The sequence below is a fragment of the Monodon monoceros genome, unplaced genomic scaffold (assembly GCF_005190385.1).
Source record: "Monodon monoceros isolate NGI ecotype Baffin Bay Population unplaced genomic scaffold, NGI_Narwhal_1 Super_Scaffold_4, whole genome shotgun sequence".
NCBI classification, from domain to species: Eukaryota; Metazoa; Chordata; class Mammalia; order Artiodactyla; family Monodontidae; genus Monodon; species Monodon monoceros.
The window spans coordinates 20,763,683-20,906,802 of NW_021703781.1; the positions used below are offsets into that span (position 1 = coordinate 20,763,683).

The 143,120-nt window shown below is 47.8% G+C and overlaps 3 protein-coding genes and 1 pseudogene across 6 annotated transcripts; 2 read left to right on the forward strand and 2 right to left on the reverse strand.

The window, feature by feature from the left end:
* Window positions 1–320: 320 nt before the first annotated feature.
* LRRC20 (leucine rich repeat containing 20) lies at window positions 321–64,206 on the reverse strand. Its single transcript, XM_029201297.1, has 5 exons — window positions 64,128–64,206; window positions 58,187–58,325; window positions 28,523–28,672; window positions 17,859–18,026; window positions 321–556 (listed from the first exon to the last, which is right to left on the reverse strand). The coding sequence occupies exons 2-5, from the start codon at window positions 58,266–58,268 to the stop codon at window positions 402–404; spliced, it is 555 nt and encodes a 184-aa protein (XP_029057130.1). The 5' UTR covers window positions 58,269–58,325; window positions 64,128–64,206; the 3' UTR covers window positions 321–401.
* A 1,382-nt stretch (window positions 64,207–65,588) lies between these two features.
* Window positions 65,589–66,788, forward strand: LOC114883472 (annotated as a pseudogene).
* A 38,689-nt stretch (window positions 66,789–105,477) lies between these two features.
* EIF4EBP2 (eukaryotic translation initiation factor 4E binding protein 2) lies at window positions 105,478–129,396 on the forward strand. Of its 4 annotated transcripts, XR_003797031.1 has the most exons (5): window positions 105,478–105,694; window positions 120,855–121,040; window positions 122,613–122,687; window positions 125,559–126,339; window positions 129,056–129,396. XR_003797031.1 is itself a non-coding variant. In XM_029245215.1 (4 exons), exons 1-3 carry the CDS (start codon window positions 105,550–105,552, stop codon window positions 122,642–122,644), a joined length of 363 nt encoding a protein of 120 aa, XP_029101048.1. In that variant the 5' UTR covers window positions 105,478–105,549; the 3' UTR covers window positions 122,645–122,687; window positions 129,056–129,396. The 4 variants fall into 4 exon arrangements, 2 of the variants coding, with proteins under 2 accessions (XP_029101048.1, XP_029101047.1); XR_003797030.1 differs by having other exon boundaries at window positions 122,613–126,339; XM_029245215.1 differs by lacking the exon at window positions 125,559–126,339.
* Window positions 129,397–132,125: 2,729 nt separating this feature from the next.
* Window positions 132,126–139,081, reverse strand: NODAL (nodal growth differentiation factor). Its single transcript, XM_029201277.1, has 3 exons — window positions 138,886–139,081; window positions 134,223–134,920; window positions 132,126–132,397 (listed from the first exon to the last, which is right to left on the reverse strand). Exons 1-3 carry the CDS (start codon window positions 139,079–139,081, stop codon window positions 132,245–132,247), a joined length of 1,047 nt encoding a protein of 348 aa, XP_029057110.1. The 3' UTR covers window positions 132,126–132,244.
* Between the last annotated feature and the right edge of the window lie 4,039 nt (window positions 139,082–143,120).

The following is a 143,120-nucleotide window of genomic DNA, read 5'->3' on the forward strand; positions in this document are numbered from 1 at the left end:
TCCGTGGGCCCAGAAGGTACCAATGATTTGAAGGTAACTTGGAGGCATGTGTTCCCCCAAAAGCCTTTAGGGAGCCCAAAGGAGGCAAAAGCCCCTGCCATTGCCCCTTTCCTCAAATTGTAAGGCTCAGAGGATCTGCCCAGGTTTGCACGGAAGCTGTGAGTGCCCAGAGTCTGGGCTCCAGCCCCCTCCTCGCCTCCTCCCTCCAGGCATTCCAGGGCCCACTACTGCTCTACGCTATCTATCCTGGACCGCCACACCCCTCCCGCCACACGCTATTCAGCCCGCCCGCCCCCCAGCCCCCCAAACTTGGCCTCCCATGGGCTCGTGGGACTCCCTCCCCTCAGGGCGCCAGGCCAGGTGGCCTCTGTCCCTTGCTGGGCGGGCTTGAGGAGGGAGGCCTAGGGTGGGGAGGCCCGCGCGTCCTCCGGAGACATGAGCATGTCGAACTTGATGAGCGGCGGGGCGATGACGCGCACCTCGGCATTCAGCGGGTTGAAGCGCAGGTTGATGCTGCGCAAGGCGGGCATGGCGGCCAGTTTCTCCACGGGCACGTCTGTCAGGGAGAGAGGGACAGATTAGGGGGCTGGAGCCAAGCGGGCAGAGAAGAAGGAGGCTGCATCGCCCGATGCACATGGCCTCAGTGCCCAGCACCCGGCCCTGTGTGAGGGGCCATTGGGGCCCACCAGGGCATTACAGCCACATGCAGAAAAGCATCCTAAAAAATAGTTACTGTGCTGCGCAACAAGAGAAGCCACCGCAGTGAGAAGCCCGCGCACTGCAAAGAAGAGTAGCCCCCGCTCACCGCAACTAGAGAAAGCCCGCGCGCAGCAAGGACGACCCAACACAGCCAAAAAAAAAAGAAAAAAAGTTGAACACAGATTACCACTTATCCCAGCCATGCCACTCTTGAGTGGAACTCGCAGAACGGCAAACAGGTATTCAAATACGTGCACACGTGTTTACAGCAGCACTATTCACAATAGCCAATGTCCGACAACGAGTGGATAAACAAAAAGTGGTATAGCCAAACAATGGAATATTAATCAGCCTGACACACGCTACAACATAGATGAACCTGGAAAACGTTATGCTGAATGAAAGAGGTCGGACACAAAAGGTCACAGAGTATATGATTCTATTCATATAAGTGTCCAGAATAGGCAAAGCCATAGGGACAGAAAGTAGATTAGTGGCTGCCAGAGGCTGGGGTGAGGGGATTGGATAGTGACTGCCTAATGCGTGCAGGGTCTCCTTTGGGGTGATGAGAGTATTTTGGAACTAGAGTTGACAGGTGCAGAACACTGTGAATGCACTAAATGCCACTGAATTGTGCACTTTTAAATGGTTAGTTTTGTCTCAATTAAAAAAAAAAAAAAGGACCAGAACAAGGCAGCAGCTACACTAATACTTGAAAACATTTATGGTTCCTCACACCTAATCTTTAGGATCACTCAGTCTCTGGTTCAAGTCCCAGGTCAGCCACATAACAACTGTGTACCTAAAGCAAATTATTAAACTTCATATCATATATCTGAAAAAGATGAAAACTCTAATTTGAAAAGATACATGCACCGTAATGTTCATTGCAGCACTATTTACAATAGCCAAGACATGGAAGCAACCTAAGTGTCCATCAACAGAGGAATGGATAAAGAAGATGTGGCATATATATACAATGGAATATGACTCAGCCATAGAAAAGAATGAAATAATGCCATTTGCAGCAACATGGATGGACCTAGAGATTATCATACTGAGTGAAGTCAGACAGAGAAAGACAAATACCATATGATACCAATTCTAAGTGGAATCTAAAATATGATACAAATGAACTTATTTACAAAACAGAAACAGGCTCACAGACATAGAAAACAAACTCATGGTTACCAAAGGGGAAAGGTGGGGTCGGGGAGGGACAAATTAGGAGTATGGGATTAACAGATACACACCACTATATATAAAATAGATAACAAGGATTTACTGTAAAGCACAGGTAACTATATTCAACCTATATGGGAAAGAATGTAATAACCTATATGGCAAAGAATCTGAAAAAATATATATGTATAGCTGAATCACTTTGCTATATACCTACAACTAACACGATATTGTAAATCAACTATACTTCAATTAAAAAAATAATAAAATAAACTTCCTATCAGGGTAATAATAGTATATACCTCACAGGGTTGTTTAAGGATGAATGAGAGAATATCTGTACAGTGATTCCTCGGAGATATTGCGGGTTTGGTTCCAGACCACAGCAATAAAGTGAATATCGCAACCAAGCGAGTCACATGAATTTTTTTTGGTTTCCCAGTGCATGTAAAAGTTATGTTACCCTACACTGTAGTCTATTAAGTAGGCAATAGCATTACGTTTAAAAAAACAACGTACATACCTCAATTTTAAAATACTTCATTGCTAAAAAAAATGTTCACCATCATGTGAGCCTTCAGCAAGCCACAGTCTTTTTGCAATAGTAACATGAAAGATCACTGATCACAGATCACGGGAGTTTGCCCTCCCTTAGCACCTTGGGGTGAGTGGCTCTGAGCTCCCTGGGGGCTGGCTCTGTTCGTTAGACCACGGGTCCAGTCCTGGAGGCAGGGGCAACTCTTAACCTCCTGAGAGCAGAGTCTATCTTTGTCCTTGAATCCCCAGGGCCAAACACTATACCTGGCACATAGACATGGTGGGTACAAAAACACGTGCCAGGGCAGCCGGCAGGGAGTTACTAGGGTGGGTCGTGGTCGGGAGCTGGGTCCCAAGCGAGACTGGCTATAGTGCGGCGAGTGGGGCTCTTGTTTGACAGGCAGGAACCTGCATGATGGATGAGAGGACAGGAGCCGTGAAGGAGGCGATGGGGAGGGACCCAGAGCCCAAGGCAAACGTGGGGGCTCAGGTAGGGAAAGAAGCAGAGATAAGGCGTTTCTAGAATGCAAGGTTATGACCAGATGCTACTCCTGGGAGGGAAGGGAAAGCAAGATCAACTGCTCTCAGTTCCTGCTCACCTTCTGCTTCCTCTGGAGCTCATCTGCATGCTAATGTCACATCACACAGCTGCCAGCAGCCTGCTCCTCTATGCCCCTTACTGGGTGGGGCGGCTGCTGGAGTGGGGGCTGAAGGAAGGGGTTGCCTGTGGCATTTCTTGTCTTTATTCATGGAAAGTGGGCCCCCAATTTCCCTACCAGTTAATGGCTGGGAAGAGAAGGGCTTATGACTTGGAAGCTTCCCCTTCTCCACATTAGCACATTAGCTTTGTAATGGCCAACAGCACAGCCAGCAGCTGGGCAGGTGGGACAGACACACCATCCCCTCTGCCCCTGATCATCCAGATAAGAAAATCCTCTTGCCTTGGGCTCTTAAGAAGTCAGGTCATTTCACAGGGTATTATACCCCATGTGGCACAGGAGGAAATCAAAGCCCAGGGAGGTTAACACCTTGTTAAAATGGGCCCAAGGGACCTGGGAGTCCAGTGGTTAAGACTCCACACTTCCGATGCAGGGGACGCAGGTCCCATCCCTGGTCGGGGAACTAAGATCCCACATCCGCGGGGCACAGCCAATTTTAAAAAAAAAAGGGCCCAAGAAAGGAGGCTGTTTCTAGGAACTGATATCTGAGGCCCTGTGCTAGGTGGTTCTTCATAATGACCCATCTGGCAGATAAGGAAACTGGGCCTCGGCTTCTCCATGCTGACAATGATCCTCTAACTCTGCTCCAGCTCCCCTGGATTTTTCAACTAGGCCTGACTTTTGTGCTTCAGTGTTCATCTCTCATTGTCCAATTTTAGCAAGAATTCTGCTAAGTTGGTTTAGTCAGAATCCTCCACCCTCGATACCTCATCAGGTTCCTCACCGTCCACTATCCCCTAGGTGACGTCAGATCACCCTGGCCTGCCTTCAAGCAAGAACTAGGGTTTGCTAAGGACTTTCTCTCTCTGGACTCCGTGACTCCTCCACCCCTCAGCCAGGGAGGCCTGCGGGCTACAGAGTGGCCGGTGCTCCTGAGATGGGGAGGAGGGTCTCCCTGTGATGCCCCTGCCGAGGTTTGCTGGGCGTGGCACGAAGACCAGCTGCAGCCCAGGCTTGGAGCAAATCCCCGTGACTCCAGGCCTAGAGACAGCAGCGCTGCCTGAGTCCTCAGCCTGTCTTTTCCAAGTACCACTCACTGAGCTGGCCTCTTCAGGGTCTGCAGCGTTCCCCAAACCACTCTGCCCAAGGACAGTGATGGCGGGGATTAAGTGTATCTCTTTCCCCTGATTTAACCGCTAAAGGTGCTTGAGCAGCTTAGAGGAAGGAGCAATGGGGCCACCAGAATGTGTCAAAGCTGGCAGAATCAACAAACTGGAGCAGCCAGGCTAGCAAGCAACAAGCCCAAGTGCCCAATTGGGAGTTTCTGGATAAAGCTTAAAAGAACATTTACGCTCAGAGCATCCTGACAAGAGCAGGAGATGGCTGGAGGGTAGAGAGGAGGATATGAAATGATCTGCGTTTTGTGGGTGGGGAACCGGAAGCTTGAAGAGGCTACATAAGCTTCCTAGGGCTACAAGACACATTGGCCTCATGGTGGTAATGGAAGCCAGGTCCCTGGACTTTGGCACACCTGGAGAGGAAGAGGAGCCCAGCTCTGCCCTCTCCCCTGGGCCACGCCTTCATCCCCATTCGCCCATGTCCTGTGGATCCTCATATTCCAGCTCAAAGGCCCCCTCCTCTGTCACTCCCTCTGGTCCGCATCCAAAGTCCCATAACCCTTTATACAAGACTCATATCACGCATCACACTCTGGGACTATGTTCACACTATGAGTGCAGTACCTGGCACAGTGCTCACAGGTGCTCAATAGCTATTTGTTGGATGAATGAGTGAACGAACAAATGAATGCATATTTTACCTCCTGAACTAGATCGTAAGTTCCTTCAGGCTCAGGACCACCCTGGGCTGGGCACACAGTGGACCCACCATGAACACCACTTGATTAAGCAACTCTGACCTCAGTACATTCAAGAGTTGGGGCCCTTCCCCTGACCTGACCCATTCTGGCCACTTTTGCCAGTCAGGGCCAGGCCTCTGTGGGCCAAGGCTGTGATAGGTTACTGGCCCTTTAGTGCAATAATCCAATTTAGAAAATGAGAAAATATTGATGAGCAGAAATAAAATCACCCTGTCTCACCACGCAGAACCAATCACTGTTAATGTGAGGTACATGGCCTTACCAACTTTTAAACATGCGTGTGTGTGTGTGTGTGTATGTGCATACACAACTATGTTTCAAAAATGGCCTCCTAGCGCTTCCCTGGTGGTGCAGTGGTTGAGAGTCCGCCTGCCAATGCAGGGGACGCAGGTTCGTGCCCCGATCCGGGAAGATCCCACATGCCACAGAGCGGCTGGGCCCGTGAGCCATGGCCGCTGAGCCTGCGCGTCCGGAGCCTGTGCTCTGCAGTGGGAGAGGCCACAACAGTGAAAGGCCCGTGTACTGCAAAAAAAAAAAAAAAAAAAAAAAAAAAATGGCCTCCTAGATACTACGCCATAACATGCTTTTCTTGATGACACATTGTGAACATCTTTTCAGGTTACAAGTCTGTGACGTTATTACGGCCACGTGGTGGTCCATGGAATGGAGGGATCACACTTTGGCTCATGTTTCTACTGTTAGACATTCAGTTTTTTTCCAGCTTTCGCCATTACAGACAATGAGAGATGGATCCAACCCTCTTCCCACCTCAGACAGCCCTCCCAGACTCCTGCCTATGTCTGTGGAAGCTTAAAATAACCAATAAAAGCAGAATCAGAGTGGGCAGTATTTAGAGAAAATTACTTCTTCAAGGTCGGCTTGACCTCCCTTCACTAATCATTGGCACCATTGACTGGCAAACTTGTTTCACGCCACTGGGACCAGCTTGAGGCAAGATGATAAAAATGACTGTTTCAGAGCACGATTCAGCATATGTGTGGTACCCACGGTCTGAACGGAGGCTGAGAGGAGGAGGGGTCTGGGCCCAGGGAAGTGGTAAGGGGTACTGAGTGAGCTTCCCAGCACAGAGGTAACCCAGCAGAGACCAGTGACTTCTGATTCCCGCTTTGGGTGGAGCTGAGTCCCACGACATCTAAGGTCCCATCTGGAATTGGGATGAGAGGCTCCCCAACCTGGTGGCCTAGGGCCCCAGTTCCCTGGCTTCCTTGGCAGCTTAGAAACAGATCATGGCGCCCTGTTGGCCGCCCAGGCTGGAGCCACACTGGACAGTTGACACATGGCTGGCTGTCTCACTTCTGATCCAGGTGATCTCCTTCCAGCCAGAATGCCTGATTTTTCAGGATTTTTCAGCTTCTCTGCCTCCAGTCCCCAAAGGATCCCAATCAGTGAGCGTGGAGCCTGAGGCCTCCTTACAATGGGACCTGGGGCGCTGGGTAAAGATGCAGAGGCAGCGCCCCAGCCCTAGTGCCTCAGGCCTGTGGGCAGCACGTGGGAGGCTGCCTTAGCCTCCCCAGGGGGCTGTGGGCACATTCGTGCTGGAGAATTCAGGCTGGCCTGGCATCAACCTTGACACAGCTTTTGGTGCCTGGTGCCTCAACAACAAAGATCAAGGATGCTGAGCTGAGCTGAGCTTCACGCCCCACTTGAAATGCCACAAGACACAAGCAGGCAAACTATGGTAACCTGGCGGGACAGAGAATTGTGCCTGTAACAAGGAGGCTCCCGGGCCACACTCACGGCTGGGTCTGTCCCTTCACAAGCCCGGGGAGGGCAGTGATCGAGCTCCCCCACTGCACAGAGCCCTGGCCCGAGCCCTAGCCCAAGCCCTGGTTGTCGGGGGTGGGGGGTGGGGGGATGTGTGCAGGAAGAAAGCAGCAGCAGCCCTTGTGCTCAGGAGGCACAGAGAACACTGCATGCCCTTGACAGTCCTGCAGGCTGAGTCCCTCAAGGAAGTCTGTTTGGCTTGGGGAGTTCTAAGTCCTCTGATGAAAGAGAGGCCAGCTGCGGGAGTGGATGGGGCAGAGACCCAGGCCCTGACCTCGGATCTGCCATTTGGAGTTGTGCAACCTCAGGCAGGCCCCTAACCTCTCTGAACCTCAACCTCCCATCTTTAAGCGGTCCTCGGCTTCATGGGGCCACAGGGGCTGGCAGAAGGGACCACGCGGCACTCCCCAAGGAGGTGTAGAGAGTGTGGCGGGCAATCGGCAAGAGGATGGGGAGCACAGAGTGTTTTACGGAATACGTTAATGAACCTTAAGTGCAGGCTGTGGGGAAAGAAAAACAAAGGGGGAGAAAAGCCCCCACTGTGATTTCCTCCTCCTCCGCACCTCAGACTGGCCAGCAAGGTGGGCCCACAGGCTCCCAGTGCGGCCACCTGCCAGCACTGCCCCCTCCTGCACACTGCCCCACCTGGATCCCACGTGCAGTCAAAGCCGGGTCTGAACACTGTCCCCTTACTGGCTGCTCTGGAGACAGCTAAGTAAGTAACTCAGACTGCCTGGCCCAAGCCTGGGGATTTGCCTTCCCCGTCAGATTTCCCATTTTGCTCCCCTGTGCCCACCGCCCCTCTCCCCTGAAGTCCCCCCACCCCTCTGCTCTGCTTCTCCAGCTGCTTCAGTTAGATACCCCGGGAGGGGCTCGGGAAAGAATGGCAGTTTTGCCATGGCCTCCCATTAAGTGTCTGCCGGTCCCTCCCTCACAGCGGGAGGTATGTGTGTCTATAACACACGGAAGACTAGAGCCACCTCATCTGCTGTACAGCAAGAGTCTGGAAGTGAGGGGTGAAGGACGCGTGGGATGGAAAAGTAATCGCCTCCCCTACAGGCTCTTCTCCTGGGTGGGGTGGACATGTGAATAGCTCCTTTGTAAATCTTCTCCGTGCTTGGAACCTAAGGTCGCTGCCACCAACTTTACACCTCTTTCCACTCAGGCTTAAGATCATTGTCAGAGAAATAAAACCTCCGTTATAATTGGAAAAATAAGAAGAAAAGCTCCTAAGATAAGCACCAGATGGGAGTGAATTAGGTAGGGCCTCACCAGGGAAACCAGCTTCTGAGAAACAAAATGAGTGGAAGGTGGTGGTGGAGGGGAAGTGGGTGAAGTGGCCAGGACAAGCAGCAAGGAAGTGGTGTGCGTTTAACAATCCACTTCCTGAGGGAAACATCCCTGATGTGGGGCATCTGCCGATTTTGCGTGGTGTAAACATTCCTCCCATGGCCAATTTCAAGCTACCAAGGTGAGGTCACTGACCTTGAGCAAGCACCTCCAGTAATGGTGAGTCAAGTAGCCCGCCCGGGCAGGACCACAGGCTCCTGAGCACAAGGTGTCAGAGCTCAGGCCAACTCCTGTCCACCTACACTAGGATTCTTTGGAATAAACTTGAACTTTGGGAACCGGCCCGCTGTTTGGCTGTCTGCATGTTCTCAGTTGCCTCTGGCTCATTGATAAAGTTTCTTCTGAAAATGCCAGGTGAGCGGGCTGTGCTACAGGGAAATCACAAGTGGGGGTTTGTGGGCACTGCGGCAGCAGAGCCACCGTGCCCAGGGTCCAGCAGGGTCCGTGGGAAAGAGGAACACTGAGCAAAGAGGCAAGTCCACAGAGCTCACCTCTGCCACCCTCCCAGCCGACCGTCAGCTCTCACGGCTGGGCTGACTGCTCTTCTCATCCTGACGTAGCTACACACATACACACAGGCAACAGACACTGAGAGAAGGAAGAAAGAGGCTACAGCTTCTTCAGGGATGGAATGTGCTTGTTGATGGAAGGTTCTGGTTTAGCTCCATGGTTCTATCTTGCCTGCACATTGGAATCATCTGGGGAGCTTTAAAAAATCATCAAGCCCCAAACCCACCATCAGAGATTCTGACTTAACTGGCATGGGGTATGGCCTGGACACAGGTGTTTTTAAAATCTCCCAATGATTTGAATGCACAGCTAGTTTGAGTACCACTGGTCCTCCCAGTGAGGCTTAATGAGAGAATCCGGTGAAAACACTCATATAGCACTTCCATCCCAGGATGCTGCCCACCTGCTTCACTGTGTGGGGCAGAGCTGTCAAGAGCTAGGCTGATTGCCTGCGTTCGTGGCATAGGGAATCCTGCCTCATCGACTTACACTGTTCTCTCCACCCCAAGGAAGTTTCCCTCCAACCGAAGTTACGTGCTCTAGCCATAACTTCCCTGTGGCTTTCAATCTCCCTCCAGCTATATGCAAAAATCCTCTCTCCTTATGCAAAGCACTGTCCTCGATAGCTGGGGTTCTGCAGCAAGACTGCCTGGGTTGGAAACCCTGGTTTTGTCCGGGCAGCATGACCTTTGCCAAGTTACTTAAGTAACTTCCCTGAGCCTCAGTTTCCTCACCTGGGGAGAATAATAGTGCCTGCCTCATAAGGTGGTCGTGAGCGTTAAATAAGAGCACACTTGCAAATGGTTAGAGAAGATCCAGATATGAAATAAATGGCCACTAAGTATCAGCTAGTGTAACTGACCATGACATGAGCCCCGTGAGAACAGGGAGTGGGCTTTCTCCGCCTCCATCTCCAGCACAGCGCCTAGCGCACGACAAGCTGCTCAATCAAAAAACGACAACTGGCGAATGAACGTTTCCCAAATGCCTAAGTCCGTGTTCGTGACCCTGCGAGCCTCTTACTCCCTGAATAAGGCCCTTGCAAGGCTGAGCTTTGAGAGTCAGAGCATCTGGGCTGCTCTCCAGCACTCTGGACAGAGAGAGAGACAGACGGTCCCTTAGACTGGCTTATCTAAGGGAGCAAGAAAGTACTTTGTTTTAAGCAGATGTCAAAGAACTTTTCTTGCTGTTCACCTGTGTGCTACCAGCAGAGTGCTCCCAGCACCCTGGAGAACTGGACGTTCTGTGGGTAATCAAAGTTTTACCACTCAGTGGCTGGCACAGAGAATGCCATCTGGACAGAGACCAAGTGTGTGAAATGTCTTCTGCCCAGAGACCAGGCTTGCTAGTTCCCTTCAGGCAGACACATGTGGGCAGGAGCTGCAACAGGAGCTTCCCTCCCCTCCACGTCTGGGGACCATGTCTAATTTGCACTAATTGCTGTTGAAGACTGTTTGCTTACTCCTAACCTCCCCCTCAAGCGGCTCCACAGCCAGCAAGCGCTCCTACACTGTGTCTAGTGATGGCTTCACGATCGATGCCTGTACTGACTGCTCACTGCCCATGGGTACAGGGCGGCACTCTGCTGGTGCTGGACAAGGGCGTTCTGGGCAGACGGCATGAGTCCGCTGTGCCAAGCAGGCAGCTGCCACCTTGAAGGGTGAATCATCTTCCCCTGGGCACTGTGACACTCAGCGCTTGGAGGGCAGGGCAAGGCTCAGACTGTCGCCAGCTGGCTGTGCTCGGGACGGGGGGTGGGGGGTGGGGGGGTAATTCAAACCCAATGTCCAGGGATCCATCCATTCCCCCCGAGATGGGCTTGGAGCCCAAGATCCACAGGCAGGAGGAATGTGTCAGGGGTTTGACATTGTCTTCCCAGACCTTCTCTGCTTTGACCTGTCTTAGGGGCTAACAGCCTTCTCTGGCAGGCAGGGAGCTACAGGAAGTGTGCTTGCCAATCAGCCCCTTGTAAATACCAGCTAAAAGGCCGCTCACAGGGAGAGCTCCTTTCTCTGCAACCGCAGGGCTCCTGCCAGGGCTGAGCGAGGCCAGTATAAGAAAACTCTGCCCTTGTGACCTGGCCAATAGCTTACTGGTGCTACCAGACATGTGGCACCCAACCTGCTACCCCAGGCACCATCCACACCCTCCTCTCCCATCACATGAAGAGCTGGCAGGCTCCGGAACACCAAAGACATGTGGGCCCAGGCGCACCAAAGACCTGGGTTCAAATCCTGCCTCCACCAGGCCCCAGTGCAGTCTGCTTAATCTCTCTGAGCCTCTCTCTTAGCCGTCAAGTGGAGGTAACGCCCCCTATCCAGAAGAGAGGCCTGAGCAGATTAAATGAGACGATTACAGAGGAGCAGTGTCAAGCAGCCATAGCTGTTAGGTTTTCAAGTCTGTGCGATTTTATCTTTTCAGATCAAACAGAGCATTATTTCCACTTCTGCTTTTCTAGGGTTTCTTCTATTTGAAAACTATTTTCTGGGCTCCAGTGAAAGAACTCTCCTTCTGTCCCCCCAGAGGCACAGAGTGGGTGTGATGTGGAACAATAGGACCAGGTCCCCCTCACTCCCGCTCCCCGGGAAGCCCTCCCCAGCCCAGCTTCCTCGTGTACCACTCACTCAGCACTTGGTACTCAGTGCTTGTGGCTCAGGCCCCCAGCCACAGGAGAATTCCAAGAGCAAGGAGAGCCTGCAGAACCTCTCACTAAGGGGCAGCTTGGTAGAGCCCCAAAGTGAAATAAAGCCACATCTCTCTGCCCCTGTGATGCTGATCAATTTAGTCTGTGAAACAGGGTGGAACAGTGATGTCAATGTCAGGAAAGGGCAATCCTGAGGTCCTAGTGGGCATTTATGCCCCATGCTAAGGGACGATATCCTGGAGAATCTCTTCTATTGATGGAGACCAGAGCGAAGCTGCGGCTCCCTGGAGGGATCTGCCCCTCCCCCGCCTGCCCAGAGAAGGAAAAAGTTGCTGTGATACAGGGCCTGGGCTCCCAGTGATACACTGGGCTGTGGCAGGGGTGCAGGTGCCCCCTTGGGCCAGGTGTGCTCCCTCTAAGTCTCCACAGTGCCCCCAAACCATCCTTGTAGCCCAGGGGACAAGGGTCCTGTACTTTGTGGAAACCTCGGGTTCCCTGAGAAATTTGTGAGGCTTAAGGAGCAGTTGTGTTTGGGAGGACGGTGCGGCCATTAGCACAGTCAGCAGCCCGGAGGTGGCACCTGGTGCTTTAGGAAAAGGCCCTGCGCTTCTCAGGCCCTGCTGTGCATAGAAAGCACTTGGGGGTCTTGCTCAGGTACACATTCTGATTTTCAGGAGGTTGGAGGTGGAGCCTGAGGTTCTGAATTTCGAACTGGTTCCCAGGTGATGCCCACACTATTGATGGTCTGTGGATGACACTTTGAGAAGCCAGAGCCTCGACAGGGGTTCTCAAACTTCAGCATGCATCCGCATCACCTGGGGGGGGGGGAACTTATTAAAACAAACTGCTAGAGAATTCCCTGGTGGCCAGTGGTTAGGACTCAGCGCTTTCACTGCCGTGGCCCGGGTTCAGTCCCTGGTCCGGAACTGAGATCCCATAAGCCAAGTGGCACGGCGAAAAAAAAAAAAAAAGATGCACAAATTGCTGTCTGTCCCCACTCCCCCAGTTTCTGATTGAGGAGAATCAATCAGATTGATTGACTGGGGAGGAGCCTAAGAATATGTATTTCTAACAAGTTCTCAGATGATCCTGCTGGTCCTGGGCTCCCCCCACTCTGAGAACTACTGGCCTTGACAGTAAGAAGTGAAACTGTGTGAACACAGAATTAAGTAAATGCAGCCCAAAGCATCCCTACGTGATACAGGTACAGATGTCCCCCGCTATCTGAAAGTAGAGCATTCCTATAAAAGCTTTCGTAAGCAGAAATGGCATAAAGTGAAGAAGCAATTACCTTAAGACACATCTTATTAACGGACACACAAAATAAACTGAGATAAAGCACATGGCGGCTTGATGCTGAGATGTGGTTCTGGGGAAGGAGCTTGGCAGGGCCACTCTCTCTGCCCGGGGCACAAACTTCCTCTGTTAACACTCGCTGCAAAATAAATGCTGAATGCGATTTGCGCTTTTCCTATTTTTTCATAAAAGTGTAAATCCTCTTCGGATTTCCTTGATTAGAGAAAACAGGTACCAGTGCAGGTCTTTCGTAAAAGTGAAGTGGTGTAAAGCCAACTTTGGAAAAGCAGGGGATATCTGTACTTTTCCTTTTAAAAGTGCTATTGCTTTATTTGTTAAATTCTTAACAAGCTTTTGTTTCCCTATGATCTCTCGTTCTTTCTGGAACAGTGGTTGCATGGGGTAAAAAACCCAGCAAATAGAGGGTGGGTTTTTTAACGGAAAGTTAAATTCTAGCTTAACCAAAAGAGTCTCCTGCTTAAGCAAAACGAAGTCTCTGAAACATCGGCACTTGGTCTCCCCTTCACCCCATATGTTCCAGGAACGTGTTGAATTGCTCTGTAGCATCGAGTAATTATAAGTTCTTAGGAGTGAATGCTGCTCCCACACCCACCTTCAAGGCCTGTGTGATGGTTGCTGGGGTAAAGAACTGACTCCCTGGTTTTAACAGGATGGGTGACCCATCTTCTGCCCATGTCACCACTCACAGACCAAACGCTTCTACCTCCTCCAAAGCCTTTCCAGGGCTCTCTGGGGAACCCCACCTCACAAGGACATGTGGACAGCCACCCTCTGCCTGGGAGCCTCCCCCTGGCACCTCAGCACTTCTGACCATGTCTTATCTTGTAGTTTACTCTCCGCTCCCACTCAGACTTTCCCTACAGCCTGTACGCAACTTAAGGTCAGGACCTGCATCTCATTCATCTCTGTCGCCCCTATTTCTGCAGAGACTCTCTCTCCCCAAGCAGTCTTGTTTATACACACTCAGAAGCTTCCATATACAAGAGGCTCCTTCTGGTTTGGAAAATATAAGGACCATCCCACATCCCAGAAACTTGTAAGTCACTGTTGTCAGAATAAATACTCTAAGCTACAAACCCTTTTCTCCCTCTCGGAAGTGCCTGGCAGGCTTGTCCCCAAGGACCCAGGAAGCCTCCCATCTGGATGGGGGCACTTGCTATATGCGTGTGCCAGGGCCCAGCTTGGGGGGGTGGAGGAGAGGCCTGTGACCTGCACCACTTCCTGTTCATCTGAACCAGGCCCAGACCTACAGACTCAGGGGCTTAGGACAAAGGCAGAGAAAATGGTAAGACATGAGGCAGGACTTCTGGACTGAGAGCTTGGCCGTGCAGGGTGGCTGAGGTGGGATGGGGTGGAGATAAAGAGTCAGATGGCATTGAACCTGTCATCTACCTGGCTCCACACTCGGGTGAGAGGAGAGCTCATCCCCTTAGCCGAGGCATCACTGCCCATCCTCACGACACCCTCACCATCCAGTCACCCTGAGGATGCAGTGGTGGCGACCACGATGGACAGAGACGCGGGAGGAGATGAGAGGAGGGAAGAGTGTGGCGTAGTTGAGGGGTGAGAGCTGAAGGACAGGGAGCTGGCTGGCTGAGCACAGACCCCAAATCTCTGCGGGACAACTCATGGAAGCGGCTTTCAATATTTTTTCATCATGACTCACTGTAAGAAATTCATTTTAGGAATTCCCTGGTGGTCCAGTGGTTAGGACTCCGCGCTTTCACTGCCAAGGGTGTGGGTTTGATCCCTGATCAGGGAACTAAGATCCCACAAGCTGCGTGGCGAGGCCAAAAGAAAAAAGAAAAAAAAATACATTTTACAGCATGACCCAGTACCTATATCTGTGCGGGTACATTGCAAAACTAAAATAAAAAGTCACAAAGCAGTATGTACCATGCTACAGGTGATGTACTCCAGCACATGCTGGTTTCACAACTTATTACCCTATTATGTGTCAGTCATTTCGGAGGGCCTTGGAGCCTTTGGAATTCCTGCTCTGTACTGTGCTCCCAGCCAGCTGCGCGCCCGCTGTATGCGGACACCACACTCATGTTGGGTGGGGGTAGGGAGCAGGGTGGCTCCAGAGATGAGAGCACAGGGAGGCCACATCACACACACGGACTGGAGGACTGTCCGTACAAGGCGGCAGCAACGAGGCCGCCACATGCTAACCCAGATCCTCAACCTGAGGGCACTCAGCTACCGGTGAGCACCAAGGACGGGCACCCTCCCCGCCCTGCCCACCGCCGGTTGGACCAGAAAACAGAGGGCAGTGTCCCTGCCTCTCTCCCAGCCTGCATACCCTGATGAGGTCCTGTGCCTTCTCCCGTCCATGGACCGGAGCCCTCTCTCCTCTCCCTGCATCATCGTGGTCCAGAGAGTGGAGGAAGACTGGGCAGCGGCACTGTTCAGAAACAAGATGCTGCTGCCACCCTCGGCAGCTTCCAGGCCTTCCTGAGGCCTTGCTGGAGGCATCTTTTGAGAAGGTCCCTTCAGAGGCACCTTCGGATGCACCTGGGGGCTTGCTTCAGAGCTGCTTGTTCTCTACTTACCGAACTAAAGCTTTAAGGCAACCCAATTTATTTCTTTAAAAACGATTTTTAAAAAACTTTTCCAATCCTCTCTGAGGGCTCTAAAGGGGAAAAATAAGCCATTCTTAAGGCATCCTAAGCTCCAACTACACTTATCCCCATGAGCTCCTGCAGGAGATCGGCTACAGCTGGTGACGAGTGCAAAGCTATTTCCATAATGTAGGACTTTTCAGCCCTCACCTTCTTCACTGGGATTACGGCTCTCTTTCCTCCACCTGGGCTGCGAAGGCTGTGGCCTGGCCTTCCGCTGGTTTGGGAGTTAGAAAGCCATCCAAGCAGTTAACTAGGATGGATTGGAGACAGGTAGAAAATAAAAGTGAGGACCCTCCTGCAAGGGAACCATAGCTGCCGCCGTGTGCCCCTCTTTCCACCTGGTTGGGGGAGGACACCCAGGCATCCCGCAATGGGGAAGGCCCTGAGATCAGCCAAGCACCTCGAGGAGCTGCTGGACACTTGGGGAAAACTAGAAGGCAGGGGCAGTCCCTGACATCTCCATGTCCCCCAGGCCGGGCCCAGGCTGGGCAGCAGAGGGCTCTGTCACAGACTGAACTGACTGGGACACACAGCCCAGTGGCTGATGTCTCTTCTACCTGGCCAGGTGTGCAACAGACACTTGACCATGAAGGCCGGGGGAATGTCTTAGTGCCTCAGTCTCCACATCTATCAAATGGGATGATCACCCTGTTGCCTTGGGCCTGCACATGAGCACTCTTGGTAAGCTGTAAGATGCTTCCATGTGTGGAGTTATTACTGTCACTCTGCAGAAAGTTAGAGATACGTGTACAAAAGAAGAAGTCAAAACCGCCGATCTTTGCTGTGGGAGCTGTTCGGCTAAGGAATGTTGTCAGCCTTGTGGGAGGGGAAAGATTAGGGAATCTGTGCCACCCTGTACTTCCCACTTTTTCTCGTACTGCAGCCAGCATAGACCACACAGCCAGTTCTCCGGCTGGGGGCGTGGGGAAGCCACCTTCTGGGGTGGGGGGTTGGGGAGGGTGGGGAGAAACTCCATTTGGAAGCTGAGAAGAGCTGAAGCTCAGAGAGGGGACGTGAGTCTTTCAAAGCTGCAGTTAGGGAGTGGGGAAGCCAATGGCCAATACTTGTCCTGACCTGCCTGCCTGCAGCTACCCACCCAGCTCTGGTCTTGGTATCAGCCTGAAGTAGCCCCTGCTTGGTTACTGCCCCATTTGGATAAGCAGCAGCAGGAGGTGGAGGCATCAGGAATGGCCTCCAAGAACAAGAGGTGGAGGAGGAAGGGCCCAGCAAGGAGAGCCTGGCTGAGAGTGAAGTGCTCAGGGCGAGGCCCCGGGTGGTCAGGACAGCACAGGAGGAAGAACTGTGCAGTGAAAAGGCACTTCTGGGCATGCTCCTTCCGCTTAAAGACAGAACAAGGGCCCAAGTGACCAGGGGGGCCAACGCACGGGCCAGCCACTCAGTGATCCTGGTCTTGGGAGGCAAGACTGACCCAGAGCCCACCCCCAGGGCCTTCCCAGAGGCCAGGCAAGGGAACCCCACTCCAGGCACAGGGCTGAGTTTTAGAATCATGTATTCTTATCCTGGCGCTTCTGTGGTCTCACTGTGCCACCCGATGCTCTCTCATAACCTCTCTGAGCCTCAGTTTACTCATCTCTAAAAGGATGGACCCAGACGTTCAGAACTTAGCTGGTCCCACCTCCCACTCAGCCAGGGCCAGGGCCCTGCAGGCGGCATCCCTGATAGAAGGGACGCTCGCTGGCGCACAAGGCAGGCTGCTCTTCATCGAGCAGCTCCAAACCACCAGAGACCTCTTCCTTTTAATCAAATGGCAAAATGGCTGTGAAAGAGCTTACGAAAATAAAAGCATAACTGAAGGGGGTTATTATTAACCATCAACATTAGAGGCAACGTGAGAGAGGACGAAATGGGGCTGCAGATGGGCTTCCAGAGCCCACCGAGGCAGCCGCAGGAGGGGCCGAGGAGGAGCGCGAAAGGACCCTGTGAGTGCCAGGCTCTCTCTGGGGAGGTTAGACAGCAGCTGGGGAGGTGCTCAGGTCCTGATGAGACCGGCAGGTATGTAACTGCTACAAAAGGAAGAGAGGGACCCCTCCTCCACCTCAGAGGAACCCAGCTCGCTGGGATCTGCTGTCTGCAGGAGGCACATCTCCAACCCAGACGGGAAGACCCTCTGGTTCCCTGGGGGGAGCGTATCTGTACTGGAGGCACAGAGACACTGTTCTGAACACCTCTGCCTAGTGGCTCCTGCTTAATAATGGCAAAGAGCTCACTGTGACGCCAGAGAGGGAGAGCTGGGGACTCTACCAGGAGTCAATGCATAGAGGGTCCCAGCTGAAGGGTCGCAGAGGCACCTGAGGCAGGCAGAAGGAGACGCGAGAGGGAGCGCCTGTGGCCCAAGGTGGCCCAGCCAGTTCAGGGCTCGCTGTGGGGAAAGCCAAGAGCTTCTACCTGCCAGGTGAAAGCAAGTGTCTGACCTGGCCCCTGGCAGGTGGCAGGGCCTCGTAATGGTTACCTTCCTAGGCTCAGTGCCCTGTACTCGGGAATCTCAGACCAGAAAGCCCAACCTTGCGCTCTTGTCTATGAAACTCTGAGTCCAGAGGCCCATGCCTTGTGCCCTGTGAGGCTCTGTGAACCTCACTCGGGAAAGGGAGCTCAGGGGAGGCTCTGCACGCAAAGGGAGGTGAGGGGCCTGGTGGGCTGGGTCCACTCACCCACAATCTCGTTCTCTTCCAGATTGATGGTCTCCAGCGCGGGCAGGGTGGTGAGCTGCTCAGGGAAGTCGTGGAACTGGTTCCGGGACAGGTCGATGGCCTTGAGGTGCTGTAGGGTGCTGACCTCGTTGGGGAGGCTGTGCAGGAAGTTCCCTTCCAGGTGGAGCTCTGCCAGGTGTGGAGAAAGAGTAAGGAGCGGGGGGAAGGGGAGCAACCCAGAGACCACAGTGACTGCTGGCCTCCTGGGCCAGGAAGGCGGCAAGGAAGGAAGCCCCCCAAGGGGCGAACTCCATATTAATGCAAAAGGAGGGGTAACCCCTACCACTGCCACCCATCATTCCAGCTGGGCTCCCGGCTGTTGGCTTTGGAATGGAAGGCTCTGCCCAACAGAGGTCTCTCACCCCTGCTCAGGGTGGCACATCTGGGGTCATTCCTAAGGCTGGTTTAGGGACCATCACATCCTTGAACTGAGGCATCCAGAATGACCAGAGAGGCTTTCCTTACTGCGGCTCAATCAGGCTTGCCCCTCGATTTTGTTCCCCCCAAACACATCCCTAGGACGGAAGCGGTCCCTCTGACCTGGACCACTCTGGCAGCCTCCTCCCTGGCTTCCTGCCTCCAGTCCCTCTCCAATCAATGCTGCACAGTGGGACCTTTTTAACCTCATGAGCGCAGCCTTGAGCTCACAAACCTTCAGTGGCTCCCCAGGACCTCCTCCCTAGGCAATCAAGGCCCTTTGTGACCAGGCCCCTGCAGCTCTCTGCTCCTGCAGGTCCAGTACTCACACCTGGGTCTGTGCCCTGGCTGCGCTGGAATGTCCTCTGGGATGATCTCGAGCAAAGAGACACATCACAGGAGAAGTCATACAACATCATCTTGCTGGACTCCTGCATGGTTCTGCATCCCATAAAGAAGTAGTAACGAGAGCTCTCTTTTTCTTTTTGGGGGGGCCTACGCTGAGTCCCACACACTGCCAGGAGCTGATGCTAAGTGTCGCATCTGATCCTCAGAACAGCTCTGCAAGATTTATCTTATTCTGCTCCATCTGACAGAACCAGAAATGGTGGCTCAGAGAGGTTAAGCAATTTGCCCAAGATCACACCACCAGGTGGCAGGGAAGCCAGGATTGAGATGACCTGGATGACTCGATGCTGGTCACAAAACATGGGACAAAGGGGCTGGTGACAGAGGCAACAGGAGAGGCAGGTGTGAATATTTAACGAGGGATGCAATGTCCCAGGCAATGTATTAGTCATTCATGAAATCTCATATAATCCTCCCAACAAATTTCTCTCCCAATTTATGGATGAGAGCACTGAGGCTCACAGAGGTCAAGTAACCTGCCCCAGGGCACACGCACCTAGCAGTTCCCCATGTTCCCTGAGATTCACAGATAAGGGAGGGAAGTGGGGAATGGAATGACAGTCCCATTTCCTCAGGAAAGTGGGGTTGGGGAGGGGTCCATCCAGACACCAACATCAGGGCAGGTCTGGGTGGAACCTTCAGGAAGCAGAGTCTCTGGGGGAGGCTGAAAACACTTCTATGTGAAGCCCAGTCTGCACATCCTGCTGGGGAGATGTGCCTGGAATCAGCCGGCGGGCATCTCCACAGTTGGGAAACCAAAAAGCTTTTCATCTAACTGCTATCATTTTTTTTTTAATTTAACATCTTTATTGGAGTATAATTGCTTTACAATGGTGTGTTAATTTCTGCTTTATAACAAAGTGAATCAGTTATACATATACATATGCTCCCATATCTCTTCCCTCTTGCATCTCCCTCCCTCCCACCCTCCCTATCCCACCCCTCTAGGTGGTCACAAAGCACCGAGCTGATCTCCCTGTGCTATGCGGCTGCTTCCCACTAGCTATCTATTTTACGTTTGGTAGTGTATATATGTCCATGCCACTCTCTCACTTTGTCACAGCTTACCCTTCCCCCTCCCCATATCCTCAAGTCCATTCTCTAGTAGGTCTGTGTCTTTATTCCCGTCTTACCCCTAGGTTCTTCATGACTTTTTTTTTTTCTTAGATTCCATATATATGTGTTAGCATACGGTATTTGTCTTTCTCTTTCTGACTTACTTCACTCTGTATGACAGACTCTAGGTCCATCCACCTCACTACAAATAACTCCATTTCGTTTCTTTTTATGGCTGAGTAATATTCCGTTGTATATATGTGCCACATCTCCTTTATCCATTCATCCGATGATGGACACTTAGGTTGCTTCCATGTCCTGGCTATTGTAAATAGAGCTGCAATGAACATTTTGGTACATGACTCTTTTTGAATTATGGTTTTCTCAGGGTATATGCCCAGTAGTGGGATTGCTGGGTCGTACGGTAGTTCTATTTGTAGTTTTTTAAGGAACCTCCATACTGTTCTCCATAGTGGCTGTATCAATTTACATTCCCACCAAGAGTGCAAGAGCGTTCGCTTTTCTCCACACCCTCCCCAGCATTTATTGTTTCTAGATTTTTTGATGATAGCCATTCTGACCGGTGTGAGATGATATCTCATTGTAGTTTTGATTTGCATTTCTCTAATGGTTAATGATGTTGAGCATCCTTTCATGTGTTTGTTGGCAATCTGTATATCTTCTTTGGAGAAATGTCTATTTAGGTCTTCTGCCCATTTTTGGATTGGGTTGTTTGTTTTTTTTTTGTTATTGAGCTGCATGAGCTGCTTGTAAATTTCGGAGATTAATCCTTTGTCAGTTGCTTCATTTGCAAATATTTTCTCCCATTCTGAGGGTTGTCTTTTTAATGAAAGTTCAGTGTGGCCTCCCAGGTCTCTTTTCCTGATGTTCAATAGCTTTCCTATACGTCTCTGTCTTGCTGCATTCATGACTCAAAGGCTCTGCAAATCTCCTGCCCTTGTGTGCGGCTACAATGAACATTATCCCGAGGCTTTTGTATGATCACATCCACTCCTCTCAGGGCTGAGGGAGAAGCAGGAGGGCAGGGACCCTTTCTGCCCAGGCTCAGAGCCTGACGGACCCATGGGAGACTCACTCTTCCAAACTTTACAAACCAGCGAGAACTCACTACCTTCTGACACCCCAGGTGTCAGAAAGCCAAGACTGCTCCCTCGCCCAGTGAGGTTAATTAAAAGTCCAAGCCAAACAAGGCATTCCTGCTCCAGAAGTATTTGCTCAAGAACCACTCTGAACAGCAAACTCTTCTTCCGGAGCTCTTTTGCCCCTCATGACTTTCCAGCTTGATTCCATCTGGTTGGACCCCATTCTGGAAAAGGGCAACTTTCACTCCTATCAAATTACAGACTATTTGCTCACTAGGTGGTCCATCCCCAAAGTACAACGGATCCTCCTGACAAGCTCTGCCTGGATTCCTCAGGTCAGTGTTCCCGGGAGGAGCAGGCAGGGTCTGGACATGACTACACGGGGGGCCTGCTACAGAATGACAGAGAGAGCGAACCGTCCTGGCACTCACCACACGCTAGTACCCTCTTTTCAGTGTTTACCATGTTTTACCTCAACTTAATCCTTATGATGACCCACTGAAGTTGCGTAGAATGGATCCCGTTTTACAGATCAGGACGTTAGAAATGGCAGAGCCAGGTTCTGACCTCAGACCAGTGTGGCTCCCGGGTCCGTAATTTTATCCATGCCACTTACTGATTCTCCACACCCTGACACACACACACAAGGCTGCTCAGCTAGCTAGTTTGTCTTGGAGAAGCTTCAGAAAGATGCGCTGCTTAAAATTAGATGCTCTTGCTGAAATTTGTTATCACCAAGGGAGATTTTTGTTTTCACTGATTTAATATTTTCCCCATTCTGTGCATAGCCCTCCTGGGCCTTGTTTGTGCCGAGTTATCTTCTTGAGAAAATTCAGGTCCAGTCCTCCATCACCACTGGAGGCAGCAGGTCACCTAGCCCTCAGGCACGTGCGCAGTGCCAATAACCGTAACAGAAACCCAATGCTATCCCAACTGTAAATACAAGATTTTGTTTTTTGAAGCCACTAAGATTTGAAATTATTTGTTCCTAATGTAAAACTGGCCTATCCTGACTGATGCAGTTTGTTTCACTTTAAATGCATTTTCTACTTATAAAAGCAATGCAAGCTCACTGTAAAAACAGAGACATCACAAAAATATGGAACAAAGGAAAATGAAAATCCTGCGTGTTTCCCCCCCGCCAGAACCACTGTTGTCTGGTATTCATTCTTCTATATTTTTCTATGTACGTGCTTATGGATGGATGGATGCATGCATATTGTTTTTAAAAAACAAATGGAATCATAGACTATATACTCTTTTGAGAACTGCTTTTTTCACTCAGTAAAGCTGAGGCAGCTTTCCAAGTCATTGCTTTGTGTATCCTTCTCTGGAGATCATTACTCTCAAGATTGAGTCTTGTGGATACAAAATCATGCCCCTGCCCAGCATCTCGTTTCCCAGGGAAGGCTGCTCTCTAAAGTCCAGCCATTCTTCAGCAGCAGGCTCTAAGGAGACGCTCAGCTGCAAGGAGGAGAAGCTGAATCTGCCTGAAAGGCGGCCTCTCCTCCGGCTCAGAAGCACTTCTGAAAAGCAAAAGGCGCAGAGGGAGTCACGGCTGGGCAGGCAGGGCTTGCACCCTTGGTGTTCAGCTCCTTGACTGCATTAGGGTAATCAGAGGGGCTGTGTTGAAATTGGGAAGGAAGGGAGAGCTTTCCATTACTGAGCTTCAAAGGGAGCCCAGATCTGCTCTGGAAAGGCAGTGTCAACCCACTCTAGTTAGTCAGGCTCCTGCTGCATTAAGAAAGTATTGAAGTGCTGGGATTGGGTGGGGAAGGGTTTCCAGGAAAGCGCTCTTGGGCCGGATACCCAGCCGCACTGGGTCTGGGGCTTAGACCAAAACCGAATAATAATGGCTAACATCTAATAAGCAGTACTATGCTCCAGGTACTTGTTCTCTGGAGTTTACACGCAATCATCATTTTAATTTTACTATAACCCATTACCTCCAGTTTACAGAGAGATGAAATAACTTGCCTAAGGTCACACAAACCCCAACCTCTCCCCCAGTTAATCTGACCTTCCTCTCCCAACCCCCAAACCAGGATGTGAACCCCAGCCAACCTCCCCAAGAGAAGTGGGCCATTCCGGCCACCTGCTTTTTCCAGTTTTGCATCTCCAATCCCTGCAGCACCTGTCCTCAGAGTAGATACTCAGCAAATCCCTGCTTATTTAGTGGTGAATGAATGATGGGGGAAAACCCAGGAGGACCTAGTTCTGATCTAACTCATCATGTGTCCTTGGGACCATCCTCTCCCTGGACAGCCTCCATGAGAAAGTCCTCCCTGCCCATTTACAGCAGGGCTGTGAGAATGAGTCGAGAGTGTTGTGAAAAGCAGGACGTGCTGCACAATACACATATTTATTAAGCACCTACTAGACGCTCAGCCCTATGCTTGAACATGAAGAGGATAATCTTTGAAAAGTAAAAGCACTGTTTCTGTTAGAGGGGTACAAGATCCATGAGACTTAGTTACTGGATTATGGAGCTTTTTGTGGAAAAAAACCCAGAAAGCTATCATTAAAGGCAGAAATCAAAAGATAAAATAAGAGAAGGTAGATGCAGCTGGGACACATGGCTTGCAGGAAAGTCAATCAGACTTTCACAATTATGCCCAGGGTCTCACTGCCCTCTTGTCGCAGGGCGGAGGGGGCTGTGTGTGTGGCTGTATTAGGGGAGCTCCAGATGTTTCTTCCTGCTCTCTTACACCAAGGTTCAGAGTCAAACAACCTAGGCTCCCAGGATGGACAGGGTCTCTGGGAGAAGACCGTACTCCATCCCACTCCCAAGACTGTCCCCAGCCTGAAAGCAGCCAGGCATGACATCCTTTTATTTGCTATCCCTTCTGAGCTGTGGTTTCTGGACTCTGCGAAATGGATCTCTCCTTCCCCAGGTTCCCCTTATTACTTCCTCATCATCCTTATCTTGGACAATCGTCAGCGCCGACTCAGAGGCCTCAGACTGACCCCAGCAGAGACAAGGCCAGCTGATTACCTTAAGGGACAGATGAGGCTGGCCCGCAGCCTGGTGGTAAAGGAATGTGCCAACTCCAAAAATACCTGCCCGCCGAGGGTCAGTCAGCACCTTGGCTGCGACACTGCATCAATGAGCAATTACTTTCCTACCTGCAAGGGCCCGCCTGCAGGGCAGAGTCAGTGGGTCAGGTGGAACAATAATTGTCCTTCAAGTGGCCCATACCCAGCACTGCAGACTCTTCACACAGAGACAGTTGCTGCCCACGGGGAACAGAGAGAAAAGAAGTGAAGTTTCCGAAAGCCACATCCACTCCTTGGGGGGACAGAGGGAAGGGGTGAGAAAACTCTTCTAACCGAGGAGTCTGGGACAGACTAAAATGAAGCGCTAGCCATTCTGCCCCCATGAAAAGGGTAGGTGGCTCTTACTCTACCAACGTGAACCAGTTCCTAAGATATACTGCTAAGTAAAAGGGACAAGTTGCAAAACTGTGCATACACTTTACTCCCATTAGTAGTTTATAAAGGAGTTCTGGATCTGGACCCACAGTCCTGACCCTATTCTCTCTCACTGTGTGACCTCAGGCAAGTTACTTAGGCTCTCTGTGCCACAGTTTCCTCATGTAAAACAAGGATAATAAGAGGACTGACCTCACAGAGTCACCAGACTTTGAGTAAATGCGCCCTCACATTATAAAGTGGTTGTCTGCTCCTACACCTGCCTTCCTGAGAGACTGTGGGCTCCTCAAGGACCAGGTCTAGGTCTTGGTTTCCTTATCCTTCCCAAACGTCGGTGCTATGAGGATTAGATGAGATGACACGTGTAAAACCCTCAGTGTGGAGCTGGCGGGGGCTAAGTGCCCAGCAAATTTGGGCTTTCTTGTTATTTCCTGTTCATGCTCACACCGGCCCTAAACAGATGCTCAGGAGGAACTAATGAACTGAGTTGAAAGGCAGGCTGTGAGAGACTGAATATACACACAGACAATGGCCAAACCAAGTATAATAATAGAACTGGGACTCATAACCTGAAGCATCCTGCCCAAGAAACCAAACCATTAGTAAAGCAGCCAGCCCAGGAAGCTAGTCTTCTGTAAGTCAGGCTTGTAGGAAGTCAGACTACTATCACCATCGACAGTCCAGGAAGCCAAGGAATACCCCCTGTAACAGTTGGCCCCAGATGGCTGGGACTTGATTACTAACCGACAGTTTCCCTAAATTTTTGTCCCAACATCCCACTCAGGACCAACCAGAGACAGCCAGATGTGCATCCTAGCCAATCCCATAGGACGCCCTGCTGCTGGCTGGCCCGCCCCCGCCTCCAGCTTCCCCAGGCCAATAGCCTGCCATCAGGCCCACCTGAAGCCTTCTCCCTTTCATCCACTACGAAGCTTTCCGATTCCTCTGCCTGCCTTTGAGTCTCTGCCAAATGCAAGTGACAGTGGCTGACTCCCTGGCTAGAGCGAACTCTGAATGAACAGCCTCCGCTGGTTCTCATTTGGGCGGTCTTTGTCTATTTCTGCAGGTGTGTCTTACACACCTCCAGCCTGGCAGGCCCAGGACACACTCAATAAGAAGAGCTGAATGACTTGCATCTGGAGGAAGTGGGGAGATGGGAACACAGGAGGAGAGGGGCCAGAGGAGCCACAGCCAGACCTCAGGATCCACTCTCCGCAGAACCGATGTGCCCTTTGGACAGATTCCATTTTTCCCGCCATAAGACGGTTGAAGGAGATCAATGGGATGTAATCATTTAAAGACCACCCAACTCTGAGGCGGCCGTGACCCCAGCAGCAGAAAGTCCCCAGGGTACCCACAGGAGACAACTTGGCAGTCAGGGAGCAAGCAGGTGGCTCTCTCCCCAGCACCAAGGCAGCATATACCCACTCTGTCAAGAATATATACACTACCAAACGCAAGGTAGATAGCTAGTGGGAAGCAGCCGCATAGCACAGGGAGATCAGCTCGGTGCTTTGCGACCGCCTGGAGGGGTGGGATAGGGAGGGTGGGAGGCAGGGAGACGCAAGAGGGAAGAGAGATGGGAACACATGTATATGTACAGCTGATTCACTTTGTTATAAAGCAGAAACTAGCACACCATTGTAAAGCGATTATACCCCAATACAGATGTAAAAAAAAAGAAAAAAATCTAGGAGACGATGCTAGCAGGCAGTGCGGAGCCCAGCACAGCCTATTCAAGTCTCCTCTTCACACATAAAAGGAGAGGGTTTTTTTACTGGAAAGAGAAACAAAGGCTGGGGTCCAGAGCCAGGTGGGTCTCTCAGCTCCAGCCCCTCCCTGCCTGGTCACCAACCCTAATCCACGGCTGCCTCTGTGAAATCCAATTACTGGGCACATGACAGCCTTGCCTTTGTAATCGGAGGTGGCGTGGGGGGAGCCAGGAGCCACCAGAGCACGGGAGGGGGTTCAAACGGCATTCTTCAACAGACTTCTGATGGAAGGGTATCATGACGCATCACGAATCCAGGGGCCCTAAGTGTGTTTCTCCACACTCGCTGCTGTGTCCCTGGAGAGGGCCTACTTGCTTATCCCACAAGGCACTGCCATGTCAAGTCCTTTCCAGGCCCTTGAGCTCACGCAGGTGGCCTGGAAAGGCAGCCCTGGCTGCAGGGTGGGTGACCTCGGTGTACGGCTCTGACAGCCCGGACGAGTGCTTTCTCACCCTGACCTTCCTTCTCCACCCGTGAGGTGAGATGGCAGTGACAGCTCTAATATTTTATGGGAGATTCTCCCAACTGGTGGCCCACAGGCTAAGTCTAGCTTGCAAAATGTGTTCTATTGGCTTCCAGATTAAAATAAAAATTAAGTAAAAATGGATAAAATTCATATAAATATCCACCTTTCCAGCTTCAACTGAATAAAACTATCAGAACGATCCCGTGGCACATCTGGCAGAAGCTGAGTAGGGCCTGTAGCAGGTGGCCACAGTCCCCACCACTCCCTCTTGTTCCATGCCCAATCTGAGTCACTCATTACCTACCTGCTAGTCTCTTAAGCGTTGGTGTTTATAACCCCTGAACTATGGTCTCAATCTTGGCTGCCGGCACTTTAGAACGACTGATACTGATGTTAAGAGATACCTAGGCCCAGGCCCACACCCAGACATTCTGATTCAACTGGTCTTGGGGTAGAGCCAAGGCAATGATGTTTGTAGAAAAACTCCTCAGTTAATTCTAATTTCAGCCAGGCTGAGAGCTGCTGGTCCAAGGGCCCTGGCAGCTGGGAGGACCCGTCTCACCTGTGTAAAGAAAAAGCCACCAGAAAAAGAAGGACGGGAAAAGTGGGCCTGGTCAAAAGCACCCACAGGTGCCCCTGGGGAAACACGTGTTGCCCTGGGATCCCCTCCACCCCCAACATAAGCACTTTAGCTTTTTAGGCACAAACGCAATGAGCTTTGTGAGCTTCGGTCAGAAACGACAACATAGACCAATCCCTCCTGCTTGCCCTTGTGTTTGCGCCCAGTCTAGGTCCTGCCTGTAGCTCCCTCCTGAGCCACTGTCCAAGCTGCTTCCTGTCCCTGCACTGGGTTTGCCAATTCACACCTCTCCCCTCCCCTCTTGACTCCGCCCAGGGCTCGCACCTCCTGTAGGAAGCTGCATGAAATATCCTCCTCTCTCGGGCTTCCCTGGTGGCGCAGTGGTTGAGAGTCCGCTTGCCGATGCAGGGGACACGGGTTTGTGCCCCAGTACAGGAAGATCCCACATGCCGCGGAGCGGCTGGGCCCATGAGCCATGGCCGCTGGGCCAGCGTGTCCGGAGTCTGTGCTCCGCAACGGGAGAGGCCACAACAGTGAGAGGCTCACGTACCACAAAAAAAAAAAAAAAAAAAATGCTCCTCTCAAGTCCCTCAGGTACCATCAGCATTTTACTTATTGGTTTCTCTAAACAGGCTCTTAGACTCCTTTCATGCCCCTATTGGATAGAGAATTCCTGAAGTCAGGAATCACTTCTCCTGTGCCCCCTGTGCCCTCCCCAATTCTCCCACCCCACTATTTCACGAACACACACCAAGCGCCCAGGCTGCAACTCCATCCCACGGGTCACTGAGTGGCAGTGGACTCTTGCAGAAGGATGGAGGGGCTACCTGGAGAGTGGAGAGCGGGCACTGCCGCCTGCTTGTCCACCTGGAGGAGCCATTTCAGATGAATCTACAACGCCCACCTGCCAGCCTCCTGCCCACCTCCCTGCCGAGCACCCGTGCCTGCTTGCTGTACGTGTGCACAGCACAGAAAACAACAGCCCTGGCGTCTGTCACTCCTGAACTGAGAAAGCAACATGGGAGAACAGTGCTAGGTTGCAGGGGGGTTGGGGCATGGCAGTCAGACGGGGGCTCGTTCAAGTCTACCGAAAAATAACTACTCCTGAGCTGCAGGACCCCAAATACTCTACTGGTCTGTTCAAAACAAGAGAATCACTCTGGGACCCACACCCTTGACCATGAGTCAATCTGATTCACAGCCAGCTAGAGGCAGGAGTGGCACTTAGAGATTTCCAGAGGACACAGGTCCACCCTTAGAGCCTCCCCTTGGGAATGATTTCCTGAGACTAGCTGACTGGGGACTAGCCCTGGTGACATTCCCTAGACAGGGTCGGAGCCTGAAGGATGAGGGTCAGCATGCTCTCCTGGCCTCAGCTGACCAGGGCCTACCTTGGAGCTGACAGAACGTGGTCATGAACTTGCTGGTGAGGGACTTGAGCTCATTGTTGGCCAGCGTGATGAGGTGGATCTGGTCGGTGACATTTCGCAGGACCTTGTAGATGCCGATGGGGAAGGAAACCAGCTTGCACTCGGCCAGGTCTGCAGCCAAAGGACAAAGACCACAGTTAGCAGCCACAGCTGCCCATCGACTCGCCCCAAACCCCACAGACCCAACCCTGTATCTCCTCCCGGCCTCCTTTGTCTCCTACCTGGCTCCCCTGTGCCAGGCTCAAGACCCTGCCGTCCCTCCTCCAAAAGCCTTCATCACCATTCATCACACTTGTCCCAGTCTCACACACTGAACCTAACAGTTTATTCTAGCACCTTCTCTAACAGCACAGCCTGCTAGCTGGAATGCAGAAGACAGAGCTCTGATGACCAGCACTCACAGCCGTGTGCTTGAGGCCCTGAAGGATCCACAAGTCCCTCCAGGATCATGAGACTCAATGGCGAAGCCAGGGTCTTAAGAGTACTTTATAATAGTCTACTTCTTTGAAAACAGGCAATTCACACAGACTTTGTGGTATGACCTTCTTCCCCATCCTGTCACTCTGAAGACAGGTCTAAGAGGTAGCAGGGAAGCCTCTATGAAGAACAGTCTGGCAGTTCCTCGAATGGTTAAACCTAGTTACTGTATGACCCAGCAATTCCACTCCTGGGTATATACCTGGGAAAAATGAAACCATGTGTCCACACAAAATAGTACACAAGAATGTTCACAGCAGCATTATTCATAATAGCCAAAAAGTGGAAACAACCCATGTGTCCACTCATAGACGAATGGATAAGCAAAATGTGTGTATCCATAAAAAGGAATATTGCTTGGCAATAAAAAGAAATGAAGTATCAATATATACTACAACATAGACAGGCCTTGAAAACATTATGGTAAATGAAAGAAGCCAGTCACCAAGGACAATATATTGTATGAGGCCATTTATATGAAATGTCCAGAACAGGCAAATGTACAGAGACAGGAAGTAGATTAGTGGTTACCTAGGGCTGGGGGTATTGAGGGATGGCAACTAAGGGGTGAGGTGTTTCTTTGTTGGCGTAATGCAAATGTTCTAAAATTGGATGTGGTAATAGTTGCACAGCTCTGTGAATATACTCAAATCACTGAACTGTACACCCTAAACTGTATGGTATGTGAATTATATCTCAATAAACCTGTTTCATATATATGGCAGCAGAGAGACACTGAAAGCATGGAGGCTCAGAAATTAGACTGTCCAGCTCATCTAAGTCACTTAAGTTTCCTGAGCCTCAGTTTTCTCATCTGTAAAATGGGGGTATCGTTGTCTACCTAGCAAGGCTGTCAGGAAAAGTAAATATAATAATATGTACTAACCAAGTGCCTGGCAGATAAGTAGTGGGAATGCTAAATACAAATGCTGTTTCCCTACTCACCTTCCACTTTGCTCTCCCCTTCCCACCTTACCCAAATTGTCTCCATGCTTCAAGGCCAGTTCCCATCCCACCTCTTCTGGAAATCTTCCTGGATCACCCCCATTACTGGTGATTGCCCCCCCAACCCCGATCAGGAGCACTCATCAACTCAGACAGCACTGCCCCATCTCTCAACAAACTCTTGTCTTTTCCCCAAAGAGGCCGGGCTTCCCCAGGCACCTCTAAGCCTTTGAAGATTGTTCCAGTATTAATATACAAGATTCAATAATATTCCTATATGCCAACAATAAAATACAGTTTTTAAAGATCTTATTCTGAACAGCAACAATAATGCAAAGTCTATAGAAATAATCAAAATTTAAGCCCTTCTCCCTTATCTGCCTCACAGAATTTCTACTCTGGCTCTAATGCCAGCTCAAATGTCATCTCCTCCACGAGGCCTTCCCTGACGGCCCTAAGCTCTAGCCTCTGAGTCTCATATGGTGTAAATGAGACCTCTTCATCCTGTATTGTATTAACCTCCTTTTGTGTCTGCTTTCCCACTGGACTGGGAAGGCCCCCAGAGCACAGCGTCAGCAGAGGTCCACCAGGCTTGGAGGGCAGGGCAGGGTTACTGGTGACCTCATTAAGCTGGTTTAAGGAAAGAAAGGGGACAGGTGGGGGTAAGGGCAAAAGTCCAAAAGACTGAGGAACCATAGGGGTAGGACATCCTGTTAAGAAGTGTCTTTAGGGAATTCCCTGTTGGTCCAATGGTTAGGACACCGAGCTTCCACTGCAGGGGGCCTGAGTTCGACCCCTGGTCGGGGAACTAAGATCCCACAAGCCGTGTGGCATGGCCAAAAAAAAAAAAAAAAGAAGTGTCTTTACTGCTTGCTCTGGTCCAGGGCTATGTTAGGTGATCCCAGCCCTGCGTACCAGTCCAATGTCAGGTACCTGCTCTTATATCAGCAAGTGGGGTTTACAGAAGAGAGTGCAAGGTCCTGCCGGGAAGAACGAATGCCCAGAGGTCAGACATTCAGTAAAAAGAGATCAAGGGCTGGACCTAGACCAGCTCTGTAGGCTTGAAGTTTGGGGCAAGCTGAGGATTCTTGAAAGGGCAAACACTTCCAAACAACGAGCCCCCTAGTGCTTGGTGCCAGAAGCACAAAGAAAGGAGTCTTGTGGTTGTGAATCACAACAGCCGCTTTGGCTAAAAGCAACAGATCTCAGACCTGCTAGGAACAACATCAAGGAAAACGTCAGAAGCTTTCCCTTTAAAACAAAGAGCAAAATAAGGATGCCTTCCATCATCGGTATCCCTGAATATGGTCTTAGAAGTTCTGGCCAAAGAAATAGAAAGCATAAACATTAGAAACAGACAAAATTATTATTAAGTGCATGTGAGATGACTGCATAACCTCAACAAAGCAGGCATCTGACAAAGTACACAAATTAAAAAGATCTCAGCAAAGTGGCTAATTAAAAGTACAAAATTCAATAATATTGAATTGCCTATATGCCAGCAATAAATATAGTTTTTAGGATCCTATTCCAAACAGCAGTATAATATAAAATATAAAGATAATCATAATAGAAAATATATCTGACCAATATTAAGAAAAGTAGTTCTATTTGTAGTTTTTTAAGGAACCTCAATACTGTTCTCCATAGTGGCTGTATCAATTTACATTCCCACCAACAGTGTAGGAAGTTTCCCTTTTCTCCACACCCTCTCCAGCAATTATTGTTTCTAGCTTTTTTGATAATGGCCATTCTGACCGGTGTGAGGTGATACCTCATTGTAGTTTTGATTTGCATTTCTCTAATAGGTAGTGAGGTGGATGGACCTACAGTCTGTCATACAGAGTGAAGTAAGTCAGAAAGAGAAAAACAAATACCGTATGCTAACGCATATATATGGAATCTAGAAAAAAAAACGGTACTGATGAACCTAGTTGCAGGGCAGGAATAAAGAGGTAGACATAGAGAATGGACTTGATGACATGGGGTGGAAGGGCGAAGCTGAGGCGAAGTGAGAGTAGCATCGACATACACACACTACTGAATGTAGAATAGTTGGCTGGTGGGAAGCAGCAGCATAGCACAGGGAGATCGGCTTTGTGCTTTGTGATGACCTAGAGGGGTGGGATAGGAAGGATGGGAGGGAGGCTCAAGAGGGAGGGGATATGGGGACATGTGTATGCATATGGCTGATTCGCTTTGTTGTGCAACGAAAACTAACACGGTATTGTGATGCAATTATACTCCAATAAAGATCTATTTTTAAAAAAGATTAAAAAAAAAAGTAGAAAGGTTCACAAAGATATTTTTACAAATGGGAGGACTTCCCTGGTGGCTCAGTGGTTGAGACTCTGCCTGCCAATGCACGGGACATAGATTTGATCCCTGGTCTGGGAAGATCCCACATGCCACGGAGCAACTAAGCCCGTGCGCCACAACTACTCAGCCTGTGCTCTAGAGCCTGCAAGCCACAACTACTGAGCCTGCACGCTGCAACTACTGAGCCCACATGCTGCAACTACTGAAGCCCGTGCACCTAGAGCCCGTGCACTGCAACAAAGAGTAGCTCCCACTCACCACAACTAGAGAAAGCCTGCGTGCAGCAACAAAGACACAATGCAGCCAAAAAAAAATAAGTAAAAAATAAATAAATAAATAAAAATAAATAAATAAATATAAATAAATTAAAAAATGGGTTTGTACGTGGAGAGATATAGCATTCGTTGACAACAACTTAAAATATTGAAATAACAGTGATTTTTTAAAGAAGTTAATTTACAGATTGTTTAATGCAATTCCTACTCAAAGCCCAGAAAGTTTTTTTTTAAACTTGATGAAATGGTTTTAAATTTCAACTAGGGAATAAGCAAGCAAGACTCTCTAAAAGAGAAAAAGGTGGAGTGATAACCAACTTTATAAGGCTGCAGTAATTAAAACAGAGGGTAATAGGAAAAATAGATCATAGAAAGAAAATACAGTAACTACATAGGAAGAACATACAGATCCATAGTCCAGAAAATACAGACCGTAAATAATATGTCATAGTTTAATAAACACTAAAATGGAGGCCTCACAAATAAATTAGGGAAGGGAACTGATGTCAGAATAACCAATTAACAATTTTGGGAAAATAAGAGAAAGAGACTCTCAATTAACCTAAGAATCAAAAAAAAAAAAACTCTAGATAAAATTGCACTTTAAATATTTTTTGAAATGAAATCAAAAAATCAGAAGTAAACAGACTTATACAACCACTTAAGTGAGGAAGACTTTCTCAACCGAGGAGCCTTGAAGAATCACAAAGGAACAGATCAACAAACCTAACTATAAAAAAATATGAAACACCTGGATGCTTAGAAGAAAATAAGGCAAGCAACAGATTGTGAAAAAGGATCTATAAATAGGATACATAAGTTGTTATATTGATTATTTTAAATGCTCAATGTAACTCAATTTAAAAAAGGCCACCAGATGATAGATATTCACCAGAGAGAAAATATAATTAGTAAATAAATATACAGCCACTGATATGTATTGCCAAACTGCTTTCCAGGATATTTATACCAACTTACATATATTCTAGCCAACAAGTAAGAGGATCATTAAAAAAATCCTTGCTAATATGATCAGGGGAAATGGTATCCCTTGCTTTCATGAGACTGATTATCTTTTATGGTTAATTAACCATTTTTATTTCCCTGGTGGAAAATCTTGTTCAGGTCTCTTGCTATTTTTCTATTTGGAGTTCTGGCATTCCACCCACTCAATCACCCCCCTAGGTGTTGGTAGAGGTCCCTAAATAATATTATCAACCTATGTCTGTTCACTGTTTTTCTTTTTTTTTTTTTTGCGGTACGCGGGCCTCTCACTGTTGTGGCCTCTCCCGTTGCGGAGCACAGGCTCCGGACGCGCAGGCTCAGCGGCCATGGCTCACGGGCCCAGCCGCTCCGCGGTATGTGGGATCTTCCCAGACCGGGGCATGAACCCGTGTCCCCTGCATCGGCAGGCGGACTCTCAACCACTGCACCACCAGGGAAGCCCTTTTTCTTGTTTAATAGTTCAAGTTATAGCATTTAGGTGTTTTTTTTTTTTAAGCAGAATATAAAAATTATATGCACACAGTAATTCCAACTATATACAAAAGTATACATGCCTGGGAAAAAAGACCAAAAGGAAAATAACCAGAATGTTAAATGGTTATTACAAAGGATTTGAGCAATTTATTACTATTTATAGTCCTGCTGTTTATTTTGTACAAAATAAGTACCACTATTTATCTGCATAAAAATATTTTAAGTATATATGGTGATGCTTTACTTTTAAAATAGAAAAATAAACGTATCATAAAAATAGCTTTTATTGGAAAAAATAACCTGACATATTCAAGGATAAACTGAAGCCAGCCAGCTCCTCATCAATCTGAGACACAGAGAAGGCAGAGCCATGAAAGAAAGACGGTAGCTCTCTGTACTGGACTGAAGTCGAAGTTACGAGTTGGCACTTTCAGCACTCAGGCACTACTGAAGAATCATATAATGAACTCTGCTCCCCAAAGTGGGGAAAGAAAGTGCTCACGATGAAGGCCGAAGAGACATAACACCACTCAGGTTATTTCCAAGGATCCTCAAAGCAGCTGTCTTCCAGAGGAGATCAGCTCAGAAACGCCCAGCCCACAGCCTTGTTCCTCCCACCTGGGCTGCCCACACGCCATCCCAACTGTACACCACCCCACTCTCTCAGTCCCCAGCGCAAGCAACACATGGCCTCTGCAGCCTCACTTGCCCACCGACACAGTCACAGAAGCATGTGGCCCGGCATCTGGGGCGGTTGGGGGCTGAGGGACCAAAATGCATCCACACCTGTTGCTTTCATTTATCTTCCACAAATAACTACTGAGGTCCTACTGTGTGCCAGGCACCGTTCCGCATTGTGCCCTGTGGCTTCCCTATGATTTTTTTGTTCTTGGAGACTCCGTCTGTTCCCTCCATCCTTTGATTGGTGTTTGGGTAGGAGTGTGCACCATGGAGCTCCTGCTCAGAACAGTCTGGCTGCCTCTGATGGCAAAGGCCCCCAAGGATTCCTACAAAGTGCCCTGCTGGGATATGATGCAAACGCCCCCATCCAGGCCACGTCACCAGCCACTAACACTGCCTGTGAACTCCCATCCCAACTGGGAGGACAGGCCTGTGATCTCCGGCACAGCTCTCCATGGTCCCTGGGTCAAGGATATGGAGATCCAGGGGGCTTCCCTGGTGGTGCAGTGGTTAAGAATCCACCTACCAGTGCAGGGGACACGGGTTCCAGCCCTTGTCCCGGAAGATCCCACATGCCGCGGAGCAACTAAGCCCCTGCGCCACAACTACTGCAGCCTGCGTGCCTAGAGCCCGTGTTCCACAGCAAAGAGAAGCCACCGCAATGAGACGCCCGCACACCATAACAAAGAGTAGCCCCCGCGCGCCGCAACTAGAGAAAGCCGGCACACAGAAACGAAGACCCAACGTAGCCAATAAATAAATTAATTAATTAATTAGAAAAAAAAAAAGAATACGGAGATCCAGGTACCCAGACCTTGCCCAGTCACCTTCCCATCTGTACAGATGGAGCAAAACACTTCATGTCCATTCCCTGGGTGGGGTGGGGATAATAATAACCATAAATAGCACCACTCACTATTTCATGTGAGCTAGGCTGTCAGAACTATCCTCTCTGTACACATGAGAAAACTGCAAGTAAGTGACTTGCCCAAGGTCATTCAGCTAAATGTAGGGGAGTAAGATTTGGATACAGGTTAGGCTGATCAGGCAGCCAGGGGTAATAACCATTTTGCTATCCTGCCCCGCTGAGTCAAGAATGTGCCCAGTTGTCTCTAGGCCAGAGAAAGTGGAGTCTCTGCTGAGCAGCTCAATGGGACACCAGGGCCTTGGCTACAAACTCCTGTAGGCCTTTCCAGTTCAGCACCTGCGATCTGGGAACAGAGGCCCTGCAGCCTTCTTCATGAGCCTTTTGTCCTCAGGAACTTCTTCTCCAGGTCTAATTCAAAGGATGGGCACCTTCTATACCCACTATGCCTGTGTGTAGTAGAGAAAAGCCCCTGGGGTTGAGCCAAGTCCAATGCTCACGAGGGCAGACAGCACAACTTCCAGAAGACACAGCCAGGATGTAGCTGGGGGTCCAGGTCCCACTAAGGGAGGGGGGGACCCTACCGAGGGAAGAGAAGACCCAGGCTGGAGACAGGCAAGTCATCCTCCAGGAGCCATGGGATGTCACCGAGAGTCCCATTCTCTATGGGTCCTCAGAGCTGACAGGACGGGGGCTAGTTCAGCAGTCATAAGGAAAAGGTTCCATGTGAGGAAGTAAGTGCAGCGTCATGGGGTGATCAGGCAGGGTCACCACTGAGAGGATTCCTGAACCAGATGGAGGCTGGGTGATCTCAAAGTTCTCATTCAACTAAAAAAAACAGGCATAGCTAGCATCACGAGTACTGACCATGTGCCAGGCACAGTTGCAGGCGCTGTTTACGTATTAATCATGAGTTACCCTCACAGGTGGAAAATAAGGCCTGTGTTGATAGGCCAATCGTCCAAGGTCATTTGGGGGAGATGATGGAGTGCAAAGAATCGAAATGCAAAGATTCCAGTAGGGTGACCAACTTGTTTTGGTTTGCCTGGGACAATCCCAATTTTAGTACCAAAAGCCCTGCATCCTGCAGGACCCCTCCTTAGCCCCAGACAACTCAGGACAATTGGTCGCCTAAGTTCAGGCTGCACACTGATGGATAAGAGGTTACTAGAATCAGAGAGGAGAGAGGGACGGTAACCCAGCCATGGGCCATGGCATGCGCAAAAGCCCAGAGAACCTTCATTTCCTCTGAGGCTCCACCTTTGAGCCTCGGCTCCTCCTGCAATTTTCTGGAGCCTCGCCAGAGGGAAAGGAATCATTTCATGCTACTTGGTGGTGCATGCACGCCCACAGGCTCCATCGGGGCTGGGGTTACTAACACAGGGTCCTCTGTCAACATCTGTATGGCAGCTGGATTCAAGTGTGCCTTTCCTCAGTGCCCCCGGCACCGACACTTGAGCTATAGTAGAGAACAGAGACCCTTGGGGGGAAGGCACTGTAATAAACACAAGGCGTAATTATCCTCATAATCATAATTATTGTCACAAGAAGGCCAAACTGCATGTCCCCAAACCTCTAATTAGAATAGTACTTCGTGTTAACAAAGAAGCTCTTTAATTCAAAATGCATGGGTCCTTAAAGGTTATCTCGTAAATTCTAACGAAGGCCTAATGAAAAGTAACTGGTGGGCAAAACCAGGGCAGAAAACGCAAAATCCAAGCAGTAAACAGAACGTTCTGTGGGAAGTCAGGAGGGCTGAGTCAAGCTTGTGTTGTTCCTTAGAAACAGAACTCTGACCCCTGCTCAGTTCCCGCTGAGAGGTGGGCCTGGTGACAGGGCCCTGTGCAGGGAGCGCAGAGGATCATGGAGCCCCTGGTAACCAAGCCACAGGACCCGAGGAGAAAGTGTTGGGGACTCAGGCTGGCGGGTGTGTGGGCTCTGTGGCCTGACCAAGATGCAAGACTCCCCAGGCTGCAGGAGGAAATCTGCCACCAGTCCCACCCAGAATGTCTTGTTTTCACAAAATATCTCTTTTCACAAATGTCTTTTTTCGTGGACTCTTTTTTTCAGGATTAGAAGGAGGCTGAAGGCCATTGAGCCCATGTTTTCCAAATTTCCCAGTAAGAAGCATCTGGAGAGGTGGGTCCTAGGCCCCTACTCCTGAGATTCTGCCTCAGTGGGTCTGGAATGGCTCCAGGGAATTTGTGGGGTTTTTTTGTTTTGCGGTATGCGGGCCTCTCACTGTTGTGGCCTCTCCCGTTGCGGAGCACAGGCTCCAGACGCGCAGGCTCAGCAGCCATGGCTCACGGGCCCAGCCGCTCCGCGGCGTGTGGGATCTTCCCAGACCGGGGCACGAACCCGTGTCCCCTGCATCGGCAGGCGGACTCTCAACCACTGCGCCACCAGGGAAGCCCCGGAATTTGTGTTTTTTAACAAGTATTCCCAGGTGATTCTTACCCATAAGCAAACTTGGGAAATACTGAGTAATGCTGCCTCCAATCTCAGACCTGAAATTCTCTCAATGTCTCCACCGGAGGGCACAGAGTTCTTCTTCAACACCTCTGATGATGGGGAGCTCCCCTCCCCTCCACAGAATGGTTTGAACTGTTAGAGAGTTCTTTCATGAACCATATGATCACTGCTACCCTGCCACTACCTAGTGGTCCTTCTGCCCTCTTGGATCACACATAGGTATCTGCTCCCAAGTGACAATGCTTTACATATATGAGGATGAAGGACATGACAAGCTTTACTCCAGGCAAAACATCTCAGAAACCTCAATCCCCATGGTTTTAGATGCTCCCTTCAGAGAGTCTGAACAGCCCAGCTCAGACCCTGCCCCAGCCAGAACTTACTACTGTAAGTTTTTCTGTCTGTGACATATGACCACAGCCACCATTCACTGACACCAGCTGTGGGTCCAAAACTGCTCAGGGCCTCAGACCTACAATCTCATCTGCTCCTCACAAGTACTCTGCAAGGTCAGTTCTACACTTACCCTCATTTAACAAAGGAGGCAACTGAATCACAGAGAAGTTAAAAGATTGGATTGCCCAAGGTCATATGATTTATTCAAGGTCACTCAGTTAATGAAATAATAATCAACATTTATAGAGTGCTTCCTGTGTGAAAGTCAGTGATCTCAGCATTGTCATATTAACTTTAAAATTTTTTAAATTTATTTTTAATTTTATTTATTGACGTATAGCTGATATACGATATTTTATGTTTCAAGTGTACAACATAGTGATTCACAATTTTTAAAGGTTATATTCCATTCGTAGTTATAACATATTGGCTATATTCCCTGTGCTTGTGTATTTTATACATAGTAGTTTGTACCTCTTAATTCCCTACCCCTATCTTGCCCCTCCTCCCTCCCCTCTCCCCACTGGTAACCGTTAGTTTGTTTTCTATATCTGTGAGTCTGTTTTTCTGTTGTTGTCATATACATTAGTTTGTTTTATTTTTCAGATTAAGTGATATCATAAGTATTTGTCTTTCTCTGACCTATTTCACAAAGCATAATACCCCCCAAGACCATCCGTGTTGTTGCAGATGGCAAAATTTCATCCTTTTTTTTTTTTGTGGTACGTGGGCCTCTCACTGTTGTGGCCTCTCCCGTTGCGGAGCACAGGCTCCGGACGCGCAGGCTCAGTGGCTCATGGGCCCAGCTGCTCCGCCGCATGTGGGAGCTTCCCAGACTGGGGCACGAACCCGCGTGCCCTGCATCGGCAGGCGGACTCTCAACCACTGCGCCACCAGGGAAGCCCTCATATTAACTCTTAATCCTCATAACAGCCTCATGAGATGGGAACTATTATCACCATCTTTGCTTTTAGAGGAAGAATCTGAGACAGACCTGCGGGCTTGTTAGTAAAGGGCATAGCTGGTCCTGAGCTTGTGCTCCTAACCACTATGTACACAGCCTCCCTACAATATGTAACTGTCACTTGGGATGGTCAGCTGCTGTGAAACAAGAGATCTTGAGTTCCAATGAGCAGACAGGCCTTCCAAGATTTACAATGAATTCCTGTGGACACTGGTATGCTGCAGTTACCATGGAGCTATATTAAGGAGGTTTAGAGTTGAAAGAGCTGGTGAAAGAATTATCCAGAGCCTGGATGTGTCACTTAATTGGCTGTGGGACCTCAGGCAGGACCCTTTGGCTCTTAAGCCCTTGGTGTGCATCTCTGGTAAATGCCAAGGTTGGAGCTGATCATCTCTGAGACCCCTCCTGGCTGCCACTCTGAATTCTAGCTGGTGGTTCTCAGACTTGGCGACACACTGGGCCAGTCACCCGGGGAGCTTTACAGACTCTTGATACCTGAGTCTCGTTCGCAGAGATTCTGACTTAATTAGTGTGAGTTGGGGCTTGAGAATCCAGGGTTCCCAAGCACCCCTGGTGATCCTAACATACAGCCAGGGTAGAGAACTCTGCACTACGCCATCACCTCTCAAACTATAATGTGCGAACAGATTATCTGGGGATCCTGCTAAGATGATGCTACAGGTCTCGGGCGGGACCTGAGATCCTGCATTTCTACCAGGCAGGTCCAAGGACCACTCTCAGTGGCAAGGGGGGTCTGGGGCATCAGCATCTCCCTTGAATCTGTTGGAAATGCACATTCTCAGGCCCCACCCCAGACCTACAGAATCAGAAGCTCTGGGGGCGGGGCCCAGCCATCTGTGTTTTAACAAGCCCTCCAACTTGAGTCTGAGAATTACTGGCTTAGAGAGACTAGGCCTCCACCAGCTGAGGTTTCTTGGCCCTGACTGATGGTCATGATGGTGACAATAATGACAGCAACTCACATTAACTAAGTGCTGGCTGGTCCATGCCTGTGCAGGGGCTTTAAGTTTGCTCACTCGAGGAAAGTCATTTTGCCCTGGGTGCCTTCCGATTCCCCTCAGACTGGGCTATTTCAAGACGGAGCCACCGTCTCTTCATTCTTCTCTCTTGCTTGTTCATGTTTCCGGCTCCGAAAGAGGCACAGGTGACCATCGGTGTGGAAGCAGCTGGGCTGGGCTCAGGAGGCCCATGTTCTCATCCCGGTCCCTCTGCTATTAGCTGTGGGGTCTCAGGGAAACAACTTCTCCAGGGGCCTTGACTCCTCTTCTGTAAATGAGGGTTTAGACCATGGTACCTGGGGGGGTCTCAACCAGGCTGGACATTCTATGACTCCGTGATTCTACTGAGCAAAGAGCTCTGGCCAGTGCTCCTGTCAAAGAGGAGAGGCTGCAAGCTGCAGCCAAGGGTTCTAGAATTGTCTGTGCCTTAGAACATGCTGGAACACGCAGTATAATGGGGGGATCTGAAGCTCAGGGAAGTTGGTCACCCAGGTCCACGAGTAGAGAGCTGGGATTTGAACCAAGAGTAACCCAACTCTGATGCCCATGGTCTTTCTACGACCCTACATCAGTCTACACCACACTATGCTCCCTCCTCCTACTACCGTCAGAAGATAGTCCTAAAAAAAGGTGATATAATAATAGCTTACCCTTGTATGGCGCTTCCTATGTGCCTGAGACTTTCTTAAATATTTGACACACTTTATCTAATTTAATCTTCACAACAACCCCATGAAGTAGGTAGTATTACGTTCATTCCCATCTTATCATTGTAGAAACACAGGCTTAGTAGGTTAATAGAAGAACTGTGATTTGAACCCAGGCGGTCTACCCTGAGAGAGCTCAGTTTAGCAAAACATGTGGGATTGTGCAAGGGCCTCAGATCAGAGGCCCTGGGTGGGATGAGACTCTTATTCAGGTGCCTGGTATAGAGAAAATAGATTCTTCTGGAACATGAAAATGAAAACTTAGGCGTGGGCCTGCTGGGAAGAGCCAGGACCCCTTCCAGAAGATCAAACTCCCAGCACCTCCATGTATATTCAAGGGCTAGGGGTTGGGAGCTGGCATCCTGGCGTAAGAAGCCAAAGGGCTGCCGTTTTCTGAAATGCTGTTTGATCTCCAAAGCTGGGATGTGCGGGGTGCAGACAGCAAGCGAAACAAGTCATCAAGGACTGGTGTCAACGCACCAGTGCACACAATTAGGCTGGATTCTGTTATCTGTGCACAGTGTTTACAGAGCTAACTAGTTCTAGAAGGTTTAAGAGGAAAAATAGAGCCCTGGCCTGCCTCCTGGAAAATCCCCTTCCCCAGAGACAACTGCTTTGGGGATTTTCGGGGATTTTGCTGGTGTTTAACTCCCAGTTTCTAGAGCAGCCTTTTCCTGGCCTTTCCCCATCTGTCTCATGCCACCTGGGGAGGAAAGGTCACAGGATGAGCTCACCGAGCACTGCAGAAGTCCAGAAAGTTCCACCACAACAGTAGTTATACTGGGTCCTGGCGGGGAGTTAGAGAAGGGCAGAAAGGTGCCCAGGAAAGGGGAAATGTGCATGGCATCTTCTGGGAACATGGCGAGACCACTGAACACGGCCATGGCTTTGGGGGTGTTATTTCTTCTACTACCTACCTTATAGATCTCTGTATTGTAGGATATTTTTACAACAAGCGCTTACTACTTCTTACAAATATCCTCAGTTTAAAGAAAGTAACATCCCTAGCGTCCAGCTATCCATGGGGAACAGGCCAAGGAGGCTGGTCAGTGGAGATCCATCCTGATGGTTACATGGGGAATGGGGTAAAAAATCCCACCAGGGCCAAGCTCAGAGGGGCTACTGCAGAGCACAGCCGACAGCCCAACAACAAATGCTGCACACGTGAGACTCTGGAACTCAGAGGCGCTTTCTCCGTGACCTACTGCAGAAGTCCCAGCCTCTCTGGGAAATGATGGAACTGCAGAGTGTCTGCCTCCGCAAACAAAGCGGAGCTTCTGGCCCCCGGCCAGTGGCCATCACACGCAACAGTCAGGATGTGCTCTAACCACACAAGAACAGCCAGAGATCTAAAAAAGGAAGAGGCACCTACAGTGTGGGCCTGAGAGCACTCTCTTCCTCCAGATCCAAACTGAGGCTTTTCTTGGGCCGGGGCTTTCTTGCTATGGAATCTCAGGGAAGTCACTTAACTCCAGCCTCAGTTTCCCCCTCCATAAAAAGAGAACAAGAATTCACACAAAATCCTCTACATGCATGTCCATAGCAGCATCATTTGCAACAGCCAAAAGTAGAAATAGCTCAAATGTGTATCAGCTGAGGAATGGATAAACAAAATGTGGTAGCTCCATACACTGGAATATCACTTGGCCATAAAAAGGAATGAAGTACTGATACAACATGGATGAACCTCAAAAACATTAGGCTAAGTGAAAGAAGCCAACCACAAGAGGCCACATACTGGATGATTCCCTTTAATATAAAGTGTCTAGAATAAGCAAATCCATAGAGACAAAAGGAGAATGGTGGTTGCCAGGGGCTGGGGGAGATTTGAGAAATCTGGAGTAATTGCTTAGTGGTACAGGGTTCCTTTTTGGGGTGATGAAAATGTTCTAAAATTGATCGTGGTGATGGTTACACAATCTTGTAAATATACAAAAAGCCACAGAATGTTACACTTTAAAATGGTGAATTTTATGGTATGTGAATTATTCCTCAACTTAAAAACAATGAGGACAAGATGATCTAACTAACAGGGCTGTTCTGAGCATGAAATAAAAGGTCCACAAGGGGCCAAGCACAGCATGGCAGACAGTGTGTACTCAGTAACTAAGAGATGCTGTTATGAGGATGAAAACACATTGTTTTGATGCGAGAATTCATTACAAGGATGTGCTTTAGCTCCGTTGCTCCTTGAAGGACGAAGAAGACCCCTGGCAGTCACGTATTCCAACAACATCACAACAAGGAGACAACCATATGTGTGTGTTATTGTGGGATGTGGGACTTGGCAAAACAATCCCTGCTTCTTCCCGGCAAGCCAGCCAATCACTTAAAAAAAATAAAATCCTGTATTTAATTAAAACCAAAATTTAATCCCACACAGAATACAACCAAGTGACGTACAGTCACTGATTTGAGATATTAAATTACTTCATTCAATCGATGACTCACCACTAACACGTAGAACAAAAGGGAACAGAAACGGTGGCCACACTGATGCCGAAAGCGTGGCCACCATCAGCTCTGAGGCGGTCACAGCCGGTCTGAGCAGAGGCCACAAGCTGAGCCAGGTCTTGGAGAGGCCCAGGCAGGCTCTGAGGTCTTCTATAACGATAACCGCAGCCAACACTGACTGAGCATCATCTCATTTAATCCTGACAACAACCTCTGAGGAAGGGCAGTAGTGTCAGTCCCCTTTTGCAGATAAGGAAACTAAGGCCCGGAGAGGTTAAGAATGTGCTCAAGGTCACATAGTAAGTAAAGATGGGAAGGAGCTTGGCTTGGCTTCCCATTCTCTCAAGGATGTTGCCCTGCAGAGCCAGTCTGGAGACCTGGATTCTGATCTGCTGCTGCTCTTAACTCATCAAGTGATCTTGGGCAGGTCACTCTTGGACCTTAACCTTCTCATGCATAAAACACAGAGACTGAACTGAGCCCATCTCTCTCCAAGTGTGGAACTCACAAATCTGGCAACAAAAGACCAGATTTCTCAAATTGTAATGTGCCCATGAATTACATGGAGATTTTGTTAGGATGCAGGGTTTTTTTGTTGTTTTTTTAAAATTTTATTTATTTATTTTGGCTGCACCAGGTCTCAGTTGTGGCAGGGGGGAATCTTTGTTGTGGCATGCGGGATCTTTGGTTGTGGCACACGGACTTCTTAGTTGCAGCATGCGGACTCAGTTGCAGCATGCATGCGGGATCTAGTTCCTGGACCAGGGATCAAACCCGGGCTCCCTGCATTGGGAGCGTGGAGTCTTAACCACTGGACCACTGAGGAAGTCCCAGGATGCAGGTTCTGATTCAGCAGATCTGGGATGGGGCCTAAGCAACTGCATTTCTAACAAGCCCCCCAGGGATGCTGATGCTGCTGGTCCTTGGACCACACTCTGAGAGGGACTTAGATGGTGATCACTGTACAAATAACAATCAGCCACACGGTGAGAAAGTCCCATTTCAAATTCTCAGTCCTCTAGTCCTTGCTTTACCCCCTCTTTAATGGGGAAGCAGATTCAAGCCTAACCTAAGATTTCATAACCGTGTTCTGTTTTCATCCTTGTTTTTATAGTTATCAACTATTAATGAAAAACTATGTTGATTTTCCATTTACAGTAATGATGTAAAGTTCTTTTTAAATTGTATATATGCTAAATTTATTTAAAGAAAAATGTTAAGTAATAATAATCATAGTTAATACTCATAGCACTGAGCATATGCTGGCCACCATTCTAAACATTTATGGGCATTACCCAATTTTCATCCTCACAACTCTAGAAAGTAAGGACCTTTTAGACATAAGAAAATGGAGATTTAACTCAGATCAGACTTAACTTGATCAGAGAGATCAAGTAACTTGCCCAGGGTCACACAGCTAATGAGTGGCTGAGCCAGGCTTCAAACCAGGGCAGCCTGACTTGAGAGTCAATCACGTTACTCCACCTGTGACTGGGAGTACACCTGGCCCTCTGACATGGCCCAAACCGTGAACATCACATGCACATGGTTAAAGGGAGGCAAACACTTGTTCCTTGCAGGCAGGGACAGTGTCCTTTCACCTCTCATCCTCCCCAACACCCCCAGTGCCCGGCACAATGCCTGGCCCACAGGAGGAGCCAGTGCATGTCCCAGAATATATTTCCCCGGTCTAACTTGCTGGGCAGAGGAGACCTGACAGTACTCTTGCCATAGCAGAAGCCCACGTGTGCATGTGGGCTTCTCCAGGGGTGATGAGATGCCAGACAACTCAGCGAGCCCGGAGCCGGCTTCTGAGCAGGGCAGAGGGCAAGGGGGCTGCAGCTGACAGCTGGGGAGACTGTACTTACTGAACAAAGGCAGCGCCCGGGCACGAAAGAGCTGCAGTTACTGACTGGATTTTTACAATGCCTTTTCTCCTCCTCAAACAATCACTCAGGCTTGAAATAATAAGGAATTCTGCCCTGTAAGGCATGCTTTCTCAGAGGAGTAAGTGGGCTTCCTGAGGTCACAGCTGAAGAACTGAATGGATCCAGGAAGTGGCAGCAAACGCCTCCAAGCAGCACCGTGGGCTCAGCATCTGACCCAGCCAAACACCAGGGCCTGGCCGCCGGCTGCACACCTCACCGCAGCCACCCACCCGCCAGTCCTCGAGCTCACTCATCACCCAGGTGTGGCTCATGCCATTCCCACGGTCTAGAATGCCCTTCCCTCTCCGCTCTGCCGCTAGAGCTCCTCCTGCCAGCCCAGCCCACCTCCCCCAGGAAGGGCGTCCCAACCACTTCACCTTCAGCCTCAGGACACCTGCCTTCGTGCTTGTGCTGGACCATCTTCCCCCAACTGGTAAGTATCCGCAGACTTGCCTACAGGATCCGTGAGCAATGAACCTGACCGGAGGAGCACGTGCCCTCCTGCTGACTACCCCTCAGGCCGAGCACAGAGCTGGGCAAACACTTCTGAATGTAACCATGTCCCTCACCCCTGGGAAGCTTTGCTTTGGGATCCCCCTCTATAAAATGGGTGTTCAAATGCCCTTTCGGGGAATGAAGAAAAGAATGAGCTAATATCTGTTTAGGGTTTGAACTCATGGCAAGAACCCTGCTGTCTGTGGCAAAGATGTGATTAATATGGTTTTACTGTTACCTAAAAGACACCAGCTTAACAACCCTGAAATCCAACTTGACAATGACCACGGCCACTTCTTCACTGAGGAATCCCTCCACACCCTGCCCCACCCTTCCATACCCATCACCTGAATACCTCTCTCCATTCAAGAATGGACTCCCCATGCCACACAGAATGAACCCACTCTCTGCAGCCCAGCAATCCCGCCAAGGGATCCGGGTCCGACCTCCCTTTTTAGGTATCCTGCTTGCGACTCTGCTCCCACCTTCTGGCCGAGCCAGACTACTCATTGTTCCCTGCAAATTCCCTTTATTTTCCCACCTCTATTTTTGCTGGTGCCGTTCCCGTTAAGTAGAATGTGCCCCTTATCCTCAACATCTTCTCCCGGCAACACCATGTTACAAGGTCTTGTCTAAAGACCACCTCTCCAAGAAGTCTTTGCTCAAGTCCTCAACTGATGGAACTGCTCCCGCGCTTAAGCTCCCGACGTGTGTTTGCCGCCTCTATCAGGGCGCCTCGCCCGTTTGTCTTCCATGAGAATGACTAATGTGTTTGTCTCACTCGTCCTGGCAGGGCGGAGAGCCTCTTGAGGGCAAGGATTAGGTCCCAATGAAGCGGGTGGCCTGTTGCAGAGGGCGAGGGAGGCCAAGAGACTCGAGTTTAAATTCCAGCACAAGATTTGCTGGCTGTGAGAAGCCGGGTAAACCACTACAGCTCTCAGAGCCTCGGTTTCCCCTTCTGTAAGCGACATGAAAACAACACCCGTCCAGAGCTGTTGAGAAAATCAGATGCAATCATTCATATGACAAAGATTTCCTGAGTACCTAGCACACGGTAGCACAGTCCAAGGGTACAGTGATAAGCAGGACAGAGTCCCTGGCCTCGAGGAGCTTACACGCCAGCCTGGGGAGAAGAGTGGTAAATACAGACGCAAATACCTGAAAGAATGTCAGGCAATGACACTGCTCTCCAAAACATAAAACGGTGTAATGCGGAGCAGGTAACTGAGGCAGGGGCAAGGGCAGCAACTCTCACTAGGGCTTCTCAGAGGAAGTGGCATTTAGCTGAGACAAGAATAAAAAAGAAGGCGCAGGGCATGCAAAGATCTGGGCAAAGCACGATCCAGGCAGCAATACCAGCAAGTGCACGGCCTAATGGGACACCTGCCGGAGCTCAGTAATCAGCTGCCTCCTCCTCCTCTCCCCTCCCCATCCTCTGCAGAGCCTGACACAGACAGACGGGGCACACAGTGAATACACGTTTGCTGACATGAACTCGACAGAATAAGGAATCCCAGCGATACACTGGAGCATGACAAAAATATGCGTCTTAGCAAAACACAGTCAACCACGATGAGGCAGATGCCAATTAAGCAGCTCTTAATTCAACCCCATCTTTAATGATAACAACCTTTGGCAGCACCTGTCTCTGAATAAACTACAATTTCCCAACATCTAAAGGTGAGCACAGATCACTCATTTCAGCCTGGGTCACCACACTTACCGCTCGGGGTGTGTCGGGGCTCCATTCCAGAATGACTGGCTTTGCCAGGCCCCTGCATCACCTCCCTCCATCCCCAGCTGCCCTGTCAGCCAGAGCCATGTCGAAGCATTTGATTTTAATAACTTCCTCAGCCTTGCTGATTTTAATAACCTCAAGGCTAACACTCTCATATTTGGGTGACACAAGCTTTTTTTTTGTTTGTTTTTTTGCAGTACGCGGGCCTCTCACTGTTGTGGCCTCCCGTTGCGGAGCACAGGCTCTGGACGCGCAGGCTCAGTGGCCATGGCTCACGGGCCCAGCCGCTCCGCAGCATGTGGGATCTTCCCGGACCGGGGCACGAACCCGTGTCCCCTGCATCGGCAGGCGGACTCTCAACCACTGCGCCACCAGGGAAGCCTGACACAAGCTTTTGATGCCACCAAATTATCTATTTGGTTATCTCTCTGAGGCAGAACATTTTTGTTCTTCCACCAACATACATTTTTTAAAGCTGCATAATTATCCATGTGGTTTCAGAGAAGATTTCTCTTTGCCTTCAAAACAATGCTTCTTCAGTGCCAGTGACACAGGGCAGCCTGGCAGCCTATTTAACCACCTGCTTCTTGGGATGTCTGCTGTTCTGTGCTGGTGGGAGGCGTGAAGGATGCACTGGGGCTGTCAGGGAGCCCAGAACTAGGGCCCCTCTGGGGCAGCAGCACTTCTGCAGACATCTTCATTTCTAGCTGGCTATGCCCATATTTCCCTGCTATGTGCTTCTTCAGGGGTGTCCCTTGGAGACCCCAAATCATCAGAATCTCCTTAGCCACCCAAACGGCCCAGGCCTCCCTAGTTTACATGATGACCAGGTTTCAAACTGTATGCCGCCCACAGCCAATCGGCTGCCCAGCCCCTCCCGCAGCCTCTCTTTCCTCTCGTCCTCCTCCCACTGGTCTGACTCAGGACAAGGCCACACCAGCAAGGCCCGGCGCATGGAAGGTGCCTCTTCCCTGCTATCCTTTCCATGGTCTCACATCCATCCCGTGCCCGGCGGTGCTCCTCTGAAACCCGGCCCAGATCACGTCACTCCCTGCTCAGAACCTGCCAGGGGCCCCCCACTGCTGCCCAGATCAGGTACAGCCGAGGCAGCTTGGGGCCCCATTTAACTTGCTGAACACAGATGCTGAGTGTGACTCTAGTGTTTTTGAAGGTACGTGGTTCCCTACAGCCTGGGTGTGCTATCTGTGAGCCCGCAACCTCACCTGGTCCCCAACCATCAAAACGGTCTGTCCCAGGCTGCAGGTTAACACAGGGCTAAGAACGTAGGCCCTGCAGTCGGAGCGCCTGGGTGCAAATCCCCGGCTTGGGGAAGTTGCTTAGTCTTTCTGTGCCTCAGTTTCCTCCTCTGTGAAATGGGGACAATAACAGCAGCTACCTGCTAAGGCTGAGCGATGATTAAATCACCTGGTTGTTTTCTTTCATGGGTCATTTGACTCTAGGTGATCTTCACTTTTCAGGCTCTCTTTAGAACCTAACCTCTGTGTAAGTTAGGACTTTACTGTAGGAACTACTTAAGGTGACACTCAAGGCCCTCTGAGATCTGGGCCAGCCCCTACCTCCCCTCCTGACTCAGCTCCCTTTGCTCTCCTGTGTTGCTATTCCCATCACAAGCACCTGCCTGCATGCTGCCCCACCTTTGCTCAGACACCCTCACCTAGAACGCCTTCCCCTCACTCCTGTCCCACACCTACACCGCTAAACCTGCTCCGTCCTTTAAGGTTCAGCTGAAATGCCGCCTCTTCTGTTCAACCCCCTTAACACGGATGCTAAACCAACACCCGGCGTGTACACAACTCAAGACAGTAGAAGGGGAACTCATCCTCACTTAGTTCACTTTAGGTTCTGCAAGCATTCCACACGCCATGCAATCAGCTGGCCGCCTGGCGGCCTGTCTCCAGGGCTTGCGGCATTTCCACAAGTCACCGCGCCATCTAGGGCCCAGTCTCCCTGCTGTGATGAGACCTCCACCTCCCACTGGGCTTCCCTGGAGGCCCCTCATGGCTGGACCGGCTCTCATGGCTGGGGTGATTTCTGCAGACCGAACAATGAACAGGAGAGAAAGCTAAGGAGAGAAGACTGCGCGATTTGTACCTGTGGGATGAGGGAATTCCTCCATCCATCCGACACATGACTTCTGAGCACCAACGCTGTGTCGGGACAGCATCACAGCAAACAGGGACCCAAGGGACAGGTGTGCTGTGCTTGAGAATGCCCACCACAGACCCCCCACTCTTATCCTCCCTCCTTCCAGAAGACTGAGGCCCACAGTGGGGCTGGGATGGAGATGGGTGGGGCTCGTGGCCATTGGAGCTTCCAAAGCTCTAGAAGGGGACTCAGGGACTCCCCCACCACCAACAGAGAGACCTGAGCCACTACCAAAGGGCTTTGGGGTTCTGTCCCATCACTGCTACAGAAACAACTTCAGGACACAGCTCACCATCCTCACCCTTTAGCAACTCTAGAGTTAGCCAGCGTAACCTTGCAACTGTTCCTCTAGTTCCACAAGACACTGTGCCAGGGGGGAGGGACCAGTGGACCAGAAGACAGGGTGGGAGGAAGCCCGGCCTCTCTGTTTACCCTTTGGGCCTTGTGCTTTGTGCACTAGGCACAGGTGATACATACTGGGTTTTTTAGATATAAATTTATTTATTTATTTTTATTTATTAATTTTTGGCTGCACTGGGTCTTTGTTGCTGCGCGTGGGCTTTCTCTAGTTGTGGCAAGAGGAAGCTACTCTTCGTTATGGTGGCGGGCTTCTCATTGTGGGGCTTCTCTTGTTGCGGAGCACGGGCTCTAGGCACGCGGGCTTCAGTAGTTGTGGCATGCAGGCTCAGTAGTTGTGGCTCACGGGCTCTAGAGTGCAGGCTCAGTAGTTGTGGCACACGGGCTTAGCTGCTCCGCGGCATATGGGATCTTCCCAGACCAGGGCTCAAACCCATGTCCCCTACATTGGCAGGTGGATTCTTAACCACTGCGCCACCAGGGAAGCCCTGTTTTTTAAAGTTAAACATATATAGTTTTAAAAGTATTCCGCAGAGTGCAAATGCCCAGGCTGGAGCCACAGAACAAATTTTCTCTCTCTCCATCCCAAGAGCTGCCTTCCAATACTGAGCTGTTCTCTTTCCCTCCACGGCCCCTTCTATACCTGAGGCTGGGGGTCCATACAGGACCCCAACGAGCCCATACCGACCTGAGCACAAAGAAGCAATGCCAGACCACAGCATGGTGTAAAAGGATTTCCAGGGACTTCCCTGGCGGTGCAGTGGTTAAGACTCCACGCTTCCCATGCAGGGGGCATGGGTTTGATCGCTGGTCGGGGAACTAAGATCCCACAAGCCGTGCAGTGCAGCCAAAAAAAAAAAAGAGAGAGAGAGAGAAAGAAAGGGATTTCCAGAAACCCCCACCCGGGCCCCTCCTCACCTGCCTGAACAATGGGCTCAGTGCTACCTGCCTGGACACGGCCATATGTGTCCACCTCTCTGGGGCCAGTTCAGAAGCAGCCAGGACTCCACAGGCACCCTGAGCTGGGCTGGCACCAGTCACTCTGCTCTGGAATGAGAAGGGCACGCCAGGTGCAGGCCCTGCATTTCTGCACCACAGGCTACTGCACTGTGCCAGCTCAGTACCAGTGAGACCCTTGGGCTCTCTGAAAGCTCTACTGGTTTCCCTTTGTATACTGGTTATTTGCCTCTGAATGATACCCTCGCACACTAGCCTGCCAGGGTCTCACCTCCACCCCTTTCTCTGTACCGGCACATCCTGCCAAGCAAGACCTCCTGATTCCCCACCACCAGCGCCCACAGTCTGCTCTCTCCAATACCCAAGGGCCAGGAAAATGAAAGGAAAGCAAGATCAAACTAAAGAAAGGAAGGAAAAGCTCATCACAACAGTTGGGATGGTGGCTACCTCTGGGGGTGGGAGCGGCTTTTGGAGATTCTGGCAATATTCCATGTCTAGACCTGGATGGTAGTTACATGAGTATTCGTTTTACAAATATCTGCTGAGCTAAGTATATATGACTTTATGGACTTTGCTACCTGTGTATACCTTTTCATAGCTTCTTCTTTTTTTTTTTTTTAAAGAAAAATGACTGGGTGAAGGCCACTTAGAAAGGAAAGTCAGGGAGGTCTCTCTATAGACGAAACATTTAGGCTGAACCTTAACGTATGAGAAGGGCCCAGCCATGAAGAACAAGGAACAGCATCCCAGACAAAGGGAACAGCATGTGCAAAGGCCCTGAGGCTAGAAAGGGTTTAGCAATTCAAGGAACTGAAAGGTGGCCCATCGGCAGATTTGAGGCTTCCAGCCCTCGCGGTAAAGAGACGGGCGGCCCCGGCCAGGCTGAGGGCTGCCCTGTGACAGACAGCCTGTTCCCTCCTCCATGCCTTCGGAGCTGACCTGTACCTGGCTGATCCTCAGGACTCCCCGGGCCAGGAGACATGGCAGCAAAACACACACCCCTCCCCTACTACCAGCACCAGCCTCCTGGGTTCTGGGCCAGGAACTGTAGACCCAAAAGCCCCTCCTGGAGCCAAAAAAGACTGCTTCCACCACAAACCCTGGCTGCCCCCCTCCCTCAGGACGTGTGTGTGAGTATGTGTGTGTGTCTGTCTCCCCTTCCAGACTGGGCACTTCTGGGACACTTGGGTCCTCCAGGGAAGGTACACACAGTAGGTGTCCAGTGTGTGTTTGTTGACAAAGGAGCCGGTGGCAGTATCTGACCCAAGGGAAGATGTTATTCTGGTCCAGTGAGTATGTATGGAGTGCTTCCTGATACTGCATTTACTCGGCACTCTTGCTCAAGAAAGGGGCTGCAAAATCAAATCACTGGGGAGTCAGCTAGGAATGCAGACACAGGATGTGAGCCGGCCAGGACGTGGAAGCCCTTGTCGGGACCTGGCCCTCACACCCTGGCCAAGTCCCTGACTCTGCTGCCTGTCACCAGGTCGGCTGTGACGGGGTGCCATCTGCTGGTGAGACAGGAGAAAAGTGGCCAAAGCATGAGTGAGCCTGAGAGGAGGGAGGGAGGACAGGAGGGGAAGGGGGAAAGGAGGGGAAGGGGGAAAGGAGGGGAAGGGGGAGAGTAGGGAACAACATATCCCTTCTCTCACTAGCCTTGGTCTCCTCACTTGGTTTTCTCACAGCGCCCAGCCTAGCCGCTCAGTTCCCTGAGGATGGATCAAGTCCATGTTCATATTCATTCCCTCTCTCCCTCTCTGTCACACACACACACACACACATACACACACACACACACACACACACAGAAATCCAGAGGCCTGCCCAGACAACACCACCCCCCCTCACCCCACCCCACCCCTGCCACCCAGCCCTCCAGAACCCACCAGGAGAAGGAAGTTCCAGATTGTAAGTAGTAAGCCAGTGGTTCCCAAAATTTGAGGCAGGGAAGAATCATACAGGGTTCCCATTAACATGCAGGTCACCATGCCCAGCCTCTGAGATTCCACTGTGAAAGCTCTAGAGTGGGGTCCACGATCTTCACGTAAGCAGAAGCAGCCCACAGGGGCTTCCCCCTTCTCCTTACCACCTGAGGCATATATTTTTTTTAATATTTATTTATTATCATTTTTATTTTTGGCTGCATTGGGTCTTCATTGCTGCACACAGGCTTTCTCTAGTTGCGGCGAGCAGGGGCTACTCTTCGTTGCGGTGCGCGGGCTTCTCACTGCGGTGGCTTCTCTTGTTGTGGAGCACGGGCTCTAGGCACGCGGGCCCACCTGAGGCATGTTAAATGCCCAGTATGGCAGCCTGACACACAGCAGGCCCCAGATAAATGCTAGCTCCTTTCCTTCCCAGCTCACCTTGTTTCTTCCTTCTTCCCATCTTTGCCAGTGCCTGGATCTCAGCCAGCCAAGCCCTCCCTTCCCACACTCTCCCAAGCCTTTCCAAATCCTGCTCTTCTGAAGTAATGATCAATTTTTTAAAGTCATCCCCCCAAACCTGGAAGCCTCCCCCTGAAAAGGAGTGGGTGCAGAGTAGCCTGGCCTGATGGTCCACTGGCTGGATGTGCTGCCATCTGATGCCAGGGAGGGAAGGGTAAGGTCAGAAGCCCCTCAGGGGTGCAAGGACCCAGGGAAGTCCAGGTGGGCATGAGGCCCTTAAAAAGAGGAAAAACTAACTTGGGGAGACAAGAGGGGGATAGAGAGGAGTTCCTGGTTCAGGGGAGGCGAGTCCGAGGACAGTGCAGAGTTCCCAACTCTTTGCAAGCTCATTCAAAAAGTCTAGAAGATGATGCTGAGGAGGGGTGAGGGGCTGGAAGAAAGTGGCTTCAACTCAAACCTAGGCTCAGACCAGGGGCCAGATGGAAAGAAGCCCACTTCTTGGGGGTCAAGAGGCCTGGAGTGAGGCAACAAGGGCTGTGAACCAAAGCTCAGGTTACAGGAGGAGCAAGCCTGGCTCTGGAGTGCACCCGTGAGTGGCCGGGGCAGCACGAGTGATGCTTCCCAGGGTTACCTACCTGAGTAAGGTGAGAGTCTGTAACCGAGCTCTCCCCAGCCCAGCCTCTGCAGGGATCTCCCACTCTGCAGCATTGGAACAGACATCCCACCAGGCCTGCGCCCCCAGCCTGTGCACAGGGAGGCAAGCTGGGAAACTCAGCAGAAGGGGAGAAGCCAGGGAAGCTCATTCCACACCCAGGGGCAGGGGCTTAGAGCGGAAGCTACTCCCTTAACTCCTGTACCTCTTGTCTGCTGTTGGGAAGTGGGTTTTACTTTCACCTTCTAGAGTGGCAGGTGGTCCTTTCCCTAAAATCTATTCTTCTCTGCTTGTGAGAGTAATATGTTCATCATAGAACATTCAAAAAATGAAGAATGGTATTTTCTAACATCCATTTGTATCTTATTTCTTTCCAATTTTTATCTATGTATATACACATGTTTAACATAATTGGCATCTTACTGTCTATACAGTTTGGGATCCTTGTTCTTTTCCAATTCACATTATACATGAGAATTTGCCAGTCCTCATGGAAGCACATAATGAAATTTTACACACCATGGTTAATAGCTACGTAAACTGCATTATATATTAGCTGTAACAGAAGTTCTTCAAGCAATTTTCTAGTACTGGCTTTTTAGTTGCTTCAGATTGTTTGCTCTTTTACATGAGAACCATATTGGGTTACTTCACCTATCTTTCAAGACCCACATCAATTCCCACCTCCTCCAGAAAGCCTTCCCAGACTCCTTCAACACCCAGCAATATCTCCCACCTCTGAATTACCACCACCTGTAGTCCATCTGACACGGCTCAGCACGGAGCCCGTGCATCAGTCACTGCTGTCCTAGTGGCGGGCCAGTCTCAGGTCCAGAACTCCACTGCACGTATCCCTGGGAGCTCCCCAGCACTGTGCACACAGCAGGTGCTCAATACGTGCTGACTGCTGACCCCTCAGATTGCATGAGCCTGATGAGCTCCACCTGCCAAAGGGTCAGGGTTGCAGGCGCCCACAGTGGCTTGCTCTGACATTCTGCTTCTTCTTCGGGCACTGAAGAAGTAAAAAGGCCCCCTCATTCAGCCCTGAGTTTAAAGACCCAGCCACCTCCATGTGAAAGTCTCGAGCTTCAGCCAAGACCATCAAGGCTCAAGCATTGAACTCCTCTCCCAAGTTGACTGGCGATCAGCAACCATCTGCCCCCCACGCCAGAACAGAGAGGGCCCAGGCGCTGGTGCCAGCCAGTTAGGGTTCCAACCCCAGGCACTGCAGTGGCCAGGCAGGGCTGCCAGAGGCCTGGCTTGAGTTTTTCAGTGGGCATGACCCGGGCAGAGAGAGAAGCTGGCTACAGAGTGCCCTACCCTAGACGCCCTGCACAATTCACTCCAGGCAGGGCATCCACTCTGTTCACAGAAATCCCCACCTGGCCTGCAGAGGCAACTGAATCTGCAATCTCTGGTCCTCAGACATGGAAGTCTAAACTCAACACAGCCTTGCAGGCTCTCCGCCTGCCAGTGGCATCCCTCATCTCCCCCATCCCCAGCGGCAACTCTGCAGCGGCCTTGCCCCCCACTCAGGCACAGCCCTCCCGGTGCCTGGGACACCCGCCTCCTCACTGCTGCCTCCTGAAATCCTCCCTCAAACAGCATGTCCCCAGGAGGTCAGAATTCCACTCTCCCAGCTCTGCTGCCCCTCTACCCTGCCCCCTTCACACATCTGGATGAGAATGAGCCGCATATGTGTCCCTCTCCCCTGCACCATTTTAAGGTAGGGGTAGGTTATTCACCACTGAGATCCGTCGATTTGCACTGAACTCCCCATCCCAAGGCAAGTGGGGACACCCAGCCAGGTGACTGGCTGACACCTGGAGGAGGTGCGTTGGTGGTAGGGGAGGGGAGGGACTTAGGCCCCACCTCCAGCCCTTGGAGATGAGAAAAATTAAAAATAATAGCTGCCATTTATTGAGCTGCTCATGCCAAGCACCTTAAGACATTACAATTGCTCCCTTGATGAGGCAGGCACAATTACCATCCCATTTTATAGATGAAGAAATCAAGGCTTCAAGAGGTAAAGCAATCTGCGAAGGAAGCAGGCTAGTAGGTGGCATTGTGGGGATTCAAATCCAGGCCGTATCAGTGGTGGAGAGTAAGTGCAACCCTATGAGTGACCAGCACAGGATTCCAGAATTCCTTTCCTGAGGGCCCACAGCCCTCAGTGCACCAGCCGAAGGCTCCCCCCGGCACCACCCCCTGCCAGACTTCCCTCCAAAACCAACAGCAATCTTCAAGTCTGTTTGCTGACAGAGGAGATGCTTCTCTCACTATCGCTCAGTTCAGTAAACACCGCTATGTGCTTTACAAAGTGCCAGACACTGCTCTGGCTCTTGGCAGATGGGGGACAAAAGACCACAGGATCCCTCCCTTCCAGGGACACTGAATGAGTCCCACAGAGGAGGAAGGGAGCAAGGGCCAAGGGCTTCCTGGAAGAGGTGGTAACCAAGTACATCTTGAAGGCTGAGTGTCCCTCCACTTTCTGGGCCGCCACCCCCTGCCCCAGGACCCTCAGACACACCTGACCAATGGTTGCTCACAGAAACGCTCCACCGTTCCAGTCTCTGGGCCATTACCAGGCAGTAACCTCCATGCAAAGGCTCCTTCATGAAACAGACAGACAGACACAGACACACACAGGCACACACATCCCTAACCTGCCGGTGAAATTCCTCTGTGTGCCAAAGACCCAACCCAAATCCCACCCCGTCAATCATCCCCCAGGCAGGGCTGCGTTCACCTCCTCTGTGTTCCTGCAACACACCTGTGGCTCTAAGATGGCACTTACATTCCAGCGGGACACACACATACACACACACACATACACACACACACACACGATCCCCCGCTAACTCTTGCACGTGGTGGATAGTCAACAAATATCTGCTGAATTCAATTAAATGGGATCGTTTGCTTAAGTGCTTACAGCCTTAGGGTAGCTGTACGGGCTAAAGCGCAATAACCAATTCAACAGTATATGATGCAATTCAATTAAAACAGTGGAATGAAAAGGGGCCGCCTGACTGTGTGACCTGAAAAAAGCCCACTCTGCCTTCGACCCTCCATCTCCTCATCTGAAATCTGAGGCTAGTCATGCCTGGTGGGTATCATCCATCACAGGGAAGTTGTGAAGATTCAATAAGGCAACACTTGGGAGGCACCTGCACAGGGCCTGGTACATGGGGCTACCCAGCAGTGCCACCTACTGCCACCTGGTCCAAGGGCACATACACACTTTGAGTCATCAGCAGTCTGAGGGCAGGCAGGCACGCTCCCGGCAGATGGAAGCCCTACTCAGTGCTTTTCAAACCTCTGTGAACTATGACCCATAGTAAGAAATACATCTTACGCTGGGACCCTGTATACACAAACTAAACACAACTGCAATAAAAAGTCCATGGAGGGACTTCCATGGTGGCGTATTGGTTAACAATCCACCTGCCAATGCAGGGGACACGGGTTCGATCCCTGGTCCGGGAAGATCCCACATGCCGCAGAGCAACTAAATCCATGCTCCACAACTACTGAGCCTGAGCTCTTGAGCCTGCGCGCCACAACTACTGAGCCCGCATGCTGCAAATACTGAAGCCCGCGCTCCTAGAGCCCATGCTCTGCAACAAGAGAAGCCACCGCAATAAGAAGCCTGCGCACCACAACGAAGTGTAGCCCCCGCTCGCCGCAACTAGAGAAAGCCTGTGTGCAGCAACGAAGACCCAATACAGCCAAAAATAAATTTAAAAAAAAGTCCATGGAACACAGCTCCTCATGGCGAGTGGTGCATGCTGATACTGTGTCTTTCACCTTCCCTTTCTATCTCATTTCCAAACTGATTCAATAAACCACGTACAGGGTGCCCTACAGCTGGAAAAGCCGTGCCCTCACTCACCCAGGGTGTCGGAGCCGCTCTCCACTGTCTCGTTGACCTTCCTCGCAACTCTGGCCACGGCCTCACCCATCTTCCTCAGCATGCAGACTCAGGTGTCCTGCTGCCAGCCACCAGGCTGGTCTGCTGCTCATAAAGGGACCTGCGCTTGGGGAAGACACAGGGCCATGAAGCGCCTGCCCACCACCAGCCAGGGACCCACCCCTGACCCACCCTCCCCGGGGAATCAGGCTGCAGGAAGCACGCAGGGAGGGGTCCAGGCCACTCACCTCCTCCTGAGGGGCCCAGAGCCCAGGCCACATCCGGCTCAGCCTTCAGAGTGACTGATCTGCCCGTCAGCCCGGCCCTACCAGTTTCCTGGGAGGACTGACACATATGACCTTGCCAGGGCTTGAACCAGTGGCCAGGATGATGTGAGGATTTAGGTGCGTGCTGGCCTGTGACTCACTTAACAGGCAGAGCAGTGGGGAGAAGGTGGGGTACAGCCAAGTGCAAGGAGAGACACCTGTCCCTCCATCCCACAGGCTCGGAGCCCAGTCCACAGGACAACCGCTCCAGCTCCCAGGCCTCCTCAGCCACCTCTGCCAGGTTCCTCCCGCAGGCGGGAAGCGGGGACACAAAGGCAAATGAAACACAGCCCTGCCTGGCCAGAGCTCACTGTCTGGCTGGTGGGTGGTTTCTAAGAATTCCCTTTCCATGCAGCAATACGGAGGCAAAGTTACAGTTTCAGCCACAGATCTGAATGTTAGCCTGCTGCTGAGTTCACTGGCAAGACCCCAAGGAAAAAGGAAGGGGGCAGGACCACTGGGGAGAAAAGGCTTAAAGAAGGGTGAGGACACAATCAAAACGATCAGCTGTAGAAGACATAAGGGACTCGGGAAATGTCTCCAACTCCTTTTTATTAGAGAAGGAAACTGAGGCAGAGAGAGGGACTCAATGACCTGGCCAAGGTCAAAGTAAGTAAATGGCACTAACCTGGCCCAACTCTACATCCAGTGCTCACTTCCTTACAAAAGTCACCCACATCACCAGCGGCAGCACCCCATGCAGATAACGAATTTGAGGCCAACATCAGTGCCCTTTTTTGCTCCTGGATCCCAATCCCAGATCCACAGACAGCTCAAGGAGCTCTAATGAACACATCTGAGGGTCAAAGGCAGAAGAATGTGAAGGGCAGGAAGAAGGGGGTGAGGGTACAAACAGATACCAAGAAAAAGTCCACATGTGCTCAACTGGACAGGGAGGCCCAGTCAAGCCCACTCAGCTGCTCAGGGAGAGTTAGTGATGAGTTCAGTATGTGCCTGCATCTCGCCAGGGAAGAAGACAGGCCTAATGCCCAACTCTGACATTTATTAGTTGAGAAGCCTTGGGAAAGATTCCTAACTACTCTGAGCCCCAGTTTCTTCATCTGAGTAGGAGATCTAGTAATACCTGCTGCAGTGGGTTCATATGAGGGTTGAACAAAAAATACATATCTTTCTAGACCAGGGCTCAGGACACGTAAGTTACTTAATAAATGCTAGCTGAAATGATCAAACAGTACACGTGCAGATATGATGCCAGCATTTAATCCCAGTTACATATCCATATGACTCAAACAAACAAGTCAGTGGAACTCATCTTTAAGGAATGAGTAGAACTTCCTTCTCTCCACCTCCAGGAAGTCTTCCCAGATTGCCCCAGCCCTCAGTGTTCTCTCCTCCTTAAGTTTCAGTAGCACGCAATGCCTTAGCTCAAGCCACTTAGGTTATTTATGAGCTTTTAAAAATATACATACTTATCCCCACCAGCTGGCCTGCAGACAGCTTAAGGCAGGGAGCAGATATATACTATGCTTTTCCCCTGCACTTTATACCACATACTGAAACAGATGTTCAGTTAGTTTCCCCCAATGGTGATGATGATCAACAGCCATCATTTGGGTTTCAAATCTAAATACAAGTCAACTGACTCTTACAACAAAGATACCATCTAAATGAGAAGGGTCATAAGTCCTAACAATGCCAGGTGGATAACTTGCAGAAGGTGGTCCAGGGTAGAACAGCAGGGAAGAGTGAGGACTATGGAAAACTGGACCCAACACCTTTATCATGCTACCTTGAAGACCAACCCCCTAAGCCTGAGTCACAGCAATGTTGCTGGAATCTTGGTGACTCAGTCTAATGCCTTTATGAATAAGAACACTGAGGACCCAAGAAGGAAGGTAAATCAGCCAAACAGAAACGAAAAACCTAGGTCTCCTAACTCCCAGCCCAGGATTCTTCGTACATACCATGCTCCCTCCTTTTCCTATCTCCAGTATTCATCATCAGTAACCACAAACATGTATTGAGCATCTACTAGGAACAGGGCATAAGACTGAAGAGGGAGGAAGGAAATATAGGAAACAGCTCTGACTTATGAGCTTCTGATGAGGAAGACCTTTCTAAGGAACATCACTGAGGCAATCCTGGCCTCACACAGAGACGAAAGGGAAGGTAAATCTCCAAGCTACCCAGGGTCTGTGCTAACCCTGGTGAGATTGCATAGGCTACTTTCAATCAGGCACTATGCCTGCAATTCTACTAGCTGCCACCAGGTGGGAGCAGTGGTGCCTTAAGCTAAAGAGCCTATTGAAGAAAACTAGTCAAATTTAAAACCTTACCCCTGGTGGTAAGCTCAGACACCCTATAGTGTGGGTAAGAGATTGGACATTGAAGCAGGAACAGCCTGTAAAGTCTAGGTGTCAGAGTAAGTCACCAGAAGGACAGGACCCTGACATTCCAGAGGATGCTCTGGATACAGCACAGATGTGCCCTAGGCCCCCAAGAGGTTCCAGCTACCTAAAATCACCAACCCCACTAACTGGCTAGGAAACCACCCTCCCTTCACCTAAAACTACCCATTCCCCAAGGGAGAATTTCTTATAAATTCCAGCTGACAGTCCCTCTCCCAGGTCAGGTGACCAAGGCCTGTCACTTTTTGGCATGCGCAGGGCTGAAATGGGAGGGTGGCAGGGCCATATATGGTATAAGGCCCAAGATGGGGTAGGAGGGCCCCAGAACTGAGGGGAGAACAAACTTGAGATGATAAGAGTCTGGAGTGGGTCCCCAAAAGAGGTCCTACAAGGTTGTCCAACTTTCCTGACTGCTCCTTCGAGCCCCAACCCAACACTGGACCTCTCTGACCAAAAAGTAGCAAGAATTTATTGAGCATGTAACAGGAGCCCTCAGAGACAGGGGGTGGGGGAGAAATAAGGCAAGCTGCTCTTCCTTTCTTTGGTTTTAAACTGTTTTTAAGAAAAATAGAGAATTGTCTGAGTCACATATGAGTGATGGAGAGAACTATGGACCCACTCCTCACTGAGTGAGAAGCCTCCTAGGCAGGGCCACCCTAGGACATGAGGGGCCCCTATCTATGCAAACAATTTGAGTCAATCAAAATCAGCATGTCAGCACCATTCTGGCTGCCCAGTCTCATGCAATTCCATGAAAGAAAGACCTTGCCAGCCAGTGGGAGCAGTCAGCACGCAAGGCAGCCCTCCTGGAACCAGACCACAACCACAGGGCCCCAAGACAACCCAACCCTACAGGCAGGCTCCTTGAGGCATCTGGTCAACCCCACAGGCAGGGGTAGTAGTAGCAGAAAATCAGAGAGTGTCCCAAAGGGGGGAAACAGGAACCACCAGCCCATATGGATCTGTTCTGGGTTTGGGGTCCCAGTCATCAGAGGTCAGCCTTAGAAAACTGCTCCAAAGTGCTCCAAATCCTGGAGACCCTTCAACACAGGGTCCAAACTCATACTCACACTGCTGCTTCCTCAGCAACACATCCCTCTCCACATCCCTCCCCAACTCCTCTTTCTTCAGAGTGTGCATCATAGCCCTAGGAAATGTTTAAATCCAACAAACGTGTGCTGGGCCCTTCTATAAGGCCCTCACTGGAAGAGTAAAGGTACAGAGACAGGGCTCGGGCCAGAATAAGCTTCCCATCAGGTAAGAGAGACTCAGTGACAAAAGGCAGAATGAGGGCTTCCCTGGTGGCGCAGTGGCTGAGAGTCCACCTGCCAATGCAGGGGACACGGGTTCATGCCCCGGTCCGGGAAGATCCCACATGCCGCAGAGTGGCTAGGCCCGTGAGCCATGGCCACTGAGCTCGCGCGTCTGGAGCCTGTGCTCCGCTACAGGAGAGGCCACAACAGTGAGAGGCCCGCGTACCGCAAAAAAAAAAAAAAAAAAGTCAGAATGAGCCAGATGCTGGAGGCCACAAGGCCAGGCCCAAGGACCATGTGTGCCTTCTGCCATGAAGGCACATGGCATGGCTGAGAAGAGGGAACAGAGGCAGGGGCTGAGCAGAAGTACCCAAATGATGACAGAAAGAGGGAGACAGGAAGCCAGTCTGTCCCCAGATTACTCGGGGAGGGGCTGGAAGCCACCCTATAAGTCTGTCCTCTGCTTCTCTTCGGGGAACTATGAAAGGTTTTTTGAGGAAAGCAGCCTAATCCAGCCAGAGTTTTGGAAAATTATCACTGTTGTGAGCAGTCCCATTGTCAGATGGAAACACCACCCTCCTCACTGGGTTGTTTTGAGAAGTAAATGACATATAACTTTTGAGAAATCTTCGCAAGTTGTCGCACACCAAGGCATTACTGATATGTGATTAAACCGCTACAGATGGTAAGTTAGGATATAATAAATGGAATGTCAGAAAAGAAGTTGTCCTGCTTTGTGAGAGCTGGCAATAGAGTCCTCCTGTATCTATAACCTGGTTTCACCTGGATACAGGTTTGGGGGGATGATTTTTGCTTAAACACTGACCCTAACCCTCTGCCAGGGCTCCAGCTCTCATCAGTGAGAACTCTACCTTATCTGAAGCCCCGAGATCTGTGCAAAGGAGCTGCTGTGACACCCCGTCCGCACCAGCTGCTCCTATATTTAGTTACTGGTGTGGGCACTTGGGAACTTTAGAGCCTGGCAGCCGCTCCGAAGGGCAACTCGAGCCTCTTGCTCCATGTGTGCAAGCTCCCCCCACTCCCACCCCCACTGGCTGCAGCGGGTCCTCTGGACCGCCCAAGCTAAGGAGCCACTGGGGAAGTGCGAAGCAGTCGGCTGGATCGGACCCAAGTAGCCCCGAAGGCCCACTCGAGCCCAGACAGAGTTGACCCACTTTTCCACCCAAGGGAACGAAGCCCGCTGGGGCGAGAGCGGGACGGACTGGCGCCTTGTTTTTGAGCCATGAGGTTCCCAGAGCCGCGTGCATGCTTCTGTATGGGCATCTAAGCATTCTCGGGCTGCGCCTCCCAGGACTGAGCGCGGTGGCCAGGCCAGGGTCCCCACGCCTCGCGCTAGGGGACCGCCTCACCGTCTTCCCCACCCCCCGGCGCCCGCAGCCAATGGCTCCTCGTCGCCGGCCCTCCGCTCGCCAGGCAGGCGGGGACTGGGGAGAATAAAGCAGGCAATGAGAGGAGAACGCCGGTGAACGCTGAGGGCCGGGGACTCCCGCGCTACCCAGAGGCCGAGAGGAACACTCTGGGACAGGCGTCTGCAGCTCCCCAGAGGGGAAGCAAACCCCTAAAAGTGTGGCTTCAGGGACGAAATTTACAACAGCCTCTCCCAGCAAGGGCGCCTCCCGCGGGGAACGGAGGCCCCCTCGGGACGGCTTCCCCAGGCTCCCTATTCCCTGGTACCTCGGCGCCCGCTCCCCCGAGCCAGCCGGGGTCCAGCCGCAGTCTGCAAGCCAGAGCCGGCGCGGCGCCGGGCCCCTTGGCACTACAGAAGCCGCAGCTGGTGCACCGCTGCTCCTTCCACGGGGTGACTTGGGGGAGGGGAGGGGAGGGTACACTACAGAAACGGGGACATTTCTCTCCCTCGCTCCCCCAGCCCCTCCAGCGCTTAGCCTCAGACTACGTTTACTTTGCGGGGCACGAAGGTGGGGCCCCGTTCCGGGCCGCTCTCTGCTCCACTTACGGCGACAATGCCTCCTAGCGCCCTGCGCAGCGCAGTCACGCTCCCTCGGCCGCCGGCGGCGCCCCATGCAGCAGCGGCGAGCTGGAACTGGCCGGGAGAGGGCAGAGGGGCTGCGGTCTCTGAGCGCACGGTCGCCCGGCCAATCGCCGCGCCAGGAGCCGCCCCGGGGCGGGAGTAGGCAGCCGCGCGCAACCAATTAGAGCGCGGGTCCTCACGCGGCGCCCCCGGAAAAGCGGCCTGTGCGCTCTCGTCCGCAGGGTGGATCCGCTTTGTGTTCGGCTTCTGGAGGAAAAACGCTTTGGACAGCGAGAGTGTAGACCGGAACGTGCAACAGAACCCAGGATTAATAGGACTGAGTCTCCAGATTTGTTTTTCTCGAGGGAGAAGAGTTGAATTAGCTAGATCAGGGGTACATTGAGAAAGGTGAAGATGGGACTAGGAAGCTTTTCCCGTGGTGCCTTCAAGGCGCCCATTCAGGTTTTTAGAGGCAATAATTCTGGCTACGCTAAGTTACTTAACCTCTCTAAATCCCAGTGTTCTTCTCTATCAAATGAGAATTAAAATGTATAAAAACGTAGTTCACAGGGTCATTGTGAGGATTAATACCTGAAAAGTTTAGTGCGGTGCCCGGCATGATGGCTCAGGGAAGGGTAGCTGCTTCGCAGGCCTACATTTACAGAGGATTCCCCACAGACTCTTTACTAGGCACTGTGGGGAGGACCAAAGAGATGAGGCCCCTAACTCAACCAGCGATGGTGGTCAACGAGTCAAATGCTCTAATAAACAGAAGCATGTGTTAAATATGTGGGAGTCCTGAAGAAAGAACATTTAATTCTGCCCCTGGGGATTGGGGTAGTTAGATAAAGAACACACATTCACTTGGGTCTTGATGGATATTATGGGTTAAATTGTGTCTCCCCACCAAAAAAGATATGTTGAAGTCTTAACCCCCAGTACTTCAGAATGTGGCCTTATTTGGAAATATGGTCATTGCAGATATAATTAGTTAAGATGAGGTCATACTGGCATAGGCTGTGATTGGTGTTCTTATAAGAAGAGAAGAGACACATCGACACAAAGGGAGAAGGCCATGTGAAAATGGAGGCGGGGTAGAATGATGTGTCTACAAGCCAAGGAATCCCAAGGATTGTGGGCAAGGATCAGAAATTAAGAAGAGGCAAGGAACGGATTCTCCCTCAGAGCCTCCGAAAAGGAACCAATTCCGCTGACACCTTGATTTCAGACTTCCAGACTCCAGAGCTGTGAGAATAAGTTTCTCTTGTTTTCAACTACCTAGTTTGTGGCAATTTCTTACAACAGCCCTGGGAAACTGCTACAATAGGTGAGTCGGAATAAAGGGAAGGGGATGAGAAACACCTCCAAGAAAGTCTTTCAAAACTGAACGCCTGGGCTGCGCCGGCCTGGCCTGGCCTGGCTGAGGGGAGGTGGCAGGAGGGCGCTATGGTGGAGGCTGGGCCACAGGCACCGCCGCCCCCAGGCACCCCAAGCCGGCACGGGAAGAGTTTGGAACTTCTCACTACCAAGTTCGTGTCACTTCTGCAGGAGGCAAAGGACGGCGTGCTTGACCTCGAGCTGGCAGCTGACACCCTAGCTGTTCGCCGGAAGTGGCGGATTTATGACATTACCAATGTGCTGGAAGGTATCAGGCTGATGGAGAAAAAATCCAAGCATAGCATCCAGTAGAAGGGCGTGGGGCCTGGCTGCAATACCCGAGAGACTGCGGACAAGTTGATTGAGCTCAAGGCAGAGATGGAGGAGCTGCAGCAGCGAGAGCAAGAACTAGACCAGCACAAGGTGTGGGTGCAGCAGAGCATCCGGAACATCACAGAGAATGTGCAGAACAGCTGCTTGGCCTATGTGACTCATGAGGACATCTGCAGATGCTTTGCTGGAGATGCCATCCAGGCCCCGTCGGGCACCAGCCTGGAGGTGCCCATCCCAGAGGGCCTCAATGGGCAGAAGAAGTACCATATTCACCTGAAGAATGTAAGTGGCCCCATCGAGGTGCTGCTGTTGAACTAGGAGGCATGGAGCTCACCACTTGTGGTGGTGCCTATGCCACCACCCGAAGATCTGCTCCAGAGCCCACCTGCTGTCTCTCCACCTCCGCCTCTGCCCAAGCCTGCTCTGGCCCAGCCCCAGGATGCCTCATGCCCAAGCAGTCTCCAGGTGACCACCCCGAACCCTGTTCCCGGCAGCACTGAAGCCCAGGGGGTGGCCGGTCCAGCAGCTGAGATCACAGTGAGTGGTGGCCCTGGAACCGATAGCAAGGACAGTGGTGAGCTCAGCTCCCTCCCGCTGGGCCTGACAGCACTGTACACCCGGCTGCTGCAGTCCTCTGCCCTGTTGGACAGCAGTAGCAGCAATAGCAGTTCATCCGGACCCAACCCTTCTACCTCCTTTGAGCCCATCAAGGCAGACCCCACAGGTGTTCTGGAGCTCCCCAAAGAGCTGTCAGAAATCTTTGATCCCACTCGAGAGTGCATGAGCTCAGAGCTCCTGGAGGAGCTGATGTCCTCAGAAGTGTTTGCACCCTTCCTCCACCTTTCTCCATCCCATGGAGACCACGATTACATCTACAACCTGGATGAGAGTGAAGGTATCTGTGACCTCTTTGATGTGCCTGTCCCCAACCTCTGACTGACAGGGGCATGCCCTTTGTGGCTGGGACACAGACTGTCTAACCTGGGGGCTGCCTGGGGACCTCACCCCACCCCACCCCTACACAGCTTGAGAGCCGCAGACTCCTGGCTTCCCCAGCCTTCCCTCACTGCACAGTTCTGGCCACAAGTCCCACTCCTGCACCAACACCTGTTCTGTGCTAGGAGAGCAGGGGAAAGGGGCTTAGCCCGCTCCACTGTGGAACCAAAGTGTTTACCACTCCTTTTTTGGGGACTTCCCCTATCCGGTAGCCTCCCCCCACCCTCCCAGAGTTCAGTTTCAGCTGCCACCCAGTGACACAGATCCAAGGACCCTCCATCACCCTCCTAGGGCATCTCGTCCAGCCCCATCGCCCTGTACCTGCCAGCCCCTGCCCCTCCAGGAGGAAGCATGGGGTGGGGCTGGGCACTTGCCAGCACCTAGCCTAGCCTTCTTCACTTCTCCCCATGCGGATCACACCGTTCCTCTGTACCGCTCATGCGCCCCTTTCTGCTGGACCCTTGGCCCTGAGAACCTGCTGGGGGCAGGGGGAGGAGCAGGTTGCTAACAGGAGGAATGGAGATCTCTAGCTAGGAATCTGGGTGGGAGAGTCCCTGAGGATTGGCCCAGCCTCCGTCTGACCCGCAGCTCCCCTCTTGTTTCTTGGGGTTTTTTTTTGAAGTTTTGAATTTTATTTATTTTTTTAAACAGCAGGTTCTTATTAGTTATCCATTTTAGACATATTAGTGTATATTTGTCAATCCCAATCTCCCAATTCATCACACCACCACCATCCCCCTCCGCCGCTTTCCCCGCTTGGTGTCCATACATTTGTTTTCTACATCTGTGTCTCAATTTCTGCCCTGCAAACTGGTTCATCTGTACCATTTTTCTAGGTTCCACATATATGCATTAATAGATGATATTTGTTTTTCTCTTTCTGACTTACTTCACTCTGTATGACAGTCTCTAGATTCATCTACGTCTCTACAAATGACCCAATTTCATTCCTTTTTATACCTGAGTAATATTCCGTTGTATATATGTACCACACCTTCTTTATCCATTCATCTGTCGATGGGCATTTAGGTTGCTTCCATGACCTGGCTATTGTAAATAGTGTTGCAGTGAACATTGGGGTGCATGTGTCTTTTTGAATTATGGTTTTCTCTGGGTATATGCCCAGTAGTGGGATTGCTGGGTCATATGTTAATTCTATTTTTAGTTTTTTAAGGAACCTCCATACTGTTCTCCATAGTGGTGGTATCAACTTACATTCCCACCAACAGTGCAAGAGGGTTCCCTTTTGTTCACACCCTCTCCAGCATTTGTTGTTTGTAGATTTTCTGATGATGCCCATTCTAACTGGTGTGAGGTGATACCTCATTGTAGTTTCGATTTGCATTTCTCTAATAATTAGTGATGTTGAGCATCTTTTCATGTGCTTCTTGGCCATCTGTATGTCTTCTTTGGAGAAATGTCTACTTAGGTCTTCTGCCCATTTTTAGATTGGGTTGTTTTTTTTTTTTAATATTGAGCTGTGTGAGCTGTTTATATATTTTGGAGATCAATCCTTTGTCCGTAGATTCATTTGCAAATATTTTCTCCCATTCTGAGGATTATCTTTTCGTCTTGTTTGTAGTTTCCTTTGCTTGCAAAAGCTTTTAAGTTTCATTAGGTCCCATTTGTTTATTTTTGTTTTTATTTCCATCACTCTACGAGGTGGATCAAAAAAGATCTTGCTGTGATTTATGTCAAAGAGTGTTCTTCTTGTGTTTTCCTCTAAGAGTTTTATAGTGTCTGGGCTTACATTTAGGTCTCTAATCCATTTTGAGTTTATTTTTGTGTATGGTGTTAGGGAGTGTTCTAATTTCATTCTTTTACATGTAGCTGTCCAGTTTTCCCAGCACCACTTATCGAAGAGACTGTCTTTTCTCCATTGTATATCCTTGCCTCCTTTGTCATAGATTAGTTGACCGTAGGTGTGTGGGTTTATCTCTGGGCTTTCTATCCTGTTCCATTGATCTATATTTCTGTTTTTGTGCCAGTACCATATTGTCTTGATTACTGTAGCTTTGTAATATAATCTGAAGTCAGGGAGTCTGATTCTTCCAGCTCCGTTTTTTTCCCTCAAGACTGCTTTGGCTATTCGGGGTCTTTTGTGTCTCCATACAAATTTTAAGATTTTTTGTTCTAGTTCTGTTAAAAATGTTATTGGTAATTTGATAGGGATTACATTGAATCTGTAGATTGCTTTGGGTAGTATAGTCATTTTCACAATACTGATTCTTCCAATCCAAGAACATGGTGTATCTCTCCAACTGTTTGTATCATCTTTAATTTCTTTCATCAGTGCCTTATAGTTTTCTGCATACGGGTCTTTTGTCTCCCTAGGTAGGTTTATTCCTAGGTATTTTATTCTTTTTGTTGCTGTGGTAAATGGGAGTGTTTCCTTAATTTCTCTTTCAGATTTTTCATCATTAGTGTATAGGAACGCAAGAGATTTCTCTGCCTTAATTTTGTATCCTGCAACTTTACTAAATTCATTGATTAGCTCTAGTAGTTTTCTGGTGGCATCTTTAGGATTCTCTATGTATAGTATCATGTCATCTGCAAACAGTGACAGTTTTACTTCTTCTTTTCCAATTTGTATTCCTTTTATTTCTTTTTCTTCTCTGATTGCCGTGGCTAGGACTTCCAAAACTATGTTGAATAATTGTGGTGAGAGTGGACATCCTTGTCTTTTTCTGATCTTAGTGGAAATGCTTTCAGTTTTTCACCATTGAGAATGATGTTTGCTGTGGGTTTGTCATATATGGCCTTTATTATGTTGAGGTAGGTTCCCTCTATGTCCACTTTCTGGAGAGTTTTTATCATAAATGGGTGTTGAATTTTGTCAGAAGCTTTTTCTGCATCTATTGAGATGATCATATGGTTTTTATTCTTCAATTTGTTAATATGCTGTATCACATTGATTGATTTGCTTATATTGAAGAATCCTGGGATAAATCCCACTTGATCATGGTGTGTGATCCTTTTAAAGTTGTTGGATTCTGTTTGCTAGTATCTTGTTGAGGAGTTTTGCATCTATATTCATCAGTGATATTGGTTTGTAATTTTCTTTTTTTGTAGTACCTTTGGTTTTGGTATCAGGGTGATGGTGGCCTCATAGAATGGGTTTCGGAGTGTTCCTTCCTCTGCAATATTTTGGAAGAGTTTGAGAAGGATAGGTGTTAGCTCTTCTCTAAATGTTTCATAGAATTCACCTGTGAAGCCATCCTGGTCCTGGAAAAATTTTTTTTTTTTTTTTTTTTTTTTGCAGTACGTGGGCCTCTCACTGTTGTGGCCTCTCCCGTTGTGGAGCACAGGCTCTGGACGCGCAGGCCCAGCGGCCACAGCTCACGGGCCCAGCCGCTCCACGGCATGTGGGATCTTCCCGGACCCGGGCACGCACCTGTGTCCCCTGCATCGGCAGGCAGACTCTCAACCACTGCACCACCAGGGAAGCCCTGGTCCTGGACTTTTGTTTGTTGGAAGAATTTTTTTTTTTTTTTTGGCGGTATGCAGGCCTCTCACCGTTGTGGCCTCTCCCATTGCAGAGCACAGGATCCAGACACACAGGCTCAGCAGCCATGGCTCACTGGCCCAGCAGCTCCGCGGCAAGTGGGATCTTCCCAAACCGGAGCACAAACCCGTGTCCCCTGCATCAGCAGGCGGACTCTCAACCACTGCGCCACCAGCGAAGCCCTGCTGGAAGATTTTTAATCACAGTTTCAATTTCATTACTTGTGATTGGTCTGTTCCTATTTTCTATTTCTTCTTGGTTCAGTCTCAGAAGGTTATACCTCTCTAAGAATTTGTCCATTTCTTCCAGATTGTCCATTTTATTGGCATAGAGTTGCTTGTAGTAGTCTCTTAGGATGCTTTGTATTTCTGCGGTGTCTGTTGTAACTTCTCCTTTTTCATTTCTAACTTTATTGATTTGAGTACTCTCCCTCTTTTTCTTGATGAGTCTAATGGTTTATCAATTTTGTTTATCTTCTCAAAGACCCAGCTTTTAGTTTTATTGATCTTTGCTATTGTTTTCTTTGTTTCTATTTCATTTATTTCTGCTCTGATATTTATGATTTCTTTCCTTCTGCTAACTTTGGGTTTTGTTTGTTCTCCTTTCTCTAGTTCCTTTAGGTGTAAGGTTAGATTGTTTGAGATGTTTCTTGTTTCTTGAGGTAGGCTTGTATTGCTATAAACTTCCCTCTTAGAACTGCTTTTGCTGCATCCCATAGGTTTTGGATCGTCGTGTTTTCATTGTCATTTGCCTCTAGGTATTTTTCGATTTCCTCTGATTTCTTCAGTGATCTCTTGGTTATTTAGTAACGTATTGTTTAGCCTCCATGTGTTTGTGTTTTTTACATTTTTTTCCCTGTAATTGATTTCTAATCTCATAGCATTGTGGTCAGAAAAGATGCTTGATATGATTTCAATTTTCTTAAATTTACTGAGGCTTCATTTGTGACCCAAGATGTGATCTATCCTGGAGAATGTTCCGTGTACCCTTGAGAAGAAAGTGTAATCTGCTGTTTTTGGATGGAATGTCCTATGAATATCAATTAAATCTATCTGGTCTATTGTGTCATTTAAAGCTTGTGTTTCCTTATTAATTTTCTGTTTCAATGATCTGTCCGTTGATGTAAGTGAGGTGTTAAAGTCCCCCACTATTATTGTGTTACTGTCAATTTCCTCTTTTAGAGCTGTTAACAGTTGCCTTATGTATTGAGGTGCTCCTATGTTGGGTGCATATATATTTATAATTGTTATATCTTCTTCTTGGATTGATCCCTTGATCATTATGTAGTGTCCTTCCTTGTCTCTTGTAACATTCTTTATTTTAAAGTCTATTTTATCTGATATGAGTATTGCTACTCCAGCTTTCTTTTGATTTCCATTTGCATGGAATATTTTTTTCCATCCCCTCACTTTCAGTGTGTATGTGTCCCTAGGTCTGAAGTGGATCTCTTGTAGACAGCATATATATGGGTCTTGTTTTTGTATCCATTCAGCGAGCCTGTGTTTTTTGGTTGGAGCATTGAATCCATTCATGTTTAAGGTAATTATTGATATGTATGTTCCTATTACCATTTTCTTAATTGTTTTGGGTTTGTTTTTATAGGTCCTTTTCTTTTCTGTGTGTCCCACTTAGAGAAGTTCCTGTAGCATTTGTTGTACAGCTGGTTTGGTGGTGCTGAATTCTCTTAGCTTTTGCTTGTTTGTAAAGCTTTTGATTTCTCCATTGAATCTGAATGAGATCCTTGCCTGGTAAAGTAATCTTAGTTGTAGGTTCTTCCATTTCATCACTTTAAATGTGTCATGCCACTCCCTTCTGGCTTGTAGAGTTTCTGCTGAGAAATCAGCTGTTACCCTTATGAAAATTCCCTTGTATGTTATTTGTCTTTTTTCCTTTTCTCCTTTCAATAATTTTTCTTTATCTTTAATTTTTGCCAATTTGATTACCATGTGTCTTGGCATGTTTCTCCTTGGGTTTATCCTGTATTGGACTCTCTATGCATCCTGGACTTGGGTGGCTATTTCCTTTCCCATGTTAGGGAAGTTTTTGACTATAATCTCTTCAAATTTTTTGTCAGGTCCTCTCTCTCTCTTCTCCTTCTGGGACCCTTATAATGTGAATGTTGTTGCATTTAATGTTGTCCCGGAGGTCTCTTAGGCTGTCTTCATTTCTTTTCATTCTTTTTTCTTTATTCTGTTCCGCAGCAGTGAATTCCACCATTCTGTCTTCCAGGTCACTTATCTGTTCTTCTGCCTCAGTTATTCTGCTATTGATTCCTTCTTCTGTATTTTTCATTTCAGTTATTGTATTGTTCATCTCTATTTGTTTGTTCTTTAATTCTTCTAGGTCTTCGTTAAACATTTCTTGCATCATCTTGATCTTTGCCTCCATTCTTTTTCCGAGGTCCTAGATCATCTTCACTATCATTATTCTGAATTCCTTTTCTGGAAGCTTGCCTATCTCCACTTCATTTAATTGTTTTTCTGGGGTTTTGTCTTGTCCCTTTATCTGGTACATAGCCCTCTGCCTTTTCCTCTTGTCTGTCTTTCTGTGAATGTGGTTTTTGTTCCACAGGCTACAGGATTGTAGTTCTTCTTGCTTCTGCTGTCTGCCCTCTGGTGGATGAGGCTATCTAAGAGGCTTGTGCAAGTTTCCTGATAGGAGGGACTGGTGGTGGGTAGAGCTGGCTATGGCTCTGGTGGACAGAGCCCAGTAAAAATTTAATCCGCTTGTCTGCTGTTGGGTGGCTGGACCCTCCCTGTTGGTCGTTTGGCCTGAGGTGACCCAACACTGGAGCCTACCCGGGCTCTTTGGTGGGGCTAATGGCAGACTCTGGGAGGGCTCACGCCAAGGAGTACTTCCCAGAACTTCTGCTGCCAGTGTCCTTGTCCTCACAATGAGACACAGCCACCCCCGCCTCTGCAGGAGACCCTCCAACACTAGCCGGTAGGTCTGGTTCAGTCTCCTATGGGGTCACTGCTCCTTCCCCTGGGTCCCGATGTGCACACTACTTTGTGTGTGCCCTCCAAGAGTGGAGTCTCTCTTTCCCCCAGTCCTGTCAAAGTCCTGCAATCAAATCCCACTAGCCTTCAAAGTCTGATTCTCTAGGAATTCCTCCTCCCATTGCCAGACCCCCAGGTTGGGAAGCCTGATGTGGGGCTCAGAACCTTCACTCCAGTGGGTGGACTTCTGTGGTATAGGTGTTCTCCAGTCACCCACCCAGCACTTATGGGATTTGATTTTATTGTGATTGCGCCCCTCCTACCACCTCATTGTGGCTTCTCCTTTGTCTTTGGATGTGGGGTATCTTTTTTGGTGAGTTCCAGTGTCTTCCTGTCAATGATTGTTCAGCAGTTGGTTGTGATTCTGGTGCTCTTGCAAGAGGGAGTGAGAGCACGTCCTTCTCCTCTGCCATCTTGAACCAATCTCCAGCACCCCTCTTGTGTATTCATTTATCCTCATTTAGAGCCATTTGCAGAGATTTAGAAAGATTTGCAGTAACAAATGGATTCCTATATAAAGATTATCTTTATACTTTTTGCAACAAAAGGAAATTGTTATATTTGTACAGTGTCCAAGTGAATAAAGACCATGCCTAAGGCAAAAAACAAACAAACAAACAAACCCCCTGAATGCCTAGTGTAGGCAAGGCCCTGTGTCATGGGGTGTACCAAAGTGAATAGGACAGACTCTGCCCTCAAGAGATTACCACTCATGGTGGGCAGGGGGTGGGGGTGGGGGGATGTGGGCGGCAAGCAGCCATGTTTTCTGACTCCTCGTGCCTTCCTGGGAAGATTATGAAGGCCTCTCCCCAACCTCATCATCACCCCATCCCTGCCACACGCATACCAGGTACCAGGTATAAATAACAAATCAATCAAGTCGCATTCTGTCCAAGCCAAGATCTTCACTGCTGTGGACAAAGCAGACTCTGCTACTTCTGTTTCATTTAAAACCAGCCTGACATTTCTGGCCAACTTCTACACATTGTTGCCGAAACCAGTGCCGAACAGAAATACAGAGACAGAGCTTTGGAGGAGTAGAAAAGAGTAGTTTTGTTACTTTGCCAGGCAAAAGGGGCCACAGCAGGCTAACACCCTCAAAGCTGTGGCCCCGTTCCTGGGAAATAGGAAGGCGTCTTGTAGTTTCAGAGTGGAAGATAGGGCTGTAGATAAGGATTGGGACTGATGTAGTCTTGCATACTTCTTTCCTCCTGGAGACACTGAGATCATCAGGGCTGGCGTCAGGTGGTTCCAGAGCAGTTTCTGGTGGTCATTGAGGTTATCGTTATGTGACCTTCTTTCTGGGATGAAGAATGCTCACAGAGGAAAGGAGTGTTAGGCAGTGTTGTCTTAGAGGAGTAAACATCAGGTACATAGTACAACTTTAGCTAGAGGGCAATCATTTTCAGAGTGCAATTAAGCAAGAAAGTGAGGGGGGATAAAACATCTATAGGAGACCGGTTGAACAGGCAGAAAGAACAAGGGCTGAATAAGGGTTAACATAATGGGGGTGCCTCAACTAGTTTCTGCTACAGCAATATGGATGCCTTCTCTCCCCTGCTAGGCCTTATGCAGACCTGGCATAGCGTGTGTAGTGCTTCCATGCAGAAGGTAAGCACTCAATAAATACCACTGATGGCCCCAGCCTGGGATTTCCCATGTTCATGCCTCACCTCACTCAGTCTCCTCTCTCAGGAATTTCATCCTGGGCCTGCCTACTCCACATGGACATGACTCCTCCCCAGCTCAAATGCCACCTCTTCTATTCCTGGTGTGTTTGCTCTCCAGAGCACTTTCTGCATCACACCCATTAATATGGCACATCTGCACAGGTCTTTGCTCCCAAGACTCTGCCTGATTTCAAATAGACCAGAGCCAGAGCTTGGCCTGTGGTAAGTGCTTGTATCAGTCAGTACTTTTTTTTTTTCCTGCATAGTAGAATACCCCAAAACTTAGAAATGGCTTTAAAAAATATTTATTTAGTTCATGATTTTGTGGGTCAGGATTTTAGGTTTGGCTCAGCTGGGCAGTTCTTCTGGTCTGAGCTGGACCCTCTCATGCTTCTGGGGTAGTTGCTAGGCAGCCAGAGGCTCTACTTCTTGGGGGTGGCTGTCAACTGAGGTAACTGGGCCACATGTTACTCATGCACCAGCAGTCTAGCCCAGGCTGGTTCACATGGAGTTGCAGGTTTCCAAGAGCGAGACTGGAATGATGCAGGTTTCTCAAGGCCTAGGCTCAAAACTGGCACTGTGTCACTTCCACAGTTGTATTGACTAAACCACGTCACAACAACACCCAGATTCAAGGGTGGGGAAATAGACTCCATCTCCTGATGGCAGGAGCAGCAAAGTCACATTGAAAGGAACATGGATACAGGGATGGATTAGAGAATTGGGGCTAGTTTTGCAATCTACTGCAGTACTCAAAAATATTCCCACAATATCTACCACATAGTGGGTACTCAGTAAGTATTTATTGACAGTGCTAAGATTTTCAATCACAATGTTTACAGACTTCATGCAATGCAATTAATTGGCAAAATTTTAGCCCTCACTCATAAGCTATCCATTACTACCTTCAGTTTCAGAATAGCAAATGAGGAGGTCAGGAATACAGGCCTGTGCGAGGGGAAACCCCACTAAGGCTTCCCTGGGAAGAAGTTCAGCTGGCCCCAAACAGCCTCCTCTGAAGGGATCCAGAGCATCTTTAGAGAACTGGGTCCCCTAGGGACCTGGTCCAAACATGGTCACGTGGTTGGAAGCCATACATCTCTACCTGTGAACAGAGAGAGACTTAGATGTTACTCAGGGCTCGAACACAGCCCCTGTTAAGCCTGATTGCCTTGCAAGCTGCCTGCCAGATAGGAAGCAATTTTGTGTGACGACAGAATTTTTATCTGGCTGTTTCCTGGAGGGTCTATCCCTCCACTGAGCAGGATAAATTCTCAGGGCACCTATGGAAGGGACACATCTTGTGGACAGAGCCCGCAGCTCAATTTCTATGACTGAGAGCCCTGATGAGGAACGCTTCCTATCAGAGAATTACTAGAATCAATCTCCAGGCCTGCTGTGGTTTGAAGTGTGTCCTCCCAAAAAGATATGTTGGAATCTTAACCCCAGTGCCTCAGATTGTGACCTTATAGAGATAATCAAATTAAAATGAGGGCAACAGCGTAGACCCTAATCCAATATGACTGATATACTTGTAAAAGGGGTAAATTTGGTCACAGACAGACACACAAAAAGGGAAGACAATGTGAAGGGGCACAGGGAGAAGAGGGCCATCTACAAGCCAAGGGTTGAGAGCTGGGACAGATCCTTCCCTCACGGCTCTCACCTTAATTTGTCAACCCTGCTAACACCTAGTTTCAGACTTCGAGTCTCCAGAACTGTGCGATAGTAAACTACTGTTGCTAAGCCACCCAGTTTGTGGTACTCTGTTACAAAACTAATACAAGGCCTTCAATCTCTCCTTTTCTATTCTGTTCTCCTCGTATTTACCCTTATCATACACCCCTTGAGGGGAAAGTACATTTAGGTAGAAATAAAACATGAAGTCTCAGGGACATGGATGAGCCAGACCCCATGTATCATTCTTTGCCTCCCTGAGTCCTCCACCTGGGGCCACACCTCTGCCTGGAGCTAAGTTACCAATAGCCAGGAGCTCAAGGGCACTCCAAGTTACTGCCACCCTAAACAGAAGAGCAGTTCACCCCAGCCCCTCTTCCAGAAAGTTCAGCCTGGAGCCCCCCTCTAGATACTGCAGGGTTTGCAAAGATGATCAAGAAACAGTCAGTTCCCTCAAGATGCTTGCAGTTTGCCATGGGGAATAAGATTCATATAAAAAGTAACTATAATAAAGTGTTTCTCAAGCTTCAGCCATTGCCATACCACTTTCTGGATATTTGCTATATCTGAGCCCCACCCAGCAGTGAGCTTGAGTCACTTATATGGACTCAGAGTGTCCATATAAGTCCTGCACATCTTTTTCCAACTCTGCATTTAGTGGCATCCTGTAGGTTATTGGAAACAGGCATGGTGAGAGAATTTACAGCATGGAAACCAGCACACACTACAAATCAGGACTTTTTTGGGGGGGGGGAGATACAGCTTACTTCCTTTTTCCTTTAAATTGACTCACTTTTTAACTTAAGAATGTTTACTTTATAGCCATGACATGGAAGCAACCTAAATGTCCATTGACAGATGAACGGATAAAGAAGATGTGGTATATACATACGGAATACTACTCAGCCATAAAAAGAATGAAATACTGCCATTTGCAGCAACATGGATGGACCTAGAGATTACCATACTAAGTGAAGTAAGTCAGACAGAGAAAGACAAATATCATATGATATCATTTATATGTGGAATCTAAACGAATGATACAAATTAACTTATTTACAAAATGGAAATAGACTCACAGGCCTAGAAAACAAATTATGGTTACCAAAGGGGAAGAGGGGGGAGGGAGGGATAAATTAGGAGTTTGGGATTAACAGATACACACTATTATATATAAAATAGATAGAGCTACCATATGATCCAGCAATCCCACCGCTGGGCATACTTCTGGAGAAAACCATAATTCAAAAGGATGCATGCACCTCGATGTTCATTGCAGCACTATTTACAAAAGCCAGGATATGGAAGCAACCTAAATATCCATCAACAGAGGAATGGATAAAGAAGATGTGGTACATATATACAATGGAATATTACTCAGCCATAAAAAGGAATGAAATAATGCCATTTGCAGCAACATGGGTGGACCTAGAGACTGTCATACAGAGTGAAGTAAGTCAGAAAGAGAAAGACAAATACCATATAATATCGCTTATATATGGAATCTAGAAAAATGGTACAGATGAACTTATTTGCAAAGCAGAAATAGAGTCACAGATGTAGAAAACAAACTTATGGTTACCAAGAGGGGAAAGTGGGGGGTGGGATGAATTAGGAGATTGGGATTGACATATACACACTACTATATATAAAATAGATAACGAATAAGGACCTACTGTATAGCACAGGGAACTCTACTCAATGCTCTGTGGTGACCTAAATGAGAAGGGAATCTAAGAAAGAGTATATATATGTATATGCATAACTGATTCACTTTGCTGTATGGCAGAAACTAACACAACTAAAGCAACTATACTCCAATAAAAATTAATGAAAATAAAATAAAATAGATAAACAACAAGGACCTACTGTATAGCACAGGAACTATATTCAATGTCTTATAATAACCTATAATGGAAAAGGATCTGAAAAAGAATATATATATATGAATCATTTTGCTGTACACCTGAAACTAGCACAACATTGTAAATCAACTATACTTCAATTTTTTAAAATGTTTATTTTAAAAGGAAACTTTGTATCATTACTGCAAATGGAAACCAGCATCATTTGCCATAGATAGAAAGTAACCTTAAAAATAAACACTAAGTCAATTATATCTCAATAAAAGTGGAAAACATTAAAAAATATAATTAAAATGAATCAATGTTATTAAATTATAGCAAATTATTGTTGCCTGCTAAAGGCCTGCTTCTGGGGATGTTCTCTTTGTTATAAAAGGAGTCTAGCAAGTGTTAGGGAGATCGTAAAGCATACCAGTGCCATGGTTAATTCAAAATGATTGAACAAGATTTGAAAAGTCAATAACTCTCACATCAGTGCTCCTGGAGCTCTAAGAATCAGCTCCTTGGGAAAGACTGTTGTATTGAAACAAAGAGAAATTCGAGTTCAGCAGGTGCCAAGTAAAGAGTTTCAAGGACAGGCTGCTCCCAGTGTGCCCACCAACTGCAGGAAAAAAATGATAATTGAATAAATCTTAAAGGATGGGCTGCATTTCAATAGGCAGAGAGGAGCAAGAAGGGGGTGAGAGTGGGAAAGGAGTAGAGGAGAGAAGACAATTCCCGGAGGAGGACTCAGCTTGAACAAAGGCTTAGAAGTCAGGGAGCACAGAGAGCATTCCTGAGGCTTGGGGTGGGGGGTAAGGAAGCAGTGGCAATAAGTAGGAAAGGGTGCACTGAGCTGTCCGTGAGAGCCTTCGCTGCCAGAATGATGAGGGGGTACTTGATTTCGATTTACTGGGTGTTTCAGTTAGCTCCTGCTTTGCAACAAACCTCCCTGAGAGTTAGTGGCTTACAACCACAAATGTGTATTATTTCTCTCAATTCTGTAGGTCAGCTAGGCAGTTCCATCTGAACTGGCTTGGCTGGTCTCTGCAGTCAGCTGGCACCTGGCTGAGGCTGGCTGGTCTAGGACAGCTTCACTCCTGTGTCTGGCAGTAGGCAGGCTGTGGGTTGAGGGGCCTCTGCTCCACATGGTCTCTTATCTCCCAGGGGGCCAGCCCAGGCTAAAAAGCAAACACACAGCAAAAGCACTTTTTAAGCCTCTGCTAGTGGCACAGATTTTCTATTATCCGATTAACCAAAACATGGCCAAGCCTGGAGTCAATACGGACACCAAGGGCACCAAGGGTGTGATTACAGGGAGGAGTAAACATATTGGGACCATAACTGCATCAGTCTCCCACAGTAGATAATGGAAGAGCTTTGAAAGCCTTTGAGCAAGGGAGTGGTGTGATTATGGAAGCATTATGGGAGGAAGGAACAGAGCATGGGATGATTTGAAATAATAATGATAACAATAACAATGATGGTTTATACCTAAAATGTCACTTTTTCCACCAAGCACCCTATTTTATCTATTCAGTCTTTACATACATACATACATACTTACATACATACACACACACACACACACGCACACACACACACACACACACACCCCACATCTGTTAGTAGCCCCATTTTAAGGATGAGGAAACCAAGCCATGGAGAAGTTAAAGAGCTTGTCAAAGGTCATGCAGCTACTAAGTGGTAGAATTAGGATTCAATTTCAGGTAGCCTAACTCCATATCCGGCACGTATAAACACTGCACTGTCGACTGAAAAAAATGCAGTACCTAAAAGTTGAGAGTTATGTTTTATTCGGTGGACATTCTTAGGACTTCAAACCCAGGAGACAGCATCTCAAATAATGCTGAGAGACTGCTCTGAAGAGGAAGCAGGGATGCCAGAACATATGGAAGTTTTTGCAATAAAACCAGGTAGTCAGAACATTAAAGATTACTGTTAATAAAAGAAAACCAGATATCTCAAGTTAAGGAATTTAGCACTTTCCTATGTATGGAAAGATGCAAGAGCCTGGGCTCGCTGAAATCATTCCTTTGATAAGCACTACAGCTATCTGGGGCTGGTAGCCTGTGTTTTCTCATCCTGAGTTTCCTTCTGTGAACTGTTGGGGTGGCTGCAGCAGCTGGCTGCTAGGTGGGCTTGGCAGTAGGCAGCCCCTTTGTCTCCATCCTGAGTTCCCTCAGGGCGGCTGTATTGTAATGGCTTGATGGCTGCAACATCCTTTGTTTACTGATATGGCAGTCAATATTTTCGTTCTCAAAACCATGGAAGGACCCATGAGAAAGCCCTTTTGGTGGTCTGTGTGAGGAAGACGGGGCCAAATTTAGGGAAGTTGTAAAGGGGACAAAAAAAGGACAGATTCAGAGATGCTTCTGAGATAGACTCTGCAGCACTTGGAAAGTGATGTAGGGATGAAGGAGGAAAGTGTATGGGAGAGGTGTCAGGTGTGGGGGACTAGGCTGTGCCCTGCACAGGATTAAAGTACCAGGAGGGGGACTTCCCTGGCGGTCCAGTGGTTAGGACTCCGCACTTCCACTTCAGGGGGCACAGGTTCGATCCCTGGTTGGGGAACTAAGATCCTGCATGCCCCGTAGTGCAGCCAAAAAAAAGAGAAAAAGGTACCAGGAGGACTTGCTGGTCTAGGGTGAATAAAGAGGAGGAGGATTTAGGGGATGTTGGGAAGGATGTTAAGGGGATGTCCGTTTGGAGCCGTCCAACAAAGTCTTGGAAGTAGGGGTCAGGAGACCCAGAGGGCTGGAGGTCAAGGCTACAGTTTCATAGGTCAGAGGCCCTGGTTGAAAGCATGTGAGAGAAGGATCCTCAGAGAGCAGGGAGGGGTGGGCACAGTGAGAAGTGGCAAGGTCTGAGGATGAAGACTAGAGGAACATCTGAAGGTGGACGCTGAGGGTGAGAGAAGAGAAGTCAGCTGGCCAGAGAGGGCAGAGTGGGCTCCCAAAATGTGTGGGTCTGGAGAGCTTCCATGGAGACTTGGGCCCCAGAGCCAGGTGCTGCAGGGAGGTGAGGAGGGGAAGAACTGAGGAAAACCATTGGCTCTGATAATTTGAAAGTTGTTGATGAACACTGCTAGGGGCAGGACCAGACAGCTATAACAAAACAACAGGAATAACAACACATAGCACTTAGTATGATCAGGCACCATTCTAAGCATTTTACACATATTTACTCATTGACTCCTTACAATAGCCCTTGTCACCCTCCCCCCTCCCCTACTCCCAGCCTCCTGAGTAATCCTCAGACTCTAACCACAGTGGAAATAAGATATGGCTGCTTTGATCCTTCCCCTGAGCAGAGTTTTTCGTGGGCACATCCTCTCTCTTCCAAGCCTTTCTGGGCACAGAAATCCCTTTGGATCCTCCTGTGAAGACAGTGTTTTCCCCTATAAGGACCCCCCAACCAGGATATCTCTGTGCTCATCACAATGGACTATCTCAGCCTGGGTGAACCTCTCATTTACTTCTACTGTCTTTGAACTCTGCCCCAGAAATACATGCATCCTATTAAATTTTCAGATGCTCGAAAAACACTAAAAGCTCTTTAAAGGCAATGACTGGGACTTATTCCTCCTCGAATCTCTCTCTGATGCCCAGCACAGTACTTGCATCTAGAACTAAATCAGTGTTTTCAAATTTATAGGTCAATACTCATCAGCAGGTTGAGAAGCCAATTTAGCAACTGTATTAGTTATCTATTGATGCATAACAAATTGCCCAAAACTTAGTGGCTAAAACAACATTTATCCTATCGTGGTTTCTATGGGTCAAGAATCTGGGCGTGGCTTAGCTGGGTCCCTCGGCTCTGATTCTCTCACTGTCTCTCACTGTCTCTGGAGGCTTGACTGGGAAGAATCCTCTTTTTTAAAATTAATTAATTAACTAGTTAATTTTCGCTGCACTGGGTCTTAGTTGCGTTACGCAGGATCTTTGTTGTGGCATGCAGGATCTAGTTCCCCGACCAGGGATTGAACCCGGGTTCCCTGCATTGGGAGCACAGAGTCTTACCCACTAGACCACCGGGGAAGTCCCAGAATCCTCTTAATCCTGTTGGACTAAGATCTCAAATCCTCAGAAGTTGTTGGCAAGAACCTCCCTCTGTTCTTTGCTCTGTGGCCTTTCCATAGCACATCCCTCAACATAGCAGCTTGCTTTATCTAAGCAAGCCAGTAAGAGGGCAAGAGGGAGTGTCAGCAAGAGAGAGTGCTAGCAAGACAGAAGTCGCAGTCTTTCTTAACCTAATCCTGGAAGTGACATCTCATCATGTTTGCTGTTTTCTGTTCATTAGATGCAGGTCATTTGGTCCAGCCCACACTCAAAGGGAGGGGATCACGTAGCGTATGAATATCAGGGGGTTGGAAACACTGCAAGCCATTTCAGAAACTGCCAACCACAGTGGGTAATACCAACATTCCTTATGAATAGAATAGAATAGAATACAACAGGGAGATTCACATGTGGTAAGGGTATTATTTAACAAAACTTTTTTTTCCGTTTTATACATATGTATGAACGTACTGAGTCATGATATAAGTGTGGGATTTTTAAACTGTAAATCAATGTCAAAAATGCATATGAGCCACTGTACTAGGTGATGGCTCGGTTCTTTCAGCATTTTTTTTAATTGAAGTATGGAAATAGAATTACAGATATAGAAAACAAACTTATGGTTACTAGGGAGTGAGGGGGTGTGGGTAGGGATAAATTGGAAGATTGGGATTGACATATACACACTGCTATATATAAAATACTATGCCCCAATAAAATTTTAAAAAATAAATAAATGAATAAATAAATTGAAATATAGTTGATTTACAATGTTGTGTTAGTTTCAGGTGTACAGTAAAGTGATTCAGTTATACATATATATATTCTTTTTCAGATTCTTTTCCATTATAGGTAATATATATGTATGTGTGTTATAGATGTCGAATGTAATTTCCTGTGCTATAAAGTAGGTCCTTGTTGTTTATCTATTTTATATATAGTAGGGTGTATCTGTTAATCCTAAGCTCCAAATTTACCGCTTCCCTCCTTCAGCATTTTTAAAATTTCAGCTTTATAGAATTATATATGATATATAAAATTGTAAGATATTTAAAGCATACATCGTAGTGACTTGGTATAGATATACATTGTGAAAGGTTTCCCCCATCTAGTTAATTAACACATCCATTACCTCACATATTTATTCTCTTCTTTTTTATGTGTGAGAACATTTAAGTTCAATTCTCTTAACAAGTTTTAATTTTACAATACAGTATTATCAACTAAAATCACCATGTTTTACATTAGATCCCCACCTTTCAACGTTTTGAGTCAATGTGCATAAATGTTCAGTGAACATTAGGTGAAATGATGGATGGACAGTTGGGGCAAGTGGGTGGATGGATGAGTGAATAAATTGATTGATGGGTGGATTACTATATGGGTAGATGGATAGATAGATGGATGTTTACTGCTCTTCCAAGGTGATTTATCAGGTCAAACTAGCCCAGAATAAATTCTCACTGATCCAAATTCCTATACCATTTACTGCAAGTTTGTTTGTTTGTTTGTTTATTTTAATGTTCCTAAGGAGGCTATATTTTTTTAATTATTTAAAAACATTTAAATATTTATTTAGTTATTTGGCTGCACAAGGTCTTAGCTGTTGCACGGGCATACGGGATCTTCGATGCAGCATGCAGGCTCTTTTTAGTTGTGGCATGTGGGTTCTTAGTTGTGGCATGCAGGATCTAGTTCCCTGACCAGGGATTGAACCCAGGCCCCCTGCACTGGGAGCACAGAGTCTTAATCACTGGACCACTAGGGAAGTCCCTACTGCAAGTTTATATAGCACATATACTAACATACAGAGATGTTTTATTCTGATATTTAACTAATTCTTATAACAAATATTGTATTTCATGTACACTTTGCCCCAAGTACTGTACTAGGTGTTGTGGATACAGTATTTAGCAGAAGAAACACGGTCCCTGCTTTCCTGGAGTGTTTAATTTGGTATTAGAGACAGACACTAAAAGAACATACAGGGACTTCCCTGATGGCGCAGTGGTTAAGAATCCACCTGCCGATGCAGGGGATGTGGGTTCATGCCCCGGTCCAGGAAGATCCCACATGCCGCGGAGCGGCTGGGCCCGTGAGCCATGGCCGCTGAGCCTGCGCGTCCCGAGCCTGTGCTCCACAACGGGAGAGGCCACAACAGTGAGAGGCCCGCGTACCACAAAAAAAAAAAAAAAAAAAAGAGTTCAGCATGTCCAATGCTGTGTTTGAGACGTGGGAGACACATCCACTGGGGTGTCAATAACAATGTCAACACCTGCCTCTGTTGGGTCACCTCGTGCCAGACTGGGAGCCACACTTCACATGCATCTTCTTACTGGCTCCAGAAAAGACCACTGTGCAGTAACTTCCAGTGTTATCTCCATTTTAAGGATGTGAAAATTGAGGACAGAGATGAAATGACTTGCCCAGAGTCACATGGCTTGTACCTGGCAGAGTCAGGGATTCAAACCCTGTCCACCAGACTCCATCCACAAGGGTGTCAATTCCCCGAGCTACCCCTGGGAATGAGTTGGGGGAGGAGGTAGAAGTTGGGGAGGGGCCTTTAAGGCCTACACCCCTACTTTATTCTCATATCCCCTCCCACAGTGCCCTCAGAGAAGACAGCACCCCCGGCAGGCTTGTCCCAACCTGTCTGTGGATTCAGATATGTCTGGGCCTGTCTGCCTGAGAGCTTTGTGGGCTGAGTCTCTGTGGGGCTATTGGCATAAGGGATCAGAGAGCCTCATGGGAAAGTGCTGCCCAGAAGGGAAGAGTACAGCAACATGCTTAGCCCAAGCACGATGGGTCACCCAGAAAAGAGGGACAGTTTAAAAACATTTTAAATGGTGTTTTTTCCCCCCTAACTACAAAAATATTACTTGCCGAGTGTAGAAAATTTGCAAAACACTCACACACATACACAAAATACAATGGAAAAAAATCACCTATAACCCTATCTCTCAAAGAGAGATAACCTCTGTTATCATTTGGATGCATGCCCTTCCAGTCTTATATTTACATATATGATCACTTTGTACACATGGTTTAGAGCCCTGCTCGTGTATTTCCATAGGAAGAATTCCTAGCAATTAGGACAAAGAACAAGCATATATTTAAGTTTTTTAATGAAAATGCTATGACTCCTGGCAGGGCTGAGACTAGGCAAAGGTACCAAAGGTTCCCAAGATACAAAATTTAAGGAGGGCTCATGTGCCACAGCCGCAGAAAGCCAAACTCTGACAGCAGGTATTTGCAGCAAAGTAAGGGTTTATTTGCAGGATGCCCAGCAAGGGAGTGGGAGACAAGTCTCAGATCCACTCCAGCTCGGTCTTTGAGTGAGGGACGTTTTAAGGGGGAAGAACAAAGAGGCTGGGATTAACCATCTTGTGACATTTCTTAATCATGGTTTCGGGAGTCAGGATGTCTCTGGTTTACAGTTCTTGGCCAGGTGGTCCATGGCTCAGGGGTCTGTGAGCTCATCTTGCCTTGGAGAAACAGCCTGAGTTTATACGTCAATGATTTCTACAACAGCAATTTTAGTACATTAACGATGTTATCGGCAGCAGCAATCTTAGTCATCTGACTCTGGTTAATGGGTGTTCAGTTAGCACAGGATTGAGGTTAGAGGGGACAACAAAGGGATTGAGTTCAGAGGAGACAAGCAAGGGAATCAAGTTTTGGATAGAGAGATTAATCATAAACTCGGGAAGGGGACTCAGTTTTAGGGGGACTCAGTTTCAGCCAGTTCCGTAGCACTCTCTTTTGCATCCCGTGGCCAGGACTTGGTCCTGGTCACACCTAACTACAAGGGAGGCTGGAAAATGTAGTCCATGTCTGAGTGTTCATGTGCCCAGCTAAAGCTTGTGAATTTTATTGCTAAAAAGAAGGGGAAAATGGACACTGGGGAACGATTAGTGATCTCTGCCCAAGGGAGGGATTTGGGGTAGGGTTTCCCACATTTTAACAGGTGGAGACTAAGCCAAAGAAATAAATCTTGTTTTTCATGCTCAAACTACTGGGGTCCAGGAAAATATGATTTAAAGATTTTGTGTCCAGAGTCTAATTATGAAGGGTTGAGACTGACTGTGGAAGTATCCTCTACATGGCACAGGGCTGCAGACCCTACCTGCTTAGGAAGTGTTTATTGATCAATCATTCATTTATCAGCAGGCCAGGAAATCATTAATTCATCCATTCTCTTCATACTTTCTTGTAGATCAGCTTGTCTTGCCTCTGACTCCCCAGGTTGTTGTTTGATGCTATCGGTTGCTATTCCAACATCCACGCCCTTCTTTTTTCTCATCAATAGAATCCACTTTTGTTTGGGGCAGCAATATGCCAACTACACACTCGCTTTCTGTGCCTCTCTTGAAACTAGGGGAAACCTTGTGTCATGGCCTGGCCAACTGTATCAGTTTCCTAGAGCTGCCATAACTAGGTACCATGGACTGGGTGGCTTAAACAATGGAAGTTTATTGTCTCACAGTTCTGGAGACTACAAGTCTGAAATCAAGTTGTCTGATTTCCAGAAGGAAATCTGGTTCCTTCTGAGGGCCGGGAGGGAAGGATCTACTTCCGTCTCTCTCCTTGGCCTGTAGATGGCCATCTTCTCCCAATGTATCTTTACATCGCCTTCCCTTTGTGCCTTCCCTCTGTGTCCAAGTTTCCCCTTTTTACAAGGACACCCTATTGGATTAGAACCCACCCTAATGACCTCATTTTAACTTGCTTGCCTCTTTAAAGATACAATCTTCAGGGAATTCCCTGGCAGTCCAGTGGTTAGGACTCTGTGCTTTCACTGCTGAGGGCTCAGGTTTGATCCCTGGTCGGTGAACGAAGATCCCACATACCAGTGCAGTGCGGCCAAAAAAAAAGATACAATCATCAAATGAGGTCACATTCTGAGGTACTGGGAGTTAGGACTCCAACATATCTTTTCTTGGGAGGACACAATTCCACTCATAACACTAATGAAATAAAAACAGAAGTCAGCTGGGGGTATTTGGGCAAGTGTTTACTTTCCTGATACAATGAGACAACTTTCTTCCTGCCTTGAATGTAAATGTAATAGCTGCAGCCTTGGGTGCCATCTCCTGACCATGACAGAGGGACCCTGAATCAACTCCAGCAACCTCAGAGCTCTGGGCATCTTATTATGTGGCTTTCATTCAGGCTTTTGAGGAGAGGTTTTTTGTTTTCTTGTTTGTTCGTTTTTTTGCGGTACGCGGGCCTCTCACTGTTGTGGCCTCTCCCATTGTGGGGCACAGGCTCTGGACGCGCAGGCTCAATGGCCATGGCTCACGGGCCCAGCCGCTCCGCGGCATGTGGGATCTTCCTGGACCGGGGCACGAACCCGTGTCCCCTGCATCAGCAGGCAGACTCTCAACCACTGCGCCACCAGGGAAACCCCAGAGAGTTTTTTATTACCTGCAGCTGAATGCATTCTTAACTGGTCCACCATCTCCCTGGACTGTCTTTAGCTCATCTGCACTTGTTAGGGGACCTTCAGAATCTTATATAAGAACATCCCACTCATCTGTCTTCTGATGTCTTATTCTAAAGTTCATGTAACTTCCAGAGCAACGGCAAGACACAGGCACACAGAGTCTTTACTGAAATGCCTGAGAAGGCTGGGCTTTGAAGAGACACGCTATTGGAATGCAGTGGACCTCATAACTAAAGGCTGAGCCGGAGGAGAATTAGAAACAGGATGGTGATTGGGGTGAATGAGAAAGGGAAGTGAGAAAAGAGGCGAAAAGCAGATGGGTTTAGTAATGCTTCCTACTGAGGAGACTAGGGAAGGTGGATTTACTAGGATCGGTGAGAGGGGAGAACCTAGAGGAAGTCCCAAGGGAATTTCCTCCATTGCCTAAATACAATAATGTAAAATCACAGGCTACATGAAAACTTGAGAATATCTAGTTCAGGTATAGCAAACTCAGATGTTTCTGGGGTCCATGCAGTAGCATGAGTGAGTGAAGTAGGCAGGTGAAGACTGGAAGGTGGTCCACCAGATGGGGCAGCGGTAAATCAGCGTCCAGTCTTGATGATCTGCTCTGGGCCAAGAATTATTAAATCTGATTTTTCAAGAAAAGCTAGAAATCCACTTTTTATGTTGAAATCTCTAGGTTTTTAATGTGGAAAACTCATTAGGTGGTTTTGAACCATATGTGAGCCAAATAAAATACATCTGTGAGCTAGATGTGGTCAACCAGAGTGCCATGTCTGGTCCAGCCCTACCTCATACTGAAAGCAGTAGACCCCACTACAGTATCCTGCACAAGGGCTCCCCAAACCTCACCTTGAATGCCTCCAGTGACACAAGTGTTCATTAAAAATCCACCAAATCCTACAATTCCAGACATCAACCCACATCTCTACTGCAGCGTAAAAAAAGCATAAGACCGCTTCCTCCATGCATCCAATACCCTTTTCTCGTTGCCTGGTTAAAAAAAAAAAAGCGCCATACAGAGACAACAGATACATCAGAATCTTTCAGGCTCTCCATATGGGACGAAGGCAGAAAAGAGAGAAACAGGTGGTTGCACGTAAATATTTAAGTCAGAAAATATAGGTCACTGTGACTGATTAGATATGAGGGGTGAGCAAAAGATAAATCGAGGTTGACCTTTAGTCTCTGGCTGGAGTGAGCCGAGGTTGATGGTGCCATGTCCCAAGAAAGGGCATGCAGGAGGTGGGAGAGGATTTGGAGCAGAGGGGGAGCAGCAGGCTCGATTTAGAGCAGCAGTCCCCAACCTTTTTGGTACCAGGGACTGGTTTCGTGGAAGACAAATTTTTCCATGGAAAGGGTGAGGGGGATGGTTCAGGCAGTAATGCGAGCGACGACGGGGAGCGACGGGGAGCGGCAGATGAAGCTTCCCTCACTTGCCCGCCGCTCACCTCCTGCGGTGCGGCCCGGTTCCTAACAGGCCTCGGACCGGGGGTTGGGGACCCCTGATTTAGAGGATGTACAGTTAGATGTGCTTGAAGGACATCCATGTGGCAGTTAAAATCTGAGATGGGAGCTCAGCAAGGAATTCTGGGCTGAAGCTACAAGATATGGGAGCCATCGGCGGAAGCTGAAGCAGCAGGAGTGGGCGAGCTCACCTTAGGGCGATGTGGGGCGAACAGGCAAGAGGACCAAGGGCAAAACCCGGGGAACATCAACATTTACATGAAGGGCAGTAGGTGGCAGATAGTAGATGAAGACCAAAATGGTGATGCCAGGAATGGGCGACGAGAAATCCCTGAAATGCAAGGGAGGAGAAAGAGTTAAGAAAAAGAGAACAGTCAAATGAGGACCAAAAGTATCCACTGGATGTGGCATGGAAGCAGCTTCTGTGCAATGGCAGGATGGAGGCTCAACTGAAGTGACCGAAGAGTGGATGCCTGGAAATGGAAGCGCGATCGGCAAGTGCAGACAACTCCTTCTAAAAGCTTGGATGGAAGGAAAGGAGGAAAACATGGCCTCAATAAACTGGGAAGGGCCTTAAGCCCTAGAGAGGGTAAACTCGGGCATATGTAAAGTCTGACGCCAAAAAATCAGGGGAGGCACAGAAAGTCCATTTGGAGAGACAGGAAAACACTGACCTGAACTCTGGAGCCCCTCAACCTTATTTTTATAGCATAAGATACAGCCTTCTAGATAACCCCATGTCTTAATCGGCTCAGGCAGCCATAACAAAACACCATATGCTGGGTGGCTTAAACAACATGAATTTATTTTCTCACAGTTCTAGAGGCTGGGAAGTTCAAGGTAAAGGGACCAGTCCATTTGGTTTCTGGTGAGGTCTCTCTCCCTGACTAGCAGATGGCTACCTTCTCCCTGTATCCTCACATGGTGGAGACAGAGCTCTGGCATCTCTTCCTCTTTTTATCAAGGCACCAGCCCTACAGGATTAGGACACAACTCTTGTGAGCTCTTTTGACCTTAATTGCCTCCTTATAGGCCCATCTCCACATGTGATCACATGCGGGTTAAGCCTTCAATAAATGAATTTGGAGGGAATATAATTCAGTGCCCAGCACGCCATGTACTCACCTGTCTGTCTATTTCTGGAGCAAGCTATTTGACGCTTCGTGGGCCTCACTGAAACTGCCAAGCTGGAGCTCCCTCCACCTAACCACACCCTCCCCTTCTCCGCCTGTGTCTTGCCTTCTCTGACTCATAGGAAGGACATTGTTAAGAGAATTGCCTGATGGTCAAAATACAAGATGTTCTTCTGGAAGGAGGAAGGAGTCTGGAGCTTCCAAGAGAAACACCCTCATGCCAAGCCATGGGGTGGCTCATGTGACTGTTGTATGGACACAGATCATTCCCACCAAGGATGCCCCCAAATACACCTGTAGCTTCAGTTGTCCAGCTAGGTCACAATAAAAGTGAGTTTTTAGGACTACAATATCCACTTTCCACCCAAGTCATTTTAGCCTGTAACCAGTGAACAGTCCAGCCCCTGCCTATCCCTTCACTCCTTTTGACCCTGAATGTCCTATAAATCATTTATTTATTCAACACATATTTACTGAACACCTACATGTGCCAGGCACTGAGCTAGTCCCTGGGGAAATGAAGAGACCATGACAAGGTGCTTTCATGGCACTTACAATCTGGGGGTGGTGGTGGAGGGGGGGCAGTTATTAATTAAATTATCACACAGTTATAAATGTATAAGTCATGTGGAGGTGAGGCACACAATGGCACGAGAGCCTCTAACAAGGAGATCAGGCCTTGGCATCTTGGCTGATGAGAAAGCTCATCTTGGTGGGATGGGAATGGTAAGGGATGAGTAGGAGTAAGCTAGGTGAATGTTAGAGAATAGGTTGGTTTTCTACACTGCATATAGAAAATAGTAACACATTTACGCAGCTTTTTCTTTTTTAAACAACAAACTTAGCAACTTAAAAGAATACCTTTGTGGGAATTCCCTGGAGACCCAATGGTTAGGACTCGGCACTCTCACTGACGAGGGCCCAGGTTCAACCCCTGGTTGGGGAATTAAGATCCTGCAAGCTGCATGGTGCAGCCAAAAAAAAAAAAAAAAAGAATACCTTTGCTATCTCACAGTTTCTTTGGGTCAGGAGTCCTAGCACAGCTTAGCTGGGTCCTCTGCAAGGCTGTAATCAAGGTATGAGGCAGGGCTGTGTTCTCACATGGAGGTCTGACTAGGGAAGGTTCAGAGGCTCTAGCAAGATGGAGTCTTACACAACATAATCACAAAAGTGACATTCTGTCACCTTTGCCATATTCTATTGGTTACAAGCAAGTCACAGGTCCCACCCTCACTCAAGGGTGTGAACACCAGGAGTTAGGGGTCACGGGGGGTCACCTTAAAGTCTGTTCATCACAGAGAACAACCAAAGGGAACAGCATGTGCAAAGGCCCTGTTATGGGAGTGAGCATGGTCCATTTGAGGAACAGAGTACAGAAAGGGAGAGGGAGATGAAGCCAGACCATGGAGGGCCTTATTCAGGATCTCAAGAGGTGTGGGATGTCATGGGTAGAAGGTGGTAGTACAATACAGTATACACTGACAGCCATTGCTACCCCAGGGCTTCTGAGCCTAACTCAGTATGGAAAGATGAATGACCCCATCTAAATCCAGCCAGAAGACCTGGATGCAAGGAGCTGAATGCATCCCATGTACGCTCCATGAGGTTTGCCCTTGTTCACCCCTGAACCCAGAGCCGTGGCCATACCAACAGCTCAGCAGATATTTCTGAATGAATTAGTTAATGGAGATATGGAAGCCAGGTAGCTTGTCCAGAGCCTTCGTGGAGAATCAGATCCCCTAATCGAGTCAAGTCTTCCACCCTGAACTCGACAGCACCACCCAGTCACCACTAAAGGATTCCCAATGAAAACCCTGGGCTTCACCTAAGAGAGGGCAGAAGCTCCCGGGCCAAAAGCGCCCCTTGACTCAACGTGGCAAGCACCCAATCTGGGCTGCCAGGTTCTGTACGCTGTGTGCCTTGCCTTTGGGCTGTGGCCGGCACAGGGCGTGGCACACCATTCATTGTGGATGACAGTTTTAAAAGTGCTCTCATTAAAAAAAAAAAAAAAAAGTGCTGTCTCTGGTTGGAGCTCAAGCTATCTAAACCAGCACATGCCACTGGATATGGTATGGCATTAAGTGAACTGCCCACTTTCACCCTGCAGGCAAGGGGTGACAGAGGAAACGTTGTATCCATGAAGAATCTTCTACTAAATACTGAGATGGAGAGAGAAAGACAGGAACTGCAGGTGCTGACTTGTAGTAAACAGGCAGACAATAAACAGGCTTCAGCAGAGGACTTATGATACCTAAGTAACTTTGAACAAACTGTACCTCATTTTCTGAAGTCGGCAACTACAGACTTTTATTTTTTTTGCAACACCGCACCATGCGAGGCTTGCAGGATCTTAGTTCCCTGACCAAGGATTGAACCCCTACCTCCTGCAGTGAAGCATGGAGTCCTAACCACTGGACCCCAGGGAAGTTCCTACAACTTTTGTTGGTGTCACCTGACAAGGCGGAAATACCAAGACTGAGGCATGGCCTCTGCTTCAGTCAGACATGCTGCCCTCTACCCTCAGGGGCCCTGGCATCTTCTAGGACCCAGATTGGTGCCTAATCATCATTCCCATCTGCCAAACCTTGGCTGGGCCTGACACTTAACCCTCAGAAGAGCGCTCTGTGAATGAGGGACTCCTCCTTTTATTCACATGAGAGAACACGTTCAGGCTCATGGTCACACAGCAAGCAGGTGGGAGAGCCAGCACGTGTGAGGTCATAGCCTGTGTGCAGTGGACGGTTCCCAACCACAGTGAGAGGGTAGAGAATTTCCAGAGACACGTCAGGGGACCTCGGGCAAGTTAGCCTCTCTGAGGCTGCATCCTTATCTGTAAAACAGGCATAAGAATACCCATCTTGTATGGAAATTGGGAGTATTTGAGATAAGATCTCTACAAGGCCTAGAATTGCCCTTGATTCAGGCTCACTGTCTATAAAAGTTATCGATGATTATTATTACCTTCTGAACACATTCTGCCTTTTATGTGTCAGGAGCTCAAGAAATGGCTGCTGCTCATCCCTGCATGAGTTCAGCAGATGTGACAATAAAGAATGGGTCCCCAAGGGGCACCTTGCCCTCTTTACGATGCAGGAAGCCAGTGGGCACAAGAGGAAACACATAGGATGGCCAGCCAGAAGCTTAAGAAGTCATAACCTCTTTGAGTCTCAGTTTCTTTATCTGTGAAGTGTAAGAATAATGATATTGATAATAATAATGAAAATAATAAGCAGGCTGCCTCCATCACAGGGCTGTGGCTCAGCTTAAGTGAGATAATGGTCTGACAGTGCTTGTTAAAGTGGAAAAGTGTTATCTAAAGATAAGGAGCTATTATCCCTATGATGATACAGATGGAGAGTGGGTAGCCTCATTACAGAGGGCAGAAAGAGCCCCCCTCTGCCCCTGGGAAAGACAGAACCAGAGAGAACAGAGGTAGCAGTTACGTACAGGGGAGTCAGAAGGAATGAGTTTGGGGAGGCCCTGCTGGCTAAACACTGGAATAATAAGTTACAGAAGGAGCATCCCTGGGTTGGGGACACCCACGCCACTTCCATTTTTTGAAACTCAAGTTATACTAATAAACATTAAAAACAAAAAACTAATAAACATTAAAATAAAACATTAAAACATTAAAATAAACTAATAAACTAGAAAGGGCTGCCCAAATGTGGTATATATTGCATGTTCAATCCTGGCAGCACATCGGGTATGGGTCCAGGGGTCACAATTGCATCAGCAGCTTTCAAATCACCAACTATCTAGATAACCTCATTCAGAGATAAGACTCTGCTCCCAATTCCAACATGTGCATTTTTTCCTCACTACCAAGCAATTCTCCAAGACCAGCTGGGTGCCCTATAATTCTGACACTAAGTACCTGGAGATAGTGTCAGATGCCACAGGTTAAGGGCTCAGTCCTACGGGACTGCTCCCCTCCAACTTCAGATGCCAATCTCAAGTTCAGGTTGTCACCTGTGCTTCTGACTGAGTGGCTATAGACAGGTGATTCCAATTACTGCCCCCCTCAGGTTTGATTAATTTGCTAGAGCGGCTCACTCTAGAACTCAGAGAAACATTCTACTTACTAGACTACTTACTGGTTTACTATTAAAGGATATAACTCAGAACAGCCAGATAGGAAAGATGCTTAGGGCAAGGTATGGGGAAAGGGTGTGGAGCTTCCTGCCTTTTCTGGGCGTACCACTCTCCTCAGATCTCCACATGTTCATCAACCTGGAAGTTCTTTGAACCTCCCCCCTTCCCCCATCCCCAATCTTTTTGGGTTTTTATGGAAGCTTCATTACATAGGCATGATTGATTAGATCATTGGCCATTGGTGACTGAACTCAATCTCCTGTCCCTTTTTCCTCCCCAGAGGTCAGAGGGGTGGAACTGAAAATTCCAGCTCTCCAATTACTTGGTTGGTTCCACCGGTGACCAGCCCTCCTTCTTAGGTGACCTAAGGGCATTTCAAGAGTCACCTCAACATCACAAAATACACCTTGATCACTCTCTTCACTTAGGAAATGCCAAGGGTCTTAGGAACTCAGTGCTAGGAACAGGGACTGAGAACAAATACGTATTTCCTGATATAAATCACAATATTACAAGAGCTAATACACAGCCTGTACATTTGAGGCCTGACAAGACCCTCCTAGTTCCCTATGGTAGGTTCTGGGAGAGGGAGCAGAGATATCTTTTTCCTTGAAATTCTCATCTGATCAACAGACTGTGGTATATCCATAAATGAAATACCACTCAGCCATAAGAAGGAATGGATTACTGGTATAGCAACACATTGTGCTGTATATAAAACAGTGTACACAGTGCGCTTCCATTTATATAAAGTTTTAGAACAGGCAAAGCTAAGCTGTAGTGATAGGCAGCAGATCAGTGATTATCTAGGGCTGGGGCTTGGGGTGTGAGGTGACGACTACAAAGAGGGACAAGGGAACTTTGGGGTGTGAGGGAATGTTCTAGATCTTGATTGTGGTGGTATTTACAAAGATGGAAACATTTGTCAAAATTCATCAACATGCACACTTGAAAGAGGTGCACGTAAATTACACCGTAACCCAGTTGATAAACACAAATGCTCACCTGAATAGGGCCACCCACTGCAGAACTGCCTGCAACTGTGTCTAATGTTTGTATCTCAGCTTCCACAAAGACTCCCGAAAGTCAATTCAACACCACGGACCACAGGCTGGTTCTGAGCCAGGCCCCAGACGATGCAAGGTGAGGAGGGGCCCAGTTCCCACCTTTGAAGAGTTCACGGTCTTGCAGGGAACCAGATGCATAAGCAGGCAACATTCACGCACAAGGTTGGTACAAGTGACCTCAGTGTACACAGGGCACTATGGGAGCTCTGGGGGAGGGAACCAGCTCTGGCCGGAAGGAGGAAAGTCAAGGCAGGTCAACCCACACAGAGTATTAAATAGGAGTCTGGGTTAGGCAGGGAAGGGGAGGTGGGGAGGAGAGCATCACTGCAGGCAGAATGTTCACTCCCCTGAGCTGGGGGGCCTCTGTCTTGTTTACTGCTATATCTCCTCCCCTAGAAAGTACCTGACACTCAGTAGGTGCTCATTAAGGATCTGTTGAGTTAATGGACAATATAAGCAAAGAAAGGGGAGCTCCCTGGCGGTACAGTGGTTAGGACTTGGCGCTTTCACTGCGGGGGCCCAGGTTCAGTCCCCGGCCGGGGAACTAAGATCTCACAAGCCATGCAGCACGGCCAAAAGAAAAAAAAAAAAAAAAAAAAAAGCAAAGACAGGGTCTGCAGACTATGGCCCACAGGCCAAATCCAGCTGGCCACTTGTTTTTATAAATAAAGTCTTAACTGGATCCATGCTCATTTGTTTACATGTTGTCTCAGGCTGTTTTCTCACTACAACAATAAAAGTTGAAAACTTGTGACAGAGACCATATGGCCTGTAATGCCTAAAATATTTACTCTCCAATCTTTTATTGAAAAAGTTTGCTAACCCCTGAGCAAAGGCAAGGAGGCGAAGATTTTAGAGTTAATCCCAAAGGCTAAGAGGAAGGAAATTAGGTAAGGTGAGAAAAACAATGCGAATGGATCCTTCATTGTCCAGTTACAAAATGTGTGTACACATTGACCTTTTCTGGTGGATACATAGATTAATGCCCTTGACACCTGATCTAACTTCCTTTTGGTCTGCCTTCCTACATTGCAGAGGCTGGAAGGCTGAAAAACAGTATTTTTCATGTTCCCTTGCAGCAAAACCCCCCAGATGCATTTCGGAGGTTGGGGTTACACCAGTCAGATGCCTTCAGGGACTTCCCTGGCAGTCCAGTGGTTAAGACGCCATGCTCCCAATGCAGGGGGCATGGGTTTGATCCCTGGTTGGGGAGCTAAGATCCTGCATGCCGCGTGGCGCGGCAAAAGAAAAAAAAAAAATCAGACACCTTCACACAAGACTTGAGTGCTTACCTGAGTGTAGAAGGGAGAGAGGCAGTGTTGCTCCAGGCCTCCACTTAGCGGATATCGGTCTAGCAGACTGCGTGGCTTTGAAGCTGAAAGTGCGGCAGCAGCAGCCTGACCTCTGGATGTGGCTAAGATGGGACTGGCAGTTGTTTATTACTTCACAGGTCCCTGACTCTCATCCAGGTTGCAGCTCTCTTGGAGGATCAGTTCTGCAGGGTTCTGACAATCATTCCTGGAGGCCTAGCCTTGAGCCCATTCTTCTAGTTTATCCAGTGTGTTTCAAGCACCTACTTCTCTGAATCAACCTTTTCTGTTACTGCAACTGACTCCCGATGGATATACTATTTAAACATTTGTGCTGTGCTCTTTAAATGAAACCAGGTAGATTAATAAACATATGTGTTTAGCTCTTCTTTCCCATTAGACCCCCACTAAAGTAAGAGCAGAGGAATTTTTTTTTTTAAAGTATAAACCCATAAGGACTAAGAAGTCAGGAAAGGATATAGCAGTGGAAGAATAAAGGCAACAACATTTTGGAAGCTGGAAAGCAGAGAGGGAAGTGGTAAGTGACTTAGCAGAGTGGGAAAAGTGAAGGTGGAACAGCTAACAAGAAAAAGGCCAGTTCGCCATATGACCCAGCAATTCTATTCCTGGGTATATATCCGAAAACCCCAAAAACACTAATTTGAAAAGACACATGCACCCCAATATTTATACCAGCACTAATTTACAATTGCCAGGGTATGGAAGCAACCTAAGCCTCCATCAACAGATGAATGGATAAAGAAAATGTGATATATGTATAATCACCAGATGTGTATACACACACACACACACGCGCACACACACACACACACCACACAATGGAATACTACTCAGCCATAAAAAAGAATGACATTTGCGGCAACACAGATGGACTTGGAGATGAAATAAATCAGATGGAGAAAGACAAATACAATATGATATCACTTACACGTGGAATCTAAAAAATACGGCAAACTAGCGAATATAACAAAAAACAAACAGGGACTTCCCTGGTGGTGCAGTGGTTAAGGATCCGCCTGCCAATGCAGGGGACACAGGTTCGAGCCCTGGTCTGGGAAATCCCACATGCTGCGGAGCAACTAAGCCCGGGCGCCGCAACTGCTGAAGCCTGCGTTCTAGAGTCCGTGCTCTGCAACGAGAGAAGCCACCGCAATGAGAAGCCTGAGCACCGCAACGAAGAGTAGCCCCTACTCGCCACAACTAGAGAAAGCCCGCGTGCAGCAATGAAGACCCCACGCAGCCAAAAATAAATATAATTAATTAATTAATTAATTTAAAAAAAAAGAAACAGGCTCACATACATAGAGAACAAACTAGTGGTTACCAGTGGGGAGAAAGAAGGGGGGAGGGACAAGATAGGGATAGGGGTTAAGAGGTACAAACTACTATGTAGAAAATATATAAGCTACTACAAGGAAGGAGATATATTGTACAGCACAGGGAAGATAGCTAATATTTTTTAATAACTATAAATGGAAAATAACATTTAAAATTGTGAATCACTATGCTGTACATCTGTAACATGTATTATGCATCAACTATACTTCAATTTAAAAAAAAAAGAAAAAGTCCAGTTCATAGCACAGCACTGCAGGAGGACTGATGAATCAGAGGCTCCAGGTACCTCTGTAGACAGAGGTGCAAAGTGGGGCTGAAGAGATAAAAAAAAACTAGTTCAAAATCTTTCAAAGGAGCAGCTGGAATCCTCCCAAATCTGCTCCACCATCCTGCCCAGCTAAGATGATGGGAGTGTCACCTTCCTCCCCAACGCCTGCAGGTGATGGGAGGGTCACCTTCTAACGAGGCTGAACAATAGATACAGCAGGTACCTGGGGACGCCTGGGTCCCTGGAGACACCCCCCAGGTGTGGCCTGGGGAAGGTATACTGAAAGCAATGGAGTCAGTGAAAGTCTGCATTCTGGATGGAGACCCCCACTCCTTGCCCTGCCCCAGCCTGGGTCTCAGAACCCGGCACACAGACTTCTACTACCCAGGCAGGAGAATAGAGGACCCTTCTTGGGGAATATTGACCAGCAAAAGACAAAACGTCTATAGACACTGACATTTGGGGTCCCCCAGTGAAATGGCTGGTCTGGATCTGATGATCTCACAGAGAACCTCATCCTGAGACAAGCCGTCCCACCCACTCCTCTCACTCAGAGCCTCCTCTAAGTATTTTAGCCCCTCACTAGAGGCTGACTATGGAAGGACAGCCAAAAATCATTAGGCATGTGAGGAACGCTTCTAACCTGAAAAACAGGGCCTTAAAAGCAGGTAGAGAAAGTAAACCCAAAGAAATAGAGACAATGCAGGTTGCAAAACTTCAAAGTTTTGAACTTTGAAGATATTAGATATCTTCAAAGATATTAGAACTTCAAAGAGTCTAATATCTGAGGGAGATAAAAGATACTGCATTGTGGTAGACTTATACTGGTGTCCCCCAATGAACTATAACTCCTGGTATGTAGGCTCTTATCCTCTGCCACAGTGATTCTGGGCTTGGCCATGTGACTTGCTTTGGCCAGTGGGACGTTAACGAGTGTGGTGCAAGCCAGGGTTTATGAGTGCTTGCACACTGGGCTTCTCCTGCTAAAACACTTTCAACCTTTTTGACTTTGGGCAAGTGTGGTGGTTTTAAAACATGTCCACAAATTATCTGATATGCTGTCCTTCAAAAGGTGGAGCCTAATTCCCCTCCCAAAAAATGTTGGCAGTACTTAGTGACTTAATTCTAATGATTAGAATGTAGCAGAAGTTACATTCCAAGGCTAGGTCATAAGATTCACTGTAGCTTACTCCTTGTTCCCTCTCTTGGTTCAATCACTCTGGGAGAAGCCAGCTGCCATGTCATGGAGAGACACAAGCAACATTATGGAGAGGTCCATGTGCTGAGGACTGAGACCACCTGCCCCCAGCCATGTGAAAGAGCTAGGAAGCAAATCCTCTGGTCCCAGTCAAGCCAGCCTTCAGGTAATTACAGACCAGGAAACCATCTTCACTGCAACCTCATGAGAGGGTGGCTTTCCTGACCCTCAAAACCTAAGAGTTAACAAACATTTGTTGTTTTAAGCCACAGGTTTTGGGGCAGTAATTTGTTATGCAGCAATACATAACTAATACATCAAGTTATTCAACTTTTTTGAGCTTCAGTAAAACGGATATAATAATGGAGACTACTGCACAGGGTTGCTGTCAGAAAAATACAAAGCAGTGGTGCACATAAAGTGCTTAGAAGAGTGGGGTATTGTAGTCACTCTTGGACATTGGTTGCTGTGGTTGCTATCGCTCAGCTGAATCTAAAAGGTGCTTTGCTAATCTACAATGCTCCCACTTCCTTGAGTTCTTCATCTGGGAGTACATTTCCCCAGAGAATGTCAGCTTAGGAAGGAAGTTTTTGCCAAGACAATTCAACGGGGAAAGAATAACCTTTTCAACAAATGGTGCCAGGTCAACTGGATAAACCACATGCAAAAGAGTGAACTTGGACCCCTACCTCGTACCATATACAAAAATTTACTCAAAATGGAGCAAAGACCTAAATAAGAGCCAAAACTATAGAACTCTTAGAAAGAAACATAGGCACGAATTTTTGTGACATTCGATTAAGCCAACAGTTTCTTGATATGACACCAAATGCATAAGCAATCAAAGGAAAAAAATAAATTGGACTTCACTGAAAGTAAAAACTTCTGTGCTTCAAAGGATGCCATCAAGAAAGTGAAAAGACAACCCATAGAATGGGATAAGTTATTTGCAAATCATGTATCTGATGAGGCTCCAGTTTTCAGAATGTACGAAGAACATTTAAAACTCAATAAAAAGACAAATAACCTAACTAAAAAATGATCAAATGATTTGAATAGACATTCCTCCAAAGAAAATATACTTTGTAACAGTCAATAGGCACATGAAAAGATGCTCAATGTCATTAGCCATCAGGGAAATGCAGATGAAAGCCACAATGAGATAACACTTCACACCCACTAGGTTGGCTACAATCAAAAAGACAGATTATAACAAGTATTGGCAAGGATGTGGAGAAACTGGAACCCTTATACACTGCTGGCGGGAATGTAAAATGGTGCAGACACTCCAAAAAACAGACTGGCAGTTCCCCAAATGATCGAACCCAGAGTTACAACACAACCCAGCAATTCCATTCTAGGTATATACCCAAGAGAGCTGAAAACACGCTCACACAAGAACTTGTACACAAATGTTCATAGCAGCATTATTCATAATAGCCAAAAAGCGGAAACACCCTAAATTTCCATCAACTGATAAATGGATAAACAAAATGTGGAATATTATTCAGCCATAAAATGATCCAAGTACTATATACATGCTACATACGGTTGAATCTTTTTTTTTCTTTCTTTTTTAAAATTTTACTTATTTAATTTTTGGCTGCGTTGGGTCTTCGTTGCTGCGAGAGGGCTTTCTCTAGTTGTGGCGAGCGGGGGCTACTCTTCTTTGCGGTGCGCGGGCTCCTCATTGCGGTGGCTTCTCTTGTTGCGGAGCACAGGCTCTAGGCAGGTGGGCTTCAGTAATTACGACACGTGGGCTCAGTAGTTGTGGCTCGCGGGCTGTAGAGCGCAGGCTCAGTAGTTGTGGTGTATGGGCCTGGTTGCTCTGTGACGTGTGGGATCTTCCCAGACCAGGGCTTGAGCCTGTGTCCCGTGCACTGGCAGGTGGATTCCTAACCACTGAGCCATCAGGGAAGCCCCGCTTGAATCTTGAAAACATAGTAAGTGGAAGAAACCAGTCACAAAAGACCACATGTTATATGATTTAATTTATATGAAATATCCCAAATAGGGAAGTCTATACAAATAGAAAGTAGACTAATTGTTGCCTGGGCTGAGGAGTTTGAGAATAAACGGTGGGTGACTGCTAATACATACTGGGTGTCTTTTTCTGGGTGATAAAATGTTCCGGAATTAGACAGTGGTGATAGTCGCACAACTTTGTGAATATACTACTAAAACCCACTGAATAGTATACCTTAAAAAGTTGAATTTTATGGTAGATTATTTTAATCTCAATAAAGCTGTTATCCAAAAATGGAGCAAGTTTTTAGAAAGGGTGTGAAAAATTAGCTGAGTGAGTTTTTTTAGGGTTTTCTAGAGGTGATGAAATCCATACCATGTACATACACAAATCCATGTACATACACAACCAAATGCATTCACACACACATTAATTTCAAAAGAACACTGAAGCAATTTTGTGGTACTTTTGAAAACAGAACATGTGACTATGACACCTTTTTTTTTTGGCCTTGCCTCCAGGCTTGCGGGATCCCAGTTCCCAGACCAGGGATCCAACCCAGGCAGTGAAAGCACCGACTCCTAACCACTGGACCACCAGGGAAGTCCCTGACACCTTCTAACTGGGAAAGGAAGACACCAGAGGTCCCAAGAAGAAAATCCTAAACAATCATTTTTTTTTTTGGCCACATGTAGTGCGGATCTTCGTTTTCTGACCAGGGATTGAACCCATGCCCCCTGCAGTGGAAGCGTGAGCCATAACTGCTGGACTGCCAGGGAAGTCCCATATCACCATTAATTTCAATATGACTTTGCTAGGAGGCAATTATTTGCCAAACAGTTTATACACTTAACTCACGGGACTACTCAGTGAGGTAGCATCATTATCTCCATATTACAAATGAGGATCAGAGAGTGTAAGTACCTTGCCTGGGGTCACACAGCATGTTAACGGGAGAGCTCCTTTCTCTACTCCAGGCTACCTATCAAAATGAATAAAAAAAAACAGTTGATACTCCCCATCCCTGAAACTTCAAAACTGTACCCTGGTGTCAACTTCGTTTACTTCTTCTCATTCTATACTACAACCCAACATCTATGTCCAACTTTTCCTACCTCCTTCACACTTTGCTCTGGCCAAAAATATCTCCCTGTTCTCCCTGAATGTCCCAAAATCTGTTACCAAAAGAGAGATCAAGGAGGGGTACATGTTGTAATCAGTGTACTTTGTAAGCTCTACACAGATGTAAACTAGCATTTCACCTTTTCCTTCCTCTAGGAAGTGCCTTCTTCTCTTGACATATGCAAAGCTTTAGGATCTTTCAAGATTGAGCTCAGTCCTCTCCAACTCTGGGAACCTCCAGACTGCAGGGTAGGCAGGGGGCTTTTCCTAGATTCCTGGACATTCACCATAAAATCCCTTCCACTTCATGCCCTGGTCCAACCTGACCACCAACCACAATATTTGCTTTGCTGTATAAGTTCTTTTGTCTGTATTTTTGTTAAGAAGTATTAGCTGTTTTACCTGGGCTGAACACTGGGTATTAGTCTCAATTTCCTCATTCGTCAAATAGGAACGATGATAGCTATGTTTGTGGTACCCATGATTTTCTTTTCAATTCCATTTTGGGAATGATGTGGACAGAGGCAATGTTGACTAGAGCATCAGTTCTCAAAGCGTGGTCTGGAGATACCTGGGGGTCACTGAGACCCCTTCCAGGGACCTGTGAGTTTCCTATTTTTTCAACTACATACCTGTGTGAATCTGAGTTTTCTTCTTATACTTGAATCAACACAACAGATTGAACGCAGAAACAGATGTGAGGGTTTCCCTGGTTGCACAGTGGTTAAGAATCCGCCTGCCACTTGAGGGGACACGGGTTCGAGCCCTGAGCCAGGAAGATTCCACGTGCCACAGAGCAACTAAGTCCGTGCGCCACAACTACTGAGCCTGCTCTCTAGAGCCCGCGAGCCACAACTACTGAGCCCGCATGCTGCAACTACTGAAACCCGTGCACCTAGAGCCCATGCTCTGCAACAAGAAAAGCCACCACAATGGGAAGCCTGTGCACCACAATGAAGAGTAGGCCACGCTCGCCACAACCAGCAACGAAGACCCAACACAGCCAAAAATAAATAATTAAATATATAAAAAATCTTAAAAAAAAAAAAGACACAGATGTGAGATTGCAGCTGTTTCCTATTACGTATACATTAAAATGTTTGCCAAAATGTAAAAAAACCCCACTGTTTTCACGAATTTTTTTGGAAAATATAACTTTAAAAATAAAATATGTTTACATGGGATGACATTATTTTATGAATTGATAAACATTTAAAGATTCTGTTTTAGTTTCTAATAGAGTAACTATCAACAGATATAACCACACAAACAAAAGCTCTTTGGGATCCTCAATAATTTTTCAAGAATGTAAATTTTAACATCAAAAAGTTTGAGAATCCCTAGAGGAAAGAAAGTGTTACAGATTTGAATTTTCCAGGTACCTTGTGGTCTTAACCTTCCCCTGTGCTTCAGTTTCTTTTATCTCTAACACAATACTCACTCATGTGACATGGGCAGCTATTAATTTCTTTATTTTCTTAATGTTTATATGTTGCATTATGTCTGTATATAAGGACTGTCTCTGGAAGAATACACAATAAACTGGTCCCAGTGGTTCACCCTCGAAAGGGGAATTGGGAAACTGGGAGAGGTGGCATCGTAAACCTTTCTGCTGTGTTTTTTAATAAATGCATGCATTGCTTATTTTAATACTGAGCAATTAAAAGTAAAATAACACTTTTGTTTAGATGGATAGGAAACAGAAGTCGGCTCAAGGAAAGTAGTGTTGATTGACAATTTAAAAAAAAACAAACACGCGGGCTTCCCTGGTCGCACAGTGGTTGAGAGTCCGCCTGCCGATGCAAGGGACACGGGTTCGTGCCTCATTCCGGGAAGATCCCACATGCCGCGGAGCGGCTGGGCCCGTGAGCCATGGCCGCTGAGCCTGTGCGTCCGGAGCCTGTGCTCTGCAACGCGAGAGGCCACAGCAATGAGAGGCCCGCGTACCGCAAAAAAAACAAACAAACAAAAAACACGGAAGTTTTCCGTGCCCGCCGACGAGCAGCTGACAAACACCTGGCGTAGGTTCTGCCCGACTCGCACCCAGCCCTCAGGGATTAAGCCCCGGCCCATCAGCAGCCCCGCCTCGTCGCACAGCACCCGCCCCTCGTAACGTCACATCCGGCCGACCAGCTACCCCGAGCTCTCTCTGGCTCCCGCCTTCGCCCGCTTCCGGTCGTCGTCGTCGTCGTCGTCGCCGCTGCTGCCGCTGCTGCCGCTGCTGCCGCTGCTGCTGCTGCTACTGCTGCTGCTGAGGCCGGAGGAACGGGCGGCGGCGGCGGCGGCTGAGAGGGCGGCGGCGGGAGCGGAGCGGGACAAGGGAACGAGAGGAAGCGAGCGAGGAGCGAGCGGAGCGCGCCGAGCCCCGCCCGCCCTTCCGCCCGCCGGAGCAGCCGAAGCAGCCCGGGCCCCCAGCCGCCGCCGCCGCCGCCGCCCGCCCGCCCGCCTGCCCACCCGCCGGACAAAGCCCGAGAGCCCGCGTCCAGAGCCATGTCCTCGTCCGCCGGCAACGGCCACCAGCCCAGCCAGAGCCGCGCCATCCCCACCCGCACCGTGCCCATCAGCGACGCCGCGCAGCTACCTCATGACTATTGCACCACGCCCGGGGGGACGCTCTTCTCCACCACGCCGGGAGGTGAGCGCCGGCCGCCCGCGCGGCCCTCACCCGAGCCTGGAGCCGGCTCCCGAGCGCGTCCGCGCCAGCCTCCGCGGTGTCCCCTCAGTTTCCCGCCACGATCCTTTAACTCAGGGCGTGTCCACGCTGGCCGCTCCGGCCACCCCGGCTCCGCCACAGCCCCACCAAAGCCCCCGTGAGACAGCTTTCGGGAACCTTAACTTCGCGTTCTCTCTCGCCTGCAGCTCGATTCAGTGCGTGCCCACTCTGGGAAGTGGCTCTCTTGTAGCGAAAAAAAGCTCTTGTTCCCGCCTCGTGGCAGGTTTACGCACTCTGCCCAGTTTTCTGCCCCCTCTCCTCCTGCTCCGGGGCAAATTCGTCTACATTTGGCCTTGCACTCACTCCGCATTACCTCTGCCTCTTACATATTGTGTATTTGTGCACATTGACGCTTGATTTTGGAGCCGTCTCCCGGGCCTTTGTAGAAAGGAAGTTGGGGAGAGTAAGTCGCTGCTGGGACGCTGCGATGACTTGTTTAGCTGCTTTTAGACCAGGAGAAGGCTGGAATGCGGAGTTTGGAAGCCTCGCCCAGTGTTATCCTGCTTTGACAGCATTGTTTACTTTGCTGGATCAGGCCCCGCGGGTGGGGGGAGTCCCCAGGCTGGAGGAGTGATAAAATAGTGCTCAAGTAATAGTGTTGAGGGTAGAGCGCTGGCAGTCTTGAGGGTAGAGTTTTGGCGGCGCCGCCTTTGGAGGTAGATCGAAGAGGGCGTTGTCAAGCAGGGCACCCTTGCTGGGGGCTTGCTTGATCCTGGGGAAGGGGCAATGCAGAGCGGGGTTTCTGAACACTGCTTTTCAAAGTACGACCAGAAACTGTTTACAAGGAAGAACACTGGGGTAGAGGTGAAGAGCGTTGAATTAATTGGTCACGGGAAAAGGGAGCTCAAAGGTTGTCTTTCCCCTCACTGGGCTTTTCTCCAGAGGGAGGAGACTGGACTGCGATCTTGAGGGACATTATGAAGGGAATGGTGCTTCATTTTTAACTTCGTAACTTTGCCTTTTGGTGACGGCCTCTGGCTAGAGGTTTGGGACTTTGCTGGCAGCCCCTGCAGTCTGCAAGATTGCTAGCTTCGTTCTTGTGGGCTGGGCTTACCAGTTGTACTACAACCAATCCCCTGCAGTTAGGCCTGGGCGATCCTTTAATCGGTTGCACAATAGCAAGGCGGTAGAGTAAGAAGACCTTGCCAACAGGGGATAAAAATCTAGGAGAGAGCTCTACAGAGGAATCCAGCCAGGCCACTCTAGGGGTGGGGTGGCTGCCTTGGAAGACCTTTAAATGACCCAGGCAGGAGAAGTTCATCAATAAGTGTGGAGAACTGGGCTTAAGGACGTTATAACTTTGCAGAGGAGTGGAGTTTCTAGTGAGGTGGCTTACCTCATTGGAGAAACCTCCCTCCTGACCTGATCTGTTCAAGGCCAGACCCTGAGCATGCTGAAATCTTCTGGCCTTTTAATCGTGAAAGATTTTGGCACATCAGAATCTGCTCCAGATAGGGTTGTCTTGAACTTGAACTGACAGCTTTTAAGAAATGGATACTGTTTTCCAAGGTGATGGACAGAGATTTATAACTTCTTCCAGAATTCTTTGTGAATTCCGTAATGCCTGTGCTTCCAGCAGTTCAGAACTTATGTCATAGTAGCAACGGCACTCATATTATTTCTTTGAGTAAGGAACTAAACTTTTAGCTGTATATTAATCATTATTCCCCTGAGGGAAGAGCCACAGGGACACCCTTTTTGGCATATTTCAGACAGCCAAGCTACAATGCTTTTAAAGTAAGGGCATAGTCTTTAGGCGTACTTTAAAGATAGAAGCCTGGGGCTTCCCTGGTGGCACAGTGGTTGAGAGTCCGCCTGCCCATGCAGGGGACATGGGTTCGTGCCTGGGTCCGGGAAGATCCCACATGCCAAGGAGCGGCTGGGCCCGTGAGCCATGGCCGCCGAGCCTGCGTGTCCGGAGCCTGTGCTCTGCAACGGGAGAGGCCACAACAGTGAGAGGCCCGTGTACCACAAAAAAAAAAAAAAGAAGCCTGTCTCATAGTCTGGATTAGTTCCTACAGTGCTTGGAAAGATTCTGCCAGAAATACTGATTCATTTATCCTTCCTCCCTGTGTACATAGATGCTACTTCTTTCTCAAATATCACTGACCCTGTCTCCAGATTCTACACTTCTTTTTAAAATTAATATATTTATTGGCTGTGTTGGGTTTTTGCTGCTGCGGGAAGGCTTTCTCTGGTTGCGGTGAGCAGGGGCTACTCTTCGTTGTGGTGCACGGGCTTCTCATTGCGGTGGCTTCTCTTGCTGCGGAGCACAGGCTCTAGGCACACGGGCTTCAGTAATTGTGGCGTGCGGGCTCTAGAGCACAGACTAAGTAGTTGTGGCGCACGGGCTTAGTTGCTCCGCAGCATGTGGGATCTTCCTGGATCAGGGCTCGAGCCCGTGTCCCCTGCATTGACAGGCGGATTCTTTTTTTTGCGGTACGCGGGCCTCTCACTGTTGTGGCCTCTCCCGTTGCGGAGCACAGGCTCTGGACGAGCAGGCTCGGCGGCCATGGCTCACGGGCCTAGCCGCTCCGCGGCATGTGGGATCTTCCCAGACCAGGGCACGAACCCGTGTCCCCTGCATCGGCAGGCGGATTCTTAACCACTGCGCCACCAGGGAAGTCCCAGTTTCTACAGTTTTTAATTTCTGTTTTAAATACTTGTCATCTTAGCTCATCTATTATATTGAGCCAATATTTATTGGTAGAGCACATTGTCGTCTTTAAATTTTTAACACAAAGACTTACATAATGTGTTTATAAAATATAGCACTGTTGTGATTGGATTTAATCACTATTTTATAGCAGTTAACTCAGTGCTGCCTAGATGTTCAGTACTTACTGATTTAGTTTCCCCCCGCTTTGGAAAATTTCCAATTTTCTGATGGTTTGTTCATCTCTTTTGTTACATTTCCCTCTCTCCTCTCATGTAATTTTCCTTCCCTGAACCAGGGTTGTTATTTGGTCACCTCTAGGCACCTGAATTAATCCGGTTAGGTACCTTAAGTGAGTTTTGTGGGTCTAGCGAAGTGCTTTGCACAAAAGGGGACTACAGACAAAAGTAGGAAATGCAGTCTTTGCTCTGAATGGTCTTAAAATCTTGGTGGGGGTTAGGGGTGGAAAAGCTTTTTAGTTCTAAAACAAAAACTTTTAAAGAGTCAAGTGCTAACTTATATATTTCAGACTTGAAAACATTTAGAAAAGCGATAGAAGGCTTATATTGAAAAATCTATTTAGTAGGAAGGAAGGGGATTAGAGTTTTCTGTCTCAAACTTCTGGAAACTTTCTGGAGTGTCATACACATGTCAGAGCATTCCAGGATAACAGTTGATGTGCTGAATGCCCTAAATGATCAGACTGGGCAAGGACATTCACAGCACAGTGAACTTACCATCTCTCCCCACAGAGGATACAGCTTACCCTTGAAAAGGTTTCTCAAAATTGCATTCCTGTGGTTTGGAAAATGAGAGTTGGGTGAAAACATACTTGATGTATTTCTCATATTTTTAGAAGTGTACATTTTCTCATTATTAAGGAAGAGTAAAACTTTTGAGTAAATTCAAAATGCCCTTGGATTTTATTTTGTTTTGTTTTATCTGCCTGTGGAGGAATGGGGATGAATGACGTTCGTTTCTAACTTTGAGAAGCTGCTTCTGGCCTCAATGAAAGGTAAAGTTACTGTAGTCTCCTTCACTTTTGTGACATTAAGAAGGAACCTAATGCTTTCATTCTGTAACTGAGAGAAATTAAGTAACTTGTTAGTGTCATACAGCTAATTAATGTCAGTGGGTAGTCGCAAATTTAGTGTCCTGATACCTAGTCCAGTTTTTTCCTCTCTTGTCTTAAGATGTGTATTTTCCTAGGAAAGGAGGTTTACAAACATTTAAAAAGACTCTTCTACCTCTGGAATGCTAGCTAATGCGATTCTTTTTGTTGTCTTATTTTTTTTAAGTTCTGAACTGTCTCCCTGTGGGAGGGTTGTGCTCTGGGGAGTGAGCAGAAATACAGAGACCTCTTTGAGCCTTTCTTTTTGCCTTTCTTTTCCTGCATAACATCCTCATCAGCTGTGGAAAAGTATGCTGTTGCCATAACAAGAGCACCAGAGGGGAACTAACCATGATGGTCTGAAATCTTGTTCATACTCTGTGCTTCCTCTCTGCCAGCTGGAGAGTTGCTGTGATTGATTGGTTCACTGAAGGCCATTGGAAGGGTCTGGGCATAAAGGAGAAGACAGGAAGAAGGGAAAAGAATCCACTTGGAGTGAGCCATAATAAAGTAAGAGTATTTGGGGGGAGTCCTGAGTGTTAATCTGATTCCTTTCTTGGGAGAAATGAATAGAGCTCTGTGTAGATATGGGGAAGGAAGGCCAGTTTCTCACTGTTATAAAATTTCTAATTCAATGACCTTGGGCTGAGTTTATTCTAGGCCAAAACTTCTGAACCAGCAAGAGTACTTATTTGGCTCTCTCGTTTCAGTTATTAACCAAAGGACTTCATGATTACATGTGAGAAGTGTGTGAAAAACATGTTGAAAGTTGTCCAATCACTTTGCCTTGTGTTCGAGGAAGATGGCATTTACTTATCTCAGCGTAACAAAAATTAACATGTGTTGTCATTCTGGAGCAGATTTGGCTGTAGTCTCGTATTCGTCAGCTGCCAAAGCATGTACTAGAAGATGTAGCTCAGTTTTGTGTTGGGTGCATGTTTGCTGATGAGGGACTGAATTCTGAGCCTGGGAAGGCAGCAGCCCTCAGCCGCAAGGCATATAGCAGCGTGATGTGTGGAGGGGAGTGCCTCTGCCTGCTCCACGTCAGTCACAGCCTGATGAGGGAAGACAGAGCTCGTCCAGGCTGATAGTGCACAACTCCCTTCTGCTCTCCGGAGGCCTGTGTGTGAACCGGGAAGGGTGAAACGTGATGAGTCTGTAAATTGGCACTACCGGTGTCGTTCCCTGGTGCAAAGACCTTGTGAGGACTGGAGTCTTAAAGATGATTTTATGGGAGGGGTCTTGCATGGTTTGGAGACAGTGTAAAGATTTGCAGATCAAGTCCTTTCAATTTTTCGATATTGTCTTGAATAATATTCAGGCTTCATGGATTTGTATGGACAAAAAAATATTTTGGTGTGTGGACATGTCATAACTAATGACTAAGGAATGTCAGGTTTTTTATTTTTATATGGAATCAGCCAAAATAATTTTTGGAACTCAAATAGCTACAGTAGTATATAATGTTGTAGGAGATGCTTCACTGCCAATCAGCAGTAAAGTAAAGGCTGTGATAAGGAAAAAAAAAAGATTTGCTGATCAGACAAGGTAAAGTTAATGTGGGAAAGCTAGTTCATCTGGTTGGAGAGGAAGAGAGCCTGAGCAGGACAGTAGTTTGTTGGTGAAGGATAGAACTTTTTCTTGGCTCCCAAGTGTTTCGATGAACAAATTAATGTTTAAAAGACTTTTGCGGGACTTCCCTGGTGGCGCAGTGGTTAAGAATCCGCCTGCCAATGCAGGGGACATGGGTTTGAGCCCTGGTCCAGGAAGATCCCACATGCTGCGGAGCAGCTAAGCCCGTGTGCCATAACTACTGAACCTGTGCTCTAGAGCCCACGAGCCACAACTACTGAGCCCACGTGCCTAGAGCCCGTGCTCCGCAACGAGAGAAGCCACCACAATGAGAAGCCCGCACACTGCGACGAAGAGTAGCCCCTGCTCGCTGCAGCTAGAGAAAGCCCCTGCGCAGCAATGAAGACACAATGCAGCCAAAAATAAATAAATTTTTTTAAAAAAAAAATATTTTTGCTTATCTATTTATAATAAAACAAAAGTCAGTTGAAACTTGCTGTCATTCAACTTATTGAATAGGTAAGGCCTAGGCTACCATTTTCAAATTTGTTTATCACAGAACTTTGTTTTGCAAAGATCCCTTAAAACCTGTGTTATAACACCCAGCAGCTACCTATCTGATGTGTGGCTTGTTTTAAAGGACCTCTTCACCTGATACTCAGGCTACAGTTTGAAGCCAGAAGCTCAGAAATTTATGAGTGTTTATATCTGAATAAATGATCTTTCAGATCCTTAGGACAAATGCCCCGACAAACTGAAGCTGTTCATTTCATTGAGTAGTTTTTAAAAGTAAAATCCTTAACAAGCAAGGATCAATTAACTGGAAAATACAATTCAATTCTTATAGATTCCTTGGGATTATCTATATACAAGATCACAGTTGCCTGTGCATAGAGATAGTTTTACCTCTTTCTTACCAATCTAGGTGCCCCATTTTGTTCTGTTTTTCTTGCCTAGTTGCCCTGGCTAGAACTGGAACCTTTAGTACAGTGTTGAGCAAAAATGGCAAGAGAGTGACAACAGATTCCCTTGACTTGTTCTCAATATTAGGGGAAAACCTCCAGTCTTTCATCGTTAGGTAAGATGGTAGCTGTGGTTTTTCGTAGATTCTCTTTATCAGATTCAGGAGGTTCCCTTTTATTCCTAGTCTGTTGAACGTTTTTATTATGAAAGGGTGTTGGGTTTTGTCAAATGCGTGTGTTTGTATATATATATATGTATGTTGCATCTATTGGGATGATCATGTGATTTTTGTTTTTTATTCTATCGTTATGATGTATTATGTTAATTATTTTTAGATGTTGAACCAGCCTTGCATTCATGGGATAAGTGCCATTTGGTCATGGAATATAATCCTTTTTATATATGTTGCTGAATTCAGTTTGCTAATGGTTGAGAATTTGTGCATCTATATTCATAAGGGATATTAGTCTGTATTTTTCTTGTGGTATCTTTGTCTGGTTTTAGTATCAGTGTAATACCTCATTCAATTTTAATTTTTTTAGAAATGGCCTGCTGTTTATAGCAGAAGTGAGGACTGGTGAAGATAGACCATTGCTCTCTAGGTTCTAAGAGGTACCTATCAGAAAGTTTGAGAGGCTTGTGGTTCATTTTAAGATGTCATAATTAATCCTTTGAGCTTGAGAAAGGTGCTCATCTCATTACCAGAGAATGTTTATGTTAGAGCCGGGCTGCTTTTACATTGAAATGAAACCACTCTCTGGTCTGGTAAGTTCCTAGAACCATTATGAAGAAGCAGCACTGAAAAAAAGTGACCTAGACCAGTGATCTCCAGTAGGCTTCTTTGCCTCTTATGAACTTTATTGATGAGTTCCTCACTATGAGTAAAAGTAGAAGACGTTGATATGTATATATGCATTGTTTTTATTTTTAAAGTGCCCAAGAGGAGTGAACTTGGGAGGAAGACAAGAAGTGGGAATGAAAGCCAGGCTTGAATCTGAGTGCTTTCCCCATACCAAAGCAGTGAGCGAACCTTCATTAATTATTAGCATTACAGAGGCTGAACCACAACATCTGTGAAATCTAATCCAAAGAATTGATCCAGGATGCAGTCAACAGTCTGGCAGATCCAACCAGCATTTTCCTGGAATCAGAGCCAGGCATTTCTTGAGAAAATTTATTTCAAGATGAATGTTCAAGCCCAAACAGATGTGGACATATTTGATGTACTTCATTTTGATAGACTTAAAATCAGTCGGCATTTATTTGAGATTAGTTTGTGGTTTGTATACCACTTTGGACCTGGTACTAACTAAAAAGGTCATTTGTTTCAGATCACTTTGCAACCAAGACTCAAGAGAGCCCGATTTGCTTAGAGTACCTTGCTTATTTGTGTCGGTCTCCTGGCTCCTGTGTCACTGTGTGATCTTTCTTTGGATGCTAGTTTCTCCATCTGTAAAATGACAGGCTTCTGCCAGATGCTGTCTAAAGCCTCTTCTAGCGCTGGACCTTCTGCATAGGAAGATGGTCATTATCAACTTCCCTTTCAGCCTAGGTTTGTGTTCTGCTATGGCAGTGTCCTACGTGATTGGGCAGGGAGCCATCCTTTGACATTTAATATCTTGGAAATCTTTATTGGAGTTAATCTTTATTGGAGTTAATCAAAGGGCCATAAGGATTGGCTTTTCGCAAACCTTGGAAGTCTTCCGTTTGCCATAATTATTTAGCCATACTAAGTTATAATATACTCTGGCTCCAATTGTGCCCTTTTTTGATGTAAAAATTGTGCCTCTCATGGTTTTATTAGCATTTTAGGGATTTGATGGTTGTACACAGTAAATGTGGTTTGGCTACCATCAACTTCCCTGGAGGATACTGGGTTAGGCAGCTTTTAGCCTTCTCTGGGTTATCTGGCATAGAGCTTTTAGGAGTCTGTCCTTTCATCCAGAGCATCCATGAAGAACAGATGTTTAAAACTGTAGTTCATTGAAGAATGTTCTCTAACACAGTCAATCAAACACAGGCCTTGTTAATCACCCTCTTAAGCTGGAATAATAAAAAGCAAAGAAAACCACTGTATTTGTAAGTCCTTTCTGTATTTTCACTTCTTATTTTCCCTTATTATTGGGGGAGACAGGGGCTTGGGAGGAAAGAGGGAAAGCGGCAGACTACCTTTCTGAGTGTATTGGAAACACTTGCTGCTTGTTCATCTTGTATCTGTTTCTGATCTCTTGGTGGGCCCTTACATGAGGCATAGATGGAGAATGTCAGGAATTTCTAATGGAATACTGAGGTTACTTGCCAAGTGTTTTGTTGTTGATGTTGTTGTTTTCATTTCTAGATTTGAACGATACCTTCTTCCTCATGGCTTTAGTGTCAGTCTGTTATGTATGTATGTATATTTGCAAATTATTTTTGAGTCATTTTTTTCCCCCGATACCTTATAATGGGTTTTGCTTTTTTTTTTTTTAACACTTTCTCTTGGTCTTAAAAAAAAAATTGATGGTGGGGGGTTCTTTAAACAACAAATTGATTCTGTTACATTTCTGGAGGCTAGAAGTCTGAAACATATATATTTCTTATTGGAAAATATACATAACATAAAATTGACCATTTTAACCATTTTTAAGGTACCGTTCCATGATTAAGTACATTCACATTGTTGTGCAACCATCACCACCATCCATCTCTAGGACTTCTTTCATCTTCCCAAACTGAAACTTCATACCCATTAAACAATAACTCCCCATTACCTGCCCATCTCCAGCCACTGGCAACCATCGTTCTATGTTCTGTCTCTATGAATTTGACTAGTCCAGGTCCCTCATATTCGTGGAGTCATAAAATATTTGTCTTTTGTGACTGACTTGTTTGACTTAGCAAAATGCCTTCAGTATTCATGCAATCACCCTTTTATTTTTCTTTTACATTTATTTTTTGTAACCATGAAAGTAAAGTTTAAAAGTCATATAGTATTAGGCTAATAACAAAAAGCAACATTCTCATGCCCCATCTCATCTCCAGTTCCACTCCCCAGAGAAACCATTTTAAACTCTTTCAGCCATTTCTTCTAGCGTTTACCTCTGGATTTCTGAATAACATGATTTAATGCTATTTCTCAGTTTTAGATATTAACAGTTTCCTACTGTGGAAGATGAGGATTTAAATTTAGGTAAATATTAAATACAGACGTGACGTGACTGACTCTATTGGTTTCCAGCCCAACAGCCGTTCACTCTTTTTCCATGCTACCCCAGATTCCGTCATTTTTTTAAAGTGGTAGTGTGCCAAGTCCCAGAAGATGCACCCTGACTACTCTGTGGCTTCCCCAGTGTCTGGGCTGGCGGGCATCTGACCCAGTTCTGGCCTAAGGATTGTAAGCAGGAAGACCACTAACGCTTTTCTGAGAAAGATTTTCCTCTTTGATGGCTAAAGTCCCCTGCGGGAAGCCCTATTTGACCCTACACTCTCCCTTCTTGCCTAGGATATTGTTAGGAGGGTGTAGGTTCATCTCAGCCTTCTTGGAGGGTTTTGTCACCAGCTATTCAAGCTATTCACTTTGGGCAAGTTACTTATTGTTTCTTTTTCTGAAGTGTCTATTTGCATGAGTGGATGCTTAATTCTAATTCTGGAAGCAGCCTTAGTTAAACAGTTTTATGGTCAGGACCCTGCAAAAGTATAGTAACTACTACCCTGTCAGTTAACCATGTTACAGTGGACTTTGTCTAGGTGGTTTTATTTCAGGTTATACAGTTTCTTGGGTGTATATAGCTTAATATATGCATTAATTATCATTTAAACTAAGCTACTTGGTCTTGAAAGAGGCCCTTAGGCGTGAATGACCTTGTTTGTGTACTAACCATCTTCACAAGCATAATTTTGGGCCTTCTTCATTCACCCTCTTGTTCCCTGCCATTTGAAGATCACTAGTTTTTAGATCAAAATATAGAGCCTTTTTTTTCCTCCTCTCTGTTCTCCATCAAAGGGACTCAGTTTTACTCTCATGTTTTCCTAGGAATGTCAGCATTTAGAAAATGCTGGGTCAGGGTATTAGATTTATCCAAAAAAGTGGTCACCAAGGGATGAAGAATGTTTATAGATATCTAATGTTAACCTAGATCTAAAGATTCCTCTTTGTTTTGAAATCCAAACATGAAGACTAAAGTAATATATGCAAGTGTTAAAATCAAAATAGAAAAAGAAAAATTGAACAGAAGCACATAAAATGCAGAAATGCCAAGAGACTACTGCTTTTAACAGTTTCTGTTTATAGTGATTTTATTGGTTATACCACTGTTACTGTATATAATATACGTATACCACAATTTCTTGATTTCTTAACATTGGATGATACTGTTGACTCCCTATTATGAAAATGAGGCATATAGGACACTTTCATTACTTTCTATCCTCTCATTTTCCCTCCTCTCTCCATTTACCAATTTTTGTAGATTGTTTTATCGTTTTGGGTTCTTCTGGGTAGTTACCTTTAAAACTGTAAATACTGTAGTTAATTAACTCTTGTGTTTCAATCTGACAGTTTTAACTCTCCACCATATGAGATTATACTATCTACCTGTCCTGCCTCTACTTCCCTGGTAGGTCTGCCTTTCCATTATTTTTTACGATATCAAGGTCTGTAATATTTACATACTCTTCCTTAACTATGATAATTCACTTTTATTATGGTTTGATTGTAAACATTGAAAATCAATAAATAGCATATACGATACTATGAATTTTGTAACTTTTCAATATGAAACCAAGGAGTATGATGATTTTCATAGAAAAGGAAATGGAACACTCACTGGACAGAAAAAGTTTCCACTGTCAATGTCAAATAGATTCTTTTTTTTAACACTCCATCAATTTATTAAAATCATGCTCCATTTTAATATTGTGTTATATGCAAGCTATGGATTTTTTTAACCTTCTTTAGGAATTTATGGTTAACTTTTCTCTAGTTAGTTGTGGATGCATTGGTTGATGTTGAATTGGGCTGACATAAATGTGGCCGGCAGTTGAAATTTGAATTATTGGAAGTTCTTGCTTCAGAAAATGTGTCTATGCATATGTATAAGAGACCCTGAATATTAGGTTTTTAATTGTCTTGGAATTCATATAATTTCACAGTAAACACAATATCTAAAAAAGGAAATATAAAGGGTTTTTTCCCCTGGCATTTTATTCATAGTCAGGTCTTAATGTTTTTCTTTTAATAGTTTTGGTTTTTTGAATGTCAAATGCTTTTCAGTTACACCACAGAATCCTTAGTCACATGTTAATTCCCTTTTTTTTGCTCTGTATCTGCTACAGTTAATTTTTTCAGCTTGCAGTGATCTGAAATTCAAACACTTAAAATACTGTGGTTTTGTACCCATATTTTCCCTGGCCATATTTAAGAACATTAACAGCATCAGTTAAGATCCTAGTTCTTCAGGGTGTCTTCTCTTCTGAATTGTTTATTTTGTGTGCATTTGAAACCAAATGTATCTTAAAAATCCACTAAACTATTAAAACAAGTGAGTTTAGTAAGGCTGAAAGAAACAAGATTAGTATACAAAAACCAATTGTGTTTCTGTATACTTTCAATAAACAATCCAAAAATAATTCCATTTATAATAGCATAAAAATGATAAAATACATAGGTATAAATTTAACAAAAAAAGCACAAAACATATACTGTGGAAACTAGATAACATTGTTGAAAGAAAGAAGACCTATATAAATAGACAATCCATGTTCATGAATCGGAAGATTTAATATTGTTAAGATGGCACTACTCCCCAAATTTATCTATATATTCAGCACAATTCCCATCAAAATCCCAGCTGGCTTCTTTGCCGAAGTTGACAGGCTGACTCTAAAATTCATATATGGATCTTTAAGAGACCTAAAATAGCCCAAGCAATCTTGAAAAAGAAAAAGTTAGAAGACTCACACTTCCTGATTTCAGAAGTTGTTACAAATCAAGATCGTGTATTACTGCCATAAGGATACACAGAGATCAGTGGAAGTCCAGAAATAAACCCTCATAATTACGGCCAATTGATTTTTTTTTAATTAATTTATTTTTGGCTGCATTGGGTCTTCATTGCTGCACGCGGGCTTTCTCTAGTTGCATCGAGCGAGGGCTACTCTTCGTTGCGGTGCACGGGCTTCTCATTGCGGTGGCTTCTCGTTGTGGAGCACGGGCTCTACGTGCGTGGCTCAGTAGTTGTGGCGCACGGGCTTAATTGCTCCACGGCGTGTGGGGTCTTCCCCGACCAAGGCTCGAACCCGTGTCCCCTGCATTGGCAGGCGGATTCTTAACCGCTGCGCCACCAGGGAACTCCCTATGTGAATGTTTATAGCAGCATTATTCAAAGTGGAAACAACCCAGATGTCCATCAACTGGTTAATTGATAAAATGTGATTTATACATACAATGGAATATTATTTGGCAATACAAAGAAATTAAGTACAGTTGATCCTTGAACAACGTGGGGGTTAATCCACGTGTAACCTGTAGTTGGCTCTCTTCCTCCATGGATTCAACCAACACTGACCATATAGTACTGCAATACTTCCTGTTGAAAAACAGTTCAAACTTGCATTGTTCAAGGGTCAGCTGTACTGATAAATGCTAAACGTGAATGAATCTTAAAAACCTGCAAGTGAAAGAAGCAGTCATAAATGGACACATATTGCTTGATTGTATTTTATGAAATGTCTAGAATAGGCAAATCTATAGAGACAGAAAACAGATCAGTGGTTGCCTAGGCTGGAGAGGTTGGCAAAATGTGGGGAGGGACTGCTAAATGTATATGGGTTATCTTGGGGATGATGACAGTGTTCTAAAATAGTTTGTGGTGGGAATTCCCTGGGGGTCCAGTGGTTAGGACCCGGCGCTTTCACTGCTGTGGCCCAGGTTCAATTCCTGGTCGGGGAACTAAGATCCTGAAAGCCTCATGGCACAGCCAAAAAAAAAAAAAAAAAAGATTGTGGTGATGATTGCATAATTCTATGAATATACTAAAAACTATTGAATTATACACTTTGAATGAATTGTACATGAATTATATCCCAAAGAAGTTAAAAAATGTATTTTATTGCCCCTGCAAAGTCACAGGAATTCTTCAAAGTTTCTCTTATATCTGACACATTTAGGTAGAATTTCTACTACTTATTTCCTACTTGGTTCAATTATAATTCTTTAATGTTTATGTTGTTGTTAATATATAATTTAGAAATAGAAAGCTTGCTTTTATCCTGTGCTTTTTTTTCACCACCTCACCTCAGTTTCCAAGCTTAGTGTACTACGGAAGTGAGAATAATCTTGTTCCGACTTGCAACGTGAATATTAGTAAGAACATCTAACGGTGAAATCTCACCCTTCTGAAACCTAGCCATGGACAAAAGTGGAGGTGACACAACAAAATCCATCCACTAAAGCTGCTTCCCTTTGTTCATTGGAAAACCATCAGGCGCCTTCCCAGCCTACTTGCTCGTATTTTACATAGTGTTAAAATAAGCAGATCACCAGTTTCCAAACCCAACAGATTAGATGTATCAAGTTAGAATGGGTGTAAAGAGTGTACTGTAGACTGAATTGTGCTCCCCCCCCATTCATATATTGAAGCACTGACCCCCACAATGTGATGATATTTAGAGATAGGGCCTTGGGAAGTAATTAGGTTTAGATGAAGTCCTGAGGGTGGGGCTCTCACAATAGGATTAGTGTCCCAAAAGAGACACCAGAGAGCTTGCTCCCCTCTCCCCCGTGGCAGGACACAATGAGAAAGAACTGTAAGGAAATACATTTCTGTGTAACACACCCAAAATGTGGTATTTGGTTAGGGCAACCAAACTGAGACATGGACAAAAGATGGTTCTTAGCCAAACGGTGAGGGAGGAGACAAGGAAACCATGGTGGAGAGGGCTATAAGCACAACCTGGCTATCTGAATCCTATTCAGTATAAGGAAAATACAGAGCACCAACTGAATAGGCCCTGAGACTTCCTATGTCACAACATAGTATAATAAATGAGTTTCATAATAATCAACCGGATTCATCAAGAAAGGGTTGGTTTTCTGTTTAAGGTGGTAAAAAGTTTTAAAATCTGTATTAGAAAAATTTCCATCCAAAATAGTTCAAAGTACTCATTTTTCGAAAATTGAACTAAGTTTTCTGCTCTCCAGAATGATTCATTCCTCATAATTTCAGCTACCTTTTTGTTTGTTTGTTTGTTTTCTTTTGGCTGCATTGGGTCTTCGTTGCTGCATGCGGGCTTTACTCTAGTTGTGGCGAGCAGGGGCTACTCTTCATTGTGGTGCGTGCACTTCTCATTTGTGGTGGCTTCTCTTGTTGCAGAGCACGGGCTCTAGGTGTGTGGGCTTCAGTAGTGGCACGTGGGCTCAGTAGTTGCGGCACACGGGTCCTAGAGTAATTGGGCTTCAGTAGTTGCAGTGCATAGGCTCAGCAGTTGTGGCTCGCAGGCTCTAGAGCGCAGGCTCAGTAGTTGTGGTGCACAGGCTTAGTTGCTCCATGGCATGTGGGATCTTCCTGGACCTGGGATCGAACCTGTGTCCCCTGCATTGGCAGGCAGATTCTTTTTTTTTTTTTTTTGCAGGCAGATTCTTAACCAGTGCACCACCAGGGAAGTCCTGCCTTTTTGAATTATTACTAAGTTCTTATTTTTCAAAGCAAGGAAAGTGAAGGTAAATTTCTACTTTCCTTGTTCTAAAATTGTATTTGAAACAGGATACAAAACTTCTGTCTTCTTTAAACCCTGTTTTCCAGGAACTCGAATCATTTATGATCGAAAGTTTCTGTTGGATCGTCGCAACTCTCCCATGGCTCAGACCCCGCCCTGCCATCTGCCCAATATCCCAGGAGTCACCAGCCCCGGCACCTTAATTGAAGACTCCAAAATAGAAGTAAACAATTTGAACAACTTGAACAATCATGACAGGAAGCATGCAGTTGGTAAGAGAATGCTGGTATTAGGGACCAAGAGGGTAGCCCTGGGATTCGAATGTCAGTCTGCTGTGGGTTGAAAAAATGTTGATGCTTCACTTATAACTAATATTCAGTCATATGTCTCTAAGGTTCCCCACATTCCCCTCACCAAGGCTTATTGAATTGTTCTGAAAACCCTGAGTTCTAAACCATAACCAAATCTAATCTAGGTGGGGGTTGGGGGGTGAGGAAGAATCCAAAATCAGGGAATGGTAAATCCCAAAGAGGACTCCTTGAACCTGGGCTTTGTTGGACTAAGGGTAACACACACACAGAGAAACAAAACAATTTAATAGCTCCCATTTCCATCACCCTCAAGAAACAGAACTTGCTTCTTACAAGAAGAACGTCATTTTTGTGGTGTAGGGCAGCGGTCCCCAACCTTTTTGGCACCAGGGACCAGTTTTGTGGAAGATGATTTTTCCATGGACTGGGGAGATGGGGGGATGGTTTTGGGATGATTCAAGTGCATTACATTTATTGTGCGCTTTATTTCTATTATTATTACACTGTAATATGTAATGAAATAATTATACAACTCAATCATAATGCAGAATCAGTGGGAGCCCTGAGCTTGTTTTCACTTGCCCCTCACTGATAGGGTTTTGATATGTGTCTGCAAGCAGTTGATTTATTATGGTCTCTGTGCAGTCAGACCTCTCTGCTAATGATAATCTGTATTTGCAGCCGCTCCCCAGAGCTAGCATCGCTGCCTCAGCTCCACCTCAGATCTTCAGGCATTAGATTCTCATAAGGAGCGCGCAACCTAGATCCTTCGCGTGCGCAGTTCACAGTAGGGTTCACACTCCTGTGAGAATCTAATGCTGCAGCTGATCTGACAGGAGGCAGAGCTCAGGCGGTAATGCGAGCAATGGGGAGTGGCTGTAAATAGAGATGAAGCTTCGCTTACTTGCCCACAGTACCAGTCCGTGGCTGGGGGGTTGGGGACCCCTGGTGTAGGGAAAAGCAGTATGGTTTTTCACCCCGTTTTCCAGGACTGCCTATAATATTTCAGTAAATACTCCCCCATACTCACACACACACGTTTCTTAATGAGTCCTCTCTGTGTCTGTGGAAATGGCCAGCTCCTGAAGTACACCTTGGATTGCACTCCATGACCCTTTTACACGAGCCAGCATTCTGCCTCCTCAAATTCCAAATGAGTTTTTAATGGACAAAGTGTCGATTCAGAGCAAGGCCAAAGTTCAGAGCCTCCAGAAGAATGTGCTGACTTGATAGATGGCCAGGTGCTCCCCAGGAGCTCCTGTTTGGTCAACCTCTGGACAAAGGGACACTCAGAAAGTTTTCACTTGTATCCTTTCCCCCAGTTGCTCCTCCCTGTGGGTGATTTGACTGCCATTCTTGTTTTTCCCCCAGATTAAAAAGACTAGCCAAAGCAAAGCAGAATAGTTGTTTCAAGGCTGCAGGGAATGGGACAGTTTGAATTCCTTTTTGACCTTTGTGCAAAGGGAATAGTAGTTAAAACTGTTTTTCTTTACCTCTTCTTGCTTAACTTTTCCTGTTCTTCATTCTAACCAGGAGATGATGCTCAGTTTGAGATGGACATCTGACTGTCCTGCGAGGATCAGAAGAAAAGCGGCAACACTGAGACATGTGTGTACCTGATTTGGCCAATAGGATCAACAATGCAGAGACAGAAGAGGCAGTACCAGCAATCCCTGCTGCAGTCTCCTGCTCCCCTGCTCCTTCTCCGGGTGCCAAAGGATGCAAAGATGAGCTGCATCTGACCATTTCTTCTCCCTATTTCCTGTTCCCCTTCCCAGTTAGACAGTTAGATTGAAGGCCCTTGGCATATTTCTGTAGAACTAAGCAGCCCACAGAGGAAAACAGTTAACCTCTGGTTCCCCCTTCCCCCCATTTTTTTTTTAATCCCCAATCAAATATCAACCTACCAATAATTGGCTGGCTGGGAAGTCTGGGGAAGTGATATGGAGGTTTGATAGGTTCAGCATCATTCCTGTTCTTACCCTCTGTCTCTCCTCCCTGTCTTGCTCATGTTTCAGTGCTGCAAAAGTCTGAGTTTGGGGTCTTGAAAACCCTTGGATGGAAATAGTAAACAGGAAGAGAGCTGCTTTCTCTTTTACCTTGAGGTGTTTGTCCTTGGGGACGGAACGCTGTTTGTACATCTCTGGTAGCATTACCCTGGGGCACTATTTTGAGGTCCACTTCCCCTCCTTCCTCTGGGAGGAATGTCTTCTGTCTTTAGTATTATAGTTCATCTTCCCATTCGTTTACTTATCACAATTGTGCAAACATTTCTTAACTCTACATCAGAAGGGGGTCTTCGGTCACCAGTTGTTCTTTTTCCTCCCCTTCTCCCACCCCTCCCTGCTTGCATCTTGTTGCTTGCAATCCTTTTGTACTCTGAGCTATCCACGTGATTTCTCCTGCTCCCAGAGCAGGTCCCGGAGGCTCTTTGGATAAGGCCCGATGTATTGGGTTGACCAAAAAGTTCGTTCTGGTTTTTCCATAAGATGTTACAGAAAAAACAGAACGAACTTTTTGGCCAACCCAATAGTCCTCTGCAGGATGATACCCAGGAATGACCTCGGAAGACATTGAACTGTTTGAGTACCCAGGCTCAGTAGTCCTTGTTTTTCAGTCCAGTGAGCATTGTGCTACTTGTTGTCTGGCATTTTTGAGTTTGAAGTTGACTTTCAGAAACGCTCTTAGAAAAGAGCTGAACTTCTTTCCTCTGTGGACCTGCTTTGTTTGGCTGCTGAGATAGATAAGCATGGGCTTAAAAATGCGTTCCTTCTGCTTTTCTACCTTTCCCATGGTACTCTGAATTTCCCCGTCTTTCACTCCCTCCCTCCCTCCTTCCTTCCTTCCCTCCCTTATCTCTGCCAGGCCATTTTTCAAATGTACATCCGGGATACCTCAAGTGTCGGTATCTGATAATATCTGTCATTCCTCTTAACTGAGGAGTGACCTTTTATTTTTAAGATGAGTACAAACCTATTTTTAGATATGTTTTCAGTACAATTTTGAACAGCAACTTTTTAATTACACATCTTCCAGTGTTAGGAGGGTGAGGATTGTCCGTAGGCGAGTCTGCTGTTCCACGTCACCATCCCTCGTCTTCCCTAGTCCCTTACGAGCTCTTTCCTTCTCACTCTAGTTTTGGGTGTGCATGTTTGGAGTTTGTAAGTGGGTGGATTGTGAAACTGGACCCTTCTGCCTTCCCTGGGTTGTTCATGGAAACCTCATTCTTTTCCCTTACCCTTTGCTGCTTCATTCCCCATCCCGTGGTCCTGACTATTGACTGGCCCAGTAATCCTGGGAGAGTGACTCCCCTCATAGAAAGACAAGTAAAATAGCCACTGGTGTCCCGGGAATTTCTGGTTGGATTTGGTGCCCTGAACCCTCTTATTAAGAGATCAGATCCCAGGGTGAGAGTAACAGGCCAGTTGGCTAAGATAGAAAGCTGTTTTTCTTTTGAACTATGAAGAGACCCTGTTTGCGAATACATTTTAGACAGAAAGAAGGAAGGGTGTCTGAGGAACTTTGTTCTGTTTTCTGCTACAAAATGTGAAGAGTTCAAAAAGTGAAACCTTTTGTGATGGTTGATGTCTCTCAGGAATAAGCTGGATCTCCAAAGTCTTGGAGATGCTTTCAGTCTCAAAAATCGATGAATGGAAAAGTATTTTTTGTTTGCTTTTTAATGTATCTCTGTTTTGATTTTAATTAAACTCTAAATTTCACTTTACATACTCTTGGAACAACTTAAGGTGCATTGGTAATTTGCATGAGAAGCTTGCTCAGGAACTCGTTGTCCCCTGGGAGCTTGATTCTTTGGGAGTGACGCTTTCATCCTCCTCAGGGCCCGGCCTGGGCATCCTCTGGAATCTGACTCCACTACAGCGAGTAGTCGGGCTGTCAGCAGAAGCACGCGCCCTTGTTTGCTCTTTACTGCTGCACATGAAAACTCGGCTTCCTCACTGAGAGACGGGGGGTGAATTTAAAACATGCCAGCTTGAGTAGTCTTAAGATGCCATGTTCCCCTTTTTTGCTCTCTTGAGGAATTGCTGCGTGTGGCCCCCTAATCAGAGGCCATATTTCTAGTACTTCTTGGGAGTGTCAGCTGTATAATATAGCAGCTTCCCAATCCTTTAGCCATCTCTGTAACGACCTCCATACTGCTTGGTGCAATTCCTTCCTGGAGGCCACTGCTACTAGAGATACTTTGGCCTCCATAAATCGGCATTTCAAAGATAATTTCACAAGGCAATAGATGAACTTCCAACAGATGACACCTTTGTGCCATGCCTCATAGAATCATTTTCAGGGCAAGCCAGAATCCAGTAGGTGGTTTACTCCTGTATGTTTGGAAGGAATCTCACAGTTGAAGCCCTAAATGAATAATCTCTCTGGGCTTTTTCCTGGAAAGGGAACCTCCTTAGGGTAGCATTTGAGTTAGGCGGTTCTTAAAATCTTATTGATTATTTGTACTTTTCTTCTTAGGAGAAAACCATGTTTCTGTACTTCTGGGGACAATCCATGTCGGTGAGAAATGACCTTGTCCAAATTCCAGCAGGAGACATGCATTGTCATGATTCTACCTCCTTCGTAGTGTGGTGCATTAAGTTCACCACTTCCTCATATTCTGTTGAAATACCTATTGTGTTCTCAAGACCACAGTGTAGAGAAGCTGGCTTCTAGCTATTAGGCTTCCAAGCCAAGAGTTTTGTCCCTCCATCTGCGTTAGTTATCTATTGCTGTTTAACACATTACCCCAAAACTTAACATCTTAAAAGAGCAAACATTATCTGTCAGTTTCTGTGGTTGGGACCTGGGAAGCAGCTTCACATGATGGGTCTGGCACAGGGTCATAGGAAGTTGCAGTCAAGATGTTAGTGGGGTCTGCAGTCACCTGGGGCTTGAGAATCCACTTCTGAGCTTTCTTTGTGGCTGTTGGCAAAATGCCTCAGTGTCTTTCTGTGTGGATCTCTTTTTAGGGCAGCATGAGTGTCCTCACAGCATGGCAGCTGGCTCCCCCTGAGCAAGTGATCCCAGAGAAAGAGGGCAAGGAGGAATCTGCAGTGCCTTTTATGACAGTCTCCGAAAGCACACGTCATCACGCCTTCCTATTCCGTTCCTTAGAAGCAAGCCACTAAGCCAGCCTACACTCAAGGGGAGGGGAGTTACACCCCACCTACTGCATGGAGCGGTATCCAAGAATTTTGGGTGTACTTTAAAACCACCTCACCCCCAATAGAGAATGAAACCAGGTCAACAAGAGGGGGTAGGTTTAAAGTAGATGATATACTGAGAGAGGTGTTGTTACTGAAAACAGTTCTCTTAAGATGTGCATCGACAAACATGAAAAACGGATTCTCTCCCCATGGCTACTGCCAGTTTTAAGAGGGGAGGCAAGAAATGGCAATTCCCAGGAGAATGTATCTATACATTTGCCTGGTGTTTACTACCAGCAGCCCAAGGTTGCTTCTTTGTAAGTCCTTGGCTTGGTATCTAAGACTCAATACTGCTTGCTTGGTATCTCCTTTAGCCAGGAATTGACAAAGGGAATTGGATCCTTCTATTTGAGCCACTCAAATGGACTTAATTGGAGTCAGGGCTGTTAAGCAAAGGGAGCAAACTTGAATTACATTTTGGGTTACTGGGCTGAGGAAAGCTAACCGTTCCGATTCAGGGTGACATAGCTGAGAGCATCCGGAAGCCAGGTCCCCACCAGCGTCGATGCTTGGCACCTGCTGTCACAAACTACACCAGCTGAAGCAGACTTGAGCCAGGTCTCTCACTCAAGAAGCCACTTCTCAATAAGTAGGGAACATCTGGGAATTAGAAATGTCTGTCTGTGCTTTATTGTTCTTTAAATCCACTGCAGGTTAACTCTGCGTGCCCACCTCATCCTGGGCTTCCTGATGGAAACGGGTTCTTAAAGAGAACCCGTGCTGTCTTCACCCTGAAGAAAAACTTAGATGAAGCTTGTCAGTTCAACACGTGTTTAGTGAATGTCTGCTTTGTGTTTCTGGCACCTGTGCCAAGTTTTTAGAGATTTCAGGCATCTTAAGGATGCAAATTCCTGTTTGGATTTATGCTCCAGCTCTTCCCAGCATTTTGTCTATAGCCCTGCTTGCTTTAGAGTGTGCTTGAATAAAAAGGCATTGCTGCTGAGGCAGCTATAAAAAACAGAAAGAAAAAGGTACTTCTTCCAGAATTAACGAACTCATCTTTAAAGCACCTTCAAATGAATTTTTTTCCGTCTGATTTTGAGGTGGAGTCAAAATAGGTGGTCTTTTATTTTTGCTGTTTGGGTTACCAGCTCTTTGGGTCTGTCAGACCTTAGGGGTATCATGTATCTTGGCTGCTTGAAGCCTGGGCCCTCAGCGCTTTACATTCCCCTCCAGAAGGGAGGCCCGGTGCTTTTCTCTCTGGGTCAAAACTTCCCCTTATCATGTTTCTGGACTACATGATAAGGGGAGCTATTTATTAATCTGCGAAACCCAATCTCTTAGCTGCCCATGATATCTAGGAGGGGGTAGTATTTGTTTTAAAGAAGCGTTGTCAAAAAAAACAAAAAAGAAGCATTGTTTCCTTGGGAGGGCAATTTCTGTCTGGACTTTGAAGGGGGCGTAGTTACCACACATTACTATCCCCACCGCCGCCACTTCTTTACCTCTCTCCCAGCTTTTGATAAAAGATGACATCAGATCTTGAGGCAGTCGGGTCACAATTCTTTAGAATGCTTATACCCCAGGGGCGTTTCCTGTTCTAGTCATGTTTTTCCAGTTGAGTATTGGCGTTTCCCTGAGGCTTGCTCACGGACATGTCTGATTGAAGACTAAGGATGGTTGATACAGTCATTACTGTCACCTTTCCCACCCTCTGTAATTTACATTTCTTTCTCTGGGCTGGTCCTGGAAGTTGACACCTTTTGGCAAAGCTTAGATTTAGGAGAAGTATTTCAAGTCGCTGTTCAGATGATCTGTGGTTTCTCTTTGCTTCCTCTGCCTGCAGCCCTGGCAGACCATACTGTCTGGATCCCCAATGGAAAATAGTACTGAGATGAAACACATTCCTGGGGTATTTAAACTCTCTCTCTGCCACCTTTGTAAGAGTGGGAGGCTGGCAGAGAGATGCTGCAGTGCTTGATAATCGTTTGGCCCCATTGAAATTTCCAAAGGGAGCTCTTGCCGGTGCTTAAACCCCAAATTCCTGAACACCTGAGATTGCATGAATCTAGCACAGAATATCCATTCTTGCCCCAATGTACCCCCTTCGTCTCCATCTTAATCTTTAAAACAAAACAAAAAACCCAAGCCCAGGCCAAGGGTCATTTTTACTTGAAACCAGGAGAGTGGGGGAGTAACACGAGAGATGAGGGGCAAGCTGTGTGGTGAGGCATCCTGCTCCTGTTGTGTGTTCCAATCACTGAGGACTGTGAGCCAGTGCCTTTCCTTCGCCTGGAGATGGAGCCCATCTCTTGCCACCTGGGTGAGGAGACCCTCTGCTACCCAGTGGCGAACCTTAAAGAGGGTGTCTTGGAGAGCCCAGAGGACACTCACATTTTTCGGGTGTCCATTTTAAGCATCTTTAAAATGTTTTATATATATTAAAAAAAAAAAATGTTCTTCCCTGTCGTTGTGCCACCAGTGCCCCAGTTCCATCCATTCTGAATGGAAAAACAGAGACTGCCAGTACTTTCCTTGGTCTTCCCTTCGTCTCCCTTAATGTGGGTATCCCCTTACCCGGCCTGTCCATTTCACTGTCGTGGATGGAGAACAGAGGGCACCACGCAGTCCTGAGGCAGTCCTGTGTGACTCCGTGATCAGGTTTTTGTTTCTTGTTTTTCTAACTGTCCTTCCAAACCAGCAAGTGTTTGGAAATTAGGGGGAAAGTTAAATTCTCACCAATGGTTGCTGTTACACTTGAATCAATAAAGATCTTGAGTATCACCTTGGTGTTTTTAATTTTTTTTTTTTTTTTTTAAATTTCAGGTGAAATCCTGTTGGCACATTTTGGGCATCTTGCCTGGTGAGGAAGATGGGCAAAGGCAGTTGGCCACTTCATGTGTCAGTTCCTCTCAACATTTATGGAGCACTTTGTCCATCTGGCCCTGTATGTGCCAGGAGGTGATGTGTCCCTTCCCTAAGGAGCTTGGAGGTGAACACGTACATTCTGGGGCTGGATGCACCCAAGAAGGCCCTTCTTTAGGTACCAGCCTGGAGGAAGCCCAGACAACAGCTTTCCTGACGAGGGCTGCCTCTGCCCCTCAGGAGCACTTGTTAGAAATCCATCATATCTGATGTCTGAAAATAAACTAGACTCTGCTGTGTGAGCATCACATTCCTTGCTATTATTAATCCAGTGAGGCTCACATATTAGTATTGAGAGCAAGAATCCTGTCCTTTCAAGAATCCTGTGGACCATGTAAACAGGTCCACAGAACAAAACAGCGTAGAGGTTTAGAGCACAGGCTTTGGAGTGAGACAGGCTTGAATTCCTTCTGTACCACTTAGTAGCAGCCACATTCTCTCCGACAGGATTCCCAGTCTCTGTAACCTTTGGTGTCCTTCTCTAAAACAGGGTTAAGTTAAGAAGTAGGTCTTACCTGGATGACTGTGGGCTCAGGTGGGATCATGGCAAGCACTTAGCCCAGTGGCTGGTATGTCAAGAGCTCAGTTACAGCTCAGTTGGTGTGACCAGTAGAGGTGGGTCAACTGGGTCTGCTCTTCCCCAGAATGTGCAAGTTTGGGAGTGGAGCAGGCTTGTGTGACCGCTAGAAGGATGAAATAATCTCTTCAAGGGAAGATAATTTTGAAAGCCATTTCATATATCCTTTACTTTGCCCCAAAGGCAAATAGGGTATCATCTTGAAAGGCAATTTAGGATAGAGGGATAAGGCTTTTACTGCTAGTAAAAGGGGAGACTACATGATGGAGATTAACCCGACTGTGTTGCTGTGTGAGAGTCACAGCTGCTTCCCAGTTTCTGCTTTTATCTTTTCTCTACTCCTCCCTGTACCAGGCCCGCCCACTTCCCCAGCCAAGGGGAGTAATGCATCCAGTTTCCCCCAATCGGCTACTGACTTGGCACTGCTACAGGAACAGCGGAAGGAGACCTTTGCCTTCAGAGCAAGTTAAAATACCTCTGACTGAAAGCCCCTTCCTGGCCCTCAGGGTAGGGCAGGACTCAGTTCCCATAGGCAGCATTTCCTCAGACTTAACAAAGCCTGCATTAGCAGGTAGGTTCCAGAGCACGGAGCTGTGTTGTAGGCTCAGCCCCAAATACCTCTGGCCAGGCAGCAGAAGGCCCCTGCCGCTGACACACTGCACAGTGAGCTTTTAGCAGGGGTCAGCAAAACGTCCTTTCACTCCTTTGTGCCTGCGTCTTCTGCTTGATATGAGGTGGTGTCCTGTCATCAGTGGGGTTTGTCCTGTGACTTGGTAGAGCTGCTAACTGTAAACACTCCCACAAGCTATAGCCACAAATAGCTTGACCTTTTGCTTTCCTGGCCCCAGCCATAGAAGAACAGTTGGGCACCCATTTAGTACAGAGGATGCTTTAAAGCCCTGGGATAGGATTTTTACTCCCAAGAACTTAAGTTTGGTAGTGGAAGTGGGGTTTCAAATGTCTGGTTCCAAAGGCTAAGGCCTTGACCCAAAGCTAAGAGTGCAAAGACCCCTAGATGGTATGAAGGATGGTGCCCCTGGGGCTCCAGAGACCAGAGCTCAGCTCTTGGCCCTGCCACTCCTAGCTGTAGCATCATGCCGCTAGGCCTCACTGGGGTCTCATTTAGGAAAGAGGATGGTACAAAAATTGACCTCACAAGGCCTCTCCAGCTCTACTGTTTTCTAAGTAGAGTCAAATGCAGAACCCTATTGTGATTCTGAATTGTGGGGAGGGCAGGTTATTTCCGCTCCAGGGAATGAGCAACTGGGTCAGTTTTGTTGCTGAATCGGGGCATTGAGGTTTCTCAGGCCCAGGCCTGGCTCTAGCCTAGCCAACCCCTTCCTGGGCCAGGATTACTACCTTGACTCAACCAAGTCAAGTTTGAGTCCCCTCTAAACAAGTATTCCCACAAGATTGGAATCATTTTTCCTAAGGTTGGAGCATTAGTCTATGGGCTTCTTAGGAAAGCAGGGTAAGTTTACTGTGGACTGACATTCCCAATACAATGGTCCCCTCGCCTTGCCAAACAAAAAAAGTACAGCCCCTGTTTTGGCAGTGCTCAATGAGACCAGCTGGCGAGAGAAGAGAAGAATCACAGAAATACACTAGGATCCGCCTGCTTTAATTTCACAAGATGAGGTTGAGCAGTGAATTACTCACCGGAGGTCACACAGCTTCTCAGTGGCTGAGCTGCGACCATAACGCAAGTCTGCCACCCAGGGCAGTGTCTTCACCGCTACGGATAGGAAGCCCAGGGGCCTCATTAATAGCACGCATTGACAGACTGAGGTGAACTGTCCAGAGAGCTTTAGGCTTGGATGGATTGTGCCCGCCAAAGCAGACTGACTTGGGGACGCCCCAGGGCTCCAGCTTCTGTAGTCCAACATGGCCAGTTCTCTTGGACGAGTTCCTGCCTTGCCCTTCAAAGGCACCAGCTGGCCTAGGAGAACTATACAATGGCTTTATTGTATGTACAACTCATTAGCAGAGATCCACTCTGCGGGGGCTCCCTGACCCAACCTGAGGCAACCAAAGCCAATGGACTTTTTAAATTTTACATAGTGATACTTAATCTTCAGGCGGCAAGGGTGTGGGTGAGTGTATGTCAAAGGCCACTTTTGAGAATACACAAAAGTTAAATACAACCTTGTCCCACCTCAAAAATAAATGCACATATGCTCCAGCTCTTGCATACAATTTCCGGGGGATCATGGGTTGAAAAAAGTCAGCTAAAGGACTCTTGCACTAGTGCTTTCACGTGCTACTGTCTGTTCAGCAAAGAGAAAACCCAGCAAGCCTGCTTCACAGGCTTCCTCCTCTCTCTCCTCTGTGCTCAACCAGACCCCACAGAGCCTTCAAGGACAGGGTGGCAGCCCTTCCTCCTTAGGTCTGGTGGACAGATGGACTTTTCCCCCTCTTTGTTTCTCCTCCTTGGATTAGATGGTTATCTTGTCTTCTAGGAGCTTCCCAACCTTCCAGGGTACAGGCAAATCCAACACACCTGCAGGAGCTCCTCAAAGGCACCCACATTCTTCCACAATCATGTCTTTATGATGGTCTAGAAGGACTCGGCCATTGTCCACGTACAGCATACTCAAGGGCTTGGTCTTCACCGGGGCACAGCAGGTGGAAGGGACTCGGTGGGGTTGGTACCGTTTCAGCAGACTCTGAAAGGGAGGACAGGGGTGTCAATTCACATCCCAGTGGTGAGGTCAGAATGGTGTCATTTCTGGGTAAAGGGTGAAAAAGTTACAGAGAGTTAAAATCAGTTTCTGGGGGCAAAAATAGAAAATTCTTTTCATAAAGGAATCAGAATGCCAATACATCATCAACTCTAATATCTAAAGGTACGCGGGCCTCTCACCACTGCGGCCTCTCCCGTTGTGGAGCACAGGCTCCGGATGCGCAGGCTCAGCGGCCATGGCTCACGGGCCCAGCCGCTCCGCGGCATGTGGGATCTTCCCGGACCAGGGCACTAACCCGTGTCTCCTGCATCGGCAGGCAGACTCTCAACCACTACGCCACCAGCGAAGCCCTAAAATAACTTTTTTTAAACAGAAGATTCTAAAAGCTGTATCTGGGTAGAGCAGTAGGTAACATATGTTCTCCTGTTGTTCTAGTCTAGAGTGCATACCAACTTTAAAAATCTTCCAAGAAACTCCTGGTTTAGTTCCAGAAATATGAAGAAGAGAGTCATGCGGAAATTCTTGTGGGATTTGCTTTGTTGCCCAGAGAAGGGCAAACAGAGTCAACAGGAGAAAAGGTAACAAGCCCTTGGCATTCTGGAACTGGGCCCTGTCCCTGTGGTCCAGTGGTGGCTTTTTGGGTCAGTGTTAGATTTGGTGACTGGGACTATCTGGGTTTCTGGTTCCCTCTGATCGTGCTGCAGGTAGGCTGGTGGACAGAAGTGGGAGAGACTCAGGAGGGCCTGTGCCCAGGACAGGTCCTCTAGGATACCAGCCCCCACCACTGCCTCCCTCTCACGAGCTCAGCTCACATTCTCCCCAGAGCTTCTGGACCCTGCCTGAGGCTTGGCATGGAGAATGTACTACAGGTCCAAGAGATTCTCAGTCTAGGCCTCATAGAGTGAAAATAAAAACACTTTGATCCCATGTGACCTTTGAGAGCAGGTCAGGACCACCATATATAAGCTCTCTTCTCTGCTTTCTCCACCTCATTTTCCTTCCATTCCTCTCCCTCCACCACCTTCTAGACCATAGGCTGATTAGTGGCACCTGGTGGTAGCCTCTGGCTTTATTACTTCTGCAAAATGGGTGTCCAACTCCTGTTTTTAGGCAGCAGAAGTACAGTGGCTGGAACAGTAATATCTCTACCTTGGCCTCATAAACGCGGCCCCCATTGCATCAATGAGTTACAGACTTCTAGTAATGGTAAGACAACATTATACCTGTTACCTGCTAACTATTGATACTACACATGTGGTATGCATATCATCTCATGTAACCCTAGAAGTAAGGCATTGCTATCCCCATTTTACAGATGAGGAGACTGAGGCTCAGAGAGAGTAAGCAACTTGATCAATATCACATAGCTAATGAGTAGGATTCAAACCCAGGCCTGTCTATTCCCAAACTCCAAATTCTGAACTTCCTTTCCTAGAATGTCAGGGCAGTGGGAGGAACTGAGACCCTCCAGTCTACACACTCCACCCCTAATTTTTTTTAATTTTATTTATTTATTTATTTATTTTCCACCCCTAATTTTATGACAGAAGGAAAAAGTGCCAGGAAAGCAGTGTGTTCAGGGTCACCTGACAAGGCATGACTCCATGTAGGCCCTCTGAGGATGTTATCATTGGTCATCTCTATATCCTTAAAATCTGTCACAGAACCTGGCACATTGTAGGTGCTTGAATAACTGTGCATGAATGAACACAGTAACCTAACAGCAAAGCCAGTGTCCTGATCTGGTAGTAAGGACAATTCTCCCCCACAGCTTACCCCCTCCCCTCCCCAGGCCTTGGCATCACACCTGGATGTATGCGTGGTTGGTTGGATGGAACTCTTCCCCCACGGGGTTAGGACACTCGCCCTCACAGCGATAGGCATTGTACTGCTTGGGGTAGATGATCCAGGAGCCCCATCCGATCAGGTTGAAGTCCACCTGGAACTTGACCTTCCGACACAGTTGGTTTCTGTCCTGCAAGTGATATCGACGGTGCCTCCTGGCCCTCTCCCGGGAGAGTTGTCCCTCCTGGACCCGCCAGGAGCTCTCAGCTTCCCACAATAGGGTGGAGCCACCCAGCCGCTTCCGCTCTGGGGAGAGGTTGGAATAGAGCATGAGGAGCACATTGGTGACAGGTGATGTGGGGGGCTGCCGCCAGCACTCTCCAGCCAAACCGGACATCTGCTCCCTCAGCTCCCCAGGGTGCTTCAGCCACTTGGAGAGTGGCCTGGTCACCTCTAGGACCATGCTGCCCGAGGAAAAGGTAACCTGGGACAGAGTGACAGTGAACAGGTCCATTCGAAGACGTTCTGGGCAGTTGGGTGGGTCCTTATCCTCATTCAGCTTTGGCTGGTGGAAAATCTCAATTGAGAGTGGGACATCAGGAGTAAGGGCCACAGGGCTGGACAGCTGCAGCCGGAGCTCGGCCCATGCCAGATCCTCTTCTTGGCCCAGGAAGGAGAAGTCAAAAGCAAAGGTCCAGTTCTGCCCATCCACCTCCACATCTGGGTGAGAAAAAAACAGAAGGAAGCAGGTGAGTGGGGTCCTCCTGCAGCTTCAGTTGGTGTAACAACCACCATAGCTCATGACTGAGCCCTTACCTTATATGAATTGTCACCCTAACCCTATGAGCTGGGCATGTTATTGAACCCATTTTAGAGATGAGGAAAATTGAGGCTCAGAGAGGTTAAATTACCTGCGTGAGGTGTCATTCTTGGAAGGTGGCAAAGCCAAGAATAAGCCCAACTGCAAAGCCCAACCTCCAAATCACTGTTCTTCTGCTCCCCCTCAAGACACTCCAGAGAACAATTGGTAAAAATTGGATACGTTCGTCTCCTTCTCCCTTCTCCCCTCACACATGCAATCTAAGGACAAGCCCTGAGCTTTCTGACAGAAATCCTGGACTTCCACCCACCCTGTGGCCCGCTTGCCAGGCTTTGTCTTCTCATTGGAAAGGGTGGCCTGTTTTACAGCACAATGAGGTCGATTCACAGATCATAAAGGTTGGAGCTCCCAGGGAGGCATAGGCAACGGAAGCCAAAGACTGGTTACCCTTTCCCCCACCAATTCCTAAAGACAGAGGCAGACACTTGAAGAGTTCTTGGCAACCTTACAAATAGGTTTCTAAAGACATCCTAAGCTTGACGGTGCGCTGACCTTGCACTTTTCCACCCAGTGGTCTCTCCTACCTACCTGCAGGGCGCTCACCCTTTCCCACTCCAGGTCATCCACACACCAGGGCAGACACAGCAAGCACACACCCAAGACAATTAAACCCATCCTGAATGAAAAGGAATGGGGAAGCACATTCCATTCATTTTAGTTCTGGACTAATGTGGTCTGATGTCTGGGAATAGCACATATTGGTGGATTTTTCAGGTCAGCTAAAAGTGCTCTTTAACTTTTTTCAAGCCCAGTTTCATCTTTGCAGTGGGAATAGTAATGCCCTACCCTTCCCTGCACTGTCATGAGGACCCAGGGAAATGAAGATGTTTCAAGGTCTATTGCTAAATAAAAGGCAGAGGTTATGCATTAGAAATAAAAACAGTAACCCTTTGGTGAATCAGTCCCGAAGGTAGTGATCTCTGACTTAGGTCCACTCTGGGCAGACCACACAAGAGTTTTGGGTTTTTTTTGGTTTTTTGTCTCATAGAACATCTTTGGTCAGATAGTCAGTGGATTTCTCTGGGAAGTCCAGCCTGCATTAGAAGGGGGTAATTCCCAGCTTCAGCATCCTGAAGCTTCTCCCAGCCCATCCCTAGATGTTCTTTTTCACTTAATTTCCACTTCCCTTCTCATTAGCACCTGCAGGAGGCAATAACCGGCCCCTGACTAGCAACTCCCCAGAGGTGTGGGGAGGAGGCTGACACCACCCACTGCCCTTCGCAGCACCACCCGGTGACATGTAGCAACTCCGCTACAGCTCCACCTACACCAGGACTTAAAACACACTATCTCAAGTATCCACAAATGGCTTTTTAAAGGCATTCCAGCTCCGTGTTTAAGAGGAGGGACCCGGTGTCTCTGGTGGTGGATCAAGTTCTGCCACTTGCTGCCACACTGGGCAGCCAGCTTTCTCTGGGCCTCAGTTTCCCTCTGGGTAAAAGGGAGATGGTAACAGTATCCACCTCACAGGGGTGTTGAGATTTACTGAGATAATGTGTGTAAAGTGCTTTGCACAACCACCAAAGTGCAATAAACGGCCATCATCAACTGCCTCCTTATTATTACCCAAGTCCAAGTTAGAAATGCAGATGTCCAGGCAGTGAGGGACCTGGACAGGGGAACAAAGTCATCTGCTGCTGGGATGGCAGTGTGGATGCAGGGGCAGGGAGGAGGATACTCCTTCCTGCTGGAAGAGTCTGAGACCCCACTACCCTACCTGCAGCCAAGGGCTCCCCAGGACACAGTGCTAAAAGGTTTTCTTAGATCTGGCTCTGGTTCATCTTAGAATAATGGGGAGGTCTGATCTTTCAGGGTCACCAATGCCTGATAAAAGCCAAGAATGCTCTCCCCAGAAAAACTGCATTTCCTACTAACACAATAAATGTGATTTGGGGCTGGTTATAAGAAAGGGGTTCATGGACACCCTGAAACCCATCCACAGACTGAATGCAGACTTGGCCACACGGGGCCCAGCGAAATCTCGACCCACTTCCAATTCTAAAGAAGGAAGGGCTCATGATCTTGGGTTCCTTTCCCCTCAAACAGGGTGTTGAGTTAGAGTCAGGGACTCTGTAGAAAAAGAGGGTGAGTATGACACCGAGTTCCCACCCTACATTATTATAAATTATGAGGGTGATTACCATTAACTGCTTCCCTCATGCCAAGTGTTTTATAAGCCTTGTCTCCTTAAATCCTCCCCACCTTTATCACCATTTTGCAGATGAAGAAACTAAGGTCCAAGGTGAAGATGGTTAAACAGTGAAAGACCCAAGACACGGATGCACACCTGATTTGGTTAGATTCCAACACCCATTTCCCCTTATCCTGTGCAGGCTTACAAATAAACCCGAGAGGGAAAGGTACCACACTCACACAAATGAGGTAGAAAGAAAGCCGGGCACTTAATTTTTACAAACGGGGGGAGGAGACTAGAAAAGTCAGCTGATGTGCCAGGGACACATGGGGAATTGGGAAGCAGGGTTTGAGGGACCAGACCCAGTTTCCCAGATTGTCAAATCACCACAAACCTTCCGGAACTCTCTGGAAGGAGGGAGTGAATTGGAAAAGTGCGCCTCCCACTCTTTGCTCATCCACCTACCCCCCACCCCCAACTTTCTGGCAGGGCAGAGCACTCCAGTAATTTTCAAATTGCTCCGCCCCCCGTGTGTCCCTAGTCTGACTAGTCCCCAGATGACCCTTCCGGAGACGGTCACTGGCCGTCTGAACCCAGACGCGGCTGGCCAGGGAGCTAGGAGCCCCCACTCCCAGATCACAAGGGGCCGGCGGGTGGCCGTCAAATCAGATTACCGGATGTGGATTTCGCCCGAACTCCGGGGAGGGCCGTCTGGCCCCCGGCAGGCAGAGAGAGGTGCAGGCAGGCAGGGGCCACCCCGGGCGCTGGGATGTGGATTGCCCGGAGTAGAGGAGCCCCGTGGGAAGGGCTCCCTCTTCTCAACATCTACCTGCGACCAGTGCCCAGAACACACGCTGCCCCATCCTCGCGGCTGATACTCTCAAGGTCACCATGGGAGTGACCACGCCCGCTCCAAATCTAGGCCCCGAGCCCGGTGTCGTCCGGGACACTGACACCTACCTCGCCTGGGCTGGATGACCCAAGCCTGCCGGAGTTCTCGACTTCGGGGCATTTCATCTCTAATCCATAATTTCTGAAACCTAATCCCTGATGTTACATGCTTGACACCCTATTTCGAACCTCAGTCTCAGCCTGAGACACTCCCAACGCCAGACTCCGGAACGCATTCACCCTCACTCGCGAAAAGAAAAAAAAAATTTTTTTTGACAAGACAAAATAATTGCAGCAATAATAACGACCATACATTACTATGCCTGGTTTTGTGCTAAGCGTTCTGTGTGCGTTGTCCGTAGCCCTCGCCAGTCCAATAAGGGAGGCACTATTATCCCTAGGCTACAGATGTGCAAACCGAGGCGCCCGGAGATTACGGTAGTTTAAGACGGCACAGATAAGCAGTGGCACAATCAGTCTTCCACCCTGTAGTCCCGCGCTTTACCCACCCTAAACCGGACCGGAACGCAGAGGTCTCAGTCCGGGACACACCCCGGGTGCCACCAACCCTGTCTCCCGAGCCAAGGCAGACGCCGAGACACCGTCAGCCCCAGCCCCTGAACGTGCCCTTCAAGCATGCGGATACGGTTTCAGTGGCACGTCTGAGGCATGGTGCCGCAGCCCCTGCCCCTCCAGCCCTCTCCTGGAGGCCCGCGCGGGAGCGCCCAAGGCGCGCCGGGGGTCCAGCCGAGCGGGGCGGGGCGGGGCGGGGCAGCCTACCTTGCGCCTGCAGGCTACGTATGATGTCCGCCCGGAGCAGCGGCTCGCGGTACAGGCTCAGCATATAAGCAAGAGGGGATGGCGACGAGGGCTGCCCCCACGTTCGAAGGGGCACCGGGGCTACCATCGTGGCGCCCGCCTGGAGGAGAGCCCACCAGACTTGCAGGAGGAACAACGGCAGGCTGTGGGCGTGCATGGTGGGGTGGCGGGGCCCAAGGCCAGCCTCCGTCCCTTATATCCTGGGCCTTCGCGGGCGCCCCGCCCCTGCCCTTCCTCCCTAGGGGAAGCTTTCAGGTCGGATAACACCCCCCAGCCCAGCCCCCGTCACCGGGGGTGGCCCCCAGAGGGACCACCTGCTGGGGGCAAGTGAGACCTGAGCCTGGTAGGGAGGAGACCTGAAAAACTGGAGGAGCTGTTAGGTCCAGGGACCGTCTAGTTTGCCCAGTCTGGACACCCTGGCACTCTGCTACTCCAGGCTTTTTTTCCAAGACACAGCTGGCTTGTCGCAGGCAAACTCCCAGGTCAGAAGGATGGCTTCCTTACTCTCCCCCACCTGGGGTCCCTGCCCTTTCCTCTTCCTCCAGGTTCCAAATAGATGTCTGGCTCAACCAGGAGCAGATAGAGAATGAAAGCTGTGTCTCCTGGAGGCTCTCGGGCAGGGTGCAGCCCCACACTGGCCCGGGAGGCTCCAGCCCAGCCTGGCACCGTGCAGCCTTCCAGGACACTGTACAGATGGCCTCTGGGAGCAACCCCTGCCTTATACGGCAGGGCCTGTCTGGAGAGCTAGCCTCTGAAAAAATGCTGGGTACTGGGAATTGCTGGAACAAAAAAGATGAGTGCCAGACAAAGGTCCATGGGGACCTGCTTCAAATATTGAAGCTCTCTCCTGGAGAAAACAGAGGACAGGAGTGACCAGGATGAAGGACAGACTTCTCCACTGGAAAAGAAAGTGCTCAGAAGCTGGAGCCGAGGGCATAGCTAACGGGGTGAGTGGAGCGCCTGTGGTGGTATCAGGGTCTTCCTTCACAGGTTCACATCACCCCAAGGGTTTCAGGAAAAAGGTGTTGCCTGTGTCATCCATGTCCTGCAGTCCCTGCCTCCCCTGGCAGTTACCCTGGAGACCTGGGTTTCAGCTCAGGACCTCTCACTTTCCTCTCCCTGGGCCCTGCTTTCCTCACCTACACAAGAGTGGTCCTTGTCTGGGCTCTCTTCAGGTGCAAAGTCAGGTTGAAGCTGAAATTACCTTTAAAGAAATGTAAATCTCTGCCCCTTGTTCAGGCCCCAACTATTTTCTGCAACACTGGAGGGCTCTTTATGCCCCCGCCCTTGCCCCCTGGTCCTTTCCTAGCCCTGACATGCACATTAGCAGCTGGCCAGCATTCACCAAAACACTACGTGCCCCGCACACCTAGGCTTCTTTCACAGGATGCCTCCAGCTCCAAAGAACCACACGCTCAGCCCTGAGCAAGGTGTTAGTGGAAGGAGGCCCAGCAGGCTCAGCTAGGAGCTCCAAACCCGTGTCCAGGTGGAAGCCGGCCCAGCCAGCAGGAAGGGGCCTTGCCTAGGAGAGATGTGGGTTGTAGACCTGTGCTGACCATGGGACCGGGACAATATGCTCAGCCAGACGACTGTTAGTTCCTTCTAAAGCTGTGGACTGTCTTGTTCATCGTACTCTCCCTCCAGTACATTTCATGGTTGGGACCCAAAGTATCTTAGCTGAGTAAATTAATCAATGAATGGTACTGTGTCTGGACTTGCCTGAAGATAAGTATCACCTGGGGTGTATGTTAAACTACTGATTCCTGAGTCCCAATCCAGGCCTTTAGCATTCGAATTTGGAGAGAGACCTTGGTAATCTGCATATTTAACCAGTACCCCTGTGATTCTTATCAGACAACTTTGAGAACCTGGGTGAGCTAGGGTCTAGTTGCAGTTTGGAACCCACCTCTCTGCGTTCAGTTTCCTCATCTGTAAACCATGAATGGAGATACTTCCTTCCATGAAGATTAAATAAAACAAATGCTAAAATGCTTTGCAAGCGCTTAAAACCTGCTGTTTTTGTAAAGCCTTAAGCATACAGATTATTATGGGTGCTCCGTGGTTGTCATTCAACTTCCCTAGCCTGGGGGCTTGCAGCCTGGGGCTTGTCAGTCCCTGCCCTCTGCATCAGACCCCTCCCCAGAGGCAGAAGGTGCCCTCACCCAGGTTATGAATATATAAGTAAAAAACAATGAGAGATTGTGGTCAGACAGAGGTATAGGGGTCAGCCTTCCCCCAAACCTACATGTCCTAGAATCCAGGGGGTCCCTGTTTAAACAGGGGCATTCAGAACGTAGTAGTCTTATCCACCAGGATTGGGGAAGGAACAAAACAGATGATCTCCTTCCCGTGCTGCACCAGAAGCTTCTTGAAATTAAGCTTTATTCATTCTGTGTCCCTCGTACTATGTGGCATATAGTAGGAGCTCAGTAAATATTTCAATTAAAATGACATAATAGCAGTAGCTAACACTTATTGAGCACCTAATGCAGTAGGCATTCTGGTAATCACTGCATTGATTTTATTATCATCCCCACTTCGGGGATGAGAAGACAGAGGCTCAGAGGGAACCTGGTAACTTGCTCAAGGCCACACATTTACAAGTGAAAACAGCCAGTAAGTGAAGGATACTGCTTGTTACCCAAACCCATGCCTATAGCCTTGTGGCTTCCCCATAGATGAGAGGATCGACATGGGCCTTGTCCTAAGACTTAAAAAAAACAAAACAACTCTCAAAGTCTTGCTTTTCCCAGGGTCCGGGAGCAGCAGACACAACTCATTTCTGATGTGTATTGGCCCAAAGCCCTGTGGGGACCTGCTCTCTGACCAGCAAGAGGGACTCTGTCAAAGCCCATTCATCACTGAACTTTCTCCAGCTGGGGCACTCTTCAGGACGGAGGCTAACAGTCATTCTTCTCATTTTTAAAAGGTCCTTGTTCATACAGGATCTGTTTCCTGCAAGAAGGACCAGAAGTGCCTCTTCCCAGGAGGGGAATGACACCTTCTCGATTCCCCTGCCCCAGACAGACTGACCGTCGGATTACCTGACCTGGGAGATAACCTTTCAGGGCCAACCCAGCTGGCTGGAGAGTGGGGAGCAAAGTCCCTCGAAGTTCTCGAATGCTTTCCATTGGGCCGATCTGGACCCGTCCTCCACGTGAGCAACAATATGCAGGGTTAAGTGCTGGGGCACTGAGGTCAGGCTGCCGGAAGGCAGACTCTGGATCCTTCTCTGTCGATACCTGGGCATATTAGATCACTTACCATCTTGAAGCATTTGCTCCCTCAGCTGTAAAATGGAGATAAAGAATAGTATCTACTTGACAAGAATGCTGTAAGCAGTAAACGTGTGTAAAGTAGTGCTTGATCATTTGTTTATTCATGCATCGAACAAACCTGCTTATCTAGGAGTCTAAGGCAGGTTACCGGCAAGTGCTAGATTCTCAGGAAGTCAGGGCAGGAAGGCATTTCAGTTCCACACATATTTAATGAGCATTTCCTATACGCCAGTGTGACACTGGCTGTCTTCACATATATGTTAGCCTATAGAAGCCTATGTAATCCTGTTCACCCCTCCCTGAAGCTCTGTAAGGTATGAAAGGCATTTTAGAGATGGGGAAACTGAGGAGCAGAGGAATTAAATAGCATCATTATTTTGAAGGTGGAGGGCGTCTGATTTATCACGCTCCTCCCATGCCTGGCACAACTCCTGGCACACAGGAACTCAGTAAGGATTTGTCAGGTGATTGAATGAGGTCCATATTCCTGAACAGGTTCCCAGCACACCTCAGCCTTTCACATGCTGCTTCTCCATGCAGCCTCCTGCTGTTTCCACTTAATCTCCCTGGTAAACTCCTTCTCACCTATCAAGACACAGCTTAAACACTGCTGCTTCCTCTACAAACCTGTCACTAGCTCCCTAGCAATATGGCAGAGTCCTCTTCTAAGCAGAGTGCCGAGGTGCAGTTGTCCCAGCCCTCATGAGTAACTGCCATCAGACTGTGAGCTCCCTGGAAGTGCGGACGACTCCTGTCTCTGAAGCCCAAGCCCCTGCTTCCTAGCTGACCATTGCTTGCTCTGATCCTCAGCTTGATGCAGTCCCGCAAATGGCAGAGGCGGGACTAAGCACAGGCTTCTGGCTTCCACCTCCAGTACTTGGTTCCCTTCCTGTACCCCTCACTGCTGGTCTTGGAGGG

Coding starts and splice junctions, on each gene's coding strand:
- NODAL (XM_029201277.1), bottom strand. CDS start 139,081: ATGCACGCCCACAGCCTGCCGTTGTTCCTCCTGCAAGTCTGGTGGGCT. Junction 134,921..138,885: donor ACGTAGCCTGCAGGCGCAAG/GTAGGCTGCCCC, acceptor TTTCTCACCCAG/ATGTGGAGGTGGATGGGCAG. Junction 132,398..134,222: donor CCAACCACGCATACATCCAG/GTGTGATGCCAA, acceptor CCTCCCTTTCAG/AGTCTGCTGAAACGGTACCA.
- EIF4EBP2 (XM_029245215.1), top strand. CDS start 105,550: ATGTCCTCGTCCGCCGGCAACGGCCACCAGCCCAGCCAGAGCCGCGCC. Junction 105,695..120,854: donor CTTCTCCACCACGCCGGGAG/GTGAGCGCCGGC, acceptor CCTGTTTTCCAG/GAACTCGAATCATTTATGAT. Junction 121,041..122,612: donor TGACAGGAAGCATGCAGTTG/GTAAGAGAATGC, acceptor CATTCTAACCAG/GAGATGATGCTCAGTTTGAG.
- LRRC20 (XM_029201297.1), bottom strand. CDS start 58,268: ATGCTGAGGAAGATGGGTGAGGCCGTGGCCAGAGTTGCGAGGAAGGTC. Junction 28,673..58,186: donor GAGCGGCTCCGACACCCTGG/GTGAGTGAGGGC, acceptor CTTTGGCTGCAG/ACCTGGCCGAGTGCAAGCTG. Junction 557..17,858: donor GGAAGAGAACGAGATTGTGG/GTGAGTGGACCC, acceptor TCTCCCTGACAG/ACGTGCCCGTGGAGAAACTG.